At 39.8% G+C, this 144,179-nt stretch overlaps 4 protein-coding genes across 4 annotated transcripts; 2 read left to right on the forward strand and 2 right to left on the reverse strand.

The window, feature by feature from the left end:
* Positions 1–4,781: 4,781 nt before the first annotated feature.
* Positions 4,782–99,079, reverse strand: LOC139710530 (protein MTSS 2-like). Its single transcript, XM_071622464.1, has 6 exons — positions 98,549–99,079; positions 77,970–78,031; positions 76,067–76,140; positions 22,346–22,430; positions 16,631–16,722; positions 4,782–4,921 (listed from the first exon to the last, which is right to left on the reverse strand). The coding sequence occupies exons 1-6, from the start codon at positions 98,615–98,617 to the stop codon at positions 4,803–4,805; spliced, it is 501 nt and encodes a 166-aa protein (XP_071478565.1). The 5' UTR covers positions 98,618–99,079; the 3' UTR covers positions 4,782–4,802.
* A 10,356-nt stretch (positions 99,080–109,435) lies between these two features.
* LOC139710550 (proteasome subunit alpha type-7-like) lies at positions 109,436–118,509 on the forward strand. Its single transcript, XM_071622484.1, has 6 exons — positions 109,436–109,584; positions 112,904–113,030; positions 114,115–114,239; positions 115,983–116,105; positions 117,031–117,213; positions 118,127–118,509. Exons 1-6 carry the CDS (start codon positions 109,483–109,485, stop codon positions 118,232–118,234), a joined length of 768 nt encoding a protein of 255 aa, XP_071478585.1. The 5' UTR covers positions 109,436–109,482; the 3' UTR covers positions 118,235–118,509.
* Positions 118,510–126,483: 7,974 nt separating this feature from the next.
* Positions 126,484–138,327, reverse strand: LOC139710528 (dihydroorotate dehydrogenase (quinone), mitochondrial-like). Its single transcript, XM_071622462.1, has 9 exons — positions 138,170–138,327; positions 136,311–136,520; positions 135,408–135,607; positions 131,904–131,986; positions 130,005–130,195; positions 128,959–129,078; positions 128,177–128,330; positions 127,424–127,583; positions 126,484–126,567 (listed from the first exon to the last, which is right to left on the reverse strand). The coding sequence occupies exons 1-9, from the start codon at positions 138,179–138,181 to the stop codon at positions 126,516–126,518; spliced, it is 1,182 nt and encodes a 393-aa protein (XP_071478563.1). The 5' UTR covers positions 138,182–138,327; the 3' UTR covers positions 126,484–126,515.
* A 447-nt stretch (positions 138,328–138,774) lies between these two features.
* LOC139710525 (tartrate-resistant acid phosphatase type 5-like) lies at positions 138,775–142,649 on the forward strand. The gene has a single exon (XM_071622460.1). The coding sequence runs from the start codon at positions 138,982–138,984 to the stop codon at positions 140,020–140,022; it is 1,041 nt and encodes a 346-aa protein (XP_071478561.1). The 5' UTR covers positions 138,775–138,981; the 3' UTR covers positions 140,023–142,649.
* The last annotated feature ends 1,530 nt before the right edge of the window (positions 142,650–144,179 follow it).

The following is a 144,179-nucleotide window of genomic DNA, read 5'->3' on the forward strand; positions in this document are numbered from 1 at the left end:
ACACTCAAAACTAAGTTGGCAGCTTTATGGTTTTCAGCACAGCATAGGGCTACTGAATAAGAACCACCTAAATATTTACTGCATAAATCACTTCTCATGTTAGGATTTAGGCAATGTCTAATGCCCTTTTCTTTTTTTCTTTTTTTTTTCTCTAAGAATGGGGACCAATGACAGGCATCTTATGCACTGGACCAACAAGCTTTCGCTCAACAACCAGTGCTGATTCTTATCCTTACAGCAGATACTGTGTGTTTACTCAAATTAAAGATTTCTTGCACTGAGTAGTTTTTATTGCAACTGATTGACAAATTACCCTACACTGATGTAATTTGCAAAATATATGGCATATACATTATCCAGCTTCTCTCTATAGCACATAACATTGTAAATTCTACACATCCTTCTGTTTTCGCTTCTCTGTTTGAAACGACTGGTTGAAGCGACTACATGACCATGTGACATTTGGAATTCTCTATCAATTCAACAATGTTTGCAATACTTTCTCCATATAATGGCACTAAAGTAGGTACCCTGGGCTAAAATTGTCCACTGCTCTGCTTCAGCAACCACAAGAGTGCACACCCTTCACATGCAATTCAAGGAAGACCAAGTGACGTCTGAATTGCCTGGACTAGGCGTGATATGCGAGAACCCAGCACACTACTAACATGTCGTATTCCCTTATATTCCTCGCAGACCGAATCATGTCATCACCGGGGGATAGGAGTGAGTTGATATGGCAGACACAAACCCCTGGATCAACTGCAATAAACTGACCGATACCAGAACATGTTCAGTGATCAGCAATACAGATTTACTGCTGTAATAGTTATATCGCAACATTACCATGACTACTGGCCGCCAGGATGTCTGTCAAAATGATCATAGGTGTATTTAAAAAGGTACCTCACAAATGTCAAATGGTCAGTCTGCAATACACGATGTTCATCTTTCCTCTCTCTCTCTTTCTGTTTCAATCTACTCAACATTTTCTATCCAAAATCTCTCTATCAAAAGAACAGCACTTCAAATACAGCCAATTTGTTTTTGACAGCTATTGTAGGAATTGCTAGTTTGAGGTAAATGCACATTAACTACTGAAAGTTTAATAAAAGAAACATGGTGAACACGAAATATATATAGCTGCCAAGTTTCAATACCCACTTACAGGAGAAAAGAATATACCACAGACAATTAGTCCATGAGAACATGCAAAGCTATTTGCAACATACTGTGAAAATTTGCAAAAATTAGATGAGTAATAACTTTGACCTACTTGTTGAAAAGTACTTCATCTCAATTGGTGTCAAATGGGTCATCCAAATTGCCCTTTTTTGGACATATCATTCCAATGTTTTCTTTGAATACTTCTCACTTGCTCACTAAAGTGAAAAAAGGAGGAAAGTGTCAGTGAAAAACAAATGATGTGCTCCTTGATTTTGCACTTCTACTTGAGGTTTACCTCCTTTAGTAGCTTACCTGGGTTTTTCAATAACCTGCAACCTTTGTCGATAAAAGTGTTGAAATAATGAAAACAGAATGTTTTGAGTTTTACAAAATGTGAGAGAAACAAGATAAAGACTCAAATCTAACTTTAAGTGAGTATAATATCAGTTGAATACAACCAACATCTAACACATCGATGTATGTGTATGATGAAAACCAAAAAAAAAAAAACACAAAAACACAAAGACCAAATGAAAAACTTTGGAAAAATCCAGAACAAAATAGTTCAGCTATGCAGAAATAGAGATTCCCTGGAATTTGCTGAGCCTTTTTTGTTTTCATTTTCTGCTTTACATCAACTCATTGGCTATGTTATCATCATTTGTTTAAAAAAAAAAAAACAACTGCAATGCCACTTCAAGGATTCAAAAATTTATATAAGGTTTAAGCACAACATGAGCCATTGATTTCCTGTAATAGGGTTAATTACAGACACAAGTTGTCACCAGTTACTCTGGATATGATATACGAGCCTGACTAATACCTGCATCTACTTTCAATATTTGTTGCTCTTGTGCAATTACATGGCCTTTAAATAGAATCTTCCTACCTGACTGTTTCTGTTTAATTGGAAGTTGAGTTTGGTTGTGCTTTCATCCAGGATATTCCTCTTTCAAGACTTTGCAATCTATTTCTCTTTGTCGGCACAATTTTGACTGTTCCAAAAATCATCTGCTCCCTCCACTTATCTTCAGTTGTCAAAGAGCTACGGCCTCATGCAGGGAATTTTAAACCTTTTTTCCCTATACGCACAAGCTTATATCACTGTCTAATGAATATTCCACGTTGTCACTTTCTCGTGTCGGATATATCTGACTTTCATTAAACATCGAGCCGTGCATCTGCAGCATAACAATCTTCAGCGAGAACATGACCTGACAAGATGTGCATGCCTCCTCAACATGCATCCTGTGTAAAAACAAAAAGAAAAAATGGACCCCCCCAAAAAAAGAAAAAAAAAAGAAAAAAAAGAACGAAACAGAAGAAAGGAACAGCAAAAAAAAAAAAAGAGAGCCCGTGGAGAAATATGTGAAAAGCCAGCTAATGGAACATCCACTTCATCCTGCTCATTGCATCAAGTCACGGATGAGAGGAATACCCCTATGAATCTCCCTGAATCCTATTTTCAGCTTGTGTAACCACACTATTCGTGCAGGTTTGGCATCTCTGCTTTTTGGGCTTCTCCCGTTTCTTCCTCCACTTTCCAATTTTGCATTTCTTTTCTCTGAAAGCTCACATCCTTCTACAGATCCTGCTCGCACACATGCTGGTATACATCAACTTCACATTAGTCTCAAGTCCAGCCACTTGATCTCCGCAATACCTGGATGTGAAAGGTGGAGAGGTCACTGACTGACTGCACATCAATATTCAAATGTGGAGAATCATGTGTCAAACTTGCACTAGTATTTCTTTATAAAGTCTTGCAGAAGGCCAGGGCTACGCCCCCACACACATGATCTCTTGTAAATCACAGATAGATGATATTTGTTGATGTTTTTTTCTGAAAGGTATGCTATCAACTTTCTTTAATCATTCCCTAAATTTCCACTGGGTGTTCCAGCAATGGCATGCAGGATTTAAAGCTATCAATAGAGACTAAAAAATAAAAGAAGGTGGTCTAACATATCAGATGAATGTGAGATCATGACTTTGAGTGTCATATATCTGAATACCGCACGGTATGCTGGGGTTGTTTCTGTCCAAACCCAGCTGTTCTGCGAAGCACTCGCTGGGATTTCAGAGGTTGGGTTACCAAATGCGAATGAATCATCCACAAGACATATCATTCGCGGAACATGGTTGGGAGACTTCAGATCGTAGTATAGCTTTCTTTCTTTAGATTGTAGCTTTCTTTGGATCTCAGTTACTTTAGTTATCCTGGTATATCCACCATTCACTGGTCTACCCGAAGTCTTCTCTGGACATTTCTGATTAGAGTCTTGACTACTTCAAGAAGAGAATGAGCTTTCCACGAAAGTAAGGACATGACCTATTTTAATGTATATGCCATGTATTTCATGGCATACTATTTAGCAAATTGTAATCTGTCATACAATTTCTCAAATGGTTGGATTTGCAAATGAAGAATGATACTGATGAAATGAAAGATAAGTGTTGTCCCGTTTTAGCAGAAAAAGTTAGCCATAGGAGTCTATACACAGTGCATTTGTGTTGATATGAGGGGCAATATTTTCCCCAAAGTTGTTAATGTTGAACATTGACTGACTGAGGGAAGTCATGGAAATATAAACACCTAAAAAAAATAATGTGTATATACAGTTCAATGCTGTCTCTAGTGAAAATTGCAATGATCAGTCAATGATAACTGCATATCATCAGCCCCAGCCATTTACATTCGATAAAAGTATACTGATTTGATGACAGGCTGCAAATACTGCAAGACAATTGATTCAGAGGTAAGGATAAATAAGAGAGAAATAAAAGTCATGCACTGGGAAGGGGGAAAAGGATAAACAGAGCTGAATGGGACAGTATAAAGGATACCAATATTCCTGATAAAAATATGGATGCATCATTGCAAAATCAAAAAGAACCCCCCTCAGGTCACACAGAAGTTTAAAGTGAGGCAGTCCTCACGAATTTCAAAAAAATATGTTGCTGTTGGTACCTCTAATGAACTACTTTCACCAAAAACAAACTTTCAAATCATCAAATAAGCTCGTAAATTTTGATTGAAAAAGTGTGAATCTGCATGGTGAATACGCTAATGGGCAACTCTTGGCAGAAAGTCAGACGTCACCGAGGCAAAACTCTTCCCAGCCGTGTTCTACTCGTCATGCGTACGCTCCCTAGTTATTTATAAATTCATGTTTACTATTTATTTTTATATCAATTATATATATGAATAAGCTTGAAATATTTTGTTTGAAATAATAAAACCATATATTGTCACATTTTATAACAAAATCAGATATGATCATTTTGAACACTTAAATTGGTTTTCTGAGGCACGGCTGTCAACTTAGTGAGTTGGGTATCAATGACGTTGCACCTTTTTGCAGGCTTTTACACGATTGCTTGCAGGAATTATTTTTTTTAAATCACGTACAGAGACAGTGTTTGCTTTCCACGTGTATAAATTGGTGAAAGGGCATATTTTTTACTCTTCTCAATTATCATACGTTGAAAATTCTCAGGACTGCCTCCCTTTAAGAAACAAGAGGGCAAAAAAGGAGGAAAGATGTAAAAAGTTCAGGCTTTCCAGAAGAAGAGTAGCTGGACAGTGCTACAGCCAGGAGTACGATGGCGCGGTACAGGTAGTCTCGCAAAGTTCAGGATCGGGTGTATGTACCTTTCTGACTGTCGAGGAACCCACCTTTTCTGGCTTTCTTCTGGAGTCGGATGGTGTCGGATGACTTCTTCTTAATCTCCTGCCTTGCCTTCTTGTACTCTGCAGAGGGAGATGAGAGAGAACAGAATGGGAGCGTGAGACATTGGATGCAGGCGTGTGACATAAAAGACATCGAGAGTGAAAGGAAGAAACACTCAAGGCCGCAGAAGGCAGACAACCTGGCTGTCCCTAATGCTCCAATTTCTTGATTTCATCCTCATTCTCATGCAAGGAACTTCTCTCGCTCTCCTTTTCTTTTTCTTTTTCTCTCTTTCGCTTCTGAATTATCTCTCCAATTGTTTCTGCCATCGGTATTTGGGTCGAATTCCCCCCACATCTGTGTCGCACTCCTGGATGCTGTCACTGCAGCTTTGGTGAGAATGGTCTGTGATAATGCACAGGCAAAGGCAGATATCCCAATAGATTCAGTTTATAGCACAACTAGTTTATGGACATGAATCTGCTTTCTTTCTGACCTTTTCCCCTTATTTTAATGCTCATACTTCAATGGGAAAAAAAACACACGTATCTTTGAAATCAAAACAAAATCAGCACTTATCTTTTCCAAAATATGAATGTAGTAATATTCATATTTTGCTGATTTTCATATTTAATGCTGATTCTCAAAGAGAGATCAAAACAATAAAATGCAATGATTGAGGGCAGGCAAGTTAATACAGGTCTACATCCTCTTTCCCTTTCTAACTAATAATGTACCTATAATATATCTACTGTATTTTATTATTAATAAATTTATACGTTTAAAGTCCATTTTGATATAAAGCACTGTAAGAATGACACATCTGAAATGGATAGGTCAACATTTGGCATGTTGTAGATATGTCAGAGCTCGACATCAGCGGTGGCCCAGGGCCACTAGAAGTTGATGTCGGGCCATCAAATTTTCAAAATGAATGTTTATATTACCTTTTATTTTAGGCCACTACATTTCTTTTTCAGGCCACTACATTTCTTTTTCAGGCCGCCAAGGAAAAGAAACAAGTGTCGAGCCCTGTATGTTGACTGATATCAGGCCAAGGTTGACTAGAAATCATGAACAACACTTTTCATTACAGTTTCACATCCAAAATACTGACAAAATCATAGGACGTAAACTGTTTGACTGAGACATACTGTAAAAGTGGAAATTTTCGAGGTGTTGAAATTTTCGCGCGTTTCGCACAACGAGAAACTAGCGCGAAAATAAAAGCACGCAAATATTTTTGCTTGCCACGTGTTCCTGTGCGTGATGTCTTGATTCCGCGGAATTAAAAACACGCGAAACTCTTCTCACCCGGCCAAGCGCCAAAAATTAGTCGTGCCAAAATATCCACTTTTACAGTAATCATGATTTGTTCATGAGTGCTCTAATACCTAGAGCTATTGGTATCAAGTTCAAATTTGTGCTGTGTTGATTGGATGCACATCACATTCACGTATGCACCCATCATCATGGGTCTGTGACCCTTCACTTGAACTTTATTCATTCAAGCATTCAGTCTAAACCACGTGACAGCCTATTCCACAGACTTACACGCATGCACACGCCCACACACACACAAACACACATACACACACGCTCACACACAAACGCACATGTGCTCTCAGACCGGCTGGCTGGTCATCCCTGCTAAAACCATTTCATGGTTCAGGGTTCCACATCATCCTTGACATGTGGGCAGGAGGCAGTGAGCGAAAAAAACGAAAACCAAAAGCAAGAAAGAGAAAACTTTCGCCAACTGCCGCTGGACACGTGTGGGGTGACGGGAATAAGGATACCAGCTGGTGAGGCTGCTTTTGGAAAGGAAAATGGGGGGGGGGGGGGGGGGGTGGGGCAAACTGAGCAACCTCCTGAGGACCTTCACAGATGGGTAATCATGTATTCCTTATTCCGGGTCAGCCAGCTGTCCATTCTGAAAACAGTGAAACAAAACCTAGCAGGAGCACCACCGACAAGGGGCTGGGTTCATCTGGGCAAAACGCTAGGCCCATTTCACGCACAAGTATCATTGGTTTTCACATCGCATTGCAAAATTCAATTTGTAAAATCTGTTCATTTCACATGTCTGTGAACGGGCCTCCCATCTTTATCTTCATCTTGACACTTCAACATTGTTGAGATGCAGTGTTGGAAAACATGATAGGTATGTTACACAGAGCGAAAGGCCTACAATTTGCATCATATTCTTATACATGTAGCAGATCTTTTCTCCTGCTGAACATCAGAAAAGTAAGAAACGTACAATGACACACAGCACATGTACACAGATTAGCATACTCCCTACATACAGTATCATTACAAGATGCCTATTTAATGTCTGAAAACTCATTAACCTTCTGAGGATGAAAGATGCCCTATGATGAATTTCATATGACGGAAGAGTTGCAGGAACTTTTTGTGAGTCAGTACGGCAGACAGGACAAATAGTCATCCAATGTTATGTAACATGGGAAATCAAGAGCTCCACGATGCAAAAGAAGGCTTCACCCTCCGAGGAATGTTTTAACATGAAAATCACTTCTGCAGTTATTTCTTACGACCACAAACTTTGAGGAGTTTGAAGGATTTTATAAAGGCAGTATACTCATCCACAGTCTTATTATGATTCAAGGTTTGCATACAAGCAGGAACCCTTCATAGTGCTGCCGCGGGCCCAATCCTCTTTGAGTGATTGAAGAGGCTGATTTCCAGTTGTCATGAAAATGGATGAAATTTTTGAAGGAGAACAAGCTTCAACAAGCTTATTCATCACAATTTATTTTGTCAAAATCATTCCCTCTTGCCATTCATTTCAATGCTCAATCTCAAATGCATTCCAACTGCTTTTTCCTCGCCTAATGATGGACAAGGCATTTTTCACTTCGCACTACTCTGTCCAAATTTAAGGGAAAATGGGTGAATGATCACGACTTAAGTACAGACCTACCATTTGGGTGATGTTCATTCTTCTGAATGTTTATTAATCCTAAAATGAAATGAGGTTCATTATTATGAAGGTTGGTTATTCCAAAATACACACAAATTCCATATAGGCCTACTTAGATGTTCATTAATCTGAAAATAAAATAGGGTACATTGATCGAGACATATGTGGCATTATTCAGAAGGTTTGTTCTTCGAAATGTTTGTTAGTCTGAAAATGAAATGGTTAGTTATTCCACAGGATCATTGATCCGAAAATGAAATAACGTTTATTGCTCCAAAGGTTGGTTAATCCAAAAATGAAATGCAGTTTTCTATTCCAACACTGAAAACAAAGGTGTGTAGTAACGAACCTTCAGAATTACAAACCTCTTTTCATTATTGGATTAACGAACCTAACCAACCATATTTCATGTTCAAATTAATGAACCTTTGAAATGACAAAATTTACCTAAATTTCTTTCTTTTGTAGGATTTTTCCTTCTTTCTTTTTTTGTCTTGATAGTTTGGATGTTTGAGTCCTGTTAAGGAGGGAGTCAGTAAAGGGAATCCATCCCGTATTTCTTTGGTCCATACTGTCAAGAATGGTACTGGTTTTTATTCAAAATGCAGAGCAGATTGGCTTTTCAAGACAATGTCTCCCAAGAATACTCTCGCTGATTTCTTGTGAAACGTTGCTAGGCTGTAAAATCTTCCATGGGTCTTAAAAATGAAAGACTCGATCGTGTGCAAAACTGTCGTAATTGCAAAACAGGTGGGGGACTGTGTCACGTCCTATATAGATCCCATCACATCCAGGGCATTATTAGTGTATGGAGAGTTTCTCACATTAAGCCAGGAATGTAATAAAGTCTGCCTAGAATTGAGAATTCAGTAGTTGTGCCCTTTTCCGCACCCCCCTTCCACGCAGCATACCGTTCTCAAGACCAGGGTAATCAAAGTTGACACGGAAGACTCACGTTTAGGCAGATGTCGTCTAGAGAGCTCTAGATTCGGTTTCGCTCACAGAGGTTGAAAGAGAAACTTTGTACCACTCTGCAGCCTTCATGCTGTTGTCGTTTGGTTTGGTTGTTTTTCAAACACTAATAAGGAACCATGCATTGGGGGTCTGGGCCTATAAACCAAGCCTATACTGTGCTAAAACCCCAAGTATCCATTTATCAGCTACTTCATATCAGCCAATGTTGGTGAGACATAAGGAAACTTACAAATAGATAAAATATGTGGTGAATATAATATGATAAAACACTGAAAAATACCCATCAATTAAATTTGCTACTATTTTTTTTCTTATAACATCTTTGAGGTTGGACCAAAAAGCTAGATAGCAGAGACTGATCTGTGACAGTCGGTAAAATCAATTATGGCATCAAATACTGCTACCTGATTACGTTCGTTTTGCAATGTACCTTCCATCTAAGCTTTCTTGATTGATGATTCTGACAAATGTAGCACTCAATTATTGGTCACCCAAATTTTGCTAAAGATGTGAACACTTGGGTTATTAGATTAAGGGCATTAGGCAAGTACTCACAGATTCCAAGGTCTCATGATAAAGCTTGTAGGTTATATAGGGCCACTAACTGACTCTGGAATCAGATAAAAAAAAGAAGACTACAATTTTCTTGAATTTGATCCAGGAATTAAGACTATTTACACATCTGCCATTATCCAATTAAGTTTCTTCCTCTAACCACCATTCCCCGTGTCCGGCTCTCATCGTTTGCATTGATTGGCCATATTTGTGCCGACATGCATATGTACCAGATACCAAAATCGGAAGGAATAGCTATGAATTTTTATCTTTTTGTAAGTCATTCAAAATAATCTACAAATATTAATTGACTGCCTGCCTCACAACACAATGTCTACAGGTCTATACATCAGGGTAATGGGCACACTTAAAAATGCATAGATGGGACTGCATTATGAATGACCTCCCACAGCAGCTGAACATCAGTTTGTGTACTGCTTTCCCTCACATGTCGAAAAGGTTTTGAAATCATATCTGATAGATATGACCTAGGTCCTACAATTTAATGTCAGAAGACATCATGTGAGCCTCCAGAATAAAGTCTACATTGTACCGATACTTGTATACTGATATATGCCCTAAAGTTCTTTTACTTTCTTAGTGGCAAAGGGGACAACACAAAATTTCATGGGCCTAAATCACTATGTTGTCTGCTTTGGTGAATGAAGCTATGATAGATTTTATCATGACTTTCAAGTTATGATGATATGAATCCTTTCCATTAACACCTATTTGGAAATACACAGTCAATAGCAGATATGATGAGCATAGAAAGAAAAAAAAAAATGGTCTGCCTGGATAACCTCATCCCACTGTACTGTACAATGCATGATTCCACCAATTTCACTTTGCTCCCGGCTTTGTGCTGAATTCTTTCATCTACCATAGTTCGTGGCACTGATTGCTATGACCCCGTCATGTAAGGGCAATATTTCCAATACTTCGCTATCTTCTGCAGATATTGAATCCCCCTGTCTACGAGGAGATTGAACACAAACATACACACACACACATACACACACCAGATAGCGCAGCTACCCCCTGCCTAACTTCCCTCCCATAGCTACTGATGTATGTAGCAGATGCTGTGCGAGTCGTAAAACGAGATGCATCACTGTCGGCGAATTCGTCCCGCGTTAGTCACTCGCGTAAGGAGAGGGAATCTGGGAGCAGAGAGTTTGGGGGGATGAGGTATCGGTTGGAAGATGGAACGCTGACGACGGGCAGGAACTGATTTGTGATTAAAGTATCACATTGCTGGCTGAGAGGGAGACAAACATTAGCTCCATTAGATGCTGTGTAGTTTAAGGCTCTGAGGGTAATCCCTAAGTGAGGATACTCAAGCTCTCATCTCCTGTCTCTGCATCTTCGCAAGAACACACACATCTTTTTGTTATTGTGTAATGGCGACTAATTGCCCGCTTTTTGAGTAATCCAGATTTATTGCAAAGTAAAAACAATATGCATGGATATGGAGTAAAAACATGAGCAAATCATTGAAAAGGTGACAAAAGAATAGAGAGCCTCAATTGGAAACCAAATAATTTGACGATCTGTCCTTTTTGAAATTCATCTCTATAGCAGATCTCAACATGCTCTGAATAATAGTATCAACAGCAAATTTTCCCTTCACTATGGTGAAAATGCTACAACAGAGCTCATTCTTGGCAAATCCCTGAAAGGATCACGAAGAGGCCGAATCAAGCCTTGAAAGTCAGCAGAAGCTTTTGCAAGTCTACCAATTAACACAGTGGAATGACCTGATATATCTTTCTGTAAAGAAATCAGTCTCCCAATACAGTCCCCTGTCAATGAGCATTTAAGGCTGAGACAACAAATCTTTGAAAATTCATAACTTGTCAAATCTTCATCAAACTTCACTGATAGGTTCTTCTACAATTTATACATTCCTTGAATACACACTTATATTTGGGGGTAAATTCCCCTTTAAATGTGCCCAATGTAGCCATGAATTCCTCCCTGTATGACCTCACATGAAAAGCAAGCAAGCAAACAAACAAACTGCAGTCATTCTGCTCACTTCTTCTACCAACCACTGTGGATGAAAATGTTCTGGAACATTCCCAGCAGTGGTAAAGGGAATAACACCACTCCTTCTCACACGTTTCCATGTCTACCCACTACTTTCATTCTGAAAAAAAAAAGCACCAGTCAGAGTTTCTTATCAGAAGGTTGTCTTTCCTTTCACTCTCTTGCCCTCTAACAAGGCCTCACCATGCCTGACAACCCCCCCCCCCCCCCCATTTGCGCCTACTTCCAAAGTCATTAACACTCATCTGCCATGCAATTATCAATCCCCATGTTCCCTTAACTCTCTCCCTCACAGGTGCCACAATTACCCATCTAATCCTATACAACATCCACCACTACCAAGGTTTCACATCTATTTCTCCACCCTCTCACCTATCCTTTTGACACCATCAAAGATGGTCTACAAGAAGCTCCGAGGCAAACCTGCCACTCTCCCATCTTTTCTCTTTCTCTCCATCTACCAAGGATACACCTTGTATTACCATATACCCTTCTCTCTAAATAGCACACTGTGATGAACTTCCTTCATTTAAAAATCCTCCACACCTTCTTTTTGATCACCTCCCACTCAAAAATTAAGAAGGAAATAATCCCTCGCCAAAGTGGGGATCTCACCATGCCCACTGTTGTATCATATGTGCAGAGACACTCTACAAGGTTTACAAGCCACTAAGCAACATAAAGGGTAACATGTGCATGGTTTGTCAGGCAACTTCCTGAACTACCAGATTCCAGATACTGTAAAAGTGGTTTAGCGTACAGAAACTTTTGCGGTTTCCATCAGTGCCGACTTTTTCGCGTGTGTTTAAATTCGCGGTCGGTAATGATACCATTGTAACAAACGACGACTTCAAAACATTTTCGCGTGATGTTGAATTCGCGGTTCAACCTCAAAGCACGAAAAGCGCGAAAATAAATCCATGGCGAAAGAAACCACTTTTACAGTACATAAGTTTATCATAAATACTAACACCCTTTTGCTTCTACTCCATAAAAAGACATTTCAATCTCTCCCGTCTCACTCCTACTATTCTACTAACAACGTCCCTTGAGAACACACACACAAAATACATTATAATATTAGCGCTTGGCATTCATGTCCTACTGCCTATTAAACCGATATCAACTAATCTAAAGGGCCAATATGCAGTACTCAAGCCTTTCTGTTTCTCAAGTGACAACAAAATCTCACATGCACACCTTACTATCAATTCTTTTCAGACCAGAAGCTTCTTTAAATGTTAGATATGATTATTGCTTTCCTTCTTGCAAATAAGTGTTGTTTAACAGCATATTCCTTTTGAAATAAATGACTCTAACACATGAAAATGAGCTATCAAGGCTGCATACTGTAGATGCTTAAGGCATACTGTAAAACGAGGAATTTTCGCGTGCATTTTAATTTCGCGAATTTCGCGAGCGCCAAAATTCGCGAAATTAAAATGCACGCGAAAGCTTTTGTCTACACTACATGCATTGAATGCCAGTAGCAATTCGCGAAAATTTCATGCCACGAAAAAGGCTGTCGGCTCCAATTCGCGAAAATTTCATGCCACGAATATATCATGTTTTACAGTAATTTACCATATTTGCAGATGAAACAAAAACCCAGCTTTATTGCTTCATATTTCTAAAATGTGAGTTAGGGATAGAAACAACCAATGTAGAAATTTGAATAAGTATAATTAATGTTAAGTGTTGTTAGATATATACAAAATGTGATCAACAGTTATAATAAAATGTTTCTAGACTAAACTGTCTACAGTGATGGTTTATTTAGAAAAACAGTGATATCTCCTTGTAATTTAGGCTCTACTCTGAAATTTGTACATGGTAGAATGTTTTGTGATACAACTGACCTACAATATGCATCAAATGTGATATCTCAATTTTTTTTTTAATCTCTGCTCCCAATGGTAAACAGTACCGGCGTCCTTTACATGTTGCCACTATAAACAGGTTGGAGGCCATTTTGACTGTGTTTATATCTGTCATGTCGGTAAGAAAATTACACGCATATTCTCCTCTACACATATCAATGGAGGTCATAACACATTCCCAGGCAATGTATTTCAAAATAGAATGACTACAAACAAGTATTATCTTCTGTTTTTTTCCGCCATTCAGATTAGTTAAGTTTAAACAGATAAATGAATAGATAGATAGATAGACAGACAGATAGACAGATGATATTTATACATGCATAAATGCATGCACAGCTTACAAATACATAAATAAATTCATCCTTAATTGTCCTTACTGTTTAATGATTACATGAAATGGAAATAGATATATGGAAATTCAACTCCATCATCCTTATCTCTCCCTCATTACCCAAAGGGAAGAGTGGCTCCTAACACACCTTCACCCCGATGGCAGACCACCATTTGCACCCTCTCTGCAAATTCCAGTCCAGAGCTACAAGGAGTATATCTATTCTTGAGATCCATATCTTCTAAACACCTGGCAATCCGTTCTCTTTACACCCCCCCCCCCCCACCCCCAGATAACCTTTGTTACATGCTCACCAGGTGAGATGAGAGGATGCTGTATGAAAAGCACACTGCCAGATCTCTCCCCCCAGAATCTGATAAATTTGTTCCCCCATCTTCATGTAACCCCCTTTCGCTGACACGATGCTCCCCTAGGGAAACTACACACTCAATCCCGGAAACAATCCCCCAGTTTTGTGTTTATCCATTGGATGCTAATATGATATAAATTGCCTTCCAGCTTTGCCAGGCTGGTGAAAGCCGAGGGATCACGTTTGAACAACTGTGGGGGAAACGTTTGATGAATGGAACTTCCAACATTTGGTGTGTGTGTGTGTATGTTTGGTTTTTTTTTTCAAGTCATTTGGTAAAGTTGTTAAATGATTAATAAGTTTTGCAAATGCAGTATACCGCAACACACATAAAGTGCCCTTGTCAACACCATCAATTTAACATCCTCCCACGTCCCATCCCCTCCCACACACCATCAACAAGACCATATCATGTAACAACGATCTTTCAGTTGTCCATTACTTTTGCTTCTTTTGTTTAATTTCAGCATATTGTGTCTCCTCGGGATTGCTTTGGGAGTAGACTCTAAGTTCACATTTCCACGCACGGGCACAATTCTCATTTGATGCGCCGATTACACCAAAGTCGGCCGTCGGTCTGACGACACCCACACTGAGTCAGATTTTGATGATGGTTCATGTGACAATAAAGCACGAGTCTGGTCGATGAGAAGACCATGGCATTGCAACAATCAGGAGTGGGACTAATTCATTTCTTTCTTGTTTTTCATTCATGTTGATGGGGGGGGGGGGGGGGGACAGCACATTGGAGCAGATCAGGTCATTCTTTAAAGGAAACCAAAACCCAAAGAGAAATGTGGATTGAGTGAAAGCAGCAACATCAGTAGAACTCATTAGCGAAAGTTTAAGGGTAGTAATTATTCCCCCTACTTTCAGAAAGCGGTTAGTCAAGTGCTCTTCCATTATGCTAGAAAAGTGAAATCATTTAATTTTCTTTATATTTTCTTTGTAATAGTTGTCCACACATGATGTCATAAACTCAAGCAGTCTCCTCATAATTATAATCGCGAATTTATACTGCGCAGTTTCTATGAAGCATATATACTCATCCAGCGGTTAAAAAACCAAAACTTTACCCGTTGAGGAAGGACTGGTTTTGCTACAACACGCATTTCCCATAGACCCCTGCCCGAGTATACTCTGGACTCGTCCTAAACAGGTTAAAAATTCAAAACTTTTCCATCGATTGTCAGATTTTCCTCAAACTTTCACTAATGTGTTCTACTAATGTTGCTGCTTTCACTCAATCCATATTTCTCTTTAGGTTTTGGTTACCTTTAAGATGACAAGATCCCAGTTGCAAATCATGTCTCTCAGGGTCCATTCCCATGGGGGAAGTGGGGGGGGGGGGGAGGGGAAGAGGAGGGATGGAACTGATGCCAGACATCTAAGGTCATGACAATGTAGAGTGATGATAGTCAAGATAATGTGATTCCAAGATGATTGATGAGCTCTACAATGTTACTGCCCACCACTTTAACAGTCATGGATCATACTTGCAAACCCAGTAGCTCAGCAACGCATCTTCTATAAGTGCACTTTGTAAGTTTGCCTGATTCTTCAAATAATCCTACAACATTTGTTCACATCTTGCCATGAGTTGGTGTAATGTATATTCCTAGACAACACAACAAGAATGACTGTTGAAACATTCTGCCATCAGCAAAGAAAAAAAGTTGCACTGAAATGTACTCTTGTCAAAAGGGAGAAAAGGAAACAATCCAGGGATCTATTGAAGGATAAGACACAATATGTAAGCAATGGTACACTGACATCTTCTGTTTTGTCCTTCTCAACATTTGTAAAAAAATAAATAAAAAGAATTAAAAAAGGAAAAAAATAAAATGAACCTAATTCTCCTTATTTCTCAGTTGCTCAAAGATTAACTACAACCTTCCACACAAATGCTGAAGGAAACACTATTGTAAAGGTGTCGATAATCATGTCTACTCAGAAATCTTGCAAACATTTCAGGTTATGAGATGACAACCAAAGCAGCAGCCCCAAAAGGGTGACCCCTACGTCTGACTTGTCAAGGGAACTATGTGAGAAAATAGATCACATTCTGTTGGCTCGAAACCAGAAGGTCACAAGTGTAACAACTCTCAGATCAATACAAAGTGTTTTTGCCTGTTTCTGTTGACATTAAGTGAGAAATGTATGGGCTTGTGTAAGTGTGCATGTGGGTATGTATGAAACATCAAAAAGCACACCGTGTTCTGCTTTTCAGTAGCTTTCTTTAATGCCTGAAAATACAGCATAGAGCATTCAAGATTAGAAATTAGACAGTAAATGATCCTAAGTATGCACAACTTCATACTGCAGTAAGATCATCTTCTATTGGGACAATGGCAATTGTGATGATTATGGTTATTATGATAACAGTAATGATGACTTTATGAAGATGACAGTAATAATGATAATCATAATAATAACAACTTTCATTATCATTGTCATCATCATCAGTAACAACAAGCTCATCATCACTATTAAAATCATAATATTGATAACAATAACAGCAACTATAACAAAACTGCAGCATATGTAATATATACTACACAGCAGAATGTGCTTAACAGGGTTGAGCGCTGTATAAACCCAACTTTGTCTTGAAAACACTGAAATCAACCCCAGTAGCTCCTCCATGGACGTTCTACCAGCCACACCCATACTAACCTTTGGTGTGGTCCTTGTCGAGCTGTGTTGTGTTCTTCTTCCATTCCTCCATCTTCTCCTGAAGGGGAGCTACCAGATATTCCATGATGGAGCTGCATCAAAACATAAGAGAGGGAGAGAACTGAAGCATTCTTGCAAGATCTGAAAGATGTTGTTACACTGCACAATTGAGCAGTGCATTTCATCTCTAGGGCGCAACACCCGAGGCAAACTATTAGGAAAATTTTCAGATTCACAGGGATTGATTTTGGATGACTGGGCCCCACCCTAGAGGCCACCTGAGGCACCGCCACCAAGCTGAAAGAGAGGCACTGCCTCCTCCCATTCATAATTCCTGCCAAGTTTTGCAAGAAGATGATGAAGATGTTAACATTTATGAAAATTAGCTAATTTGGCATATCTGGGCTCTACCCGAGGGACTCCCACAGGGCACCACCACTTTGTACTGTACATACTTGATTCCCTAACTCCATTGATGATGACTCTAATTTCCCTCCACATCAAGTACTTTTAAACTTCTTGTTATCACCCATATTTGCATGGATACCACACAGCACACTAAGATAATAACAGGTCACTGTACGAGACAGCATGTTGGGGTTACATAAGCAGATGCTGCTGTGTGTGTCCATGGGTGTGAGTGGAGATTACCAACATGTACATACGTGTACGGAAAAGTAGAATATCAGTTCCTGGATACCAATGGAGTATTACATAGAGGATACAGAGAAAACAACAACAACACTTTGATACTTGATGTTAACACTGGGTGACAGGAAGCTGTGGATATTTAACTATGTAAGATCATGTGAAAGATTGACATATTGCATAAGCCACCCCAGAGCAGCTTGCACACCTCACATGACAAGAACCCATCCCACACCTTCCACCCAGCCCTGTGTGGACTATATCCCCTTCATCTGAGATGAGTGGCGACCCCATGCGTCTGGAAGACATCTCCTTATTAATTATCCGTTGCCCGGCAACTAATTGACTGAGCTCCGCTTCCGTCATGGGCTGAGATGTATTCCCCTCCCTTGCTTGATCCTCCGCACCGCGGCAGGTAAGATCAGATGGACGTCAGACCACGATGGTGTATGTGAGGGGGGAGTGTTCAATTAGGCTTTCTTCTTGGTTAAGATACATTATGAATGTCATGTTTCCCATCTGCCGACGACTTTCCATGCATCGGCGAACAGAATTTGTTCCATCATAAAGTCAATGTGTTTCAGTCATCCATATCTTCAATCTCCTCCCTCGCTGCCCCCCCCCCCCCCCCAAAAAAAAAAAAAAATCCATATGAAAGCCTTGAATCTAATGGCAGTATTAGAACAATCCTGAACCAAGATAAAAGCTCTGTACCGTAAAGACAGATTTGTGCTCAAAGTCAAAACTCAACTCACCTCGCTATTGTTCATGTGTAGTACACAACTGATAGGCCCTACTATTTCAGTCTGTTCTTTCATAATAGATGCATTTAAAACCTGCAGAAACTTGCTAGCTAGCAAAAACACAGCTTACTTTTTATTTTCATTTGGAAGCCTAAAATGAATAAATAAATTGCTTAAGAATGTTCCCTATGCAAGTGTCCATACTGGGAAAATTCCAAGCAAAACTTTCCAAATTTGAGAGAAAATCACGACTTTTCAACATAGAGGAAGTATGAACCTAAATCACTCAGAATCAACTTGAGCTTTCTTTCAGCAGAGCTTAGTACCCATTTTTGTTTTTGTCTTTGTTTTTGTTTATTGTTTTTTGAGGGGGGCCTCTGGTAGACATTTTGACAGGAGAGTTTTCTCCTGCAAATTTTGGCATGGTTTCAGGAAATTGTTTAGTTTGAATCTAGGCACACCTCCAGAGAGAACATCTTTGGTTGTGATCTCTGGAAAAATGGTCATGGGGCAAATTTTAGCTGCAAACATTGTTATCTCATGGAGGGGGGGGGGGGGGGTGGGGGGGGGGGGGAAGGGAAATACTGAAGCCATTGGCTAGGTTCACACAAACCTTACAGATTGATTCCAAGTTTTAAAATCAGTGATTAGCTTGTAGTTAAGCACCATGTGGATGCACTCAAAGGTTAGCAATCTTTAAAGACTACTTGATGATTAGAACCAAAAGACATTAAGGGTTTACACTCCACCATTTTATTTTATTTCTCTACTCGTAATTTAGCATGGGGGGGGGGGACATGATAATCTGTTAAAAAGTTCGTATATCCTGTGTATGATCCCTAATACCCCTAAACTTCTGGGTCCACCTGCAGCCCATGTTTTACACTACTGTATCATCGAACATTATCAGGTTTATGGCTAGTGCTGCGTGCACATATTCTTCCGGTTCTAGAGTTCATTGAGTGGGACTCTCGAGCCAAAGGTTTAATCTTGAAGACTAGATGTTGTGTGAATGCATGTCCTAGTTTAAAACTACAAGGTAATCATTTGACTTTTGAGTTAAGTTTAAAACTTCAAGCTAATCTTGAAGATTAGATGTGTCATGTGAACCTACTTTATGCCTTCTCAGACAAGTGCATTTGCCAAGGACATAGAGACAGCTGTATTCCACATGTCCTTGTATCTGTAGCTCCCTCTGTGACCAAACTGTTTACCAACAATGCTGTTGTTCGATTCATGAAATTTTTTTCTACCACAAACTTTCTACTGATATGGAAGTCGGTCACACTCACAGGGCTACTTTATTAACAAAACACCTACCATGGAAGCAGTACAATAACCAGGTGAATAGCACATTACAAAAAAAAAAAAAAAAAAAAAAACTGGCTGAACATTTTAGCTTGTGGTCAAGCATACATGTAGTTGAATCCTGTAGGCAAATATAATCATTAGGGGGTGAATATTTGCCCAAAATGATTAGTAGTATGCCTCATGAGAATTTCCATGTGATATTGTTAATCTAAAGGTAATAACCATCAAAAGGGCATCACTGTTGGTCCCCTTCCTTCCATCTGATCATGAAATCTGTATGAATACTTTTGAATTCATTCATTTATGACTGCTTTCTGAATCAGCACTTTTTCAATATGGTTCATTCATTCTTAGGCCAAGTAAAAAAAGAAAGTAGTTTCTCGTCCGGGTTTTTTGAGCAAGGCGATGAGGGAGGTCCTTACTATTTGATATCTTACTATTTTTTCGAGGATTGTCAAAATGAAAGTAATATGTGTTTCTCGTCCAGTAATTCTGAGAAAAGTAACGAGAGAGGGCTTTACTATTTTCCATATCCAATTTATGAAATGAAATATCACTCTATTAAGTGGTAGCTGTGTTATGAGAGACCAGGTCCCAAGTGTATGTCTTGCCTGCACTCTGTGCATTTTCAAACAAATAGATATATGTACCATACTTGAAATGAAACTTCATGCATGCAGAAATACATTTGCTTTTTCTTTCCATTACAGATGTCTGTCAAGGGAAAATGACCATCTTAATACTGGTATTTAGTGTTGTAATGGCATTTCTGATACCAGTGTACTTGCAATTCTGATGTATTATGCTATTAATTGAAACAGGTATAAAACATGTCTTTCAACAAATGTACGACTGAAATAAATTCCATGATATTCAAAACACTGCTTTATTTATCATTGTGTTTGTGACATTTTGTGTCCACACAGCTGGTACAGTGTATGTATATGCATTTCTTCACAGTACAATTGTAGCACATTCAACTGGAAACTGGCTTGTAGAAGTTGTACAATTGCAGATGGATGTCAAAATGATACGATTTATGGCATTATAGCATTAAACAAAGATGTTTCTTCATGTTCTAAAAAGACATTTGATAATCACTCATCATTTGGATGATGATTGTACAAGTGGATACTCGATATAACGAGATGGTCGGGACCGAGTCGTGTTCCTCGTTATAGCCGATATCTCGTTATATCAGTAGGCATAAAAGAAGGCATAACATAAAGACATTAATTTGCACACGTGGGACTACCCATCATCTTTCAATCAATACTGATAACTTGCTAATGTGTGTGAGGTAATTACTCACCTTTATGGGTAAGAAGATGTTTTTTCGCCAATGAAATCCGATATCAAGAATGTTTTTCTTATTAATTGTAGAATAGATGTTTGAATTTGTAAATCTACATAGCTTGCGATTGTGTGAAGATCGTCGGTGGATTGGTATGTGGTTATGGTATGGGTGTTGTGTGTGGAAAGCTTGAATATGGTCTGCACAATGCTGTGTGTGTGTGTGTGACACATTCTGTATGTACATTATGACTGCATGTGTGTGTGTAGATGGGGAATTCCCTACGTAGAAAGCCAATCACAGCATCAGATTGCCTCACACTTGCTAAACGTCATGATGATGTCATGTATACGGCCGTCCCACCACATTTTCTGCATGTATCAGTGCGCGCGCACACACACACACATACACGTACAACATGCGGTGCTAGCTGTAGAGTGAACTGTCATGAAGAAAATGTGTGTGTACAAGACAGTTTTTGGCGCATCGAGCTTTACAATCTCGGACCGTGATAGCACAGGCGAAGTTAAGCTTTACCCGAAGACACTTTGCTTTACCTCGCTATATCAGGTTTGATTGGCTATGTTTTTCTTTGTTTGGAAATCACAAAATTTATCTCGTTATAGCAGTCATTTCGTTATAGCCGATCTCGCTATAAGAGTAGCATTTTACATGGATTTGTGTGGAAGGAAATTTGGGACCCGCACCGGGAAAATTTCCTCGTAATAACCGATATCTCGTTATAGCAGTGTTCGTTTTATATACCGAGCTTCCCCTGCCCTGTATACCACACTACAGATGTTACGATTCACGGCCGTGTCCGTGAATTTACGTCGTAAAGAAAAGTATCCCGCAGAAATACGATACAAACCAGAATCCGTGGAAAAGTCATTTATTTTGTAGATACACCCATTTTATAATTCCACATTTGCTGGAAAAGCGCACTCATTTTCTCTTCAAAATACATCGCCGTCAGATGCAACGTTACAGAGCAGAGTGTACGGGCCTCTACACATTCGAATGTGTTCATGCGTGCGATGGCCTGGGGACCCGATTTGGACAGCTAGCAAGTTACAGACACGGCCGAAAAAATAGTAAATATCAAAAAAGTCGATGCGGCAACTGAAAATCGATGCGGGCGGGGAGCGGGCTGGGACGAGAATTATGAATTTCTTGGTATTTTCAGCGCCATTTTGAAAATAGTAAATAGTAAAAAAATCGATGCGGCGGCCAAAATCGATGCGCGCGAGGACGAGAAACTGGTTTCTTTTTTTACTTGGCCTTATTTCAGGACAAATTTCTGATGAGTCAGGAGCTCAACAATGTTTAATAAAATCAAAAAGATTTAAATTTGAGACAAAAATGGTTGAAATATCAACTTTTAATTTAGAAACAAATTTCAATGTCTATATCATTCACAAGCAATCCGTTCTGATCATGATTTTTCTTTGATCAAAGGTCTAAAAAGTTCTGACACAACATTATGTAACAGGTCATGCATGTATACAATACCTGTTCAATCCCCCCCCCCCAACACACACACACACACACACACACACACACACACACACACACACAAAGACAGCTAGAGAAAATAAATGACAGTGTGGTGACAGGGCAGCAGACAGACATACACAAACAGACAGACAGAGATAATTATACAGACACCAAAAAAAAAAAGCAAAAGCTTGCTCCGCTATGGCCGCTAGTTATACCCACCTTGTGAACGACTTCAGCTTCAGTTCTATGGACTTATGTCTCAGACACAGCCTGGTCAGAGAAGCACCAAGTTCCTTTGAGGCACCTGGGTAAGAGAGCGAGAGAAAGAGAACAAAAACAAAACAGAGAATTACTATTTGTCATGGGGGGGGGGGGAGAAGTTCACTTATTGGTATTCACAGCAGGAGAAGACTCCATCATCCACGCATCCAGAAGGGTGGTCCGCTTCCTAACAGTGTGGTAGTTTTTTTTACATAAGCCAAATGCTTCTAGGGTACTTTTGACAGTGAACAGCAGACGGTTTACAGCAAGTACTCAAAGGCTGGTCACGCATTTCAAATGACTTTACTCCATCTAGACAGTCGCTAACATTTTTCTCCACATTATGCATAAAGGTTGCTCTTCATATTTCAAATCAATATCAATACGGGATGTTATGATCCTAGTTCAAAAAGGAAAACAACAACACAAACATCAATCTTCACACCAGCATCATTCTGGTTAGCAAATGTTTCATTTATAAAGTCTGTCCCTACCATTTGCATTCTGTTTCTGCACCATGTCCATGACATGGTGAGGCAGTGGGCCCCAGCGGGTTAAAGAGCAACAGTAGGTGAATTCACACTCACAAGAGAATACAACGCTACTTTGCACGGTAATTCATAATGTGAATTCAAACACGTTACCAAATTAGATACACCATGAAATACATCGCCAAATATTGTCGTGTTTAACCCTCTAGGGTACATATCCTACAACAAAACTACACTCTCCTAAGATGGTGCACAAGTAGGCTGCTACCTATTGTTCTACAAATGTTTCAAGTTTGATTAACCCCAAACAATAGCAAATGAGCCCATCTTCAGCCTGCACATGGTCAGCAAGATGGTGCACAAGTAGGCTGCTACCTATTGTTCTACAAATGTTTCAAGTTTGATTAACCCCAAACAATCGCAAATGAGCCCATCTTCAGCCTGCACATGGTCAGCCACCTTGGATAGAAATCCTCTGTCAGTTCGGTTGATTACATTCCTGTACTGGTACGACAACAGACACCCCATCTCCAAGCATCAACCAACACTCCTTTACACACACCCTCAATCAAGTTTCCATACTTAAACTTGGTCTGGTATCCAAATTCAGTTGGAAATGAAAAAAAAAAAGAAGTATAGTGCAGTATATCGACTGATAACGAGCGAGACTGAATGACAACTGGATCTATGCAATTTCTAATGTATCTAGATGAATGCCGCAGCCACAACCTCAGAAAAAAAATCGATGTCCAAGCCACTCCCTGGCCTGTGTAACAGTTTAAGATTGTAACGTCCTACAAAACGAAATTTATGGGCAATCTTAAAAGCATGCACCTGCCTGCGCAATCAATTCTACAGTGACACTGGGGCTAAATTGATAAGGTACTGAAACGTGAGAAAGGCTGCCAGTCTAGACAGACACTTTCCCCTGCACTCAGCATACTCTGGAGCAGAAAAGACCATAGCCTCCACAAAATTTCACTTCTTACACAACAGCTAGGTTATACAGGCATATATATGTAGGCCTACATGTACTTTCAGAATGTACAGAAAAAGGGGAAAAAATAGGGGGAAAATTGTCACTAAGGAGAAAAGCATTTGAAGGGTTCTGTTGTGTTTATTTGCTGGGATATCTATGTATATATACATGTATAATATTTCATATTACATACGTATGTATTTGTACGTGCATGCCTGTATGCAAGCATATGCTCTTGATATATTTTATCTATTGATAGGCAGATACAGAATATAGACAAACAGATTATTAATAGATAGATCATAAGAATGGACTCACAATTTTCATTTGGCATATTATTTCCTTGACTGGAATCTCTAATTCTCTCAATATCGGTCAATCTAAAGTGAAAAGCATGGTGTAAAAATGAGGATTGCATGAGATGGTGTAAAAATGATAATTGCATGAGATGGTATAAGGTAGGGACTGCTTGAGAAACAGGCTATTTAAAAACCTGTTGTCGTCTATTGCCGCGTGCAGTAACGTGTGAGTGACCTGTTGAGCAGTTGCACACAAGGCTACTGGTATGAATTACTTATGTTTTATTCATACAAATTCTGATATGGTGATGGTATACCGTTCTTTCTCATTGCCATACACATCACACATCATAAATTTGCCCTTGCAAAGCATATGACTGTTGAGACATGGCAGTGGCAGTTTTGCTGCTTTATAGACTCTAGTTCAGAAATGAGAACAAAAAGACTGAAAACAAGTAAACAAGAAAAATCTACAGTGATTTCCACAAAATTTCATTTTTTTTTTTTTTGGAAAAAAAAAGGACACATTCCCTTGACTTGTTACTGATGTTTGTTAAGGGTATTAATATTATTCCCCCTGCCTTCTGAAAGAGGCAAGGCAATGCTCTTTTATTATGCAAGAAAAGTTAAAATATAGGCCTATGTTGAATTTTCTTCATATTTTCTTTATATCGCTCTACACATGTGACATCACAAGCAGTAGAAGTCTTCTCATCCAGCGATGGCAGCACTGAAACTTCAAAAATTCATATCAAGTTTTGAATGGATTGTCCAATTTTTCTCAAACTTTCACTGATGTGTTATACTAATATTGTTGCATTCTCTCAATCCTTATGTATAGTAAGGCGAGCTCATCTTCAAGTGTCATAGGGCAAATTCTTATTTTCAAGTTGTCATTTTTTTTTATGTCTATAACGAGAAAAAAAAAGGTAATACAATTCACTGAGCCATTTGAGAAACTATGAAAAACTAAGGAAGTTTTTATTTGGTCATTGTATTTGTTTTGTTTTTCTGCAAGTTTTTGTATCTACAGCTTGGGGGTGGGGGTGGGGGAGTATTTCCACATGGCTGAAACATGTGAGAAACTGTTTAGACCCATGATGGAGGAGAAGGAGAAGGAGGAGGTGGGGAGGGGGTAGGGAAGGAAGCAGGGGAACAAAAGGCTCTTTGGTGTACTATTGCCACATTTGGCAACAGTCTTCCCTCCCCAAACAAAATAGCCTGTAGCTGGTAATTGACACCCAAACAGTGGAGGCTACTGTTGACATCCCAGTCTGGCAGCTAAGACAGACTAGTCTTGAAACTCCACACCCCCCACTGACATGTAACACCCCTTCCCCCTTCCCCAACGATATAGACCTACCCCATACCGTTGCAGCTACGTGCAAATTCAAAATCTTTCACACACATGCTCAGAACATGAGTATGACATTCCACTTCAACGAAAGCTGTTGATGGTGTCGATTCAATGTGCTTGAAGCTCTTGCAAATTATCATTATTTTTCTTTTTTTGTAGACAACATACTTTAGGCCTATTTGTCAATATCTACCAAACATATGAGGAATGAAAGGGACAAGTACAAGTTTGCATTGAGGGGTAAGCAGTTTGGCCTAATAAGCAGCCTCCAAGTCCCTCACTCTAAATCATTTTAATACCGAGAAAACACAAAAGAAGCAAGAAATTTGACCTTAAGCTCATTGACAAGTCTTTCGTATGCCTAAATCATACCTATGAATAAATGATGTTAAATAGACTGCCTGCCGTTACAAGCATAGTTTTGAATCTGTCAAACAAAATTTTGGTAAAGTTTGGCACATACACTGCATTATTTCTAGTGCAGTCCACTCACTGTCAAACTTCCCAGTGATATTGACTGACACATGTCAAAAAGAGGTCTGTAGCTGCAGACTAGCCCACAGAGTCTCTGGGGAGCCAGCTGGATTGACCCCTACATGACCTCACCCTGACCTCACTGAGGTCATGGAAAGTAATAGCCTCCTAGAAGGATTACAACATGGTGTCAATTTTTTCAGGCCAGAAAGCTCTGAGAGCGACCAGGGGTTGCTTTGCATCACTCCAGGTGATATAGGAACACCTTTCACAGGCCGTGTTTCAGTATTTACACACTTTCCTTGCCTGCTTAGTCCAATATTTTGACACCTTTCCCCTACAAAAACCACTTGCAGCATTTTACCTTCAACATCAGCTCACAAGTACATAAACAAATACATAAACAAACAGACTCAAGTCCCCCCCCCCCCCCCACTACATCATACTGCAATTTTGGTGGAAAGAAAGAAATATGGTGAACAAATATCTCTGTTCCTTGAATACCGTGTATTTTATGGACTAAAATTCAAATACTCTGTCACTTCCATATGATGGGCAATTGTTTTTGTTTTTGTTTTTTGCTTTTGCTTTTGTCTAGAAAGGCTTGCTTCTGTGTATATCATCAATGCATTTGACAGGTCAAAGATTGAGTTCCAGAGGACTGTATAAAGTCCTTCAATGTAGAATGATGTGGAAACAGACATTCTTGCAAATGCAAGACAAAATTTATTAGAAGTAGGCCTACATGATGATGAAGATTAGATTATGGCAAGCCAAATGTGGACTTATATGTTTTATATCATTTCTGCATTCATTTCTTTTCATTTTCATACAATTACAAAAAGATCATGTTAGCTATGACACATACATCTCTTCCTCAATCAATTTATTCATTTTTCCACAGGAGGAAAGAAAGAGCCAGCTAGTATCCTTGATCAGCCCAAGTCAAGTGAAACCTAGTGGCAATGACAGCGTATCAGGATATCAGTCAGAACCTCTGGCATGAACAGCCAAGCTCGTAATACAATGGGAGGAGTAAATGATCCTTATCAAAGTTCCTTTGGCTTCCACTGCAGTCTCTTCACCTTTTCAATTGCCTTTAGGAGGATTTATAACACTCCTGCGGCAAAGAAAAGAACAACCATCGACGAAACCCAATGCCTGTCGCCATGGCATGCTCATGCCATTCTGTGCAATTTGAAAACATTGTCGCTTCGCAGAAGTTTCCCCACTATGATCAGTTGCAAATGATACACTATTGTAATGCAAATATTGTGCACAAGGACAATGTGCTCCAGATTTTGCTTCTCCTACCCGCATCCTGTCCCCACTGTGATGTCGTAACTATGGTAACACAGGTCTCCTTGAGGAGGACACACACATTGGGGTGAGAGAGTGCAGGGCAGAAGTTTGTTTTAAACCCTAGGTCTGGGATTTAGCAGCTGCTATTGATTTCTTTCAATATCATTCTGTGAATCAAAACACATTTCCAGAAAACTAGGCACACATGCTCACCCTCACAATCGTGTCATTAACTATTGTCACGCTGAGTGCAAAAACACAAAATTCACATTTCGTTTGATACTCGTCAAGCACATGATAGAATTCATTAAAGACTTTCTATTTCTCGCAACAGGTACATACTGCATGAAATTGCTGTATTGCTACCAAGAAGGGGAAAAGAGGGGGGAGAACTGTACAAAAGAGAGAGAAAGTTCCTTTGTTCCTGGGAGGAAAATTACTCTGTGAGAAGTGAAACATGGATCATGTTGCTACTTTGCCATCATGCACTCTGCAGGAGACTGCTCGCACAAAACACATTGCTGCCACACGAACTCCAGTCTTCAAACCTGCATGCTCTACCTGCCCTGGCTTCGTGCTAGCCCCTTTTGTGTTCGCGTCATTGGCAAACGGAGTTTCTCCAACCAGGGGGCACCCCGCTGACTTGCATTAACACTTAATTGCTTCCTCGAAAAAATCTTTTCTCTTGTCTACAGCTTGGGTCCCCCCCCCCCCCCCCCCCCCCTTCAACCTGCCATTACGTTTGAACATATGATGGTCATTGTACTATCTCTCTCTCTTGCTCTTTCTCTAACCTGTGATAAACTTTCGGAAAAATCTCACAAACCTGCTTTCAATTCTAGGCCCCTTTGTGATTCAACACTAAGCTTCCTCTTAATCTGGTACCACCAAATGGGGCTTTTTCTTTTTTCATTCATTATTTTCACACCTTCCTTTGACTATCTGGAGTACTGGTCGAAGCTAGAACCCTTCTATTCACAGATATACATTGTATTTATAGACCTCATTGGTCACAAAACTCAAAACCTGCTGAGTTTTTTTTTTTGTCAGTCACTGACTATGTACAATTCCATCCATAACAGCAAGGACAATAACAACAACAAAATCACAATACTCCATTCCAGGGCCTGTTTTAACATATCCTAAAGGACAGCGCTTGGTAGATGGATGCCAATCTGACTGTTAATGTTAATGCATGGTTAGCAAATAAACTCAGTAATTGCAGCATTTTCTAAAGGAAAATCTTCATTATGATTGAAGCAAATCAAGCACTCTCATACAGTTTGAATGTCAATCAAACCGTAAACCCTCTAAAGAGTTGAGGAAATTGTAAAAGGCAAAACAATAAATAAGATTGGAGCATAGACTATGGACTAATCTAAAGCTTAGACACAATCCCTCTCTCCCTTTAACCACCCACCCCCCCCCCCCACAAGTTTCTGTTTTTTTCACTGGTACTATATAGGCCTACCATTATCTTTCCCATTCCATGAGAACATGCCCATATGTCTATCAATGAAAACAGCTCTTTCCACAACCTGCATCAGTTTCTCCCTCACTCCCTATCTCTCACTCTCTTTGTCTCTCTATCCATTTATCTATCTTACTATCAATCTTTCTTTCCTTCTTTCTTTCTCCACATTTTATTTATTTATTTATTCATTTATTCATTTATTTATTTTGTTTCAGTAGGGTAGCTCTGTCAGTGGCTAAACACTGTTATTCTCAGAGGCCCTACACGTATCTGTCTCTTCCAGAAAATTCTTATTGTTATCTCTGAATGTTAGTTGTATGACCATTGTTTTCCAATAAGTAGGCCTATAGATTTATTTCTTCATCTCTCACATCTCCCTTGTCCACTTACCCCCCCCCCCCCCCCCCCAATCCAGTTTTGTGAGAATTGTCCACCAGCTGTCTTCCCATCAACCAACAGATGCCCTGGGTCCCAAACCAGGATGACTGGTTCTAAATGGGGGCTTCCCAAAAATGTGGTCACAGCTGGCAGAGGGCCCCCGTGTCTCTTTGGTGAGGGGAAGACATTTTTCCAAGTCTATCTTGTTGTCTGAAGACCAATCCAGTATGCATGGATGCCAAGTTCAAAAAAATTTTATGAGTGAGATTTTCATGACTCAGCATCTCGGCGCGCGTGCATGTGCATGAGCGAGGGGAGGGTGTGGGGGGGGGGGTGTCCGCCCTCCCACGGTAGGGAGCTTTTTCAATTTTTAGCTCTTAATGGTGCAAGCTGGTGCATACTTAAGTGACTTTTTTTTTTTACTTATTTTGAAAGACAAAAGGGAAATATGCCTTCAATTGCAGCTCTCACTTTAATCCTTTAAGCTATGCTCCCGATGCGTGAGAAAAATGGGTGTCATGCGTGAGATCGTGAGTCAGACCCTAAATGCTTAAGTCTCACTCACAATGCGTGAGACTTGGTAGCTCTGAGTATGGCAAGCACAAGCAGCTCACTGAGTTTTCACAAATACTGACATTGAATGTGATTCGATGTTCACATCAGGTGCAGACCAGGCACCTATTTTGTCCGCTTCACAGTGTTCAACCAAAATCTTGTATAATCCAAAAAAGGCAAATCTGTGTCTCTTAACCCACTGAGGACGGGATGATTTTGCTACAACAAGCATTTCCCATAGACACCTGCCAGAGTATACTCGTCCTCAACGGGTTAAAGCATAGTGGGTGAGCTTGGTTAAAACTGCCACTGGGTTTGGTGATGAAAATGTTCCGGAATATTCTTGTTCTTTACCATCCATAGGACATAAAACTCATCACCATGGTAACTTGCCCAGTTTTTATTCATCACAAATCAGTAATCAATCCAAACTTGACCTCGTTGTGAAGTTTAGTAACCCCACACTGGTATAGCAAAGTGCATCAGTCAAACAGGAAGGCCAAGGTAACATTATAGGGATTACTTGGATAAGGTATCTCCACGCATTGACAATTAGTTTTAAAAGACAACTGTGCCAATTGGCAACAACAACAAAAAAAAAACACACACAAAAAAAAAAAAACAACAACAACCAGGCGGCGAACAAAGACTTCTGGCAAGTCTTTAACCTATCTCTGTGCTGACAGCAAAGAAGGAAAGAGAATCAAGCACGTTCCCAGCAACACTGAAACAAGTCTCAAATGTCTACTTCTCAATCACATCCGCCAAAACTTGGCTTTAACTCAACCATCTCCCATCCTTCTACATCCTGCTCTCTATAATGTACTGAGGAGTCTCTAAGCACTCACAAAAGTTGAAGTTGTTCAAGAAAGGGGGAAAAAGCTCAAAAAAAGTCAAGTTTCATAAAAATAGGTCTCTCATTCACTTCTTCCACCAAACCCACCAAGGTAGAAATATTACTCCAAATGGTTTGATGAAATTTTGATGAAATTTGCGAGATAGGTCCATTGTGGTAAAAGAAACAGGTGTTTAGTTTGTAGAGGTGATCTGGATGGTAATCCTTCTCACGGATGTTTTTTTAAAGGATGTATGCACAGTTCACAGTTCTAGGGTGTTATTGATCCTGTGGGTTCACATCTTCTAGTACTTCTTTTTTTTTTTGTTGTCTTTTTTTTAGGGGGGGTTTCTTTTTCTTGCTGTTGGGTTCTATATTACAAACTTTTCGAAATCTCTCCATAGTGTGAAATTAGTTTGCTTGACTCTACTCTATTCATTAAAGCAATCTTAGAAATTTGGTGTGTATTTTTTGTTTACTGTAACTATGCCGATAGCCATCAGAAAGTCGTTGCAATGGGCAGTTGATTTTGAATGACATTTTCCATGATTTGCTCAGAAATGAAGAGATGACCTGTAATTCATGCAATTCTTGTTTTGAATTCATGACAAGAACAGACCAATCTGAGTACGATAGAAAATAAAAACCTCTCAGGTGAACTGAAATATTGCTTGAGGTTCAGAGTATTGTATGTGCTATCAGCAAAACTGAAAAGATTAAACCAACATCACATACACTTTCCTCTCTTACAGCAAACAAATTAAAAAGACAGAGTAAATACAAAACCTGTACTAATAAGATTTAAACAACAAAATCACTTGTAGAAGAACACAACTCTGGCAACATTTTCCACAATATACAGAATATGTTTTAGACCTCATGTATCTATTCATGCGTAAAGTAGAACAAGAGACCCGCGGGTCTAGCGCTCACCTGAGTATCGCAAGTTCACCTTTCATGCAGTCACTAATCTTAATTATTTACAGCTCTACCAAAATTTGACCAGGCATTCTCAAGTAGAAGATGAAAATGTACAATAAGGGCCCAATTTTTTTAAGATTCCTTAATTTGGGGGGGATTGGGGCCCCCGGGGCCCTCTGGGTGGGGCATGGTGCCCATTTTGATAAATTGAGATCCTGACCCCCTAGGGATGCTACCTGCCAAGTCTGACAAAAATCCATCATGAGGTTTTCAGGAGGAAGATGAAAATGTACAATTCAGGCCCCCATTTGGACCCTTCCAACCACCCCCCCCCCCCCCCCCTACCCAAGAGGGGCACCCCTGGATCTCCTATGAACAAACTTGAAACTACAGTCATTAATGCACTCACTCATAGTATTATCTCAGCTCTATAACTTCTGATTCTAGAGAAGATTTATAAAGATTCCTTCATTTGGGGGGTTTGGGACCCCTGGGGGCCCCCTGGGGGCCCCCTGGGGGCCCCCTGGGTGGGGCATGGTGCCCATTTTAACAAATTGAGATCCTAACCCCCTAGGGATGCTACCTGCCAAGTTTGGTGAAAATGGGTCATGAGGTTCTCAAGAAGAAGATAAAAATGTACAATTTAGGTCCCATAAGGACCCCTCCTCACCCCGTCCCCTGGGTCCCAAGGGGGGCACCCCTGATTCTGCCATGAACAAACTTGAAACTACAGTCATCAATGTACTAACTCATAGTATCAACTTAGCTCTATCACTTCTGGTTCTAGAGAAGAAGATTTTTGCGGATTCCTTAATTTTGGGGGGGGGGGGGTTTGGGCCCCCTGGGGGCCCCCTGGGTGGGGCATGGTGCCCATTTTAACAAATTGAGTTCCTAACCCCCTAGGGATGCTACCTGCCAAGTTTGGTGAAAATGGGTCATGGGGTTCTCAAGAAGAAGATGAAAATGTACAATTTAGGCCCCATTAGAACCCTTCCCCACCCCCCTCCCCTGGGTCCCAAGGGGGGCACCCCTGATTCTGCCATGAACAAACTTGAAACTATAGTCATCAATGTACTAACTCATAGTATTAACTTAGCTCTATCACTTCTGGTTCTAGAGAAGAAGATTTTTACAGATTCCTTAATTTTGGGGGGGTTGGGCCCCCCTGGGGGTCCCCTGGGTAGGGCATGGTGCCCATTTTAACAAATTGAGTTCCTAACCCCCTAGGGATGCTACCTGCCAAGTTTGATGAAAATCGGTCTTGGGGTTTTCAAGAAGAAGATGAAAATGTAAAAAGTTTACGCACGACGCACGACGGACGACGGACGACGGACGACGCACGACGGACGACGGACGACGGACGCCGGACGAAGGGCGATCGCAATAGCTCACTTGAGCCTTTGGCTCAGGTGAGCTAAAAAATAGACTGTGAACAATCTTGAGTATATTTCATTCACTATCATTTGATTTCTAACTTCTCTCACAATTGCTTTCATTCGTTAAGAATGGACTTGGCTTCACCTGAACTGACTATCAGGGCATTCAGATGCAAAAAATTTATACTAGAATGGTATAGCTATACCAAAACGGTATAGCTATACGATGAATTTATACGTCTGAACGCTGACTAACGAAACGACGTATAACGAAACGACGTATAGCGAAACGACAGTCAGAGCATCGTTTCGAACTAGAACTCAATAACGAATCAGCATTTCGTGTGCGTCTGAACATATGGCGACCATAGAACGGTATAAGTGGGCGGGGCTTAATGGGAGCACGCACGAAAGGTGACCCCACAGCTGTCACTCATGACTATAAGAGCATGCGCAATGGGAAACTGCACATCTATACGACGTTTCCCAGAACGATCGAAATTAGTGTCTGAACGGTCTGTCAGCTATACGATGATTCTTTATAAGTCGTTTCGTTATCAAGTTTTGGTATAAGATGGCATGCGTCTGAATAGGGGGTAAAAACACTATTGGAGGAATGACTGACAGTGTTAAAGATGTCAATAATGGCTTTTCCAATGTATACCTGTGCCTTGCCAAGGCTCTGACAGTGATATCTACGTGCTGTGAGACAACAATGTGTGTTAATATTCTATGAAAGTACAATCAAGCAGTGCAGAGTGAAGACTGAACTTGACGACGTGGCCAGCAGAGCTGAAAAGTGCATAGAACTGGGCCTCAATACAATCAATAGATAAGCATTTGTGAGAACAAAGTAATTGAAAATGTCACTGCCCCCAAGGGAAAAGAATGAAAGTGATTCAGAAGCACTTTTTGAAACAATTCCAAAGTCCCCTTGCTCATGGGTTATTGGCTCTTTCAGCTTTCGTCCATTTGTGCTTGCACTTTAAATTAGTGTTTGTTTAACTTTATAATGCTTGTTGTTGTTTTGTTGTTGCCTATGTGCACTAAATACTTTCAAGCTGGTTGCTTTCATTTGTTGCACAAGGATGCACGATGTATGCAATGTCTGCCTATCTAGCATTAAGTCCTCTTCACTGCTGTATCACTGCAAGAGATGACTGTGAGTGCGCACAATAAATGCTGACAAACTCTCATGATGTCATATCATTGCAATTCAGCCATATAGATTGAGAAAAAAAATGCATCTCAGTAGCAGCTTCACAATGGAAATGAAATATAGGCCTACCACTTTAAAGATGCAAGGACAGCCCCTCTGGCTCACGGAATGATTGAACAGGAGCTCTTTCTTTTTCGCACAGAGGTGAACGTCATTATCGCAGATAACCAAACCGCTAATGATGTCCCCTCCAAGTTTATCAGGGTTTACACAATCTGGGAAGGTCAGGGGAAGGTAGTTTCTTCTACAGCATTTAATTTGTTACGATGGGAAAACAAACTTGGGAGCATGCATACTAAGGCATTGTGGGTCAAGAGGAAATGTAAACTTTGGGTCTCTACAGGTGCTACAAAGAGAAAGGGAAGATTCAGGGCCAATTTAGTGTTGTATGTGCCATATATTTTGTAGTATTCTTATTTCAACAAAGGTACCGGAAAGTCAAAACAGTTCAATCTTTAATCATTCTAATTACCGCACAGCTAAAAAACCTATTCTTCTACCACATGTTCATGTCTATTTCAAAGAGAAAAAAAAGGAGTTAAACATTAGACAACTTGTTAATTGAAAACCCAAATTGCTAATGGGGTTTAACGTGTAATGTTATGTCTAATGCTTGTATGGTTGTATACGTGGGCATCATAAAATCTCTTCTCACGACCTTCGTCGTTGGGGACATCTAAGATAGTTCCGAACCGACAAAAATCGGTGTGCAAAGGTAAAGAATGAAGGCCCACGTGATCATGCGACCTTATTGCAGACATTCACATCCCCTGCGACACCTGGGAAGCGCATCAAAACATGGTTTCCACGAGGGGACCTTAATGACTCATCAGTCATTTACAGATATGTTCGGCAGTTTACACGAGTCAGCAGAACGACGTCCTATCTCAACACCAACACATATCAGGGCACATGGATCGACACATGTGGACTATAGGCCTGAGCAATATCAGATCATCCAGGGCACTCACTGGTTTGATGTAAATTGATGAGAAGGAAAACTAGAAGCGGCAGGTTAATTACTCGGCAGCAAATTACCTATCAGCCCTTTCCAGTTTACATTTCACACTAAACGTGCAATTAATTATGGCTGATTGTACAGTTTGGAGTATTCATATACAAAAGAATTTTAAAAACAAACAAAAAAAAATCTCTACAGTTTATTGTTTCTCCTTCTCCTGCACACAAATGCAAATTACTGAATGTCTACGACAGAAAACTAGAGGATCAACAAGCCTAAAGCAGAAACAATTTGTATCACAGATGGTTATGAGACATTAGAGCCTACATGGCACCAGCAATTAATATAGACAGTCAGTGGTCACAAACTGAGAAATATTTTGTTGTTGTTGTTAGATTCATATTTTCTTTGACATGTGAAGATATTCTTTTTGCCTATAATTCCACAAGATGGTAGACCAGAAACAAAGTGTCACTCACAAAAAATGAGTCAAACTTTACCTTGTTTGATTACAAAATTAGTGCAATGTCATAGCCATGTTCTGAATATCAGTAGTGTTCTCAGGGCCACTGCACTAATGTTTGATCAGAAATGATGCATCATGTCAATGCTGTATTTTGAATTCTATGCTTCATCCACAGAAGGGGCACAGACAATTCACTCTGTCTCACTAATTTGGGGACATAGGGGCAGGAGAGGAAAAGATTGGAAAAAGGGAAAAAGAAAAGGAAAAGAGCAAATTTGCATTCGAAAACGGCATAGGGTCATGAATTATGCTATTTACAGAGCAAACTCCAGGAAACTGAAATCAAATAGGCAAAACTGAATTGGCATGGTGCATAGCTGAAAAGTATGGCAAGCTTCCAGAATGCTGATGAATACTCCCATGCGGTAGACCATAATTACTACATTTGTAATGTATCAGAAACTCAAACATCTTTATTAGTTTAGTGTCATGCTTAATGAATGATCTGAGCCCTTTCAGATTGTGCAGAACGATTGTTTGAAAATGTGCTTAGAAACACATATCATGCTAATCTACTGTAATAATGAAAATATGGAAAATCGCATAGTGCCAATCATGAAATGTTTCTAATCAGTCGATACATTTCAGGCCTGAACGTAAACTTGAATGATACTCTCCCAACCTTTATCTCAAATTATGTTGGCCATGTGTGATCCAGAGGTGTTAACCCCAAACACGTTTTGGCTTGAATTCGAGAGTGCACTTATGGTATGAACCGGTAGTGTAAACTTTAGAGCCCTGCTTCACCTTGGATTCACATCTGCTGCAGTGCTTGCACTGAGGAAAGTAATCTTGAATCTCAGCGCATCAAAAGTTCCATGTTTGATTGACAGACCACAGAGTTTCTGACACAGCTGTTTCACTAAGCGTAGCATGCCATTTTGCGGCCAGCAATGAGAGACTACTGTAAAACATGATATATTCGCGGCATGAAATTTTCGCGAATTGGAGCCGACAGCCTTTTTCGTGGCATGAAATTTTCGCGAATTGCCACTGGCGTTCAATGCATGTAGTGTAGACAAAAACTTTCGCGTGTATTTTAATTTCGCGAATTTTGGCGCTCGCGAAATTCGCGAAAATTCTTCGTTTTACAGTAATTTTCAATGTATGAACACTCTGCGACTCTAGAATGCATTTAGATGCATGTTTCAAAAGCACAGTTACACCATACAAACCAGCTATTTGGTGTCAGCGTGAAACTCCCGCCTTACTAGTTCAAAGACATGCTTAATGAAGACACGACTTCATCCAGCATCATACACGCAAATTTGACTATGCTCTATCAAACACATGTACATACATGCACATACATGTACATTAGGTGCTGCTGTCCTAATTCTACATCACACTCCATTTAATCATCCTCCTGTACCTAAGTATGGCTGTACGTCTCGGGACACTGCCAGCCAAGTGAGCCAAAAGACTGTCTGCCAAGTCTAAAAAGGCAAAGTGCAACCGCGTGTTGAGGAGTCATGGGATTGCAGGGAATTGTATCTTTTAGTGACATGAAACGACTCCTTTCACTTCCCTCAGAGGATATTGCTCACTGCAAATCGTGAGTTCTGATACTTCTCTGAGTTAATGAACAACTTTCACAACTCCCATAGTGGCCTTTAGTGATGCTAGCTTCCTGTAATAACATACACCTGAATCAGGTGGCAACTGGCTGTTCATGCCTTCATGATTATACTGCAAACTGTTTCCACTGGTACTTGGCACATGTGCACCTATGCATAGGTCTATACTCATGAATCAAGAGTGCCATGTTCCTGCAAATTTGCATAATGTGCAATATTTGGATACTATGCGTGGGTGCTAAAGTTTATGTGTATTTGTAAATCGCTGTGTAGGTTTTGACAAAAATCTCATTTACAGTGCAGGTTTCATTGTACACACTATGACGACCATTTACATTGGTAGAAACCTTTATCATTTTTATAACTATTGTTCACATTTTGTATATTCAACAATTTTCAACATTGAATATACTGATTCAAAATTTTACATTGGTTGTTTCTATTCCTAACTCACATTTTAGAACTATTTTGAAGCACTAATGCTGGGTTTTTTGTTTCATCTGCAAATGGTAAATAATGCCTTTAAATGTGCAGAGCTGTGCAAATACCCACAGACAGCAGAATTTTCACTGTTGTGTTGAGTGGAGAGCAAGCCTTTAAATTGGTTAAGGAAAAAGAGGAGGGGGTGGGAGGGGAATGATCTGTGGATTTTGTTCTTTTTTTAATGGAAAGCACTTTTTGTTTTTTAGTTTGCAGTGTGTACAAGTACACCTGTATGTACTCTTTATAACAGCAACAATAAATGGAATTTGAGAAAAACTGGGGTATTTTGCTGCCTATGCAAATACTTGTTATACATACGCCTACATTCTTTATTTCCCCCTCTCTCTCTCTCTCTATCACTTTGACAATTCATGTCCATGAGAAATTTTGACATTGGTGGTAACAGGATAGCCTTCGATCCGAAAATAAGTTTGGAATTTAGATTACCAAAGCATTTTGGCACTATCCTATAGGCCTGTACCACAACTATGTGGATTCGTTCAAGGTCAATGACATGTTCATGTTTCACTTTCTCTGTTTCACCAAGGGCAAAGACCACTGTCATCGTACATCATGCATGGATACTTGGTAGGCCCACATGTAAAGTGACACCTTTCACCTCACGGATAACTTCTTTAAAGAATGCACAGGAAGTGTAAAGGTGCATCATAGAACGAGCAGCTAGCGCCATCACAGATGCATCCATTCATAAATAGACACATGAAAGTAAAACACTCCTTTCATACACACTGATATTCATACAAAGAATAGTCACACCATGGCACTGTTTCATGACAGTTTTGTCAGCTCTTACAAAGTTGTCAGTCTCTGACAATTTCAGTAAAATCTGTGGTTTTGACTTGGCTGAGAAACTCCGGTCACCGACTGTTACTATGGTAACTGTCGGAGAATGACAATGTGTCAGGTCTGACAACTTTCATAAAGCGGCCAGTGCCCAGGGCCCCATTTTATCAAAAGATGAAATTGATTTTAAATCTCTTTGCAACACAGGCTGCCATAGACTTACAGTTGAAATCAACTATATAATCAATTTTAACTCTTCATAAAACAGGGCCCAGGTGTATTATATCATGCGTACTCATGGCAAATTATCAGGGACAACCTTATGGTACCTTGATGTGAACTCAATTCATTGCTGATAGAAAATATGTGGACACTTAGTTCAGATGGTCTGCGCACTTCATCCCTACTTTCTCTTTACTCTTGCCATATTTCAAAAGATATAAGGATGAAAAAAAAAGAGAGACTATTAGCGCATACGAACATGATTCAGTCATGACTGCCAAAGAAATACCGCACTCCCACACATTTTCAAGCCAGAATCCCAATTTCTGCAAACAGGTTTGGCGAGTAAGGCAAGCCAAATTGCAAATATGTGTTAATATGTCACCTCTGTGGCACGAAAGCCGCAACATTCTTGAGTCGGAAGGCGGGGGAAGATCTTCACTCAAAGTCACTTAAAAAGAGAAAACAAAACTTTGCAAATCAGTTTGTCCAAGAATGTGCTTTCTTGAAATCTATACAACCACAATAATATCAACAATACTACAAGGGTAAACATGGATACATGACTATTTGAGGTGGTTCAACTGAGGCTATTCTAGACATGCCTTGCCATACCGGAAGTGGTTAACACTATAATAGTATTTGACTCAAATAAGATACTTTAAAGTTTTATTGACATATTTAATCTATGTGTATCTACATAATCAGAATTGGGTTAGATAGGGTTGATAAGAATTGTTGTAATTGACAGAACATTTTATTAGTATTCTTCGTATATTTTATTGGCAGTAATAATCATATCAGTAATTGTTTGACATTTCTTGGGGAAGCCTCATTCCCGCAAAGGAAATAACATTGAAATCATCCCATTTTAGTATGGCATGTCTGCATAGTGGCATTTTTTTTTTTCTTTACTGAGCTTTTGGGTGCTTAATTGGCTAGCAACTTCTCGCAAAAGTCCAGGATGTGAGGAAAATCTTGTTTTTGCTTTTTTCTCGTTTTTTTGTTGTTGCGTCAATGTGAACACCCGTGGGCACATCGCAACAGGGCCAACTTCGGCCGAACGGGGCACATACGTGAGATTTGCGCACACACACATGGCTGTTGTCAATCTTCACTTTAGGGGGTCCACATTTCATGGGGGGAAGTTTTGATACTGTGGTCTTCCTCTGAACAGTCCTCTTGTTTCTCCCGCAGGCTTCCGAGTTATGAGTTTCACTTCAGATTTCACTCTCTTCTCAAGTCTTCAACACACATATAAATGCAAGCTTTTCTTCCATGCACCCATCTGGTGATTTTATTCCCTTAGTACCTTTCTGTTTCATGTAAAATTGCAAAAGAAAGTGATTACATACAAGTACTTCCATTTAAGGAGTTTCAAAACAGCATTTTTTTTCTTTATGATCATGATGCATTGATGGTACTCCTCAAAATGATTCCTAAATCTTCTTCATATTAAAGGGGAGAGAGAGAAAGAGAGAGAGAAGTCTGCATCATTCTTTGGAGCAGCGACAATTATCAAAGGTCAAAAACTCAAGAATAATACACCGTCAATGCTCAAATCCGAGGATAATGAAACACTAAAAGGAGCTAGCAGATTGTATTCAGCAACATACATGTGCGGATGTCTTTCTCTGTCATATTTCCTCACTAAATACATTAGTGTCCTGATCCAGAATCTTCAAAGGCAGCAAAAATGAACGGAAGTGTCACAATGCAGGATGCTGTTGTTTCACAATCATCATCTTTCACCAACTCTTGGCTGGTAGCCCACTTCCTCAACTTGGCTCCCTGTAACAAATCACTGTAGTCTGTAGATGCACAAGGAGCTACTAGGCGAGCTGGCCTAGTAGCTCGCCTTGTACCTCCTTGGTAGTACAAACAGACTTTGCAAAAAAACAATGGGAAAAACTTGCTATTCTTTTCTAGTCATCAGCATCATATTGATGAAGAAATTATCAACTTCTGTTGTTGCATTTGGGGGGCTTTTACCAGGGAAGTGGCAGGGAGATCTTCCCTTTCCCAAGTGTCTCTGGACGTACATGTATCATCAAGCAACTAGTAATTGTTGGGCTGTTTGCGAACGGAAGAATGCATAATTCTCATTGTGCATTGTTTTGTTCAGTAGGTCCATCATTCCCACATGATTGCTTTGTAATTACCCGACCTCCTGGGTCTACTCATGGAGGAGGTTACGTAATAGCTGCCCACGCTTCCCGTCTTGGCAGTGAAATGGATACTTTGGGTATGTGATCATTGCACATGAAGAAGCCAGGTTCCACTTTGAAGGGGGGGGGTGTTAAACACAGAAGCAACGCACAGATTACAACTCGAAAAGCAATTGGCCTTAGACAGATCCTCTCAGGTTGAAAAATTGTCTTCATTTGCCTGTCACAATGATGTCTTCACAACATAGAATGTATCTAAAATTTTGCAACAGACATAATTAACGGATGTGAAATGTATTTTTGTATCTAGCACACGAGTCCTGGAGTTCCACAGAATGCTTTTGTTTCTATTCAATTTCCACCTAGGAGGCTATGCAGAAAGCACAAACATTCCAATAATGCAGCATATATTTTGCGTATCAACACTGTTCATTTGAATAATACCATAAGTTCTCCCAGTATCAAGGAGGGGTAGATTTTGCTTCACAGGAGGAATTCCCACAATCAACCATGCACATTGTGCTAGTGGCTAACAGAATGGGAATTACAAATTACCTAGGCAGGCTTTTCTTTCAAACCCATTTCATCACCTTTGTGACAAACTTCTGATATAGTTGGGGGGGGGGGGGGAGTGGTCGATAGCAGTCACAGGTAAGAAAGACAGAGAGAGAGAAAGACCTTTCACTCAGGCAGACTTGTAATGAGGCTACAAGCTTCGGTGAACTGTGTGGCAGCTAGCCTTTTGCCAAGGCCCTCTCGCTGTATGGTGGTGAAACGCATGAAGCAAGCTCAGCGAGTTGGACGGTGTGAGGGCCTTTTGAGATCCGACTCGCATCCTTATGTTAGCCCTTTGAACTACCAATTTTTGCTCCCCAAGCAAAAATTGACCAATCTGTGTGTCTATCTGTCCGAGCCCAATTTGCATACAGCCAATGCACGCCACAGACATCCACGGGCGGTCAGTGATGCAGGTAAACAGGCCTGGACAACGCCAAGCCAGAGGACGTGGGGAGTGCGCCATTCCATTGGTCAACCAGAACCCATTAATATAACTATTCAATAGAGTTTATGCGTCATGAATAATAATGTGTGAAGCAGATCTCAAAAGGCCCTCACGCTGTCGCGCTCAGCTGGGCTCACTTCGTTTGCCCATTATAGCCATTATACAGCGAGAGAGTCTTGACGAGAGGCTATTATACGTGGCAGCAGACAGACAGTGTGATGCTGTCTGTCTAGTAGGCCTCGTGATTGTCAGTTGCTGCATCGAGCAATTAGCACCGTAGAGGAGAAGGCAAGTATTAATGGCAAGCAAAGTATGGATTATGTAATAATGGCTGCTACAGTGCAGAGAGTGATACATGTATAACCACCCTACCCCAGAACACATTCACACTTTACTTGACAGAACAATACAAAGTGGAAATCCATACAGATTGGTTATTCTCACTATAGAGGTACAGGTGGGAAGACAAAAGCACCTAGTTAGGATCAAGGTACTGTAAAAGTGGATATTTTCAAGTGAGTAATTTTTTTTGCGCTCAAGTTGGTTAGATGAATTTCGTGTTTTTAATTCTGCAGAATCAGTACATAATTACTGAAACATATAGCATGCCAAAATATTTGGGTGCTTTTATTTCCCTGCAATATGTAGCTTCTGGTTGAGTGAAATGAATGGAAATTTCAACACCATGAAAATGTCTACTTTTACAGTACTCCCCCCATCTACAGTAGAAGGACTGTATACTGTACACTGAATTTCATTTGCTATGACATTTGGCCTCATGCTCATTGTGATAATGTTAATCATGCTTGAATTTACAGTTGCCTCAATAATCAGCGCTTATACACTATATATGTTTCAAGAAGGCATCATTATTGTCATTTATAACACAACTATTGATAACAAAAGAAAACCTCATGAATGTCAGTTCAGCTTTTGTTGAGAATCTCACGCAATTGTCAATGTGAAAGACATTGCACACATCTCACGGCATAGCATCTCTGGAAATATTACAGCTCTACACTAAATCAACTGCAGTATGATGCACAACAAAATGCAAGAGCCTTTACCTACTAGTAGGCAGAAGGAGAAGGCAAGAAGCTTTATGACCACAGATATCAGAAGTAGGAGGGTACTGTGTCGACTAACCAAAAAATATATATCTGCCATTTTCCATTTTCGATCACAGATGTCGGTCTTGTGGCAGAGTGCAGTTAATGAAAGTAATGCTCTGGGACCCGAGTGCGTGCTCCCAATCAAGACGAGGACACCACAGTTCCCCATCCCTGATCATCTCTCATCCCCCATCCTCCATCCTCCCTCTCCTCCCTCTCCTCCCCTCCCCTCCCTTCCCCTCCCCCTCCTCCTTTCTGTAAAAACTCTCCATCCCACCCCTAAACCGTAGATGCATCAGGGGGAGAGCCTGATGACGTAATCCCGGCGGTTAAGAGCCGAGTATTTATTTCCCTTGCTCGGTCAATAACATCGACAGCAATAATGTGCAGTCCATCATTGGGACGCTCTCCCCACGCGCCCCCTTGCATCCGTCATTCCTCTGATTAGAGGCGCTGACTGAGGCTCTACCGCTTCGACATCAATCCAATTTCCTTGTCATTGTTGTTTTCGTTCTCCTCAGCCTCTGCCCATCGTCCATGGCCCCGCACCACGAATGCACGATGTGCATTATACACATACACACACACGCCGGCTGGGGACTCACGGAGCGTGTTTATCGTTCTCCTCCAGTGGCAGAATAATGTCAGACATTTGTTTGTGGCTGCTTATTGGATTATCTCCCCCGTACACTTGTCCGTGAACATCTCTTTATACTTCTACTCACCGCCAAATTTGCAGGGCCATTGAATGCCTACGTGGAATAGCAATGAATTAATCTGGCATTGATCACTCTATACTAGCTGGTCCATGGCATTCATAAATATTCTATATTTGTGATTTAATTTGCAAGTTCAGTCAGCACAATCAATTTTTTTTTTTCATATCTGCAGAGCATCCGTGATTATCATTGAATTGTGCACAAGCGCGAAATTTGTTATTAATTCCTGAAGAACAAAATCAATGAGTGGAAAAACAAAACTAGCACATCCTATGAAATAACAATGGTCACAACATAATTGTTGTAACATTACCTATCCATGCATTTGCATATAAATATATTGTATTAAGCAATTATCTGAAAACACCTGTGTTCTGTTAGTGTTTGGAAAAAAAAAGAATGTCAACTTCACCCCGCTTCTTCTATATTTGTTTAAGACAGGCCCACTAATGAGTGAGTCAAAGATTTCACCACTACAACGTGGAGACTTCCCCAGCCTTTCCAATCAAAGCTAATTACATCTAGCATTAAAACAATGCTATTGACGGGATCCAACTGCTCCCAATCTTCAGTGTTGGGTTCATGCAAGGGGTACTGACCGCGAATAAATCCCTAGCAGTGCCTGGGATCCAAACCAGTCCCTACAGGAAAGCACCTGTCTCTCTGATTGTTGTATGGGCAAACTTGAAGGGGGAGGGGGGGGAGGGGGAGGGGGAGATCATTCACAAAGTTCACAGAGCCCTTCCAAATTGGGGGAAAATTTGTTTGTACACATTTTTTTGTACACAGCTAATCACACATTTATTACTTTTTCTTTCCAGTCAGACTGAAAGCAAAGTTGAATTAATTCCTCTAAAGCATGTCTGTGGTATCATGTCTGGTCAACTGGCATTGAAAACTATCTTCCACTTGAGATTTTGCTCCATTCAGGGGAAATGATCAATTCTATCTGTTGGACACTCGACCACTTCATCCCAGAATGATGCTCAAATGAGAGGTCAGTCCATAAAGCTGAGTGGACAAATCCCTATCCAACCCCTTTCTCAGAATCTATTGCTTTCGATCTGATTAGCATTAGCCAGCTTACATCCAAAGGAAACACACACACACACACACACACACACACACACACACACACACACACACACACACAGACACACAAAAAGGAACATACCATTATCAGAATGACACTAAATCTGTAATGGTTGACATCTACATGTCACAACATGCGTAGTCTAAATTCAAGACACACCACAAAGAGCACAGTAACTAATGACTTCATTGAGCTATTGAACAAATGTATCATATGCATTTATCCAGTGCAAATTGAACACATCACATTCTCAGGGATATCTATAATAATAATAATAATAATAATAATAATGATGATGATGATGATGATGATGATGAAGATGATGATGATGATGATGATGATAATAATAATAATAATAATAATAATAATAATAATAATAATAATAATAATAATAATAATAATAGTGAAAATAATAATAATAATAATAAAAATGATCAAAATAATAACAATAATGATGATGATAATAATAATAATAATAATAATAATGGCTACTGAGCAAAATTTCAGACAGAATTGTGTGTCTTTAAGTCACTTTCATCTTGGATGTACAAAGGCGATTTTGCTAAAGCCAAACACATACAACAACCAGATAAGAAACGCATAAGAAGAAAGCTGTGCATTCTCTTTATTAAAGGAAACCTTGAGATGGTCTGCTTAAAAGGGGGGCAACGACCTCCCCTTCATCAAATCAAAGGCACAATCCACTGAAAGGAGCTCTAACCAACACAGAAGGACTCGAAGGACTCGTGCCTGACCATCACAATAGTCTTCACCACATTCTAACTCATTTATGGGTAATATGTGCTGGTTTCCACTCGTCCTATCAGAAGATGGTCAGTAACGGGTTGATCGTCTCACGGGAAGTTAAGCAAATCTAAAAGGGATCATTAATCAAAAGTCACTTGTTCCCCATTTGCTCGCTGAAAGAACCCATCTGAGGTTGACTCCGTGCCAGAATGAATCTGGACAAGCATTGCCAAATCATTTTTTTTTTCTTTCTTTCTTTCGACATGTCATTTCATCAAAACTGGAACAGAAAAATGGTATCAAAAAAAGACTTCAATCTGGCCGGAGCACCTGACAATGACAAAATGGACAAGTTGAAACCGAGCTCTTCTCCACATAATGAAATTAATTAGATCACAGGCAGCCTCTCCCTTCGCATAATTTTGGTGATTTATTACAATGCCATGTAGTTTGATCTTACCACGCTTGCTCCATAATCTGGCTAAATTGAGGAACAGGGGCATCACTTTGCTGCCAAATTTTTGCACTGCGCCAGACCTGAGACGTGCATTTGCGGCATTTAATGGAGGTGCACTCCGTCAGATAGACCTTCGATATCAGATGGCAATATGATTCGCATCGCTTCCACTATTTTTCACTCGACAATCATTAAACACGGAAACTCCTATGATGTCTTAAGGCCACAGAGAGAGAAAGGGGGCCAGTAAAGCTCCAAAGTGCATTACTCTTCACGCGAGCAGACGTACATTCTGCCAGAGTGCCTCTTGACTGAGTTAAGTGTACTCAATATACAGAAGTGCATACATGTCGCTTTCTTGTATGCCGCATACAATCATATATACACCAAACATGCAAACAGCATATGCACAGAGCATATAATACAGCATATAATATTTGCACCTGCAGTCATGAGGAATGATAGTGGTGCTTGCAGATAATTCCATATTTTCTTTACTCAATATCACATGAATGAATTAGATTCGACCAAAAAATTACAAATCACGTTTCCGTATCCCACAAATCACCAACTTCATTATCACAGTATGTACACACTTTTAATTTTTTTCATGAATATAATAATATTTTTTTAATGATTTTTTTTATTTTTTTTATTTTTTGGTCTCAGTAATGCCAAAACAGTAAAATATACTTGGAGTTTGTTCCTGTAGGACAAAATACTTTGTAATATCAGGTCTTTTGTTTTTAACTCTCTCAACGACAAACTTCAACTTTACATAAATGCATAAGTAAGAGGCAACGTGGCCATTGGCTGTATACATGTCTGTGTACACCAAGGCCAAACATTATTTCTTCACCCTCCACTTGAATTAACCCGTTGAGGACGGGCTGATTTTGCCACAACATGCATTTCCCATAGACACTTGCCCGAGTATACTTGGGACTCGTCCTCAACGGATTAAGAGTATTGAATGAGACATTAAAGCGGGTGTGGGCATTCATTACTCATGCGCAATTGGTTTAATTGCATGGGGTCAAGATGTGAAACAAAAAAGATACAGGTCCATGACAGTTTCAAGAACTGTAGAGTCCACATCGCCACAGCCTTAGAGAAGTGCTGGTATATGAAGTAAGCATATGGACTGTGAGTTGGAATCATTAATCACTTAAAGGCATAATTTACCATTTGCAGATGAAACAAAAACCCAGCATAAGTGCTCCAAAATAATTCTAAAATGTGAGTTAGGGATAGAATCAACCAATGCAAATAATCTGACCCAGTATAATCGATGTTAAGCATTGTTAAATACACAAAATGTGTACAATAGTTATAATAAAAATGTTTCCAGACTAAACCCATGAGAAAAATAGTGATATCTCCTTTATATATTTTAGCCTTTATTGCAAAAATGTTACATGGTAGGATGTTTTGTGATACAACTAACTTACACATACACTGTATGCATCAAAAGTGATATCTTGAACATTTTAAAAATCACTGCTCCTAAAGGTAAACAGGACCTTACCTACCAGCCCAAGCTGGTATATGGCAGTGACATGATGTAACCTTGGTCATGATCTGCATTTTTGTGGCTAGCTTGGTTTTACAGTTAAAGGACAATATCAATTAAATATACATGCAGATCAAAAGAGTGCAGCAACTCAGCAGAACACATTAGTGAAAGTTTGAGGAAAATTGAACAATCCCTTCAAAAGTCACTAATTCTTTAAGTTTCAGTATGATGTCAAATGCATTGAATGACAAAGAATATAGAAAATTCAACATATTTGTACTTTTCGTGCATATGAATTGCCTCTTTCAGAAGGTGGGGGAATGATATTACTCTTAACAACACGTCAAGGGAATGTGTTTTTAATGACATTTTGTGGAATTCTCTCTTTGACAGATCTTCTATGTTTGTACAATCTAGCAAACCATTACTTCAGGCCAATACAGCATGGTTTTTGTGTAGACAGCATTCATTTTTATCAAAGCATGGATGGATCAATATCTAGCCAGCAAGGAAGTGACTGCTGTGAATTACAAAAACACCAATTATGATGCCCCTCCTCCATCCTGATGGACTCCAGTTTGAGATGTCAAAATGCAAAGAGGGTACTTCATCCTCCGGAAAACGGCACTGCGAATCCTGGGGGCCACTAACTGAAGTCTGCAGGTGTAACATATCCCCAAACTTGATCGACTTTTGTTTTTTCCATTCCAAGCACAGATGACTGTCACTTGAGTTTATTGCCCTGAACAGGGAGTAAACATCCATGGCACTGCAGCATGCATACAGCTAATGGCTCTCACTCCAGAGATAGAACATGATTTCTTCCAAACCTGAAAAATATCCCACCCATCTCCCCCCCCCCCCCCCTCCTTTCCCCCTGGAGTCTTAAAGGACAAGTTCACCTTCATATTCATGTGAATTGAGAGAATGCAGCAACATGAATAGAACACATCAGCGAAAGTGTACGGAAAATTGGGCAATCCGTTCAAAAGTTATGAATTTGTAAAGTTTCAGTGCTGTCATCGCTGGATGAGAAGACTGCTACAGTGATGCCACATGTGTAGAACAATAGAAAGAAAATAAAAAATAAAATTCAACATATTTTCACTTTTCTCAAATAACCAAAGAGCATTTGACTTACCTTTTTGAGAATGCAGGGGGAATGATATTACTCTTAACATACATCAGTGACAAGTCAAGGGAATGTGTACTTTTGTCAAAAAATAACATTTTGTGACATTTTTGTGTAAGCTATTGATTAGAAAAGAGGTTAGCAGAGTTGTTTGAAACAAACCTTTATAATTTGGCTTTCATCAGGAAACTTTACTGAACTAATGTCAGTGTGTCACGCAGATGAGATGCCTCCAAACTAATTGCACAATGCAAATCATCTGCACGTGTAAGCATATGAAGGCATTCCTACAACCTTCACTGTACGGCAGAGCCCGAGTCGTCTTCTATTTTGGGAACTTTGCCTCTTTCTATACCCCTGTCTACTCCAAGGCACCCCCTAAAATGACAAGATTTCACAGGCAAATAGCAGGAAAGTGAGCATTCATTGCAGCTTTCAGCTCCCATCATCGCTCTAACAACAGTTACGAACAGAGAGGACAGGATTTCTTGCAAGGTTTCGGCCCCCATGAATAACAATTTATATATATCTGTTTTCTCCTCTGCTTGCTGCAGCCTGCTGCAATGGGCTTTAGCAATGCTCGCCCCTTGATGAAGTGGAATCAGTAGAATTTGTAGCCCCCATTTACTTCTGTCGATGACTGTTAGCTGGCGCGCTGAGGATGGAAGGATGGTTATTTAGTTTCTGTGGCCAGGCCTTCACTCACAGGAGCTTCCCCATCAATAGAGGTTTTCCTCTGAATCCATAAAACGTAAGGCCCCTCTCTATACCTCTAAGAAGTGATTTCAGTCTGAGTATGTATGTATGTGTCTGTGTGTGTGTGTGGGGGGGGGGGGGGGAGGGGGAGGTGGTGGGAAATTACTGCCGGAGCAGTGCTTGACACCTCGTCTTGAAAGTGGCAAATTGCCATGGTGACTGTACTGTGCTGAAGTAAGGTGTTGGGAGATGTAATAGGATGCCAACCTGCTCAACCTCTGCAGTCTGGACAGCAATAAATGGAAAGATTGTCTCTCTTCTTTTCTTTTTTTTTAAATTGTCACTGTTCTCTACAAATTCATTTAAGTTCTGCATGTACACAGTAAAATTCATATTTGAAGAGAACACAAAGGCCAAACAATGGCAACCACATATGGTAGGGAAAAGAAAATCACAAGGCTCCCTCCTTCCATTTAAGTGGCAATTAGGCATGATTGGTTCCTTGAAGATTTCACCAAAGAAAAGATAGAAGGGAAGGGGCCATGAGAGGATGAGGGAGGACATGCTTACAGATGTCGCAGAGTATCAATAATTACAAAATCATCGGATTATGAGAGAATTGGAGATGTGCTGCATTACACAGCACCAGAGAGAGATAGAATGTGGCCATATATAGTCAACAGAGATATTCATGATGATGAAATCATTTTTGTCCTTCATTTTTCTGGAATATGATGATGACAAAGAGTACGAGCCCAAGACCAACACAGCACAGCATGGGTCATGTTGATCGAGCATATGGGCATTTACGGCTTCTGGCACGTGCACATTTGGGTCGTTGAATTGCTATGCACCAAAACATTTTCAGTTCTCGGTTTATTCTTAAGGTTCCACACAGGAAGTCTAGCAGACTCCTGTTCTCTCTACCTGCCAAGAAAAGTTTGGATGCCATTCCTCACTTCTCTCATCACCAGGATCATGTGCCACGGAAACCAAGCACAGATCATTCTCATCTTTTGGTGTGTGTGGGTTGTTTTTTTTTTCCCCACCACATCTCCTTCAGTCTAATTCTAGTGGTATCACACATTATCATCATCTCCACAGCCCATTTCTTTGCCATACAATACAAACGTATGTCTCTTGTACGTTGTTATGCTTTCTTAGTATTGAAGGAAATAGAGATATGGGACAAAGTGAATGCTGTTTAGGCACAGAAAGCAAGGACACAACAAAAAAATCAGAACTGCTAGTTGCAAGCCAATTTATACCAAACTCGATAAAGAAAGGACGTATAGAATCATTGTATAGCTGACAGACCGTTCAGGCGCTAATTTCAACCATTCCGGAAAACGTTGTATAGATGTGCAGTTTCTCACTGAGCATGTTGTTATGGTCACGAGTGACAGGTATAAGGTCACCTTTCATGTGCGCTCCATTAAGCCCTGCCCAGTTATACCGTTCTATGGTCGCCATACGTCAGACGCACAATGGACACCACGGAATGCTGATTCGTTATCGAGTTCTAGTTCGAAACGATGCTCTGACCATCGTTTCGCTATACATTGTTTCGTTAGTCAGCGTTCAGATGTATAAATTCATCATATAGCTATACCGTCCTAGTATAAATTGTTTGCGTCTGAACACCCTGTGTGTTGTTTGTGGTCAATCAATTCTTGCGGCAGATTCTTCTTCGAGCTTCAATTTGGTTACGATTTGTTATTTTTCTTTTCTTTCCTCTTCATTTTGTATGGGGGGTGGGGAGCAAGGGTGAGGCACATGTATACCCGCATGATAGAGATTGTGTCTGGAGGCCACTGAAAACAAAAATCTCTGTAGTGGAGGTCGCATCTTGAGCTGTGGGAATGATATCCACGTAATTCCACCTTGATGGAGGCAATTACATAATCTGACCTGCGTCATCTGAAAGACAACGTGTTTTGCGAGTGAAATGCAGGGTATGTTGTAATGATATGACTGCCTTTGATTCATGTCAGCTTTCTCACCAGTATGTAGGCCTTCTCCTGGAGGTGGGTGGTTATGTAAGTACTGTGACCAGAAGAACACTATTTCAGATGAACTCCTTACTAGACATTTGCTACAGGAATGGACTGAACGTAACTTTGCGGTACAACTGTGTCAGGAAAGGGGAGGGGCTTGACGTAATGCACCCCAAGAAAAGCATAATCTTTGCTCTGTTTTGTTTTCCTATAAATAAGTCACTGTAACAATATACTGATGGGGCTGCATAAAAATAATTCAAGTTGCATGACATTGCACTAAACAGTATTTTCACAGGTTTTTGGTATGGCTTTTTTCAATATTAGCGGCACAGCGGATAGTCGCAGCAAATTTGAGCATCAATGTAACAATTTTTCACAATGAGTATGCCTCAGAAAAGGTTGCGATCACAGCCCTTTCTCTAAGACAGCACAGAAAGCACACTCAGACAGCCGGTAAATACATAACTCATATCAGGTGTTAGTGTTACTCTCCATGGAGTGCCCAGACTTCGAGGCCAGGTTGTATCTTTCCTGAGTAGCAAAAACAATCCCTCCCAGAGGGAATTTGGAAACTGGATTTTGAAGTGTCAAAGGTCATGACCTCCAGGGGTCATGGCTGCCATGTTCAACAGTTCACACCAATGTCACATGTCATAAGCCCTGGTAGAGTGAATGAGTGCAGTAGAGATGAAGAGGGAGATTTACAACATGGTCCACCAATAGCAGGATTTTGAATAAACCAGACACTGTAAACAGGGTTCTTTGAACAGCCCACGGGGTTCACGTCAGGATTAGCCCTGGCTCTGGTGAAAAGAACAGTTTTGTGGGAGTTTTTTTACTATGTATTATGCGCAAGCCTGATTAGGACTCAGAATATACAGAGCAAAACATCAACATGACCGAAAAAAAGAAAGAAAGAAAAGAAATAAAAGAAGAAGCAGCAGGTGGAAGTACACACAATTTCAAAAATCATAAATATAGACCTATATAATAGGCCTAAAATTCAAACACATGTACGCCTAATACAGAAAAACTCATACTGACTGTCGTTGCCTCTCTATCAATGTATCATGAAATGACAACTGTGCCTAGTTAAACAATCCTTCCACTATAGATTTTTTTTTTAAATCTCAAGGGTCTTGCTTGTTTCTTAACATAATACACATGTAAAGGGCCTACCAGTTGATAACAAAACTAGAGTAAGCAATATGACATGATTTCTATCTTTTTGTTTAAAACCCTGTACGCTCAGTTAGCCTACGAAGGTTGCAAAACCGCACGATGAACTGTCAAAGGCCATTGTCAGACAGAATTATGTAGTTGTTGATATTTGGTGATACCTGGTAGGCTCACACCACAGGTATACCACACATGTTGCTCTCTAATGATTGATCACTGATGACAAAAGGATGTATAAAGGAGGGTAGTGTTGATACCACACGTAATACAACAAGGGTGGGGTATAGGGGAAAAGTTCACATAGCGCTACAGCCCATAAGAGAGCTACAGCCCAATGCCACCCCTTCTCCTTGCAACCCCTTCTCCAGCACCTCCTCCTCAGCACCTCTCCCCCCCCCCCCCCCCCAAAAAAAAAGAAAGAAACACAATTGGTTTCACATCAGTGACAGGTGTGTTATGAACTCAAAACAATAGTGTATGTTCACACCAAACTCTTGCTGACTTGACACACCTACATAGGTCAGGGTCTAGCTGGTTAATAGGGGAAAAAAAAAATAAACAGGGAAGTGTTCACACTGCCAGCTGTCTTGCAATACATTCTTTTTCAAACTGTGTCGTGATCTAGATCAACTGGAATCGACAGTGGAATCGCATTATCGCGGCTCATTTCACAAATTAACGGAAATTAGCGTGTAGCGCTGGTTGTCAGCTGCCGTCAACACATCCTGGCACTCTGCTCTCAAATCTTGAGCGGAAATATCTGAAAATCAGCTTGAGAAGAGGGGTACGGAAGAGGGGTAGCCTAAAGTCAAATCACATGTCAATAAGATCATCCCCATTGTGCTATTCGATGTCATGCATCCACGCCTTTTGTTTGTTGCTTGTTTGTTAGTTGGTCTTCAGTGTCACGGCAATCTCACCTTTTTTTGGCTCGAAATTCATATCTGACAGCTACACAATGCACATTCTTCGTGCTGATGGATGATGTGGACTGCCCTATCATGGTCCAGCATGGCTACAATGATCTTGATAAATGGAGCCCTGAAATCCATCCTAATTGGCTATAAAAGTGAGGACAGTGCAAGAACAGCAGACTGAATAAAGCATGCGTCTAGATACCTGCAAATCAATCAGCAACGAAGCCACAGGGGATAATTAGAACATGGTTAATGGTTTGCTTGAGGCATGTGTACTGGGAATGAATAGAAATGATGATGATGTGATATGGAACGCATCTGTCCCACCTCGCAAGATGGCCTACCCCAGTACCAATACCATACGCAAACAGTACGTACAACCATTTAATCTTTAATGTACTGCATGTCATCCTGCACAGCTTCGTACCTTCGGCTAATGGTGCAGCATACACTCTGAAAATTGTATACATCTGTAAATGCAAAGCTTCTGAACATGTTTCATTTTAATGGTAACTCAATGTTTCAGATCAATGATTAATGATCAATAATCAAATGTGTGCTCCAATCAATCTTGAGCTAATAGGGCTCCTAGAACTGCAGAAAAACTGGTCTTGTTGGGGGGGGGGGGGGGGGAGGGGGCAAAAGGAAGAAGATTCATCCGGTCTGAAACCACGTTTTAGAGGTGACATTCTGCCAGGGCTGGCTCAACCATATCAGGGATCTCAATTACTTTCGTCAATTTTTCATATCAACGCTCTGCCGGCCGGGGAATGATAAACTAGTTCACCAGCTGTTTACGCCGGACAATCAAGCGTCCTATAAACAGCCGAAGAAAGAGGCAGGGAGGGGCCTTGACAGTTCAATAAGTCCGCCCATGACAGCTTCAACAACTGCCAGAGAGAAGTGTGACCACTGTTGACACCCAGCAGAGTATGACTACAAGGTAGTTAGTGTTTGGGTGCAATGTTCTTTTTGAGCCATATGAGAGAGTAACTTCAAATATTGTTGAAACTGATTAAAGATTGATCTCTCATGACATTAAAGTGTGGGTCATGCAGGGAAAACATACGTACAATCTACTGGCTAGCAATTTAAAAAGAAAGTTAAAAATCACTATTTTTGTGTAGCAGATGGCTAAAATATTTAGGTCTATAGTCTATCAAAAACATGTGGCCGGAATGATTTCTTTTTTTTCACATGATTAAACATTTGTTTTGAAGGTTTTTTCAAATACTAATATATTATTATCTTTTGAACTTCTCTACACATATGACAATGTTAGATATTCTTTCCTTAAAATGCATTACGTTGTTGTTGTTTTCCATTTCACATATATCTGCATCCGGATTCTCCTGGTAGACATTGGTTCATTTTGAGTGCACAGAATACCCATCAAGTCCTTCAATTTAGAATTGATTTTTATTAAAGTAATAATTTACCATTTGCAGAGGAAACAAAAACCCAGCTTTAATGCTTCAAAATAGTTCTAAAATATGAGAACGGGATAGAAACAACCAATGTCGCAATTTGAATCAGTACATTTAATGTTAAGTATTGTTACATATACAAAATGTGAACAATCGTTATAATAAAAATGGTCCTAGACTAAACCGTCTACAGTTATGGTTATTGAGAAAAACACTGATAAATCCGTATATTTTAGGATTTACTGCAAAATATTTGCATTGTAGGATGTTTTGTGATACAACTGACCCACACATATGCCTCAAATATGATATCTTGAACACTTCTTAAATCACTTCTCCCAATGGTAAACAGTACCTCTAATGTAAAACTTTGAGATAAGATTTTTCAAGCGGATTTTTTATTCTTTTTTAGTGAGAGAGAGTGCATAAAGGGAGTGTACAGTACTGGTTGAGGTGGGGATTCAGGTTTATAACATTCCTATGTGTGATAATGAAAAACCTCTTATGACACATGAAAGAGCATGTAATTTTTTTAGGAAGGATTCAACGTTTATTTGATGAAAATTGGTTTTCAAACGGCTGAGATATCCAAAAAAGTGATAATAATAAAAGGCGACAGGCCACACCTTTTATTAGGATCTCTTTGTTTCACCTTGTTTTTGGATATCTTGGCCATTTCAAAACCGATTTTCATCAAATAAACTTTTGATAGCCCTTAGAATTGCATGCTCTTTGACATCTCTTAAGAGTGGTTTTTTAATATCTCGCAAAACGTTAAAAGCTAAATCCTCATCTCAACCAGAACTGTACACACCCTTTAAGATTTCTGCATATATTTTGCAACTGAAATGCAGTAAAGATGTAAACGATAATGATAGTATCAACATTGATATTAACAATAACAATAATTATATTGATAATAATAATTTGATATGTGTGATGACGACACTAATCATCATCATTATTTTCACTATGAAATAAAAATAGCCAGACATTTCAACAATGTCCACTAGTCAGGGTGTGGTCAAACTGCTTTTCACTTTGGCTCTTGTCTCATAAAACACAAACTTTCCCAACACTGGGCTTGCCATCAGTATTGAATTGACGCAAACACATAGCCACATTAAATTGATTTCAGAAGCAAGTAATGCACAGCGTCGTGTCTGGCAAAGAAAAACACACTCCGTTGCCATCCCATTCATGCATCATTTATTTACACTCTTGTGTTTTATGATTTCACGCCCCAGTTCAGCAGAGCGCTTGATGGTATGAACATATTCTCTGCAGCCGTTGTCACACACGTCTCGGCAGTAAAACCCGTCGCCAGCATTGCCGGGTTCCGTGCTAATTACACGTTAAAAGTGTGAATGATTGATTGAGACTCAGACAATGAATGTATAATATACGCCACTGTCTCCTCCACCACTGAACTACATTTTCAGCCATGCTTTTTTACCCCCAGTCTGCCTCAATGTCGTCCACCTTTCCGAGCAAGGAGCAGGTGTGGAGATTCACAGCGCTGCATGGCAAGAGATAATGGTATGCTCCATGCTTTCAGCCCATACACCACATCATCCCAAACCCAACTCCCTCACCCTACCACCACCACTCCCCCCCACCCCCAATCAACCAATCAATTCTGATATTAAAGTCTGCAACTCAGGATGCGAAAATACTGAAAATGGAAGTGGGGAGGGGAGGTGAGCTCAGGGAATGATGGACTGCACTTGCCAGACATGTACACTGTGAGAGAGGACCAGTAAATGTCACAACAACAAAAAATACTATTAACCACAATCAAAAAAGGAATCCAGACTACTAACAACAACAAAGAAGAATGATGTACATAATGATGTGAGGTCTGACCAGACAGGATAGGAGAGTAAGGCACGGGGAGAAAATAACAGCAGGGAAGAAATTTCAGAGGAGAGGAGTTATGATACATAGAAAGCAGTATTGCAGTCTGTGTTCAGAACAGAATATGCTAGCAATCATGATACGCTTCATGACTGAAAATGCATTTAAAAATTCCATTTGGGAAAGGAGGATATTGTGGATACTTGCTCAGTACCATAAGGTGAAAGAACCAAGAACTTAAAAGCTCAACTTTGGGGTTTGTTTGTTTGTTTGTTTGTTTGTTTGTTTGTTTGTTTGTTTGTTTGTTTGTTTGTTTGTTTGTTTCATTTTATCATTACCAGAAATATCACACAATCTGCAATTACATGGGCCGATTCATCTCTGGTTGAGATTCCTGATTGCCTTATATGAGCTTTACCTGCCAAATTCAGTGCTTAGATGGTGCAATGTGTTTATACCGTGTGTAACATAGAGAACATATGGGGGGGGGGTTGAGCTGTAGCCACTGTTCATGAAATTTACATGTGTGAATGAACCTCTTCTATGGAGTGAGAACAGGCTGAGAACAGTGTGAATATAAACTATGAAACAGAGATATAGATAGCCAAAAGGTGCAGTAGGAACTGGGTGGGAAGGGAGAGAAAGAGAGGAATATAGAAAGAGAGAGAGAGGAATATAGAAAGAGAGAGAGAAAAAAAAGGTGCACCCACTCGGATAGATGAAGGAGGGTGAGAAAGGAAAACATTTCGCATCTTTGCATCATGAATGTGCCGACGCCCCAGCATTGTGGACACACACGGACGAGCAAATAGGGGCACAACCTTCCTTCAAATAAATTCTGGCCGGCTTTCCAATTACTTTCGGACTGCTCAGCTGCCTACTATCAAGACGTGTCTTCACAGCATATAATATGTATCCCATCTTCCATTCAATGCACGACATTTAATGTCATTACCTCTGAGCCTCATGTGGGGTTCAGGGCTAGTGATATATAGTCATTCTCTCAAGGTGGTGAGGAACATTTAAAGAGATGCATAGTTCTGATTGAGTTGGGAATTCAGGTTTTAACTTTTTGTGAAATAATTTGAAAAAAAACTTGTATAAAATATGAAAAAGCATATGATTCTAAGAGGAATTAAAAGTTTACTTGATGAAAATCGGTTTAGAAATGGCCGAGATATCTAAAAACAAAGTGGACCTACTAAAAGGTGGGTCCCACCTTTTATAGGGACCACTTAGTTTTACTTCTTTTTTTTTAATATATCAGTGTGGTACATACAGTTAAGTGATTTGTGCCTCATTTAATCTGACAACTGACAAAGCATGCTCTAATTTTAGTGATTATGGTTTCAAAAATGCAACAAATCAATGGATATGTTTTGACAATTTTTGCTTTTATTTCTTTGGAAGAGCTGGAGACTTGGCGAGCAGTCAAGATACTGCTTCTCATCAGAAATCACCCTCTTCCCGACAATTAATGCCAGCAAATTATTTCATCGCTGTTACAAAAATATACAGCCACAAAATGTATTGCTTTATGTGATCTGACCAATACAGCATCTCCCTCATCTCTGGACAACAACCCAATGCTTCAATGTGAATACATGATATGTTGAGGAGTTGATCAGTAAAAGTTTCTACAATAATATGGAAAGGCAAATCTTCAAGCTAAGACAGCCACCACATACAGTTATTTTCTGCATTCAGTCCAATAAATGCTTCATTGATCCCCTTTAATATGGCCATTATTTATTTTATGAGCACTACTGAAAAGGCTGAAAATGGATGTTGGGAGTAATTTGTAGCCCCCATGCAATTATTGCCTAACATGATACCATTAAAATATTCTCACTTTAACAAGGGTGAATATTTGGAGTCTTGATCACGAACTATCACAAAATATTAATATTGATGCCAACTCTCTTTAACCCTATCACACCCAAAGGCAGCATTTCCTTATGTGTGATAGCAATTGAATTTTGGAACAGCAGCCTGAAGAGGGTGACTAAAATAGACTGCTTAATGCTCTATATTTTTTATTGCAGTTTTGTTTTGTTTTTTGTTTTGTTATTGTATCGTATGCCAAATATCACACTGGGGAAAAAATAGTGTGAATAAAAGAAAAACAATCACAGGAAGAAATTATAATTTTGTGACCTATAGCTCTCTTGTGTTTTTGTTTATTTTTTCTAATTTCTGCTCATCAAGAAAAGATAAAAAAGGATAGATAGAACAGTAATAGTTAAATGACAAACATGGAACAATATAATGAGGAAAATAAAAGACATCATGTGACTAAAAACTACATTTATGTTTCTCATGTCTTAAAATCCTAAAGATTGTCTGTATTCACAATCATGCTGCAAGACTGTGTCTTTAAGGGTGATTTCAACACTGTCAAATATTACATGTCCCATATAAATCAGGGGTACCAACATCAAACAACCTCAATGACACGTCAGACAGGCACACACACACACACACATACACACACACACAAACAATTAGGCTACTGTAATCACCTAACTGTCAAAGAATCCAGCACATTTATGTCATGAAGAATCTTACGGCATTGTTCAATTTTTTCGATTTGTTGTTGTGTGGTACTTGTCACATGATATCATATTGACCCGCACCATCCATATCATATGCCATAGAGGATCTCTGCTGGTGGACACTTAATGTATCTCACTCTTGCTGATGCTGCTAGCAAGGCTGCAATTAAGCTCGTAGCCATTATGCAATGCAAATAATGTTATCTACATTTCATCTAGCAAAGTTGAATTTAATTCAAGCAGAATATTGGTGAACATATTGCATAGCACAGGGGAAAACAACAAAACAGAAATTAGTTGCCCTCGTTTGGATTTTCAGAAATTTAACACAGATCAGGTCGCTGCCTTCCTCAAAATTCAACAGAAATTATAACATGGTCTTCTTTATCCCTACAGCTATAGAGTTTTGATGTTTCCTTTTTGGGAGAGAGCAATGTTATGGTCACGTGACCATGACAAAGATTTATTATCTGCCATAAAGTTCATCTTGGCAAGTCCATAACCTCAATTTCATGAAGCGCATTAAAATGACAGCTACCAAGAACTGCCAGATACTCGAGCAGCATCGAGGCAACAAGCAATCAGCTTTCAGCAGTTGAGTTGTCATCAGCATGGCAGTAATTAGTTGTGACAAAACGTTCACTGCATCTCTTTTAACTGAAGATGCACGGCCTACCAATGACAAGCAGCACTGATGGTGTGAAGCTGTAGCTGAATATACAATAACGTAAATAAATCATGTCATATCACGAATAAATGTCATGAGCAACACATTTCCTCAGTCCATACGATTTGTTCTATTCACTGCAATGCGATTGACATACAAACTACATTGTATGCAATGAAACTAAATATACATGTACATGTAATTTGTCATCTTGTGATTTTTATCTACTTGTGATCGAGAACACCCCATGATTAACAAGTTACAACACTCAAATAGTTGGTAAACCCTTACCAACCATCATTTGTACAACATACATGTGTATCTGATATACCAAAGTCAAGTTGAAGTCCCCTATATCAATTTTGTAACAGTTTTCCTTTCTTCCTACTCCTAGAAGCAGATAGTACTTTGTGCAGGATGCTTATTTGCCCATCCAGAGAATCTGCTTTTGTTGACACTAAATGGCCCATCTTCAACAGTTTACAGTTACGGTGCAGTGAGTAACCTCGTGTAATCTTTTGCGCAAATCCTCTTTTGTGGACTTTGGATCACACCGCCAGCACACTTGGACTTTATTGACCACGCTTCTTCCTTGACCAATGGTGTCCCCCACAGGACACCTCTATCAGGACCATCAATGGTGTCTTCAGCCGGACAGCCTGTCCCAATAATAGACCGGCCAGACAAACAGCACTTAGATGGGGGGAAGCCATATCATCTGATCTCTTTTTACTAGCGTGTCCCATTCAGACCTGGTTTAGAAGCACTTCAGTGAATGCGGCATCCTCCACTCTCCTTTAACTCTTTGAGTCCAACATCACAACATGCCATTGACATCAATGCATTTATATACCATAGACAGCTTGCGAGTGGTTAATATTAGTACACAGTTTTGCAGTAATAATAGATCAACAAAGTTACTTTCTTCACTTTAAAGGGATGGTACGTTTTTGGTTGAGATGGGTCTTCAGGTTTCCAACTTTTTTTGAGAAAATGAGAGACCTCTTATGAAGTATTAAAAAGTATACCATTCCAAGAGAAATTCAAAGTTTGTCTGATGAAAATAGGCTTTGATATGGCTGAAATATCCAAAAACAAAGCAGCTTTATTAGGACCCGATGTTTTTAGAAATCTCAGCCATTTCAAAAGCAATTTTCATCAAATAAAATTTAAATTTCTCTTGGGAATTGCATGCTCCATTTGATATTCCATAAGTGATACCTCACAAAAAGTCAAAATCTTAATCCCCCATCTCAACCAAAACTATGTCATCCCTTTAAACGCAAACAGATCTTAAGTGGACATTGTCATAACCTTACATGCTCCAGCCCTGAATGAGATAAGGGCTGCATTTTGGATTGCAGACCTAATTTGATGAGCAATGTGTATGATCCCAGATAATGACTGCTCATCCTACACTATATCACAGCCAAGGACATGGCCATCTCGTGCAACGGCAATTTGACATTTCAGGTAGTGGCCTAATCAAGGTTTATCAAAATAGAAATACAGTTGAACCTCTATTATCCGGCCTCCCTTTATCCGGATCTCTCTATTATCCGGACGCAATCTCGCCGTGATTTTTTAATCTTTTTTTTTAATAATTACGGGAGGAAAGAGGGATTCCCAACTCCTTGAGAACTCCTACACAAACACACATGAATTACATATACATGATACATTTCTTAATAATTATTTAGGTAAATCATCCCAAGAATTTATAGAAGAAAATGATTTCATTCTTGCAAACACAAACCTCTATTTTGGGGTCTGTTACTGAGTGTAACAATGAAAAGGTTGCAGTATACACATTACTACATGTGGTACTACAATGGGCTACATCAGTACATGTGTATGTATATGTACACGTATAAAGCATTGAGTCTCCCGTATCCGGCCAAATCCCTTATCCGGATGAGCCCCGGTCCCGACTTGTCCGGATACGAGAGGTTCAACTGTAACACGATTATCTACTGATACAATGCTGCCCATGATGTAATGCTTGCAGACATGATGAGATACACAATGCTTGGATTCTACTTCATATCTTTTGAAGCATTTCCAGCAGCTCACCCTTTACAAAAGCAAAATAAAGGAAAAATTATCAAGAAACAGACATAAAGGACAAATAAATAAATATACGAAAAAAGTATGCAAATATGATAAATAAAAGAAGAAGAAATGAAAATGTAAAATATAAATGAAAAAATGAATAAATGAATAAACAAACAGATGACTGAATATGCAATCTATTAAAACATTCAATCTAATCTTGATGTTGTCAGAGACTCCAACCACAAGCACCTTCTGATCTGGAGATTCTCCCGCCTGAAACCCGTGGCAAACGGGAGATCGATCATGATCCAACTTCGGTGTGCGCAAGGCGTACATCACGAGCACAAAGCACGAAGTTTTTTAGCGGCTGGAGTCCCGCTCTAGGGTTTTATGTGCTCTCTCGTGTCATCTCATGCTTATTTTTCAACGTACGATGACACTCAGTAAGAAATAATTTCAAGCGGGAGACACAGAGCCAGGGCGGGAGAAATTAAATCTCAAGCAGGAGAACGGGAGATTTTGCAAAAATAGGCTTTCGGCGGGAGATCTCCTGTCGAAAGCGGGAGAGTTGGAGTGTCTGTGTTGTTCTATTGCATTATCTGGCAGTAAGCTAAGCGCAGTCTGGATTTGAAAGACTATCACCTTGCTTTCAACTGAGCTGACAAACAAACAAGCATCATGCTGTTTGAAGGGAGGAAGAGTTTTGTTTACCAGTGACTGATGCCTCAAAGGTGTACTTGGAAGGGGGTCCTGGAGTTTACATGTGTCTTCGAGTTAATGTTTACCTCAGCCCAGTCACATAAACTTGAAGTACAGAGGCATTTATCAAGCTACACATGCATGATTCATGCCTTCCTAAAACGTTCAGACGTTCTCCTTTTTTTCCTTTTTTTCCCCCACATCCACTCCCAGCAAAGCAGATCTCCTTCCAGACGAGAAAATCGAAACAAACTCAACCGATACGCCCATCAGCCATGGCAAGAATCACATTTGGTCAAACCCCATAAAAACATTATTGAAATGTCTATCATCTATCACATTCCCATACACAAATCCCCCAGTTTCAGAACATCCATGTGAGCACTTCAAAAACGCACACCCCCTCCCCCTCTCCCCTTGCGGATCTGTGCAGCATCCTTCCTCCCCGTAAATCTAGTAGCAGACCGCTTTCAATTCTCAGGATTCATAACTGCGATGATATGAAATGCCAGAGTTGATGCCATTCTCCAGGGAAATTGCGAGGAGGCCGACAAACTTCGGTCCCAAGACCCACAACGTCATCATTAATCACAGTCCCTACGAGCAAGTGCGAATTCTGGTCATGATTCTCGGGCCAAATACCCGTGGACCGGCTACATAGCACCGCCGAGGAGGACGGATACAGTGTCACTTAAAAATTCACTGACCCAAGCATGAGAATTTCCTTTGAATTCAAGAATATCAGAAGGGAAAGAGAAAAGAGAGGAAGGGGGCACTCTTGGAGCCTCCCCCCCCCCCCACCATCCTGTAATTGTTGCTATGCATGGATATCATACTTCTCAAGACAAGATGGCAACGAATCACCAACTGCACGAATGACTGCAAACCCTGCTGAGAAATGCACATAGTCATAAGGATAATCATCATCATCAGGTCAAGGAGGAATGAGATTGGGGGGGGGGGGAAGGGGGAAGGGGATAAAAAATATGGATGACCAGAGCACTGTCATAACATATCAAGCAGGAGATTGATACAGTGGCAGAAAATTAAATTCCTACCACCTTCTGTCCATGAATACATATCTCCAGCAGTGGTAGTTGCTTTGTGAAAGTATCCATGCTCATTCATAACTTTCTAACATAGCGTTTCCTTCTTGGTATTACAGGTCCCCAGTAGAAAAGAGAAATTAATATCTACCACTTCCCGACTGTATACCTTGTGTATGACAGTCCAACACGGCATAATTACAGCTTACGGAAGTGTCGATGCGTACTAACTTTCTGATACCTAATTTCCTTCCTTATTACAATGGTTAAAGAATGAAGAAGGAAGTAATCTACACCACATTATGTGGACTACATAATCACAATGTGATATATAGCTTTATGAAAGTTCTTAATGCTTAGAAGCTGTCCATTCTCTTATAACATTGATGGTGCAGGCCATATAAGGAGAAACAGAAAACCAGACTCTCTCCACATCCACTATGAATATGATCATCCAGTGTAGTGTGATCAGGGAGGTGGGAAGACCTCCCTGGTGTGCTATTGCGTATTGCGGTGTGAGCACTTTTCTGCATCCTCTTAGCTTCATTTCATCTTCTAGTGGCATCAGGTCATGACGGAGATGTGAAAGGAAACAGGGAATGAATAATTAGGAAGGTATTCAAACCTCGTGAGGCACCGATATCATTAGATACTCTCTTTAGTTTCGCTGCATGTGAGTGGCAGCAGAGTCTAAGAAGTGTGCCGTGATACTCGTAGAGTCGTAATAAAAAAAAGGGGTTCAGACTGGGTCCCTCTCTCCTCCTGAAATCTCCATGTGCAACTGGAGGACAATATCACATTTGTGTGTAGCAAAAGGAGAGATTACTGGCTCCAAAACTGGGTCAAAGTCAAGCAAACATTGACGAAAGACATCCACGGTGAAGTCCATGGCAGACAGACGCAGACGCAAAATCCCTGCTTGTGGGTCGGTTGTTCCAGTCACCATCTCTGGTCTCTGGAACTTTTAATGCAAGACACATATGGTTGAAGTTAAGTCTCTGTATTACAAACATCCATCGCTTGGACTCTTTGTAAGTAGTGAAAGAGCAGTTTACCTTACCAATATACATTGTACATTATAATGTATGCCATGAAGAAAATGCACTGACTTGTGTCAGACTGTTTGTGTAAAGTGTTGTGGGGTTTTTTTTTTCAGTCATAATTACTTTCTTTTCCTGCATGAAAATATAACTCTGCGTGAATATGGTGCAGTAATATCACTAAAAGTATGAAACCTGCTCCTCTACAAAACAAGTGAACTGAATGGCACAGCAAGTGCAAAAGAAACAAGCAAACAAATAAACACTTTTTGTGGCTTTCTCCCAAAAAGGTAAATAATATTCTCACCCCTCCCTTCGACCCTCCCTTCGACCCTTCCCTCCCTCCCCTCCCTCCCCCCCCCCCCCCCCCAACTAAATAGCAGATTACGGAAGGACAAGGATGGATTTAATTCCATTGAAGCCAACACTCAACTCAAAGAGAGCGGTTTAACAGTGATGGCGGTTTGCACTTTTTGGACAAGCCCTTGTTCATTGTTGTCAGTGACCTTTCTGTAAAGGGTGAACGGAGGTCAACATGGGATCCCCATTAGGCGGCCGTCACGCTTGGAAGCAAGCTGGGATCCCAGTTTGTTTCTGCTTTTAAACAAATGTAGAACAGGTGAGGAGATGATGATGTAGGTTAGTAGTAGGCATCTTCTCTTAGTCTAAGTTCCATACATAATATTTTCTTTTTTTACCCGCTGGGAGCCAGGTACAAGAAGGAGAGTGTGTATGCCTCAAACTTCACTGACCAAAGTGTTCTTGGTGAAGCACACTTTGACGACATAAACGAGAGAGTAAAGAGTATTAAGAAGCCATGCCGTCCTTTTACCTTTCTTACACCATTTTACACTTTCCAATCTTGCTATACTAAAGGCTACCACAAATTCATTCCTACATGTTCATGGCACAAGAGAGAATATGACAAATTTAGTTTAACACTTAACCATCAAGAAGATGAAACAGATAGACAGAAAATAGTACAGACAAACCTATCAATCCTCTTAGTAACAAAGTATTCCGATACTTTAGAAAAATTAAAAGAATCGTCTTTAGCCACTGACCAACCAGGAAAAGAGTGCTCTTACCTCAGCCACAAGGGAGTAATAGTCATAATAATGATAATCTCGTCTGGCATAATTTTAGGATCACCATTTCCTCTTGGCTTATTTCCCTTCTCACAAAGCCTGTCCTTTTTTATTTGTTTTTCTTTTCTTTTTTTGTCTTCCCACTCCTAATTTTAATCACTAGGCAATCTTGTTAAATGCAGCCCTGCCAGCCACTGGGCATTACCAAAATGAGATTTAGAAGCCTTCAGGGGTGTGAGGGTGGAGTGGGGGAGAGGGGTCTGAATGCCATTGCCACTGGTAGTCAGATAAGGACCTAGCTGGAGTCTGTATGGGAGACTAATGATGGAAAAAGAATAGTATGAGATTCTAGACTACTCTGTAAAAAATGAAGAAAAAAGAACATAATGAAAATTTCTGGAAGACAATTTATTAAAGAGTTTAAGCAATATTTCACAACCAACCATATGACTACTTCCAAACTATGGACTGTTGATGCAAGGACGCATGTTTTCTGAATGGCAAACGATAACCGTGCCTCTGGAAAATTTAAAATATACATCAAAATGCTGGGGGTCTGATATAAAGACTACATGGAGTAGATAAGAAGCCAGAAACTTTTCTAAAGGGCTCCATGGATTGAGGGGGGAAAGAGATTATGCTCAAGTTCAAAGGAAGTCAAAAGGTTTTCACAACTCTCACTCAATGAAAGAGATAATCTCCATCCGGTGGAACTTTTGCCAGTGGCCTTTTTGTTAATCTCTAGGTCTAGGGCTTGTAAGAACAGAGCTACCTGAATTTGGCCAAAATGCATGCAGTCACAACTGCATTAATATCAATGAAAGTTCATAAGGTTGACTGTTTCACCCAGATCTGATTGCTACAATTATATGTCTTTAAAAAAAAAAAAAAAAAAAAAAAAAATTATTACAGCTTCAGTACTGCATAAACATGTATTCATGTGGACAAAACATGTATTCATGTAGACAGAAACAATGGCCTTTAATAGCTTACTTGTACTACTTTGATCTTGTACTTTTCGAACTGTGCCAAAATTCAATGGGGGAGGGGGGTTGGGGATACAACTCAAGTTATGCCCACGCAAACTTGCATGTGGTTCATGAAGTTCGGGGAATCAAAACACAGTCAATCAACAACATGTATGTCACAGTCTTCATCATGAACCCACATGACATGTATGCAAAGAATTTCTAGGCCATATTCCGAGACAAACCCTGACAAGTAAGGATGCATTGATTGATAGAATGACAATATGATGAATATGAATTGGCAAAGCTCCACAAAACCACACTTTTTAATCATCAAACTGCAGGAGATATTCAGCATGAATGTCTCTTTGCACAACAAGAGTCCGCAATCATCACAAATCCTTGCCATCAGCCCTGCACATACACTCATAAAACACCTTCATTTCCTTTTATACCAGCAGAGAAAATAATACAGAGAATAAAGTTGATAGGGCCTATATGATGTATGATTGACTAGCAAATTAGTTACGAATAGAGTGCAGAATACCAGTATATCAGTGGCAATCATATATTAACATATAATGACAGGTCTATTCAAACCAAAGGACAGAAGCACAGGGTGAAATTTGTGTTGCATAGGTTTGTATGTGATATGACTTTAATATTCTCATCTTGCTAATAGTAATACAATATACCTGGTCCTCTACAGATTAAGTATATTGATTTTGACAACAGTCGTCAGAAGTTGGTACATCATCTCCACACAAATCTCAGTGCTGTCTGAAAAGTCTACCTTTACTGGGTCTCTGACAAAAGACACATACTGAGAAGCGTATAGGCCTATATTCTGTCATGTGTATCAAAATCACTTTTCTTGCCACTTTCCAGTGTTCATTCAATCCCTTGCCGCTCCCTATATGCTATGAATAGCATCTGTACAAGGCTATCTGTCCTTCATCAGGAGCCATTTCTAGCCTAATTTCAAGCCTGTCAGTTGATTTGTTAACATCGATGAGCAAACACTGCCACCCACACCTAAAAGCTGGCTATAATTTGGCTGAGCCATAAAAAGAAAAAGAAAAAAAAAAGGTTATCTCTTTTACAGTTCCTCATATGTGGGACAGATTTATTGCAGGAATATATCATATTTCACTGGCACTGGGCAGAGGTTAGGATATAAGAGTTATCTAATGGAATATGATAGTGAAGGAGGGGGAAGGTTGTTCGTTTTACAGATAAATCATACTCAAGAAAGAATGATTCCCTTACCCATACAAAGGCTAGTACCTTATGAACGAGGATCTAAATTTGCACTGGCAAACTTCAAGAAAATTGTTGTTCTTGTATATATTGTTGCTGTTGGTACGTATGCCAAGATAAAAATACCATGGGGAAACAGACAGAGCGGTTCATCGCTTCGAGTGAAGGCAAAAAGAAATGCCTGCAGAGCCTGGAAGTCAGGCTAAGCCTTCAGCTGGCCAAATCCAATCAGGACAGAGCCGTCTATTTAAAGAGGGAAACCAGAGGTCATATGCATGTCCTGACAGAGGAGATCACTTTGACCTCACCGTCAGTCATTACTCTATCCACACTACCTCCGTACCGTCAGAACATCAAACTTAAAGCATATGATGAATAACAATAATAAAGAGATACACAAAAAAAAATACTGTACTGATATGGACAGCATTTAAATTGTATGCATTGGACTGAGTAGGCTACCTATGTCTAGTCTTCAAAACAAGCAATACTATCAGTCCTTTAATGTTTCATCAACATGATTATGGTTCATTTTTTCATCATGTTTAAGTAACAGAACATAAGGACTCGAGTCTTGCCACATTAGACCATACAATCAATGTCACATGCACCTATACACTGCTTCAGTACCTCCGTGCACAAGGAATACCAGCCCTTCGTTTCATACATCTACCCTCAAAATGACTGAGATGTGCACAAGGCTTGTCTGATATTGACTGTAGATGAAATAACACGACAACGTCCAACGACTGAAGAGGAATCATCATCATTCTTTTCCCCAAACAATACAGGCCTACACTGCAGTGTACTCATAGTATGCACCAAGTACAACACACATCCACATGCGACCAGATGCCAACCTTTGAAATGCACAGCTCCTTCTACAGCCATAAGTCCATAAATGTAGTGACATATTGCCGATATTTATAAATCAATTTTTCCGTCCATCTCCATCCCCCGAGTAGAAGGGGAGCTAGTCAGAGGGAGAGTGATGCTAACCCCTCTACTTACCCCCAAATGGAATATTAGCCAAGCACTCGAGCATGCAGCGCAATTAGGGGGAGGGCGGAAACGGGAGTAACATCATGCGGTTTGGTGGGCTAAATGTATCTGAAATTGGCAGGCCCATAAAATTATGCCTGCACACATTTGACACTGGATGGGGGATTGAGGAGGAAGGGGGAAGGAAGGAAGGGAAGGGAGATAGGGGCGCATTGTTGTTGCTGTCATTTTTTTTCTCTCTCTATCTATCTCTTCTCAGGACTGAATCGAGTCTGCAAGGTCCGAGATGGGGACGAGTGTGCATGGTTATCAAATTAATTTGTTTGCAGAGAGAAAGTGAGCCCGTTTTCTTGAACTTGATTAGATCTTCGGCATGAAAGCACACAGCACTGATTTCCACATTTGCTGTAATGTGGGAGGGGGGAGGCTAGCTCCAAGAAACAAGCAACAAAAAGGACTTCTCTGTAAAGAGAAAGATACATAAGACTCCGAATAAGAGGGAGACAAATCTCCATCTATGGCAAGCAAGCATACAGTTCTGCAATTTACTGGAGACTCCTGTGCTCATGGAACCCTTGTGTGTGGACTTTGCCATGCAAGCCATGCCCTGTTTTAGACTTTCTTTGCCATAGCAAATTCAGACACACCAAGTTACCACATATTGATGAAACATATGGCTTTACGAAGTCTTGATATCAGACCATTCAGACACAATTATTTATCAATGTCCCAATTACAGCATCAGACATCCAATACTGCCATGTATCATGAGAAGCTCATTCATGAATACATCAGCAGCACAAAATTTGGCCACTTTGCATTGTTTTATACGATGCTGGATTCATAATTATGGCAGTGCGCATAAACCCTAGCGCGCAACACAAATAAACTTCACCTCCTTGTACGACCAATGAATATGAGAGCATTCAGACGCGAATATACGCCATATGAATAGGCCTACTGTACATGTATATGTTGTAAATCAAAGCGATGCTCCAACTATCATTTCAGTATATGACGTATATTCATACAACAGAGACTCCAACCTCAAGCACCTTCTGATCTGGAGATTCTCCCGCCCGAAACCCCTAGCAAACGGGAGACTCCAAGTTGATGTGCGCGAAGTTCCTAGGGTTCTAGATGTTCTCTGGCGCTATCTAGGGCTTATTTTTTCCATATATGATAGCAATAAGTAAGAAGTCGGCGGGAGATCTCCCGTCGAAAACGGGAGAGTTGGAGTCTCTGATACAACATATACAGGCACTCAAGACACATAAAATCTTTCCCTATCCATACGCCGGATATATTCATAAAAGAACTCTCTGGTCTGATAGGGGTCAGATAGAGCAGCATTGCGGGACAGTTTTTGCTTTTTTTCTGTGCTAGGGATAACACACGAGTCAATGTGACAGCTAAGGCACATTCAATCTACAGCCGCAACCAGCACAAAACACAAAACGTGACACCCAAAGATAACGAGTGCATGGAAGCTGCAAGATTCACAGCCTGCGTGATACAAGGGGCACATGTTGCATCGATGCTCGGACGACTGTCACATTATCAAAGTCTGGCAGCCCTAGATTCTATGTAAGTGTCCAAAGTGACTAGCACCTTGTTCTTACATGCCACCACCCTTTGACGAGCTCCTTGTAGCAAAACAAAAACAACAACAAATTATTTTTGAAATCTGGAATATCGATCAATTCGCCAGGCAAGACAAGACATCTGCCTCACACACAAGTGTGTGGGTGGGTGTATACATGTATGTGCCTGTGTGTGTGTGCATATATATAGGCTATACAATAGATATATATATAAAAAGAGTACACACACACTTTAATATATAGATAGATAGATAGATAGATAGATATTTGATTGTCGGAATGACTGGAATTTTCTAGCCGCCCCTTCGGAGTCCAGGGCCCTCAAAAGCAGTCGGCCAACTTTGTTGGAGAATGGGTGATGAGATATGCAGCTTTGCGACCAAGTCCTCCCATCCACACGAAACTGTGCCTCCCTCTGACCGGTCGGGGAAGAATTCCTACAAGCTCCACTTCCAATCAAAATCTACTCACTTTCCACGATCACCAAACCTTCACCTTCTGATTTGCCCTCATTCACTGTACTTTTTCTCTTTCTTTCAGTTTTCTTGTGCTTTCGTTTAGTTGTTGTTGTTGTTGTTTGTTTGTTTTTTTGGGGGGGTTGGGTTGGTTTTTTTTTTTTTGTTTTTTTTTTTTTTGGGGGGGTGCCTCTGCAGTTTGCAGTGTACTGTCTGCAGCTACTAAACACAAACATCCCTACATTGTAAATATCTTTTTGTGTTTGTATGGCCTTCCTTGCTCAGTTTCATCATAAAGTAGTATGGAGGGGTGACAATCCGATGGGCCTTAAGATTCATTTTGCCCTGCATCACTGCATAAATTATATAACCTTATTCTACAGTGCACAGTAGCACATTGTATCTACACCACAGTATGTTTTTCATTTGACCTCTGTAAAATATTACGGTCGAAAGTAAACTGCGCTTCAAGAGTATGCATGGTTGACAGTTATACAGCATGCATGCGCTAAAGTGCCTGCATTTTTTCCATGTTGCGTGTCCGTGCCACAAAACTGTAACCTTACTCTTTGCTTTGAGAACAACCCTCATATTATATGAGGTCCATGCATTTTTTTTTCTCTTATCCCTACAGATATCAGGGTAATACAGATATCACCAAAGTCCAATTAAAATCATTGCTTGCTTCAATAACTGGATAAGAACTTATCTTCAAAAGACAGACTTACTGATGCACCAGTGACTCGAAACTGAATACCGTGTGTTACAAACTGTACATGTACGCTGGACTCCCGTTATAACAAAGTCCTTGGTACCTGCAGTTTTCTTTCGTCATATCAAAATTTCGTTAAATCCGAACAAATAAATGATACAAAACATAGAGCGGATAATTTCACACCACACCCAAAATTTTCAATAGTAGGACTATGTCACGTTCTAAATCACATTTACAAATTACTCATTTACACACTCATTGATCAACCAAATATCCCAAACCAGATTATACCAAATGCACCCCCCCCCCTCAAAAAAACAACAAACAAACAAACATATATTGAAACAAGGTCGTCAACTTTCAGGTTGCTTGTCAAAAAAAAAAAAAGTGGTTTGAATATGATGAAAACAAGAATGATTTCACTTTGTAGGGCAGAATAATTTTACCTTGTAGGGGAAAAAAGCAAGCTAAATTTGGCAGCTCTACTACAATCAACAAAGCTACATCCACTCATAGCTGCTCGACTTGCGCCCCGAGAGCTGGTGACAACTCCCATTTGTGCTTCCCTTGTTGATCTAACTGTATCACCATTGTCACGTGCTAAGTGGATTACTCAAATGCACTTGCTACCACTGCTTTGGGTTTTTGTTGTTGTTACTTTGTTTGTTTCTGGCTTTTTGGGGGGGGGAGGGAGAGGGGGTTCTGTTGTCTGCACTTGTCAGTGTAGCACACCTCCTATTTCAATGTACATAAGTACATTGTATGTATGTTAAGAGTGCAAGGGCTGAGTATGGAACTTAACACGGTAGGCATTACTGTTGTCATCGCATTGAAATCTACTCATCACCACAAGGACGAGGACAAAGACAAGGGGGGGGGGCAATCTTTTGCCTCTCAGCTACTGCTTATTGAGGAATATGAGAGCCCTTTATTTTTAAAGATTATTAACAGAGTTAGATACTTGGACTTTCAATCATTTCTCACTATTTGTTGTTGACATGTGAAGAAAAAAAAATTGTCTAAATCATAAAGGAGACTGAAATAACCTGACCTCTGATTACAATGGGATGAAGACAAGAGATAAGCTAGTATCTCTCGGATCCCTGGTGTGGACAACTGGAAGTCACAGTGATCCAATTAGGCTAGACTGTGATCTCTGAGAATAATTTTCCCACGGCTGTACAGCGCTCGGTTCAAAGTTCAAGTGATTTCGGGGAGTTTTTGTCATGATACTCTATTTGTTCTAGACTCTGATTTCAGGAAAACGGATAGAAGCCTCCAACGGCACAGACTTGAGTTCAGACTTTAGCTCGCCGAGGGTTACTAACCGTGGGGTGGCTGCATAAAATGAGTGGGTTTGACGGACCACAATATCATCCCGCCATGCAGAATGTAGCGGTCTGGCATAAGATATGAGTCAACTTCACGTATCTGGAGAATTAGTGGTCATAAGTTCTTCATCATTATTAATAGGCTACTTGGGGCTGAGGGCTATGACGAGGCAGGGCTATGACGAAGCAGGGCCACAACTTACAAATCACAACACTCAATTCTGGGAAGCACTGGCACACTAGGTGTAAAAGATACGACACAGGTTTGTGGCACTATCTCAGGAGGCTTTCGAGGAACTCCTAAAGAGAAAGAGAAAATGAAAATCAGGACATCGTCCATTTCTACATTGGTACGTTTGCATATTACATCAGATGTGGGAGTTCAAGCTTGATGCTAAAACTTGACAGCTGCTGCTCTGATACCACACACAATCAGCTCATGAAGTTACACCAAGATATGAAGGGCTTGGACATGACAGGTTATTACACTGTACGGTTATGTCAGACAGCTGATGGCACTCACAGCTGTATCTCACATGAACATTTAATACAAGTGTACCGTCTGAATGGAACAAGATGAACATCAAGTGAGAGACTGGATTTGATTACACTGTGTCTCTGTATATTGGACATGGCTTGCAGCTGTAATATCCACTAGTTTACTTTAAAGGGGATGGCTAGTAACCGATCAGTGGGAATCAGTGGGAATGCTGAGGGATGATTGTTCCAATCCTTGTGGGATTCATTTAAGAGTACATTATATATCTACTGTTGTGTGAAAATTATTTGCTTCAGAACGGTCTCGTATTCAAGTAATGTGCAGATTAATGCCCCGTCACTGACCAGGGACGCTTACCTGGAAACATTAAACTGCACATTACTTGAATATGAGACCATTCTGAAGCAAATAATTTTCACACAACGATAGACATATAATGTACTCTTAAATGAATCCCACAAGGATTGGAACAATCATCTCTCAGTATTCCCCCTGATTCCCACTGATCAGTTACTAGCCATCCCCTTTAAGTTAAATGTACATTTTTAAGCATTTTAGTGTCAGTCCATCATCACATATTGCAAAATAGAACCTTTCCATTGATACCAGTGTGCTTCACTTGTCGTATAACAAGGAATATTCTTGAAGTGATGATTAAAAATATCCCATACTTTCTTTGTTTAAGCAGGTTTAATTGCAAATATCCTAAATTGACAAGAATGGAGTTAATCCCTTTTGTGATCAAACTATTCATTTCCTCTCAGCATTTTCACTTCCACAGTAGCCACCTGACTTTGAAGAGGGTACAGTGCCATTGTTTTTGCTTTGCTTCGTTTTGTTTTGTTTTCTTGCTGATCATTTATGATGAACTGCAGCTATGCAGCATTTTAACCCCCTCTTTGGGAGGCCCTGTGAATTTCAAGAGGGTCAGGGTGCGTATCGATAGGCACAGGAAATTCTGAATTACACCTGAGATAAGTAGGTCGCATCATCTCTTCTTTCGCCTGGAGCCCATAAAGGCCAACTGTTAGGGTATAGTTGCTGTAACTGTGATATCGACGTATCGCCCGCACCCTCAACAAGGTATTTCCTGACTTGTCATTGCTACTTTGTCGGCAAATCCAAGCAGCTATATCCACAGGAGGAGGCAGCCATAGTTAGCTAATTATGGCACAATAACAGGAGCTAAGCCTTGGCTAGGCTCAAGTACACTCTACCTTCTCTGCATATTTCGGTGAACAAGATATTGGCTATTACACATATCTTCCTTTTTTTTTGGGGGGGGGGGAGGGGTTAATGAACTTGCTCATCTATCAACACCAACTTCTTTATTTTTTACGTCTGTTTTTTTAAATGGACAGGCACATTACTGTCAGATCCTTTCTTCAATAACACGTTTGAGCACATAAAAGGGGCAATTTTTTTCTAGCTCTATTGGATGACTTTGTATTCATCTGCTCTGCACAGAGAAAGAAAACTGAGACACATGGGGGGGGGGGGGGGGGGGCAGGCACGGGACAAAGCCTGCACATCTGACACTTGGCTTGCACTGAAGCACCTGATTTATGAGCCATACAGTGCATCATCGATGAATGGAATACGTCAAGCACACTCCAGATTGTGGCCACACTTGAAACATATAGGGCCTAAACAATACATCATAGACATTACACTTCTGGTGTGATATAACTGCCTACAGAGCTGTAGGCCTACTCCATGATGGGCATAAACGTCCAGATGAAGAAACATTTCCCTATAAAAGCATCATGTATACGGTTATTATACGGTTATTACCATGATTTTTACGCCAACACACAATGAGTTACAGCCTGGAAGGTATGTGGAGCTGCATTTAAAAGGAAAAAAAAATCCCTCCATGCTTTTGGTTTTTATCAGTGTGAATCCAACTACAAAGAAACAGTATCCATGGCCTGCATCATAATGATTCTGAGTCCAATAATATTTTGAACCATCTTTACAGTGAAGTCATGACATCATCATCAAGATCATCATCATCATTATCATCATCATCATCATCATTACCATTGTCATTATGTACACATTATTTGTACTGCAGAATTTGAGGACTTGACCAAGGTACCACACCCAAGACTGCACCACAGTCAAGCATAAAATGCTTTACCATCAAGAAACTGATATACAATTCATCAAGAGCAGGTTTTAGTGGGGAGTTATGTCATTGCAGTAGGTTGCCAAGAATGTGCAGCACTAACAATCTTTCTGTGCTTACGCTACAGCAAGTCCCAATTCATCAAGAATAAATCATCCTCACTGAGTCTACAATGACCAGTGCAAAACTCATTAAAAGCAAATCATGGTCCACAGAACGTGGTGCATTAACAACCTTCTGGCACTGAAGTGACAGCACTGAACCCCCAACATCATCCCGATGGAATCTAACAGTCTCATCATTCATACCTCTTGTATTCGTTGCGGCGTCTGCCAGTCTCTGGAAGGCGTCCAGGAAGGCTGACAAGACAGTGATGGTGGCCCTGAATAGACAAACATCGAAAGAGAAATAGACAAATACATTGAGATAGCCCGTGAATGATGAATAGACAATCGCTGACATTTGGGTCATCAGCATTCTGTCAGAGCAGTTATCAGCTTATCTCTCCTTTCTGATATCCCCCCCCCCCATCTTTGAATTTTGGCAGCTGCAAAACATAACTAAATATAAAACTCTTATAAGAGGGTCACAGTCCTAGTATTTAGTCGATAGTTATTTCTGGATCATGGGAAAACAAATCAGTGACTGCAAAACAGGAGGGATATATACTAATATCAATTCCTTGACAAAATCTGCAGAGGAGTTGCTTGCTTCAACAGAACATTGTAATTGTGCAATGGAGGTCTCAAACATAAAGCCAGCAAAATTACTTGGATGGATGGACAATACATTCATTTCAATGTCAACGACCTTTTAAAGGGAAAAATGAAAATGTGTACATCTTGTTTGCCCTTACTGACACATGAAATGACAAACAGGCCATATAAACAAATCAGAGTTTTCTTCCATGTTTTTCCTGACAGAAAAATGCGTGCATTTTATGCCATTTATTACGGGGCAAAGTGGCTGCATTTGAAATGAAAGTGGCCACAGCAAACTACACTAGTAATTTATATTTACATCACAAAATTGGTTCACATGTAATAATTCCCCAAATGTAAGATGTTTGGGAAAAGAAAGGGGAATATTCAGTGCATATTTTAATATCTCTCAATTTTTGTGTTTATTCCAAAAGTGCAGTCTGAAGATCCTACCCCTAATGAGTGACCTGTGACTACAAGGAATGTAAAGAAACCGCTGTCGGAAGGTTGATTACACTACCCGCCAAAGATATCACTAATCAATTTCATTTCATCCATCCCCTTACTGTGCCACGTTCATTTACTCAGGAAGTGGGGATTACATCAAAAGGTCCATATTTCTTCTTTGAGTGAGTGTTTCCCCTTACCAGCATTATGCCCATTTTGGCCGAGTTTTGATTCGCATATCCACCATAATAAATCAATGTGGCTTTTCAGGGATGAGTCATACATCATACGGCGTACCTAGCGGAACGAGGATTGATAGTGACTCCACAATTATGACAAAAAGCAATCATCCAAGCAACCAAGTATCATGGCCACCATGATACAAAGAGTACGAAGGGGGGGGGGGGGGGAAGGAAATTTGTCTATATTAAAAAATTCTTTTTGAGGAATTACACATTGGCGGCAAGTAATCATGTAATTGAAATTGTGCATTCCACACATATCCAAGTATGTAGGCCTATGCATGTAGAGAGAGCATGTATGTTTATGATTTTCTTCATTTCTGCATCTGCGACAGATTTTTGTCTAGTATACTGGTAGGTGACGAGAGAGGCTACGTCCAATGTAATTACTGTGATAAGTCAAAAAATATGAATGTGAATGATTCATCGCTTGTGTGTGAAAATGGCTAGCATATCATATTTTGGCATGAAGTTTTTTGACTTGAGTGGTACATCTAACATGCCTATTGGTACAAATGAACTTTTTCTGCTCATGTGCAAAGTGGAACTACAAAGTGGCCAATTTTCCTGCCCTAGTTCAGCTATCACTCCCACTCAGGTACCCATACATCTGGGTCACTTGGGGGGGGGGGGGGGAACATGGTGGGTGAAATATCTTGTCCAAGGATATGAACACCAGGCAGGGTTTGAACCAATGATCTCTAGTTGAAGATGTCCACAGTCATATCTACCAAACCAGAGTGATCCTCTATTACATGTACATGTATTGAGAATTAACGATCTGGAATATGACTTAAAGAAAGTCAGAGTTGTCGACTTACTTCAGCTGTGTGTGAAGCTTGCCAGCCTTGTTGTTGAAATCATCCCAGAGAGGAGCAGTAGACTGTATGAAGACAAAACAGAGAAGACGAGTTTTAAAAAAGACACAGATTCATCACTGGTTATGGACAGAGACGTGCTTTCAAACACATCTTTTCTGCGGGGCAGAGTGTAAAAAAGCTACACTTGTACAAGGTGTACAGTACTTGCATACTTGTCAAGGGAAACCAAAATTCACATGCGAACAAGCACAGCAAATAATAACATACTTTCTATGCTTAAAAATATCAGGCCCTTGCCTTGCTCCAGTCCTCATATGGGCAAGTAAGAGAAGTTTAATAGTCTCCAGTTTGGGTGGGGGGCATGTTCTTTATCAAGTACAGTCTACACAAACACGTATAGCAGCTGTACTGTATGATCAAACAATGCAAAACTAATATCACACATGCAGATAGTCTTATATATCAGCTTCTTAATGATCACCATAAAGTTGAAGCCTTTTTTCCCTGGACTTTTAAAACCTCACACATGACAATCTCAGTGAACATTGTTTGCAATTTCAGACAATAGTACACATTCATACAGATTTTGATATCGCCTCAAATAGTCGGCTGTCATTATTTTCGTTCCAGTCCAGTAGAGCATACAATTTGAGGAGACTAACACACCAACAAAAATTTCATGTTTACTGTTGCTGCCACTATTTGCCAATCAAGGGAAATGAACTTCCTATAGATATGAGACTAACAATGCCATCTCACATATTTGTTTTCTTCTGATTGCTCATGAAGAATTGAAATTAACTTCAACAAACGACTCAAACAATGCATCAAAAGGCACTGCAAAATGCCCACTGCACAGAGTTCAGAGGAGTGACACCATAGCACACATCACACCAGTGAGATTCACAATAGTCTAACGTGATAAAAATACATGACTGAATTCCCATCAATGACACACAATGTAAAATTCTCTGCAGCTAATGATTTATACCTAGGGGTACGTTTATCAATGCTCAGTTTGGTGTAGAATCAATGTTTCCAAACAACTTTCAAGGAATTTTGGGCAGTTGATGAATGCAAAGCTATTTTGATTATGGGGTTAGAAACCTGTTTCTGAAACACTGAAAAAGTGCAATTGCAAATGCATTTGTGCCAGAAATGCGTTTATAGCTCAGACCTGCCCACACCAACCACAGCCAAATACACATCTCAGCTCCTCAGGTCAAACTGCACAATGAAGCTCTGCAGTGACAAGAGCTCCCAATCAACTCAAGACAGAGTTGATGAATGCAACAACTCAAGAAGCACAATCTGAAAGGCATATATATATATTTGTAAACACATTTTGATAATGGGTATTGAAAACATTTCAAACATGGAAAAGTTGATACACACCGCCTACATGGTGCCTCATGCTATGGAGACATAGATATTTCATAAGGAGACATATTTCGATACCAATCCCAGTAGGGCATCCTGCGTCAATATCTACCCAAGATATCACTCATAAAAACATTAAATCACACGTTAGGCAACTAAATGAAAACTGTGACCTACAGATCCATACAGTTAAGAACATATAACTACTAAATTCAACTCAGGTGGATGTGAATGAATTCAATTCTGGATGAGTTGGTGTCACATGAAATGAGGCAAAAATTGAGACATCCATCAACATTTGGTAATTAATGCTTCTGCTATGGATGGTCAGTTGATCTGGTGTTGTACATCATACCTGATGTTTGGGGCTCAACACTAACTTTTTTTCTGGTAGCCCATTTGGGCCACTAAAATATTAGAATTTGAAATTCTGTTTGCCCAAAATGATAAACAAAATATAATTTTTTTTTTTTTGGAATTTTAGCTGTGTGATCGGGCCACTAGGGGAGAGCTTTTTTAGGATGTGGTCGGACATCAATTTTTAGAGGTCCCGTGGCCACTGGGCCATCAGTAATGTCTAACCCTACCTACTCGTTTCTCCACTTTCAATTAATAGTAATCCCACAAGCCACCCACCACTTGTGTGTGCACGCACTTTATACTCTTACATATTGATGTCAGTGTGATGTTGATTGGTTGGAGCAATATCAAACTCGACTGTCGGGGCGATGTGAACGTGTCATCGATACAAAAACTGCGCTGCACACGCCCACGTCCTGCAACAAGGGGCATCTCCCTGACATCTATTTGACCTTTGGGTAGGCGAGTCATCTGGCCAATCCCCGCAGTACAGTCTTAAATGAGTGTGTACACACAAACACGCACACACAATGCTAGTTCTTCCGACATCTCAGTCAGTGGCGGTGGCAGCGGCTTCAATACATCTGTGTACATTTGACGGCTTTGACGGTAATGATAGCCCCAGGCCAAGCTGATTTCATTGTCGGGCAAATGAGACAGAGATTGAGAGGATAGGAAATGCGCCATGTACACACCTAAATTGTCGAATACTGGTGATTTGCGAGGACTGTCGGTACAACCTAATTTAGATCAACATCATGGAACAATATGAAATTTCCACGTGGCATATTGTTATCATACACAGTAGGCCGTACTTACTTCAATGTTCTAAAAGGCAGGACTTGAAATAAAATTCACTTTATTATAAAGTATCAAGTCATTTCAAGATATGAAATGACAGCAGAAAATCACATAACCAGGAGCTGGTACTAACTTTTTCTCTGCTTGCCATTCTGAAGAATAAAATCAATATTTATTTGTTTTTATTTCACTTTTCCAAAAAAAAACTTGACTTGCCTCCTAAAAGGGCTGCATTTATTAACATATAAGCAGTATCAGTTTTCTTGTTGAAATAAAGAAAAAAAAACCCAAAAATCCATGTCAAAATCAACACTTTACTTGCCAAGTTAAATGTTCTAAGCCCTAATATAACATAACAAATGTGAAATGTTTTTTTTAATGCATCGGCAATCATTGATTTACACCCTAAACATTACCAGGCTATTATGATTTCTCTTTAGTCCATACAACACAGAACTTACTAGTAAACATATTGTGCCAACCCTTATAATTGTAGCATGTTAAATTGTGTCCAACTTTTATGCTGTCAATTCAATGTTGGGATTAAGACTCCAAGAATACTACCCAGCATCACTCCCATGCAGGGAAAAAATCGCATAGTGCATAATTTAGTGAAATTACTGCAACACTCTGGTACAGAATAATGATGTCATCACGTACACATATTTATGAGTGTTCACACATTGTGCATGCATGCCATCATGATAATGTTTCTGGCCACACTGCAAAATTTCCCATTTTCGTAATTAAGGATTTGATTTTTTTCCCCTTGAAATTCAAACACATGCTCACGTAAATGTAAAGACATGGCTACAGGGGAAAATGTTGGCACCTTCTCAAAATATGAGTTGATGGGAAAATGATTAACTCCCCCCCCCCCAAAAAAAAAAAGAAGAAATAAATAAAATGTCTCTGGGAGCTTCATCGTCTGCTGTCCAGTCGAGAGTTTTCAATGGTGGGTCTATATTGGCTGCCAGACCTATACCAGGAGCGCATCATTCCTTTACCGGTCATGTTCCCCATCATGTCACCACAAGATAAGCATCTTGCTCTTCCTCCCCGCATCTGAACTGGCTTTGATGGCCATGACTCATGCTCAATTTCACTTTAATTACAGCTTCTTTCAACAATGGCCTCACATTTTGGTGGTGAGTGGACCCCCCACCCCCAAATCCCTTTCATCCCCTCCACCCCCCCCCCCCCCCCCCCCCCCCCCCCTCCCTCCCCACACACACACACACACCCATTCTCCGGTCACAGTTTTGTGATCACACACTCTCCAAATCGACATGAAACCCTTTTGCGTCACGCCATCGCCTTTATACACAACACCCATCTGGCGGGGGCCGGCTTCAGAGAAAATGTCGGCTGAGAGGCGGTGAGCGGTGAGCGGTGAACAACTCAGAGATAGGGGAGGTCCCATCGCAAAGTTTATGAAACCAGCGCATCTCATATAATAGCAATTAACATTTTATGCATCACACGAGTACTCATGTTTTGTCAGATAGAGAGAGGAAAAAAAGACTTTCAGAGTACACACAGGCTGCCAAAGCTGATGTGCACATACAATAATATCGAACATGCTGTAAGAAGATCTAACTTGAATGGCGTCAGCTGTGCTGTGCAAGTCAGAGTTTGAAAACAAAAATGTGTTCATACGCCATGTACAAAGTGTATACAATATCTCATTGCCCAAAACCACAACAGGGAAAAGCCACCTGGCTATACATGTCTACCAGCCATCTGGGTGCACAAGGCAAAATAATGTGATTGGGGGGGGGGGCTGTTAGATGTTTTCACTTCATCATAGATTCAAAAACATTAATTTTGCTCTTTCTGACTCACTAAATGCATGTATTCACATGGAAGTCATCAACTGTTAAACACACACACATCACCCATGTAAACACCATTAATCAGTACCATCTGCTCTAAAAATACACTGTAGTTCCATTCAGTTTGAGCACTGAAAGAGTTTCTCTCACATACACTGTATGATCAATAATCACATTCAGCAATTCAATGCTCTCACACCTGCTCAGGTTTAGTGCACAGTTTTTCACATAAAATTTTCAGCTTTAGTCATACTCAAGAATACCTCAAGAGTATACAAAGACACGTTATGCACACAATTGTAATCATACTTCTGAAGATTCACACTTAAGATAATCTTGCTCCCGAAACGAACACTTGTACACCAAGCAGCATGAAAGCTTTCTAACACAGCATACGTAGATTATGACAACTGATATCTAATGATTAGAGAATTCAGAGAAGTTTACCCTTTCTAGCATGTCGCTTGGCAGATCAATTCGCTATCTCTGTTCCCCTCTTTTATTCTCATTTTCTCTACATCATTATTATTCTTTTCATTTAATCATTTTGCAATTTGTCTTGTAATTGGCAATCTGAGACTCTCCATCTCCTGTTCATCTCTACCCAGAATTACTTGTCAGTGAAGTTAATCCTGTACCTCCATTTTGGGACCCAATTGATTCAAGTGTAGCTTTTGGGTAAGGTTTTGTATTGTAGTGTAACTTGTGCAGTCAGGGAAGGAGTGCATGAATTGAATTGCTAATCAAGTTTTCTGTTACTCTGTACTGAGTGTTTCACTTCTTTTCATTGAAATCAACTTTTGAACATGGAGCAGAGATTCCCTTTAAATCCCCAAGCAAAAGTTCATTTTCAATGATTGGTGGGACCAGCTGTATAACATCATACATGGTAAAATCTCTTAACAGTGTACGAAAGATGGATGTTGCTCCCATAACAACAGTGACACCTCATTTGCTAAGATGATATTTCTAAACTTTACTGCTGTTTCTATAATAGATTTCTAGTTCTCCAGATAAATCGATGATGCACAAGGCTCTATGCAGCCAAATGTCTTTCACCTTGGGTCTGACAAGGATCTTTCGAGGAAAAGCTCCTCAGAAAGAGCTGGACACAAGACTACACCTGGGTGTGGGTGTGAGATGTGGCACATGAAAGGTCTGTTGCCAGGCAACCAGGAGACTGTGTGAACTTGGGTTTCAGTCAACCTGGCACACATTATACACACACAGAAATCTCTTATTCCACAATGCATGTAGTGAGGGCATGGCAGTGATGCTCAAATGTGCAACATTAATAATGAGACCAAGATTACATAACCGGCACAGTTGCTATCAAGCAGCTATGGCAGTATCATTATTATCGTAGTATTGGTAGCAGCCCTTAATTCCTTAATCATCTTGATAGGCAAAGATCATTAGTGGGCTGAATTTAAGTGGATATTACAACTGTATTAAATCACATCACCACATGACACACACACACATGAACACAAACTAACTGACAAACAGACACACACACACTGCGCACACGATGAATATGGGGTACATTTCGTCAAGGGATGAAACTGAAGTTCAGTGTCCATCTCCGCTGGAAAACAGTCGGATTTGCTGAAAACTCAACAATGCACTGTGTGGCCACCTCTCTCGGCTCTTAGATGCGGTATAAACAGTCCCCCTGGCGAACACGTCTCTAGAGGGCAATTCGAGTCCATTGTCGCTCCATCGTTATCACAAACGAGCGACAATTCCGATTTCTCGCCATCGCGAGGGAGAGGAATCGGAGCCGATGCCTGATGAGGGGCTGCCAGAATGAGATGATTATCTTGTGGGGAGATATTACGCCAGGAGGTGCGCCATCAGCAAAGCCCAGACTGATGACGAAGTTCGAGGAGGAGAAGAAAAGGGATTTTTCTAGAGGGAGTTAGACGGCAGGGAGGGGGAGGAGGAAGAGGAGGAAAGAGCATTGCAGATGGATGCGGCTCCTCAAGTAAAGCAGGATTTGGGCACAGATTGTTATCGCATTATGGCAACTTGGATACAAATCTACAAAGAATCTTTTTAGGACTTCCTTCCGCTTTCTGCTACTGTCTATCCACTCCAAACACACGATGCAGAACATGACATTAATATGAACCGCTGTTTGGCAGTGGCAATACTACATGCTTTATCTATACTGTATGCATGCTACATACAAGAAACTGTGAAGTTTGATTTACACTGTCAGCTGAACATTTTGCATTTGGGGTAATACAGTGTAAAGTTGTGTAATTCAATGTTCAGAAACTCAAATCTAAATTGCCCATGGACAGGAAGTTCCTGCAGTTATTACTACTGTGCAATTTCTTCGGAATGTTTATTTATTTACACTTCATTTCAATGCAGGATTCATTCTAATGTTGAAAGCACACAATCACATTCATCCTACCTGTACACCTTCTCAGTATACATGTAGTTCTGCTACTATCCATAGTTTCAGTTGCCCTCCTTTAATGTATATACTGAAGACATAAAATAAACATGACTATTGATACAGGAAAGTTTTATTTTGGATCTTTATGCAGGTAAATAGACCACTTTGTATTACAAATCAAAAAAGCAAAGATTATCAGATTCTATGCTAGTCTTTATGTGCTCAGGCATTTAACATGCCAAACATTTCTAATACCAGCATTCAGTAATCCAAGCAAACTTGACATGTACAATGTAGTTATCAAGTTTAATAGCGCGCTCAATCAGGTATAGCAAGGTGCTTCAGTCCAACAGGAAGGCCATGTGACACAATAGGGATTAAAGGGATTAGATCATCTCTATTCATGGACATCTGTGCCAGTGGGCAAAGAAAGTGCTCCAGCATGGGTGCCAACTAGCAAACACAGCACAGTAAGGGTTTTAAAAAAAAGGTCCTGTTTACCTTTGGGAGCAGTGATTTAAAAAAATTTTCAAGATATCATATTTGACGCATCTATGTCTAGGTCCATTGTATCACAAAACATCCTTGTTACCATATTAAATTTTTGCAATAAAGCCTAGAATATAAGGAGATATCAGTATTTTTCTCATTAAACCATAACTGCAGGCAGTTTAGGTTGGAAAACATTTTTATTATAACTATTGTTCACATTTTGTGTATTTAAAGGACAAGTTCACCTTCATAGACATGTGGGTTGAGTGAATGCAGCAATGTTAGTAGAACACATCAATGAGAGTTTGAGGAAAATCGGACTATCCATTCAAAAGTTATGAATTTTTGAAGTTTCTGCTCAGTCACAGCTGGATGAGAAGACTACTATAGCTTGTGATGTCACATGAGTACAACTATATAAAGAAAGTATAAAGAAAATTCAAGATATTCTCACTTTTCTTTCATAATAAAAGAACACTCGACTTCTCTCTTTCAGAAGTCAGGGGAAATAACATTACCCCTAACATAAGTCAGTTAAATGTCGAAGAAATGTGCACTTTATTCAAAAAGTCAAGTTTTGTGAAATTCTCTTTTTATTTTCCTTATATTGTTGTACGCATGTGACATCATGCACTGTAGTAGTCTTCTCCTCCAGCAGTGATTGCACAGATACATTAAAAATTCATAGCTTTTGAATGGATTGTCAGATTTTCCCCAAATTTTCACTGATGTGTTCTACTAATATTGTTGCCCTCACTCAATCCACATGTATATGAAGGTGAACTTGTCCTTCAACAATACTTAACTTTGATTATAATACAGATTCAAATTTTTACAGTGGTTGTTTCTATTCCCAACTCACATTTTTAGAACTATTTTAAAGCACTAATGCTGGGTTTTTGTTTCTTCTGCAAATGGTAAATTATGCCTTCAAACTCTCTAGTCTGTGTAAAAATTGTAATCAAGTGCAGTGTAGGTGATGTGCTCTACTAGTTGACCCCATCCCCCCCCCCCCTCCCCCACATATCAATATACAATTTGTAATTGCATACAGAATCAATGTAGAACAAACTACATGATTAATTCAAAAGCGATAAGGGAATGTTACTGCTCCCTTTTAATTATAATGGATATTGCATGCAATATAAACTGAGAATTGCCAGCTACAAGTAGCATATCTATGGGCATGAAGTAACAGTGGCACATTCATTATTGTAAACCGCTGATTGTTGTGCACACCACTGAACTTTTGTTCTAGGAAATAAAAGCTGCAAACATATGGCACAAAAAGTGTCATGGAGATTTTATTATGTGAGCGAATGCAAGTCACAAAAGCAATCTTTCCACTGATTGCACTGCCATGGTAACGGGAGAAAAAAGCACAGAACAAAATCTATTCATCAAGAATTAAAACTACTATATATTCTGCAGACGTTGCATGCCCTCAAAATCCCACACCTCTTTGCAGCAACCTCATTACCAGCAATGCTATTAAAACTGTGGTCAATACAAAGGGAGCACATTGCCGTGACAAGGAAAACATGACCTCATCTGCACACATTCTTTATACTGGCTGTGTGCTTTTTGAAGTATAACATGTATATCCGGATTCAACAGCCCTCTAGGATCTATGATCTGGGCAATCAATACTAGCACATGCATTGTACATATTCAACCACACACACTAAAAAAAAAGAAAAAAAAATGTTCTTTGCGTCAGAGAATAAATGGTCTACTGATCGTCCATCACACAGGGAATGGTGACCTAGCCTTCCTCAAACACAAGCCTTTCCACGCTTTGACAGTTTAGCATTCACAGAAAACTGCACCACCAAACAACCTTGATCATGAACACACCTCCAACTGTGCGGTCTGATGAAAAAAGGGCGAAAAAAAAAGAAGGTTGTATTTATTCAACTCTGTCACAGACGCATACAACGATAAATGCAAATACATATATCATTCAGCTCACCTCACAATTGAGTACCATTGACTACTGGTCTCCTTTATATCATATTTCCCAATCTCTGATTTTCATTGTCCCCTTTCCAATGTCCATACAAATTAATATTTGCACAAGTGGTTTGCACAACTTTACAAAAACTCAGAGCATAGTGTGGAAAAGAAGAAAAGATGGGGGGAAAAAAATTTGTAAAGAAAAATGCACTGAGTCATAACTATTAAACACCAAACATAGAAATCAGGATTCACTGTTCCACTTAAGTATTCAGTAGGCCTACCCTATGCCTGGTCATTACAGTAAAACGTTGTGTGTCTCACTCTTCTCCTGACGTGCTTTTTATCAGCAAAGCAATCATGCCACGATGCCAATCTAATCCTGAGCGTGCTGTAAATTTGCAATCAAGTTGAGAGTTTCCACATTTTCCTTCTCAGCGCATTTGTAAAAAACATCTCACAGTATTGGGAATTTCTCTGTCTCTTCGGGATTACGATCCATAAATACATGCCATGTTATCATTCGCCACACAATTATCATCACCTTGGACACATACAATTGTACAACTTGTACAATGTACCTAGGTAATACAATGGACTTTGTATATCTACCCATGTAATTACCAGCATACAGACTGCATTATATACAATGTATTTCAGCAACACTGACTATGACAACATCAAGTATATATTGTACATGTAGCTTGAAGTATTCAATAAAGGTGGGTTTTGATGTCGTTGTTACTTTACAGTATTTTGTTGGGGAGAAAAAAAAAAAAGAATACTGATGGGTTCACTTTGGGTTATTTGGGGCAAAAAAAATTAAAACATCATTTAGTTATTGTATTGGGATTTCTGTTACAAGCACATTGTCCCAACTCATTCCTCATTAGCATTGAATAGGACTAATTATAATATGAATCATCATTATTTGAGGTCACAAATAATGCTCTGTATATAAGCCATGAAGAGATGATGGTGGTATATCAATGTACTTTGTAACTCCACATCAGACTTATATGTACTGGGCAAGCCAAGAGCATAATTTGCAAAACATCATTTCCAACTCATGTCAAGTGCATGTGTGTAGGGGAGGGGTGGGAGGGGGGGGGGGGGGGGTGACATCTAGAATTCATGGGACTGGTTAAATTCCCCTTCATCACTACTTCTGAATGTAAATGCACACAAGTGGAATAAATCTCCCGCGTGAAAGATGAAAGGGGCAGAAAATCCAGCAAGCTTCATTCAAGCTTCCAATATTATTCAGGAGAGGGGAGATGGGGGATAGGAGAGAGAAAGAGAGTGAGGCGGAGTAGAATGCAAAGCACGGAGGTTGTAATATTTGCTCAGTCGAAACAGAATTGGAGAGAGCCTCACACTCTTCATTCATGAAGAATCCTGACAGAACCTCACGGCATAACGGTTTATACTGGGTGCTGAATGTGTAGGCTTCATTTTTAGCTATAATTGCAGGCACAAAAAATGAATGAATGAATGAATGAATGAATGAATGAATGAATGAATGAATGAATGAATGATGATGGATGATGAATGAATGAATGAATGAATGAATGAATGAATGAATGAATGAATGAATGAATGAATGAATGAATGAATGAATGAATGAATGAATGAATGAATGAATGAATGAATGAATGAATGAATGAATGAATGAATGAATGGATGAATGGATGGGTGAATGGACGGACGGGCGGAATGAATAAAGAAATAAAGAAAGAAAAAAAATTTTGATGAATAAAGTAAAACAAAACAATAAACTTGAGTCACAACCATCTAGAGAAAACATGACCTTGTTTTCAGATCATCATTGTTATCAGTTTTGCGCCAAAACAAATCTTCAAATGCAGCAGACCAATTTAACTGGGGTATCCCATGGGTACTATGTGCAGGAGCTGTTCTTCTCTGAAGATCTGATGATACATTCAGAAGTGTGGTGGACAGGCACTGCATGTACCATTACTCCAGTGTGCACAATTTGCTCTTTTGCATGCACTCTGTTGATGCAGAAGGGCAGATGTCCACACCATTTGAGAGGGATGGTCTTTTATACAATGTAGCAATGATCATCTACAATCAACATGACGATGGCCTGCAAACAACAGCATAAAGGGCACTAGTGCATATTTATGTACAATAAATACACTGCACATACAGCGTATTTCAAGCCTTCTGCCAAATCAAGAAATTCAAGCGTACATCCTCATGTGCCAAGCACTGGAATAAGGCAAAACCTGCTTTTACAAACAAGTGGAATACCGAATCAGCTGGAGTTGGCCATACCTGCATAGTAGCAGGAGGGACATATTTCCCAGGTCATTGACATCCTCATCTCAGTGAACTCGCCAGCTCGGAATTTCCTGTCATGTTACTTTCATCTCAAAGATGTTAAGTGTATGTGTGCAACACTTGGTTTCAATCCAATGCTATTCAAAGTCTGTATCAAGTTGTGTATCACATGCTTTGATGACATGTGTGTTCTTGTTGCATTATGTGTAAACCTGACTAGTTTTTGCATATAAAAATGGTGCGTCTCCTCTTAAAACTTTGAATACAAAGCTACAGAAAGTAATGATTTCATGACAATAAGTTCAAAGGAAAAATATGTCATTACATGAAATTATATGTCATACAATGTAATGTACAATATAAAGAATTAAGACTAAATATGCATCACAAACATAATTCAAAGCAGCTACAATGCATATTATTTATTACCCTTCATATGCTGCATCTGAAGAGAGAGTATTGTGAACATAAGAAACCAAGCCACAAGTCAATGCTATATAATCGGTAGGCAAATGATACGAAAAATGTGTGCGTGCGGCATTTCTATGGACACATCTCCTCAGCTTATAGCAACAGAATTTTTGGACCGTCCACCCCATGCACTGCACCACCAGGGGCATCCCACATCCCACATTGCCTCCCTTTGAAATGAGATCACATGTGTGACTACGCAGGAGATCGAAGTAATGGCGAGAATTTAGGGGGCAAAGCATGCATGCAGATGATCCTCACAATTCATGCTTGAACTTCCGAGAAGCCGGCAACTGCTTCCAGCGTGATCAAACTTGACCAGTGATTAAGACCTTCCCTCTACAACAGCAGATGACAGGATGCTATGGAGTGATGAAAATCAGGGTAAGAGTGGATGGGAGTAGGGAAGAGCAGGATTTCACAAATTGTGAGATTGCATATACATGTACATTGTATATGGGCATTTCCACAGTATAAGGGTACATTGTACATTTCAGGGATGTCACTTTATTTTCTGTTTCCAATGTGCATTACCCCCCCCCCCCCTCCCCCATACAATATGATCTTTTACAACAGTTTCATGAGAGAAAACTTTGCCCCAAAATTGCTTCAAAGACGCAATCTACTAGAATTTTGCCAAAATAAAAAAAATTGGGAGGGTAATTATGTAATGATGGACAGACATCTACGGAATGTATATTAGCATACATATTGTATGATGGTCAAATAATTAATGCTCACTGAAAATTTGTTGTTTTTCAATAGCATGGCCTAAATTGGTAAGAAATGATAGTAACAGCCCTAAAATTCGGAACACTGTGTTTTCTATCATTTCTAGACTTAGTGGTGAATGTACATGTATAACATGGACGGACAAAACTATCACATATTCGTCTGTCCATGTTACGTACGCATGGTACGTGTATGTTACCCTAAAATTTTTCATTTTGGCAAAGTTCTACTAGATTGCTTGTTTAAAGGCAAGCAATTTTGGGGCAAACTTATCTCTAATTAAACTGTTCTGAAAGAATGTATTATTGGGGGGGGGGGGGGGTATGCACTCTGGAAACAGAAAATAAAGCGACATCCCTGAAAAGTACCCTTTTACTCTGGAAATGCCCATGTGCATGTACAAACAATGTCTGCTCATCGAAAAATAAAACAAAGCACACAAAAAATCCACAGCAAAGACAAACATTACCATGTAAGGATTGCAGGGCATGATGTCAGAGACCGTGTGTGTGTGTGTGTGTGTGTGTGTGTGTGTGTGTGTGTGAGTATGACAGAGAAGAATTTTTTTTTCATCAGTGATCCAATTCATCTTCATAACAAACTTAACCTTCATACATTATGTACAACAAACATTGGACCCATGATCAGAGTTTCAATGTAATCTGATGATAGTGTACCTTGTACCTAAAGTGGTTAAGCATCAGTTATTACATCATAGAAATAAGAATCTGAAATGCAAACAGTGCTTCAGAGGTCACAATTAGCAGCTGCTGGAATTGGATTAGCTGGAAATACATATATGCAGTACTAAGACAGTTTTGAATCGAGAAGTATCCAAGATGAATGTTTAGAATGTTCATCTGTCATTATACAATGAACACATATGCGTGGCTGTAGGCCTACACTGTTATTGTTTTCATGGATTTTGGAGTCATGACTGTCTCTCCAAAGTATAAATTCTTCAATGTTTACCATTAAATAATATTATAATCAGGTCTTATTTTTCTCCAAATAAAAAATCATTGCAGAGTCATACAGTTATACATGCAGTGACTAAATCTTACAGTACGTAGAATGTACAATTGTGAATGTGATGTATTATACAGATGATTTTGTATCATACAGTACATAAATGTACATGTACAATGTAGGTGCCCTACACGTGTCGGTATGTGCAATAAATATTGCTCCTGAAATGAATCGTTTGAAGGCATAAATGATTCTCTTCATTTTTTCTTTTCTTTTTTTTTTTTTTTTTTGTTTTGGGGGGGGGGGGGGGGGGGCAGACAGAGCAATGTGCTTCACCACAATTGTACACTGTAATTATATTACTGTAATTTTACAGGCATATTCATTACAATGACAAGCTACAGAAGCTGAGCATACGTGTGTACACACTCATATACTGCATTCACCAGCCTACATGTAATGGAATATGAATAGTGGGAGAAATCAATATTCCCATTCCCGGGGTAAGAGATTTTCACAGTGCTCCTGGCAGGACAATCCCCTTAATACAACGAGACAAATATCCCATCACATTGTAAATGATGCACTAGACACTGTATCTGTGCTGCTTCCATTCAATCCACAAGACATGAAGCCTTGAGAACGCATGAATAGCTTGGAGTGTAACGCCATTCATGCAGGCTATGATAATTTCATAAATGGTTGTTGGTCTGTACAAGGCCTGCTATCATCCGTCTTCCCGCGGCATGCTTGCATTGTAGCAGTACGTCATCACTCCCCTTTTTCAAATTGATTGGCTATTAATAATTAGGGAGGGAGCAAGCATCGCATAAAAAGCTGGCTGTGAAATTATCTTGTCCCGCGCACACTAGAAACAGCCATCCATTGCATCCGTGGACAGTGTGGCATGCATGGTAGGGTGTGGACACTATGAGGTTTCATTCTGCAGCTTGAAATGGCTTCCATAGACCTGTAATTAAAGGTTTTGACTGGAGTTTATGTCCTCTCCATGAACTCAATGCCAGGACAATCTTCTCTTTTCTTTCCACACTGCAAGCAGAAATTAGGCAAAGCACAAAGGTATCTAAAGTAGGTATGTCTTCAACTCCTGATACCATTTACACGCTTTGCTTCATGACTGTAAAAAAGTAACTGATATTGGAATAATAGCAATATTTACTATAAAGTACATAGTTAACAACAAATACATTTATGACTGAATACCTAGAGATATGTCTATGTAACACATGAGATCCACTAATTGTTACAGAATTATGAGCATGAATCTTATCATTCAGGAAATGGAAGTCTTGGAATAGAGACAGCACTATAAGAGTATTAAATGGAAGAAGTGATAAAATGCAAAATGAACACCATATTGCAGACTGAATAAAAACACTACAACATATCATGTGCTTCCTTTTTTCATTGAAATATTTTATAAACTGAGAAGATACAATCACAACTTTATGCAGCTAGATAAAGGTTTAGTTTACAATTTCATTTGCAAGGGTGGCAACAAACTTGTCGTAAGCAGAACTTGACTTTGCTCTCAAAATCATATCATGCATATAACATGTGTACAAGTGCTGTACAACTGAGCTTCTTTCGTAGATTCTATGAAATTACATAATGTACCATGTACCAAAAAATAGTGAACTGAATTTTCACCCTGTTTTCTGCTGAAACTTTAGAGTTTTCTCATTTGAAGGAAAATACAGCTCTCAAAGACAGGGTTTGTCAGAGTGAAATCAATGAGATTTACAATGTAATCCATTTCCTATGGAAACCTGGTGGCCTGTATATTACAAGTCTATGGGGACTTCAGAATTCAGGATGGAATGGGTTAAACACAGCATATGACAAAACTGAGGTGGATTGTGGCCTGAACACTTCTCCCTCAGGAATCTTACACTATGGTTGAACTGCAAGTGGCAAAACATAATGTACTGAAAAATTTTATATGGCAAGTAGGCCTACATTGTATATCTTGGATCACACAAAACTGACAGGGAGCAACATGTGTTGAAATACATGTACATTGTAGGTCAGGTATGTACTGATGTATTGCACAGTCAGAGAGGGACTAAAGGCACTATACATGTAAATTAATAAAATCTGTTATGTCTGAGAAGGTTCTGGATGGACTTCAACATCTGCAGTCTACAATAATGTATACACGTGTAAGTCTAGCATCCATTGACTGGCACAGTGACCCGGCATTCCAAGGAACACGTGTACAGTACACTGTACAACTGTACGTGTCCCTTGTACACCTTTATTCCTGAACAATCAATCATTTGCTATGTTTGTTGTTAGTAGAATATGAACACATTACCGTTCCAACACACCTAGCCTACAAAGGTTATGTACACACAGCATATGACACAGAAGTTATCGCCACACGTTGGATTGCATTGTTGACTTTTGCCCACACGTGGGTGCATTATTCAAACGGAACCAACACACACACGTCAACAGACATCCTTGCTTACAAACACTAAAATGCAGTTAATGTAGTTTCACGGCTATTAACACAGTTATCATTACAATGTACATCTATAAACTTTTCCGAAAAAAGACAAATTGAAGGACTCCTGACATGGATACTTCTTTTTTTCACACAAAGTAGAAGGAGTTAGATGATCCATACAGTTTGGTAGCTCTTAGAAGAATGAAGACATTTACAGACTGTATCTATAACTTGGGAATTCCCTTTTCCAAGAAGAATTAAGATAGTGGAAATTCCACAATGATTACGTTTGACACTACAAACAATAACAGGCATAGAACACTTTTCACCTGAACTCAACAAGTTACAAGAAAAATGCTAAAACTGTATGAAGAATACAATGCAATACATGCTGTAAATTGTCTTTGGCAATCTAACATGAAATTCACTACTGGGAAAGACATTAAAGGGCATTGTATTCCAGTAATTATGCGCTTGAAGAAATTGATATCGGTATTGGTACAATTACACATACAGTACAGCTAATAATTACTGGGGGATAGAAACTGAAGGAAAAGGAACCAGATACAATCAAACCTGTCTATAACAGCTATCCAAGGAAGATGAAAAAGTGGTCATTATAGACAAGTTCTTCAACATTTTTTTTTTTTTTTTTTTTTTTGGGGGGGGGATTTTCATTTAGCAGCCCCATACGGAAGTGGCCGCTAAGACAGGTTTGACAGAACTTTGTCCTGGATACCCAATATCAACTTTGCAATATACTGCATATCATACAGATTTTTTTTTTTCCCATGAGCCCCATTTTGGGGTAGATAAAGTTATCATTCTTGATGAAAAGTCGAAACATTAATTAACTAGTGTTCAGTCACAGGGAGTATAAACATGTACCCCATACTAAAGGCCCACTGGAAAAAAAAATATTGATAAAGCATAATATGTTTTTGTTGTGCCATTACACTGGCTGCAAAACCCACAGCAAAAAAAAAAAAAAAAAAAAAATTATCTACATAGTACATTGTATGTCAGGAATTTTACAGCAATGAGAAAAAAGAGCAAGTATTATTCACACCTTTTTTAACATCGTAAGTGGCAAAATTCACACTTTTTTAAGATCTTGTTTAATTGTTTGTTTCCCCTCCCCCCCCCCCCCCCCAGGATACACACACCAGCATTGTATTTGATGAGAAGCTTCAAATGAGAATTCAAAATGTGAAGAAAGAGTACAGTAGTGTTTTTCACTGTCAATGTTTACAAATGCCCTGTTGAGAGCACTGCCCTATCACTCAATGTCTTGGTCAGACCTTGCAAATGTATACATGTAATACTCTTATTTCTTGGGGGGGGGGGGATAAGAAAGTCTACAGTACCACACAAAATTGAATAGCATCATAGGCAGAATGATGAGTGTTCAGTTCAAACAATTACATCTCTGTTCATTCTGATCACATGATGGCATCAAGCGACAAATGTTTGATCTCCATAAAATCCATAGTACTGTACATTATGCATTTTACACTGAATTCAAACAGACTCTACAGCACATCACACTGACTTCCAAGGTCTGACCACAATGTTTCTTGAAAGCAAACCCCAGACCTCTCCCTGCACAACAATTTGGAGCAATTTTGTCGACTCAAGGTGGGTAATTTGCCCGTTCTACATTTCGGCATATACTTTACACACATTACTTTACTAGGGTTTGCAAATCTACTGAATGACCAACATGCAGATATACAATAGTTTGTAACTTTATTTCTTATGATTTCCACAATATGATCTCCAAAAGGTCTCCAACATTAAGAACGTTACTTTGATGCTGATAGGTCAGTTGAAGAGAGGCAATTTACAGACCCTCTGTATACCCTCATTGCCAATCTTGATATAAATACAGTTGGCCTATATTGAAATACATGCACATCATCCCGAGTGTGATGAAAAACAAGTGTCCACGTTGCAGCTAAACCCAGACAGCATCATAAACACAAACAGAAGCCCACACAAAGGGAAGGATTGGAGGTAACCTTACAAGGACTTGCAAACTCGCTCAGGTAGAAACACAAAAGTACATGTGGAGTGATCGGCTATTGTTGGCCTGCGGACTTTGGATGGTTGGCTGTCTACAAAGGTTGCCGGTTATTCAGAGTGGCCCAGCTGTTGCTCACGTCAGCCACTTAACCTTCAACGGTTCATAGGGCAAAGAAATGTCCATGTACAATATGTAGGTGCTATATTTTGTGCCATGATGTGTATATCAATGCATATAATGATAAAAAGTTGTATGCATGAACAGTGTATAAAGATGATGTATGAGCTCTTGATAGTTGCAGGCCACTCCTGCACCATGGTAAAGTGAGTATAGACACATATAAAGTGTCATACAATGTGTAGTCAATTGGAAGACAAGGACTTGTTTTGCCTTTAGAAGCAGCCGACCAGTAAGCAAATATGTAAATTATTTGAATCAGCAATGTATATAAACACACTACCAGTGGAAGGTTGATTTGCACGATGAAAGGTGTGATCAGAGAGTGATTGTAGAATTAAAGAAAAGAGTCAGAGAGTAAATAATCCAAGGCCCCACCCCCACCACATCCCTGCTGGTCTTTAACCCTTCAAGTACCCATGCACTGAGCCATAATTTATCCCATGACTTTTCCAAGTCATATTATCATCACATTAATTCCCTACACTTGTGAAGTCCATCTTCTGCAGCAGGAGGACAAATCCACTCAGGTGTAACAATGCAGCAGCTTCCAGATGATTGTCCATTCACAACACTGCCATTCAAAAGGATTAATGGGATTACGCAATACTCATTGACTGTGAGTTTTTCAGGACATCTGTGCGGATCAACAAAGGAAGCGTGCCACTGGAGGCTCAGATCAGAAACAAAGCATAGTACAAGAGTCAGTATAAGATCCATTTTACTAATTCAAGCTACGGATCAAAATATAATGCCATGGATGTCTGCTATTCTAGATTTTCTGATTATCTGTTTTACCTTTAGATTGTTGTTGTTGTTGTTGTTGTTTTGTGTTTAGTGGCGTTTTCCATTCTCTTTAGAATATTTACGCCAAACACTTATCTATAAATTTCTTTTCCTTTTATCATTTTTTTTCCAAAAAAGAATATTGTAAGGAGTATCCTTGGTCAGCTGTCGGTACGTCTATTTGCCTGCTTAAAATATTATCGGGCTATAGAAGATGTCAGGCTACCAGACGTAATTCCAGGACTAAATTTGAATAACACAAATCATGCACCATAAAAAAAAAAAAATAAAGTCTACAGTGCAGTGTACAGTGGCTACAACATCATTAATACCACAAATTTCAGCAGATGATCTGCATACGCAGTGTAGACTCTACAGTGTATCACTTGTACAGGCAGCTACCGGCAGGGGGTAGTGAGCCAGTAGCTACCAGTAAATTTTCAATTTCTTAACAATCTATACTCAATAGCATGAAAAACCCGATAATAAACAAGATCAACAGCAAACCAATTATACCACAGAAAACTTTTCTAGGGGATGCACATAGGAAAAAGCATTAGGTGCATTTCACATGTATTGCCAATAAAAGGGTAGGGGTATGATTCATGATGTCGGTTTCAAAATCTGAAATATAAAAGCATTAAAGGCATAACCCAGCGCGTCAAAATAAACAACCCATACGTTCGAAGCAGTTATCTTGGAGCATGTACTGCAAATCGCATTTTCAATGCGCACCTGTGGATCCAGAGTATTTTCTTTACATGTGAGTAAAAATTGGAATTTAAGGCAAATCGTGAGATATTTTATTTCTATTGATAGAAAAACATTAGGGTGTCAATGTGTTGGACATCCAACCATCACATCACAGAGACTCCAACTCTCCCGTTTTCGACGGGAGATCTCCCGCCGAAAGCCCATTTTTGCAAAATCTCCCGTTCTCCCGTTTGAGATTTGATTTCTCCCGCCCTGGCTCTGTGTCTCCTGGTGGAAAGGATTTCTTAATTATTGCTATCGTATGTTGAAAAAATAAGCCTTGGATAGCACCAGAGAACATCTAGAACCATAGAAACTTCGCGCTTCGCACACATCAACTTGGAGTCTCCCGTTTGCTAGGGGTTTCAGGCGGGAGAATCTCCAGATCAGAAGGTGCTTGGGGTTGGAGTCTCTGACATCAGACCATGAGTATGACCATACTTTGTTGAGCTACATTTGTAGTTTGTGCTGTCTGGGTAGACTAAACTTTACACTGAACTCAAATGAACTTTGATACTAACTAACATTAGTATTGTATGGATTTCATAATTTGAAGTGCCATGCAGGATTATAACACTAACAGTAACACTTCAGTTCAATTAGACCTATCATTCTCTAGTTTTGACTTTAGGACTCGGAGGTTATACTAACCTTCATATCATTCACAACTGTTTGGAACAGTCCTCCAAGAACACTGCAGTCTCTTTCACTACCTTCCATGGTGACAATGCTATCCAGTCACAAAACAACAGAAAAATAATAATCCCTTCAGGGTAGTCCACACGGCTGTGTGATCCGACTGACACGCTGCTGGTCTGAGCTGAAACCTATTGTTTGCCCGTCCGTAGCGTTGTTGGAAGTACGAATCGCCGCGGCACGTCGTGAGAAACCTTCCGAGCGGGGATGGATCGGCACGGGCCGAACCAGGACGGCGCCGGATGACGTCCAAAGGGACCTCTCCTCCACGACTTTGAGGGCCGCTGGATATACTCACTACACTGCGGTAATAATTAGATGGGATTTCCAGTCAGTAAGTTACTTTTCAAAATTTATGTTGCCTACACTCCATGGATTTTGCCATCAGCCGAATTCCAGTAATTGCAATATCACTTGCATGGGTTTTGAAACGCACTGGAGTCCCTCACCGGGTTCACTAGCGCTGTATGAAGCATAGACACGTTGGGCTAGGCTAGAAATTGGTATACGAGTACGTGTACTACATTGTTACTGCCTGCATGCATTGCTATGCTGTGTGCGGTGTGTTTGCCCGATGGCCCTGTTAGCCAGGCTACACAACAGCTGTTCGAACCTGCCGCACTGTACTCTGTGTGGTACGTACGGTAACGTGCACGGCGGAGACTGCGCGCGCGATCTCAACCGGTGCATTCGTCATGCGCTTATTACTAGTATGCAAAATGCTCAATAAAGCAGGGAGGTGGGAACATGTCAATATAGTACATGTATTTCGCAACTTTTCATCTGATCCGGATTGTTACTAACCAATTGCCAAGGGTAATCATGATACTATGTATGGGATGACCGTCGTTTATATATGATTTTTTAATTCTTTCGTATGTTCCCTTTTCTTCTGATTACGTTATTGCTGGAATTAAGTGAATGTACAACATTATTTTTAAAGAGAGAGAGAGAGAGAAAAAAAAAGAACACTGAAGATATTTAACAGTAGACCTCTGTCTGATAACTACTCAGTACTGCCCAACATCCATTTGAGAGGAATATTCATAGAATGATCTTACTTTTTGGACATGGCAATGGGGAGAATAGAAACACAAAGCAGACAAAACTACGTTACCAACGTGGTAACAAACCAACCATCAGAAACGCAAAATCAAAGCGTGTCGCTATGATAATAATAATAATAATTATGGACTAAAAATTGCTACTCACACTCCCCCCCCCCCCCAAAAAAAGCGTTCGAAGTGACCTGTTTTTAGACACACGGTATCGTCAACGTTATGTTTTTGTTTTGTTTTTCTGTCCTCACGAAATAGATTTTTGACATTTAGGGAGGTAAAATCTTAAAGAATGATATGAAGATCACTTCTACATGTAAACTGTGTGTTGAAGATTAAATGCAATTAGTTGTAAATCTGACATCTGTTAAACTGAATTCTGTATTTCAGGAAAGTGCCATTTTATTGTTATTTTCCAACTTGTGTGAGAAGCACTTATTCAAAATGTCATTTGGTACCATAGCAAAATACGCCATTTAGGATAGGATCTATTATGTTTCAGAGACGGTGACATTCAATCTGTTGGTGGAAACTTGACGTGCATGTTATGGTCTATTTTCGAGGTGTCGATCACTGGAACATGGGTTCTTTCCAGCGCCTTGTCTGAGAGTGATCCCCTTACGCAGTCAGACTGGAGGAAAGGGGGGGGGAGGAGGGGTCTAGTGTGTAGGGTTGTCATTTCCGGTCAGGTCCATGGTCTCCTGCATGCAAGACCATGACAGTGACGTGAAATAGTAATTTCGTTGTCATGGCATGGGATCCAGTGAAAGGTTTGAAGGTTTACAAACTTCACTCTGTAACATCTGGCCAGGAAGAGACGGATGTAGGTATGGGACTGCTTCACGTTAAAGGAGTTTTCGACACTTCACAGATTGTGTATTCCGAATTCAGAGGCAAAATGTATCTGTTAATGTGCGTTATGGTTAGGCACATTACACAGCTGAAATACATAGTACATGCTCCTCATGTTGTGCAGTCCTTGGTAATCAAAGTGATGTATCACATAATTATTATTCTACCTTGATTTACCTTGATGTTGGGCATAAAATAGTCCGAACTTGTTTGTCCCTTTGTATCCTCCTGTGATAACCATCGTCAGCATTATCTATTATAGGACTATAAATAACAATATTTTTTGGAATGAATGATTATTGTAATTAAAAAAAAAGAAATATCCCCTCCATAGTCATGATTAATGGCTCATCGTCTTTAGTTCTGTCACACGCTATCTGGAGCAAATTGCCTCGTATCCAACATGCCAGCAGGCCCTTTTAGTTCTTTGACCCTGATTGACTCTGTGTCTGGAAATGACAATCAGATAATGTTGTTAGTAAGACCACAGTCTTAGCTGTTGGCAACCAACATAGAATTATTTTCTTTTGCTGTGGTGGGGTCAGAATAGTGAATAAAACTATAAATGCCCGGTATGAAATATGATTAATCTAATGCCGATGTAGCACTTAGTGGACGAAACTGCGGACGATTTGTCAGCAAACTCTCGAACACTTGAGGGCAGCATTCAGAAAAGGTCCATGCGCTTTTTTCGAAAGCGTCGATAAAGAACAGAGCGATACAGTGAGCATCGAAGAAAGGGGGGGGGGGGACAGAGTACAACGCAACAAACACTTGCAAAACTAATGGTCTCAATGTCAATTCTGCTGAAACACCTGAAGTCTTGAGTCTTACTTTATCAGCGAAACTTGATTGACTGATTAATATAATTTTATAGACAAGGACTTGATAATCTTCTAGAAACAACAGCGGGGTGTTGAAAGAGCAGAATCTGCAAAAACATTCTTCTCCTTACATCGTATTTATTATTTAATTTGTATTCCCCGACAGAAATACAAGTTCTGTTGAGGGGAAATATAATTCCCAAATGCCTGCAGAACTGTCATTTTTGCTGTAAAAAATATACCCATAAGAAATATGTGAAATAACGCTACACTACACAATTTTAGTCGGGTAACGACGAAAATGCGAAATATAAACAAAAAAGGTTAGCCGGAAGTACAGCCTTACAGCATACCGAATTGTGGTTGCTATAATATACGTACTTTTTTTCCCCCGCCAATCTATTAGCGATAATCGGCAGAGGATCAGGCCATGATAATAGCAGTATCATCTACCGATCCACCGATCCACCGATCGCTATCGAGTGAAACGCATGCAGCTTCGGAAAATACGATCGCTAACATCAGGTAACGTTTTACCTATGTAACCACTACTGACAAAAACAACAACAACAACAACAAACAAACTCCTGAAACCGAAGAAGTCATATGCTTACGATCGGAATTATTTTACACTTTTGATCTCACAGCAGTAGGCCCTACTCTAAAACAACTCATTATCCTGGCTAATCTGTCAGCCAGACAAGGTTTTTGGTAAAGCCTTTCGAAATATTTATTGTTATTATTATTATTATTACTACTAGTATTATTTACGGTGCGCTTTTCCCACAAGGCCCAAACAAATTCCAAATGTGGTGGAAGATGAATTATTTTGAGCCCATCTGAGAACTATGTCTTGGCTTTATTATTGTCCTCGAATTCTAATGTGAGAAAGAGGAAAGTTTTCACAGACGAATGCACCTGACAGTACTGATACTTAGTAGTCACACGCGCTATCACAATCAAAACATCTCTTGAAGCCAACGCGCATCATTCTGTAATGATCATACGTCATAACACATTCATGCGCGTATTTTTTGTTGACCTGGATACAACTCGTCAGTATTGTAGCGATGATGATTTTGAGGATTATTCTCTCAGTGTCAGAGGTTATATAGTTTATGATCTCTTATAGACTCTGAATTGATCATCTTCTTGGATATCGATTATGTCGAACTTATCACCACGAGGTGCTGAAAACAATCATCCTGGTCATTCTGATCACCGTCGGTGAGTGGGTGCAGAAAATGCATAGCTCAAAAACCATAAAATGATTTTCAAGGATTTTCAAGACTCGGTTTCGCAAAGATCTGAGAAGTGTAGGGCCTATAAGTAGGCCTACATGACGCAATGTATTCGCAAGGATAACCCATTACAGCTCTTGAACGTTAAATTTATTACATTTCATATTCATTTGAAGTGTCTTGTATGAACGATAGGTCCATTGATTGGTATTAATGTTCCTTTCTATAATATTGTGTTTCCTTATTGTTCCCTCACCTGACAGCCATTTCTCAACTTTGGGATGTATAGGTGCCTATGTGTTTCTCGGTACTCAAACGTTATTTCTGTGTGTTATTAATTGATTGTTAAAACGTTTATACACACAGGCATGGTATGACGGAAGGACTTTAAAGGGATCATATAGCTTTGGTTGACACCTAATTTCAGGTTTCTAACATTTATTGGTGAGATATCATTATGAGAAACCTCTTTTGAAATATGAAAGAGTATGTAATTCTACGAGGAATTCAATGTTTATTTGATGAAAATTGGTTTTGAAATGGCTGAGATATCAAAAAAAGAGCGATTCCAATTAAGTGTGGGACCCACACTTTCTTACGATCACTTTGTTTTACTTTGTTTTTTGATGTTTCAGTCATTCCAAACCCGATTTTCAACAAATAAACTTTGAATTCCTCTTAAAATGGTATGCTCTGTGTTTTCTTGGTATCTCGCAAAAAGTTAAAAGCCCAATTCTCAGCTCCACCCATACTGTACCATCCCTTTAATAAGGAAGAAGGTAATTCAGATTTTTTTCCCCCTCTGTTTCCTCAATATTGTGTAAAAAGTTTAGAGACCAACGCTGACAATAAAGGTCTCCTTGAGTCTTTTATTCTTACCGAAGTGGAATAGAGGCCTTTGCTAATCACCATCTTGTAGCTCATTGTTTTGTTAATGTTGAAAAAGAAAACTGGTGTCATTAATCTTTTGTTGCTGTGGTTATATCAGCCTGTCGCTTTGCTAAATCCCCGACTGTTTTCTATAGTTCACTGGCGGATCCAGCGGGGGCGCACCGAGCGCGTGCTCCCCTTTCATTTTTTTAATCAAAATAAAAGAAATGAACAGAAAAATGAAGGGCGGCGCGTGCGCCCCAACCCCCCATTCATTTTTTTTAATTATTATTATTGTAGTGGTACCATAAAATTGCGTTGAAGCTTCCCCCTTTTTTTACTTGTCAGCCGATGAAACCCGGAAGGAAGTGGCACCACAAGTAATTTTCGCCCCCCCCCCCCCCTTTACGGAATTCCTGGATCCGCCCCTGTGTAGTTCGTCTTTCCTATCGGTTTGAAGGCCTATACACTAAACCAGACAAAAAAGTTGTATAAAAAGATCTATAGACGTAATCTTCCAAGTATCTTCGTTTGTAAAAGCCATTTCTAAAATTTCAACAAAAAGTTGATGAAAAATTACACATTCCATCAACTTGATACTGGCATATATACCAAGAGTAGCAATTATTCCCTTGCTCTTTGGAAGCAGTTAGTCAAGTGCTCTTTCATTACGCTAGAAAAAGTGAATTTTTGTAGAATTCCCTTTATATTTTCTTGTGGTCCCCACATGACGTCATAACCTCCAGTAGTCTCCTCATCCAGCGGTTCCATCACAAAAATTCATAACTTTTGCATCGATTATCCAATTTTCCTCAAACTTTCAAACTGTTGTTGTTGTTGTTGTTGTTGTTTTGTTTTGTTTTGTTTTGTTTTTGTTTTTGTTTTTTGCTTGTTGGCTGACTAAACCCGGGAGTAGTCAACTTTTTCTAATTCTGAACCCCCCCCCCCCCCCCATAAAAATCCTAGTTATACGGGCCTCTTCAACGGCCGAGTATAATGAATGGCCTTGTATAGGCTATAAATATGCAGAGCGCTGTAAGCACTATTTGGAAAAAAGTGAATGATGTTTCGAATTTCAAAACGCTTTTAGTTTTAGTTTTCTAATTTTTAGTTTTTAAGTTGCCTTTCACTAAAATTTCCAGACTCCCTTGTGTGCATCCCAGTTAATGGTCAGTATCAGCCAATAAGAAAGGGATATTTATATCGATATGATAAGTCATTTTATATTACTTTAAATACCCACCCGACCTACTCGTAACATTCTGACATCTTTTTATCTTTTCCTCAATCTTTTATCCTGTTTTCCTCTTTTATTACTAAATCCTTTTTTTTTTTTCATATCTTGTGCGCAATGGTGATGCAACCGAATTAGGTTGGTTTTATCTTCTCAATCAAGTAATCATTTCTTTGAACATTAACTATCATGTACAATCATTTTTTATTAGAGAAAAATACTAGTAGTCTTTCAAACATAAGTCCTCCTCAGATACGTTTCTGTTATTTTACCGTATATACCATTGCGTTTATTCTCTCCTTCTTTTATACCCGCTCTTTTGCATTAATTACCGATATGATTATGTAAACGGTTTATTCTTTGCACTATGATACTATTCAATCCAGGTTGAATCATATCATAACTCGTATGGCATCATAGAATCTAGTTTGCTTGTGTCCACGATGGCACGTGCTGTATATAGTTTCATTTTTTTTCTTTTTTTTTCTTTCTTGTCCTTCCTAATCTGATTTTGTGTCAGTTGACATTGGTTCGTTTGATTTTTGTTGTATTATATCCTTATACACTGTGAAAACATCGGTGTTAGATTTAACACCATGGGTGTTAAATCTAACACCGATCAAACATCAATAGAGGACCACACCCACATGTGTAGAAAATGTATTGTGACGGTGTTAAAAAGTGTTCGCCTGACACTTCGTGGTGTTAATTTGACACTGTGGCTGGTGATATTTTTGACACTGCGCGAGATTTAATTCAATAATGACAGCGCATGGTGTTGATTTGATATTGGTGGTGTTAATTTCAATGGTATAACACCCGTCCAGCTTCAATAGGGGACCACACCAACTGGTGTTACTGTGGTGTAAATGTATTTACAGATTTTTTTTTTCAAAAATCAGGTAATTTATCGGAAAATTCTTTATCGTCTTGTTGAAGTTCAAAATTAACAAAAAGTGCAGTAACTAAGAAACTATTCAAAAAACAATTTTGAATTTTGAATGACACCCGGAGGTGTTAATGTAACACCATGAATGAGCACCGGAAATTGAACACCAGCTCGGTGTTTCATATTTAACACCGGACTTTTTGCAGTGTAGTTTCTTTAATTCATTATTCACAACCTATCTGAGGATTCCATAGTGTACAAGCTTTGCTTTTTATAGTGGGACCCTCCATTTCCATTCCCATCCTAATTCTATTGTGCTATGCATAATATGTATCTCAAAAACATACCCCCCAAAAAATGTTTTATTTAGTTTATTCGTTTACACTTGTATTTTGATAATTTGTTTTTGAAATTATTACAAATAATTATGTTGAACTTTGAAACGGCCCCGTGTTAGAAATTCAATGTTGGTTTAACACCGAGAAAATTGAATTGAAGTATCGCCGCGTTCAATTTGATTTAGGCCTACGTACGTAAACGAAGAGAGACTCCCTTTTAAACTTTTAAGTCTTTTTCATTTTTACTGTGTTGATTATAGATCCTAAAATTAGGCCACTTGCACGAATAAGAGGAAACAAACTGATGGAATTCTTAATTGTTAAAAAAAACCGCTTATATTCACAAGCGGAAGCCACTCGAATGCTTGAAGTGTTCCTTGAAATGAATGCACTGAAAAAAACAAACCAACTTTTTACAAAAATAGCTATATCAATCCCTATTTTTTGTTTAAATGTTATCAATTTCATCATCATCATTGACGTCGATCATAATCACTCATATTTTTATAACACATGTACACACATACATGTACATGTGAAGGATACAACGATGATACATGTACATGTAAGCAATGCACACAAAGTTGGATTACCTGTCTATAGCGGCCACCTGTCTATAACGGCCACTTTTTCCGTCTCCCTTGGGTGGCCGCTATAGACAGGTTTGACTGTAATGTGATATTCAAAATTTTTACCATGCCACTATCCTGTTTGGGTAATAACGCAGTTAATTATCGTCATCAGACATGAAGATTAATCCTCTCAAGTCACAGAAAAATAATACATGAACCCTGGCTGACTTCTTCCTCTCAGCGTTTTTTCCACTAAAATCTATAATTTGCTGATTTCATTTTCATGCTTTGTTTTAGAAACCACCCTGCGGTGTCGGACGGGAGATCGACGCATGATGACCAGACTGAAGTGAGGCAAGAGCGGCGCCTCTTTCCGACAGGGAAACGGATCGCCTGTGCCACTCTTCCCTATACGAACGACAGCAGCGATGATGCGGATGACGATGACGACGCCAACGATGTCGACGTCACATTCTTCGCCAATGCGCGATGCCGCCTGATGCGCGTCGCCGGGAAGCTTGGCCAGATCCTCCGTGGCCTCACATTTGCTTACCGCGCCAAGTACGGCACGATCCGTGCAGTGGGTAATGGTTGCATCTTCGACCAACTCCTTGACGAAAAATTAGCGGAAGTCTCCTGCGATGACTGTCAGTGGGAGGAGATGCGACTCCTCAACACTCTGGACATCCTCGACGCCAAGACTGACGCTCTTTCCAAAGCTGCGACTTGCTACAAAAAGGCAGCATACGCCTCGGATTCAGATTCGGAGGGCGATGTGGCTGATGAAGTAGCGAGGAAGGGCGCTTCCCTTTCGAAAATCACTTTCTTTGGCAACGGTGAGGATGTGCCAGACCAGTCACAACACAAGCAGTCCGCCTTAAATGCTATAACAGTGTCTGGTGTCAGACATGGCTTCGTGTGTGCCTTTGTACTGGTATGTGCAATGCTCATCAGATTTGTCCTTAAGCCAATCTGCAAACACACCATGATAAATCACGAGATTGGAAAGATCATGGACAGCGCTTTCGTCGAAAGAGACAGGACACTTCAGGAAAGACTGAAAGGTGACAACTGGTTGATGGTAAAAGATCGTTTTCATATACCTGGTATAATACAGCGCTGCTTGAATTTCAGTACGTCCGATTCCGCCGAACTAAGCACCAAGTCACAAAGACGGCCTCTTAACGTGGTGGATTTCTTTCGGTACAGGAACATAGCTGACTCACTTGGAAGAGACACTATCGGCATTTGTTCTCATTTCATCAAGCGACTAGTGATGCTCGAGAAAGAGATAAGTCACTTCCAGAAAAACCTCAGTAGTGTCAACGACCGTCCACCTAAGAGGTGTAAACCGTACAGTGACAGGGACGAACTACTTCGACGCGTGACAATCAAGGGACAAGCGACGCAGGAGTTTGGTGAGATTTCGTGCACCAGCACCAGCAGGTACGACTGTCTCGCCAGGCAGACGTTGGTAAAATGCATCCTACGACTGGAGAGGAAAACTGAAGGACTGCAGCAGTTCTATTGCGCCTGGAGGAGATCCCGAGGTGTACCACCGATTGGGATGGCGTCCCAACCGGGATGCGGCCGATTGGCAAGGAAGCTCCGGGCGACCCATTTACGCTTCCAACGGCTTTCGGGAGGACTGGTTATCAGAAGATTCTATGATACTGCAGAAAGGACACTTGTTGAAAGAGCGTTCGGTGGTAACGCAGCGAACGTGATGAGTGGATTAAACGCCATTTCTCTTCTTTCCTAAATTTTTTATTCCTCTATTTTTTTCGCAGATAAAACTGCAAGAAATAATAAAGATGACGTTATATCCGTTTACGACTTTATTCTTGTGCTATCACTCGAATCTAACAAAATATGCTCTGTGCTCAATTCGTAACCTGGGATTCGTAACCTGTAACTGAAATAGAATCAGACCACTCATTGCCTTGACATTCTTCATAACACACCCTGACAAACACACGCTTATGCACACAAACACAATATAATACACAGTTAAAACAAAATACATCAATAAAACACACGGTTCTGGGCTTGACGTTGCATGAGGAAATTGGTCCAAAGAATTAATCGCGCATGTTGATTCCATGTCATTTTAAGATGTTACAAAACGATGTATGCGTGTACACAATGCAATGCGATATATAAGGCGAATTATTCTCTCATGTCTTGTCATTGTTTGGTCTAGTAATAGGGTCAATGGTGTCCCTATCCATCACCTCGCCTGCTTCGACTCGAAGAATCTCTGGGAAAAGTCGTGGATTTTGTCGTCGTCGTTGTTGTCTTTCTTGTGTTTGTTCTTGTTGTGTCCCTTCCCCCAGTTTTCCGTTTTATGAGAGCAAAGAGTGTGTGTGTGTGGGGGGGGGGGGGAGGGGAGGTGCCCGCCGGAAGGGGCTCGGCCCTATCCCCCCCCCCCCCCCCCCCACCCCCCTTTCGGCGGGTCCCTGCACAACACTTATTTGAACTGTTTCCTTCCCTGATTTCTGTTCAGACTGCTGTTTCTTGTTGATCCATTGTGTTATTAAGTATTTTTGCAATATCCATGTAGAAAATTAATTTTATCTGGCAACCTCCTCAGTTTTAGTGTTTTTTGTTTGTTTGTTTGCTTTTTTAATTGAAAGACTTGGCAAATTAATGTACTCACAAATGGTTAAAATTTCTGCAGCGCTTCACTTTTCTGTCTGATGTTGATTTTCACATCACTTTAGGTACTTCTGTCTGACAACACTGATTACTGTTGTACTAATACATTAATTGGTGTTACACATCCAGACACGCATGGCATACTCGTAATGGAAATTAGATCTAGCTAATTAATAATCATCGATCAGTGAACAATAAATTGATCTCTTCCCTTTCATCAGTGATTTTTATGGTCCTTAGAGACAGAACGCATCGAGAGAGGGCGCCTTTGATAGAAATTGCAAGTCAGCGTGTGTAGTGTGCCAATGAATAAAATCTGAAGACTGTCTGAAGGCTACATTTTACTCCCAAAAATGAGTTCCAGGTACGACAGAGCCATCACTGTTTTCTCTCCAGATGGGCATTTATTCCAAGTTGAATATGCACAAGAAGCAGTTAAAAAAGGCTCAACTGCGGTGAGTAACGCGTGTTCAAGTCCACTGAAACCTTTCCATGTTCGCAAGCCGTGGTGAAGATAACGTAGTCCCATGCGAGTAAAGTCTTGTAGGGTTTATGAGTTTGCAATTTACAACTCAACAACTGTCTAACTTTTTAGTTTTACTCTGTGAATCAGTCTGAAGTCTCTCTGAGGCTCTGAATTTGATGATATGTAAATAAAATAGTCTTAAATACCTTAATGATATTGGTATCTGAGCAAATAGCGGAAGGGAGGCCAACTGTGATACATTCTTCTTCTTCTTCTTCTTGTCAGTAGTCTGCTTCCTTCAACCTTGAAGATTCTTGCAGAACTTGGTGATAGTGTGTGTCATAGGGGTAAGGTGCATGTGCCAATAATTTACAGGGCGCAAGTAAAAACTGCCTCGATTCTAGCTGTTGGCAGTGTTGCTGCCTTCCGTCAGCAGGAGACGAAAGGCGTTAACTGAAGAGGCCGTCACAACATCGTCAGGGAGGGCATTCCAGGATCTAACAGTTCTATGAAAGAACAAGTTTTGGTGCTGTTGTGTCCGGGATTGAGGGATGTGGTCCTGGTAGCCTTGGGTGTTCACACCTCTGGATGGTTTGGTGGATTTGGTGATGAAAGCCTCACAGTTGAATGGTACAAGCTGGGTGTGGATCTTGTAGAACATCACAAGACGCAGATGTTCACGTCTCTGTTGTAGTGATGTCCATCCCAGCTCCTGCAGCATTGATGATACACTTGATGTATTCCGATATCGGTTTAGAGTGTATCTGGCTGCCCTCTGCTGGATCATCTCAATCTTGCTGATATTCCTTGCAGTTGATGGATCCCACACGGAGGAGGCATATTCATGCACATTTCATGCACTTCTCGCGCTTCAGCCAATTCCGCGAGGACACTGCCTGTACTGTACTGTATAGAGTAACTGAGCTGCGGCAATAAGCGGCCGTGCAGCCGTTCGCAGCAGGTATAACATACACGGTAATATGCCGCTAAACACAGCATTGCACTGTTACATGCACACTACATATATACTAACACACTAGCAATCAACAAAAACCAACCGATAAAATGGGCATGATCTCTGACGAAAGTGAAATTTTCTCACCTAAATGACAACATATCGCTTCCAAAATAAAATTTTTGGTACTTCTTAACATAACAATTAAGAAATAATGGTCCAAGAAACTTGATTTTTTACTGTATTTTGTCGTTTTCCTAATGCTCATGGATTTTGAAAACATATCCTCACATAAAATAGAACTTTTGCGAGCCAATGTGGGCCGCCATTTTTGTTCGGAAAGTGGATGTTACCATCGAACAAATTGGGAAAAACACGAGAAAGACATCAACAACACCACCAGAATTGCGATCTTGTTTGCAGCCAATGCATGTGCGCCCGCTATTTTCACGTGTTTTCGCAATGGGAATTGGCGCTTACGCAATGTTCGCGAGACATGTGAAGGCGTTCAGCTAAAGATCGCGGAGCACGCGCGTATTGCATAGGGATTGTACATCGTGCCGCAAGCAGAAATACTACGTCGCATACCGCCCTTATCGGCGAAAATTGTGCCGGGTTTTGCCCTGGTAAATCATGAAAACTGCATTGGTCAATGGTAAATTTCTTTTTTGAAAACAATTGCGTTAATGAATAATCTTGTCTATGATATATGAAATGGTTGAAAATAATTTGCCTGATTTGTTTACAAGTTGGAAAAACCCTTAACAATGCTTAAACTGCCGCAAACGGGATATTTTACTCTAACTATTAGAGTGTAATTAACAAAAATCTTTTTATTTTGACTTTACATACAATTGAAAAGCAGAACGTTTCCCCAAAGCATGACTATGCTGTTGAATGTTGTCTCAGAGTAATGTGGCACATGGGGTTTACACTATGAGAAAAGTAGTCAACACCACGAGAAAAATGAAGTTTGACGAACAAATTAATACCTGCCCACCCACAAATCCATTGCCAGCTATGGTAAGTTTTGCCTTTTGGCACATAGGTTAAGAGCACCAGTATTCGGTCAGCTACCGGTTTTCGGTCACTTATCACTAGTTACCAGCCAGTAAGTTCAACTGTCACAACACACGCAAATCACATCAATTCACATACTTACACACTCATTCACAACAGGAAACACCCTTAGCATTAGCCCCCTCCAAAAATCCATCCAAAGTCCCAAATTTTACCGTCAAAAGTGCAGAATCGGCGCTACTTTCTTAAAGCGTGCGTGGATGAGGCCCAGTTTTAAGAGTATGGGTCACCGAAAAAGTGCTAAAAATCGAGAAATAGGCCGTTCTCTCACGGGATTTTTTGCTTATCGCAAGCTTGGAGTGTGATGGTATCCTCAAAAACGCAAAAGAAAAACAAAATTTCAGTACGTGCCGATACAGTGTCTCAATGTACAAGGGTTGAATGCAAGTGTCGAGTCCCCAGTATTCGGTCACCAACGGGCACCGCAACGTCCCCGATGCAATTTTGCGCCAACAAGGTAGCGCGCGCGCATTTTTCAGCTGCCTTGAACACGCATTGACTTTGAACACGCATATCGCGTGACTGAATACTGGTTGCAGTTACCGTATACTGGGGAATTTTCAAGGTGATATATTTTGCGATTTTGTGAAATTCTGTGCGATATTTCACAAAATGAAAATTGAGATTAAAGAAATTTGATATATTTCACTTACATTGCTGTAGATATGATGTATTGTATGTATTATTTTAGTTTGAAAAATATTACAAAAAAGCTTAAGTGACCGAATACTGGGGATGTTACCCTATAGATCCTACACCAGCTCTATTACCAGTACAGAAAAACCAATGCTGGAGTGATGCGACTGGATTTCATTATGACAAAAAGGATGTCAATCCACCTTGTTATAGCTATATAGCTCACTGTGCAACGCTTGAGCAGAATTTCTGGCAAGTCATATGTGGGCAAAGTAATGGACATGCGCGCGAGTGCCAAATATCACCATACCAGTGGTGTTGATTAGACTAGTATCATGACCTGGAAATAATTTCAAAATGGGATGGCTTGGGTCTGTAGAGCTATAAATCTTGCAGTATCACATATCAATGAAAATATTACTTGAAATCATACAGCTTAGCCAATAAAGCCTACATCTCCATGAACATTTACTCAAGGTGCACAAATATTAACGGTTTCTTATTTTGTGGGTTAAATGTGGCCAGAGAAATGCACTGTATGTGAGACACTAAGCTTATGAGTCATTCCCATCATCTCCTCCCCCTTCTCCCTTCCTTGCGTTATTCACTCTGAACATTTTTCTTCTGATGATTTCAGGTTGGTGTGCGAGGAAATGACCTGGTTGTCCTCGGCGTGGAGAAGAAGTCTGTAGCCAAGCTTCAAGAGGAGAGGACGGTTAGGAAGATCTGTGTCCTTGATGACCATGTCTGTATGGCCTTTGCAGGTAAATTATGTGTACCTTTGCAGGAGTATACAAAATGTAATTGCATGGAAATGAGTTGCAGCAAAAGTTACAAGTTCACATTATTCAAGTTTTGTTGTATTTTCCAATGATGTACAGAATTAGGATGCGTTCAAGCGCTCTAAAGCGAACCAAAGGGAACTGAACCAAAGCTTACCGTACCGAACTGTGCCAGTTTTGGAGGGTTCAAGTGCTCTGTCGAGAAAGCATACCTCACGAGTTGTTTTTATAAAAGGTCAGGCATTTTTGTAGCAAGAATGTCATCCACCTAGCGCTTGAACAACTTACAGCTGTCCCGAACAAAGAAAATGATGTCTTTCCATTGTGACGTATGCGCATGATACGCGCATGCTTTACAACGAACTTTTGGTACGCTTTGGTACGCTTTTGGAGCACATCGGGAAGTGGTCCACTTTTGGCTCGGTACAGTATTGTACGGTACACTTTAGGAGCGTTCGGGCACTCCTCTGGCGCGGGTACGGTACGGTACAGTTCGCTTTAGGAGAGCGCTCGAACGCACCCTTAGATGCTTGATCTACTAATTCAAAGAGTGCTGAAAATTATGCAGTGAGACATGAACCCATCACCAACTGCTTGCAGGAGGGCAGGGGCACAACCAAAAGACTAAATTGCATGTTGGAAATGCAAGGAGAAAATGATATTTTAAGAAGAATGCATTTGCCCTTGACTGTTTTCAGAAGATAACATCAAAGAATGTTAGAGGTAATAGCCTTCATGTTGAAGCCTTTCAGTGCCACATAATAGAATATGGAACGTTATGTAATACACACTGTTGTTGAGGTACAATTTCAGTTGACTACATGTATCTTTGATGAAATGCCTCTCTTTTTCTTTTCTTTTTCTTTTTTTTTTTTGCCATTGCACAAATTGAATGAGTGATTGATTGATAGATTTATCTTTATTTTAGTCATTAATTCTTCTAACAGCTATAAAGCGTTGTGGGACTCATGTAAATGTGTAAAGAACCATGGTAGTAAAGGCAAACGTATCCCACTTTCATTGATCACACCATGTTCTGACTGAATTCTGATTCTTTACCCTGTAGGTTTAACAGCCGATGCTCGAATCCTGATCAACAGGGCTCGCATCGAATGTCAGAGTCATAAACTAACCGTGGAGGACCCTGTCACAGTAGAGTACATCACAAGATTTATGGCCCAACTTAAACAGGTAAGACACGCACACAATATGTGTTTCACATACCAAGTAGTCATAAAGAGCTCTCATTGTCCCCGCCGAACGAGTTCGAGCAGGGGACTATGAAACGGGCTCCGTACGTGTGTGTGTCCGTGTGTCCGTCCGTCTGTCCGTCCGTCCGTCCGTGTGTCCGTGTGTCCGTGTGTGCGTCCGTGTGTGATCAAAATCTTCAATTTGCTACTTCTCTGTCATTTATGAGCCAATTTTGATTCTGTTTGCTTTATATGATGGCACTACATTGGAGCTTTGAAACTTCCACACAGAATTTCAGTCGTGACCTTTGACCTTGACCTTTGACCTATATTGTACATTTTGCTACAAAATGCTACTCCTTCGCCATTTCTAACCCGATTTCGATTCCGTTTGCTTTATATGATGGCACTAGGTGAGGGCTTCAAAACTTCTACACAGAATTTTGACCTTTGACTTCTTTGACCTTTGACCTTGATTTTTGACCTATATTGTACATTTTGCTACAAAATGCTACTCCTTCGCCATTTCTAACCCGATTTCGATTCCGTTTGCTTTATGTGATGGCACTAGGTGAGGGCTTCAAAACTTCTACACAAAATTTTGACCTTTGCCTTCTTTGACCTTTGACCTTGATTTTTGACCTATATTGTACATTTTGCTACAAAATGCTACTCCTTCGCCATTTCTAACCCGATTTCGATTCCGTTTGCTTTATGTGATGGTACTAGGTGAGGGCTTCAAAACTTCTACACAAAATTTTGACCTTTGCCTTCTTTGACCTTTGACCTTGATTTTTGACCTATATTGTACATTTTGCTACAAAATGCTACTCCTTCGCCATTTCTAACCCGATTTCGATTCCGTTTGCTTTATGTGATGGCACTAGGTGAGGGCTTCAAAACTTCTACACAGAATTTTGACCTTTGTCTTCTTTGACCTTTGACCTTGATTTTTGACCTGTATTGTACATTGGCTACAAAATGCTACTCCTTCGCCATTTCTAACCCGATTTCGATTCCGTTTGCTTTATGTGATGGCACTAGGTGAGGGCTTCAAAACTTTACACAGAATTTTGACCTTTGACCTTGATTTTTCACCTGTATTGTACATTGGCTATAAAATGCTACTCCTTCGCCATTTCTAACCTGATTTCGATTCCGTTTCCTTTATGTGATGGCACTAGGTGAGGGCTTCAAAACTTTTACACAGAATTTTGACCTTTGACCTTGATTTTTTACCTATATTGCACATTTTGCTACAAAATGCTACTTCCGGCGGGGACATATATTACGCACCGCGTAATTTCTACTTTTCCTTGTTTTTATTGTTCTGCCTAGTCTATGGTCCAGTGAAACCTCTTTCATTGATATGATCTAGAATAATGAGCAATTTGTTTGCATTTCTTTTAGATGTATTCTTACTGCATGTGTATCTCAAAACAGAATTTAAGACATACACTTGTACAAAGTGTATTCATTATACTGTATAGTTGATTAAACTGTACACATTTAGAGTATTATACCTGTATGAACTTGCTACATTGATACACATGTTTATGTGCTTTGTTATTGTTTTTTAATGTTTTTGACAGTTATGTTAAAATGTATTTGTCTCAGTTTGTGAGCTCCGTGGCGGGCCAGTCACGGCATCTGTTAGTGATTTTATATTGTACCTGTAAAGGGATTGAACTCCTGGTAGAATTGCACAACTGGACAATTTTTCTTTTCCTCTCCCTCATTTCAGCGTTACACACAGAGCAACGGTCGTCGGCCATTTGGTCTCTCCACCTTGATTGTGGGGTTTGACTATGATGGCTCACCGAGGCTGTACCAGACAGATCCTGCTGGCACCTACCATTCGTGGAAGGTAATGGGTTGACCCATTTGCCCCTTAACCTGGTTTATGTCATTCCTGTATCATGCAACCATGTATTTCAGCTTCCATGATTATGCAATCAGTTTCTCTAAATTTATTTAAAACTGTAAGATTTATAGCTGCATTCAGTGAAAGAGGCTAACACAGGCTGGGCTAACGTTACACAAAACCTTGTGATGCTAAAAGTGTTGATCAAATACCTGAATGATGTTGAAGGAGCTGATCGGACTTACAGACCTCATGATATTGAGGGCTACATTGTTTTCATGCTATTCATGGTTTTAAGTATCAATCACAATCTTGTAAGTGAAATTCAGTGCCAGTCACATGTACACAGGGATGTGTCTCCACAAATGCATGTTTTACACTTGCAATTGTGTTGATGAATTAATAAAAGATGCATTCAGAGAAATGAAAAAACAACAACAACTGTTGACCTATCCCATTGTAATGTACCAAAAATCATGTCTGTTTTTCTTTCTGAAGTGTATACTTAATGTTTTTATACTGCACAGGGATTTTACCATTACATGTCCTCAATCATAAATCCCCCTCATTGCCTTATCAGGGGTCGCACTTAACTTTTTTTTAAACTAGCCAGGCGGACTACTTAGAATCAATTTTGACACTGAAGCAATATTTTGGCTAGCCAGACGGACTAGTTACTTCAGAATTTTATGATTTTTAGCTAGTCCGACATGATTTTGGGTGGCCAATGGCCAGCGGACCATCGCCAATTTCGAACCCTGCTTATGATAGAGGTGTGCAACAAAGGTGTATCATAAGTTATATTTTTACTAGGAGTCTGCGATGTCAGTTCCAGTCTACACCTCAAAATTCACAGGAGGTAAAGTTGTTGGTTTGTAGCTGCCATGACACGTCCAAAAAGTATTCGTTATGTTCTTTTTGTTGTCAGGCCAATGCCATCGGACGCAGTGCTAAAACAGTTCGGGAGTTCCTTGAGAAGCATTACTCGGATGAGATTGTCCAATCTGAGAGAGAGACAGTCAAGCTGGCGGTTCGAGCCCTGCTGGAGGTGGTCCAGTCTGGAGCAAAGAACATCGAGCTGGCCGTCATGAGGAGAGGCGAGCCTCTCAAGGTCAGTTATCAGGGTTGTATGATGAAAAGGGTAGTCACAAAATAAAAAAGCATTAGTACAGTAAAACTTGTCCATAGGAGCCACTCAAGGGGGATGAAAAAAGTGGGTGTGGTAGACAGGTGGCCGCTATAGACAGGGTCGTTAACATGGCTTTTCTCTTGGGGGAAATTGTGTTGAGTGGTCGCATTGTATGGCAGGTGGCCACTATAGACGGTGGTCGCTATAGACGGGTTTGACTGTACTGTGTCATAAATCATTCATGAGGTCATGTCATCAGAAACAGTATTAACAAATGTGCATGAGATAAAATAACTTGGTCCTTGCTTTAGTTTGAAGGTGTTATGATGGACATGTGGTTGGATGGTGGTTGTAATTATACATCTAACATCTTGTCCATGGCAAATCATATGAGTCATAATACACAGAGTTGAGTAGTGATAGAATGGCAGTGCAAAGGATGAAGTAGAAGGTGGTTGTTTGAATCGTCGTGAAGCAAGACGACTGCGCTGCAATTATTGCCTCATACACAGATGTAACTGTGAAGTAATTCAAGTATCATGGCATAACATCTTGCTACAGACGCTGTAGTTACAGTACCTCCTAATGATTGGTGTGGTGTATTATGCATTAAATCCCAACAACAACAACAACAACAACAACAACAAAAAGTAGCCAGCTATAAAGTACTGAAGTGATGATGTCACAGTCTTTTGTTCCAAACATGGTTAGCAACCGTTGTATTCACAGATGTATGGGTTACGTGAAGTTGTGTAGAATTGGATTCCATGGCAATGGATGGCTATGACATCACGCTTCAGTATTCTATGATGTAGGCCTATTTGTAATCATCCATAGATGGTATACTTCAAGCAATTACCTTTCATACTCTGTCTACCGTAATTTTCTTCCCCAGATGTACGAAGTCTCAGAAGTTGAGAAGTACGTAGCGGAGATCGAGAAGGAGAAAGAGGAAGAGGCAGAAAAGAAGAAGCAGAAGAAAGGCAGCGGTTCATCCTCATAGGACCAGCTAGGCCAGTGTTGTATCATTTCTCCTGTCACTTCATTGTATGCATGTAGCTTGTACATTGGTTAGGAATTGTAATTATTTACAGAAGATCCCTCACCTTTTTTAAGCAGATGGGTATCTCACATGAAATTCACTCGTAGAGAGCTTCTTATACATGTTTCCATTCCTGCCTGCTGATGTTGATGTCATGTCAGTCATTTGACATTCTTACCGTACAAAGAGAGTGAAGAAAAGGATGAACATCCATCTAGTTTTGTTGATTGATGAATGTACAGTATAGGCATTGATTATTAAAGATCCACATGATTTGTGTATAGACACAAATGTCACAGTAGAAGTTGTGATGTTGCATCTCACAAACTTTATACTGTATGGTTTTGAATTGTGTTTTGTCCACCTTGCTGGCATCTCATTTGTTTGTTTGTTTGTTTTTTCTCTCTCTTTGCTGTATTACCTACCAGAGGCCTACAGTAAACTCCAAGGAAGTCGAGACCTAAAATGTAGAATAATCGCAAAGTTGACGAAAATAAAAAGTCCCAACTTACGTGCAAAGGCTTTTGTGTGTTATTTCTCTCTACACGCAGAAGTCGAATATTGCTTAATTAAGTGGACACATTTTCTTCAGTACCCTCAAGATCAACTGATGCAGAGTTGACTGTATGTCATAATTTGTATATGAAATCCATAGAATGCCCTAAAATGTAAAACAAGACTAATTTCAACTTATCAACTTGTCTGTGGCATATGTGCTAGAATGGCATTTTGCATTTTTCAGGTTATGATATTTGAATTGACGAAAGGTCATCCAAACTTACACACACAGGCAGCCAAGCTGGTGATGGTCAGCAGTCAAGATTACCTTTATAGCCCTCGTCCAGTGTGAGATCACTATTCATTATTTGGCTGTACTACTATCTGAACCCACTGCTAGTAGGTGTGCTGGGCCGCTGGGCCCCTGTCAGCCCAAGCGGTATAGCTCTTCTCATTCCTCGTGATTCGCAGGTTGTCAAATACTAGTGCGTCAGGTGGTCAAATGATAGCTCTTGTAGATGTGCGCATGGCTGCCTGATACTGGTCATTAAGAAGGTTTTGGCAGCTTGTATGTGTTATGTTGTAAGATTGCCTGCACGTGGAGTGCTTACTGTCTCATTCGACCATTGCTTCAGTGTCATCCCCTCCCTACCTCTTTCTTACATTGTCCTCTAGTAGAACCATTGTAGAGAGAAATGTTTGCTGAATAAGGCACAGTGCACTCACATGATATTCCCCCATCATGAAGACAAAGAATGCAGGTTTCTGTAGATGCATTTGAAGAGATGATACATTGTTCATTTTCTCTGCAGTCTAGTGAGATCATGTGATCATGTGTTCTATTCTATTTGGTCGATTGAGGTGATCCCAGTACAATAGGCAAGATGAAGGAGAAAAACTAGTAACATAAGTTGTCTACTATGTACCATTTTGTCCTCCACGACTTTGCTTCTAATTGGCCCAGAAATAAGATAATGGGTATGGATATGACACATATTCTTGATTGTTCTATTACTTTCTATACTTCTACACGTATTACAGCAAAGGGATAATGTATCATATCTTATGTGCGGTATAAAAATTGTCATTACATCATTACTATGAGCATTTATCTTTTTTTTCAACAAGTGCAGTTACATCTTTCTTACATCGACTTGTGTACATGACTCCAAGCACATACATAGCAGCTCCTATGTACTCTCCTGGCAGGCAGATGTTTATGTTGGACCTTTGCTGCTAAGTTCTGAATTAACGTCTCATTTCCAACATTTTTCATGAGAATAGGCTTCTGTGAGATATCAAAATATTCACGCAACGGAGATCCTACCTCGATATTGAGTTTGCTTGCAGGCAGTACAGTACAAGTGTAATCACAATTTCGAATTCTAAGATACGATTCACTTTTAGTTTAATAATAAGAACATATTTAAAAAAATATGAAAACTTACTTGTCCCCGTTTTGAACACGGCAGTGGCACTGTTAGTGGAAAATCGTAACTCATCTCCGAGAATCTGGGTGCCGAGGTTTTCTTGCTGTTTGGGGGCGAGCTGGTTGAGCTCCACTATTTTGTGACAGGTCTGATGGTGGTGTGAGGTTGGTGTGACTGTGCAAGATGGGCCGTGTTTGTGTGCATCTCCATACAATTGTACATATACAATCCTACAGGGGTACAGCTTTCCCTTTCCTGCAGATGGGATACTGTATACGCTATAATTTTCGCGTACATAAATTTTCGCGAATTGCCGCTGTCACACATTCTCGCGAGTGGTTAAATTCACGATTGGGGAACCAGAGAAAATATGAAGTGGCAAAGAAAGTGTGAATTTTCAACTTACTAGCAAATAAGAATGATACTAGTCTAGTTGTACACTGCATGAAAAATACTTTACCAAACTCTGCAAACTAGTAAGTTAGAATTCAACATTTTTGAAGTGGTTAAGTCCATCGCGCTAGATTTCTGACGAGTGGTCCCCTTGCGATAATGGATTGGCTCTCTACAGTATTCGTAAGTAGACGTGGACGTGCTATATGTACGTAAACAAGCTTAGCCAGCATGGTCTGTTCGGTAAGTCATGACATGGTATACTAGTACTGAAATGTTCGTATCATCAAGGCAAGGGATTCATTTTAGAAGGTAATATTTTCATGTGTTGTTAATTTCGCGAATAGCTCCAGACTCGCGAAATTCGCGAAAATAAAACCCCTGCGAAATATATAGCGTATACAGTATACATTGTATTTACCAAGCCATGTTTTCACCTTGTACAATTGCCACATACAGTGGACTCCCGCTTTAACGAAGTGCTCGGGTTTGGTAGTTTTCTTTCGTTACATCAAAATTTCGTTATAACCGAACAAACAAACAATAAAGAACATAGAGCTCATAATGTTGGAGCCTAAATTTTGACTTCGTTGTAACCGGAATTTTGTTATAGCCGTGTTCGTTATAATGGAGTCCACTGTATCTTCCCTTTTCTGCCAGGTCTCCACGACAAAGAGGAAATGGAACTGCACATGGGCATGTGTGATGTTTGGAAGCGTGCCTCATCCCATGTGCCAGTGTATATTAATCACATTTACTGTGTCCAGAAATTTGTGCATGACTTGCTTGTAACAATGAGAACTCAATGGAACTTTCAATCTCAGCCAAGAGGTTTCTCTGCCGTGGACATGATCACTTCAATATGTCTGCGATAATTTCTATAATATAATTTTGTAATTAATTAATAATACTTATAATTATTGTTTTGTCTGCGATTTCGTGTAAACTTTAAAAAAAAAAAAAGAAGAAGAGAGAGTTAAATTCAATGTTGCAGTAATGGGTGCTGCATTCAAACTGTACTTGTGTCTCTTAATCAACAAATTTTCTGTGACATTCTGTGGCAAGGCCAATAAAAAAGTGATTCATTTCTTTCCAAGACCAGTAATTGATACTCCTGAAAATTTGTATCACTGTGTCATGATGAGTACATTCTACAGTGTATTGGAACAAGGAAGTTATGTACAGTTGTATTATACCATGCAAGCTGTACCAGCTCAAAATTCTGGGAATGAGTGATGGAAATTCGGCCTGGTATGTTCTGGCCATATTTTTACACTTTTTTTTTTTTCTCATAATAAGGCTATGTATGTTTTGCAGTGGCCTACATGTATGCTTCACAATCAGGAACACACACACACACACACACACGAACAACACTACACATAAATACGCTACACATGGTAATACATGTACATGTATATACAATACCTGCCATTTATTGTGTACACTGTACAATTTATGTCATGATTTCACTCTTCTAAAAAATGCTGGGCACATATGAATGTAAAATATTCCAGCCTTCACAAGTACCATAGCTGAATCATGTTTGTAATAGGACCCTTGCAGTAACTGTCCCTCTGACATATTAGAACATTCATGTTACTTGTATAGCCAGTATCCCTCTACTAAATCTTGGATCTTTCATAAAGAGCTACAATGTATTTCCTTCTGGATCAGAAGTACCGGTAGTTGGTGAAAAGGTAGCTCCGTCATATCACACTGATCAAATACAGCACTATTAACTTTAATAGTGTACCAGGAATTAAAAAAAAAAAAAAATGTAATGCAAACTGTGAGTTCCTTCCTGCTTCAAAGGTGCCCTGAGGACCTGTGCCAATGCACTTATGTTTCTTTCATGGTGTCTATTGCAGGACGGAAAGCATTCAAACACTGAAATGAGGTCAATTCCAAGAAGCAGTCAGGGAGATGCTCATGTATGGTATTACATGCATCTCATTAGGTGCAAATACATGTAGCACCCAAATCAAGGTGGTTTACAAATTCTCTTGTCAATGGAGAAGTAGTTCATCTTTAACCCTTCAGAGACTAGGTCCTGAGTATACTCCAGCAGATGTCTATGGGAAATGTATGTTACATGAGAATCGGCTCACCCTCAATGGGTTAAGGGAGTGCCCAAGTAACAGAAACTTGGCAGGTCAAGCTGATTGGGACCATGGAATTTTCTCATTTTATTCAGGGATAATAACAGAAGCATGTAAAAGGAATGGGACCTGCAAAATTACCATGTTATAACAGGAATCTCACCTAGATATACCGGTACGGTACAATGTATTGAAGTCTCACTGTATTTCAAAGCATTTTCTTGCACACTGGTGTTCAAATCATACCATACTGACAGAATCAAAGAGATTATCCTGTTCTTCCATAAACATGATTACCTTCTACAAGCATTTCAAATATTAACCATTTATTAACTAGAGGTTTCTTGCACTCTCAACCTCTTTTCATAGAAAGAAACAGTTAATTTTGCACTATTACTGGAAATTAAAATGGAAAATATGGTGAGACAGGGATGATATCAACTACATGGACAAGCACATTTCCACACACCCCCATCCCATGCATGCACAAGCATACACATAAATATACAACAGTGGCAACAGTGGTTTACAGACCCTAGAGTGGGTACAGTCATGAGCAATGCAAGTGCTAAAGGCTCAATACATGGTTCTACACACATATTCTGGCACAAAGGCACTCTTCCTCACAATGAGATTTGGCCAGTCTACACATAATGCCATTCCATAACATTCTAATAGACTGGTTTGCTAAAACATGCAAATGGTATGTACGCCATCAGAACTAAGGTTGGTCCTTACAACCTGAAACCTTGCACAAGGCTTGTTCTAAAAAACGAAAAGAACAAATATTTGCATTACAGGCTGTGATTACTTCCTCAATCCTATTGGATGGAGTTGTTACATTGGCATAATTGACCTTAACTGACCCACAGCACATCAGTCAATCGCATAAAAGAATTGACAAAGTTTCCTTTTGCGGTTACATCTGAATATTTCTTTGTTACCCCTTGGACTGTATTGCAATAAGATGATTTCCAACTGGCTGATGGAATCACAAGAGAATATAATCTATAGACCACCACACATGAATCTTAGATGTTAATCGGATTAACATTAGATTGGACCTTCCAAAGCTTGCACAAGAAATTTCTAATTCTGTGTCCCCTTCTATTCACCTTGCTGCTTTGTCTCGCTCATTTCACCCTAGGCTTCAAAATAGATAATACTGGTGTGGCGGCAGTGTTTCAACATGGATCCCTGCTAGACTAAGTACCTCTATTCAAACCACTGACATTTCATTTTTAGCACAAACAAGCAAAGTCTGTGCAGACTTGTTCCACATAGCCATGTTAAATGAAACCAATGTAGTACAAATTCTACACTGTTTAATTCCAGTACTTGTAGTTCCCACACCATACTGGAGATTCGCATTGACCGAGTCATATTCCTTACCAGCACATTTACAACATTACTGGGACACACAGTGTAACTGCTAAAGGTATTTGAAATGTGCCTTGTCTTTCATAATTCTTCAGTCTTTTCTGCGTAACTTTTCCTCAAAAATATTTTGAACCTGTAAAGTCAAGGAATACTTTGTGTCAAACAAGTCATGCATTCAGATCTCAAAGATCTTTCAGCTCTTATCAAAATAATCTACATAAGATTACATGTGACTTTACTCTGCATAACTGTAATAGGTAGTATGAACACATCAACTCTTTTAAGGAAATATTTTTGCTGAGAGAGAGAGAGAGTACAATTACAGATATTCCTGCTGTAGCTCTCTGTACACAAGATTGCATTGAACGATATGTATCAATTCTGTATTGGGGTATTTGTTCCAAGTTCACAATACCACTGCCATAAACTGGCTGCAGCTAAGCTGGTAGCTTCACTGCCTGGTAAGCTGAAGGTGTAGTAGGGTTCAAATCACAGGCTGATTCCTTTTTGTCACATGGTCCATCGCTTCATCTATCATGATACTGATTATTAATGCAGTCTCTTTTCTGCAGAGCTAATGGCAAAAACACATCTTCTCACAATTCCAGATCATGCGTTTTGCTGATGGAGAAATGTTATGAATTAATTGCCATAAACTGCAACACTGTCCCCTAAATCTTTGAGGGTTATAGTGCCAATCACACCGATGTGAATTAATTGATCCGAATCTTGAAATTTCATCGTAATCTGTATCTCAGGAATTTTTGCCAGCGTTTTTTCCAGTACAAATCTCACTAAATAACGTAATCAGTCTCACTCTCCAAATCACAAGAAATTTTGTGATTATTGAGGAATTATCACAATTTTTTGAGAAATAGCACAACAGTTTGCACTGGGGTGAGTGTCTGAATTCAAACCACGCACACAAATACAAGGGCAAGGGTCCTCATTTGGGTAGATTTCAGGCATGCCTGGTTTGGTTGACAAAATATCGCAATCAACAATAAGCAACATATTTCTCTCCATCTGAATGGGCGCAAAAGAAAATCATGGTATTTGGATCACACTCAAATTCCTATTACTTTGTCTGTTTACACCCATCTATAATGTATAGCTAGTATCTCACCAACGGAGACGTCTCCGCGACATCTCCAACTTATCAGTCACAGCAGTCGCGGAGACGTCTCCAACATAATAATGTCTTGCGGTCTCACCAAGGAGACGTCTCTGAGACGAGTTATGGCAGGTGCCAAAAAATGTCAAATATGAGGGAGTCATTGCAGGATCACCTGACTTGATCTAGGCAGGATGTCAGCACGCAGATAGGTCACATGGTTTTTAAGTAGGTCAAACAGCGTCAAATAGAGTCTCCACGACGTCTCCGCGACGTCTCCGCGACCTCTCACCAGTTTTTCTGGTCTCCAGCAGGTCTCGGCTACGTCTCTGAGACGTCTCTGAGACATCGCGGAGACGTCTCAGCAGTCGCGGATATGATTAGTCTCCGCGACGTCTCCGCGACTGATGGAGACATCTCGGAGACGTCGCGGAGACTTCGCGAAAAATCGAACATGTTCAAATTTTTTGCGACTAACAGGCGACTAATCGGAGACTCTGTAATTTTCAGAAGACGTCTCGGAGACGTCGCGGAGACGTCTCTGCAACTAGCAAAATCTAGAGTTGCGAACTAGTCTCAAGCCCGGTGTGATACCCCCTTGAGGGCTTGCAGAATTTCATTCATCCTTTGATGCAACACAACAGGGAGAATATGCTTAAGCTGAAAAAAGAAAAGCTTATCAAAGGAAATACCTGATCCCATTTAATACTGAATACAGATTTCCCTCACACCAGGAACCTTTTTGCGCATTCAAAAACATTCAAGTTTTGTGACTACAACCACACTCCCCAACATTCTCCTGTTAATTTTGCTGTGTACATTTATTTGTAGGAGCAAACAATGAATAAGCCAGAAACTGCACACTTGAATATATAAACTCAAACAGCATTTCTTCCACTTCAACTTCTCAAAAACTTTATAGCACTCTGCTGATGTGACACTGGGTTTCACATAGTACCTGTTAATCCCATAAAACTGTTATTCAGTACTCGTTAGTTTTATTTGCTTTGCGTGCCTGTTGCTTGGTTTGTTTTAAATCATCACAGATGTTGACCTGGTAATGGATGCAGGAGTATAAAAGACTACAAAAAACCTAATGATGTCATTGTTAATGATGGCAAACCCTGAATACCGACATTTGATTCCGAAGCACTGGAGACGAAATAGGCAAACACTTAAAGTAGGCACATCCTGAAGCACAAACACACCACCAACTACTGGTACATCACACGCCTGGTGCGTAGTAACCGTGGTTCGTGACGTACTGGTATCATCGGACACTCTGGAGACTGGTCTCTCTCTCTCTCTCTCCCGCCGACTGTCTGCTACCTGTGGTCTGCCCCCACTGCCTCGGCCACCGAATTGAAGCCGTCCCTCCTGCAAGATCATTAAGGAAGTAATTCAATGTACAGTACATTAGGGGATGTGAAACAACACAATCACCCCTTGCAATTCAAGTCATCTGCTAGCATGCACATCACATCTATCAGGGCTCCACACTGACATTTCTCTCTGGTGGCCATTTCAGGCCACTAAAACCTTTGAATTTCACATTTTGGGGGCCAGAAAAAAAATATAGTGGCCTGAAATAAAAGGAAATATAAAATGTCATTTTCAATTTTAGCTGCCTGATTGGGCCACCAAAAGATAACCTTTTCAGAAATTTGGCAGCAAAACATCAATTTTTGGTGGCCCCAGGCCATTGGACCATGGCTTATGTCAAGCCCTGCATATTATGTACCTCACTTGGCAGTCATAGACTTGGCATTCTATTAGTCAGTAAGTAAGTAAGCAAGACCTTGTCTGCATGGCAAGGTTATGATTAAAAAGGCTACATCCACGTTTTGGCAAAATTTTGGAAGCTAATGTGTTGATTCATACATGGAAGAATGATACTAATTACATATCTCAACAAAAGGAAGCATCATAAGATCATGAAATGCAGTATTTCTTTTGTGTACTTTCATAAATACACCATAGTACTGTGTCCATAAAACATTGCCAATGATTATAAGCCACAATTAATGCAGCTTCTATAGCAACAACTCAAGCGTTAATGCCTGTAGGGCTGTTGCTTTGCTCTGACCAGCAAAACTGCAACTATTGGAGGTTGCAACTGGCAACAGCTGTAAGAACCAGACTCTGATACCAATATGAAACGGGACCTCCAAAAAGAGAAAAATAGCAACAACAACAACAACAACAAATCATACAAGAAATGGTCATCACTTACTTCAGTAATTCTTCTAGTTCTCTTTTGATTTTGCCAGGAAGAGGAGGACCCTCATATGCAAATGCAGTGTACAGCTGAACTAGAGAGGCACCTGCTCTGATCTTCTCATAGGCATGTTGCCCATTGCTTATTCCACCCACTCCGATAATCGGCAATTGACCTTCAATGATGTAAATGAGAGTGTAAACCACATTGGTGGAGAGAAATTGAAAGCAATGTCATAAAACACAAAACAGTCTATATACATTTTATCTGGTGTCCTTGTCTATCAGATTTGTTTTAATCAGTTGACTATAGATGCAACTAGTTAAAAGAAAAGAAAGAAAACACAACAATGACAGCTCTAAGTAAGGCTGTACTACCTCTACCATCAACTAACTGATTCAAAAATACTCTCGAAATGTAAAAAGCAGAAGGCTCATCAAATACTTTGTCAAGGCACAATGCTGCATGTCCTCAACACCAATACGGGCAACTAGAAATAAATATATATATTTTTGAAAGTTTTCATTTTCATGTGATTGCCCTGTTTAGTGAAATTCAAATATAACTGATTATCAGTGATAGTGTATGTGTGTGAGCAGACACACACATCAGTCATGATAGTACAATAAAATACAAAAGGCATATTTTGGACTGATCTCATCTGATGGATATTGCAAATCACTGCATCTAAGCTATAATGTTAACGAAGATATTTGTGTGTCTTCAAAACTTTAACACTGTGCTATTGTCCTGAACAGGCTGCCTCACCTTTTGTCAGTTTGTACATGTCTCCGACTGTTGCCGTGGATAGCTCCCTAAGAGGGGCGCCACTCAGCCCCCCTGTCTCACCCTTGTGCACTCCTTGGAGTGTGTCGGGTCTGCTGATGGTAGTGTTTGTCACTATGATGCCTCCAACTCCATTCTAGAAAAGTAAAATTAGAAATTATAATAATATCAATAACAACATCAAAAACAACAATACATACATACGTACGTACATACATACATACATACATACATACATACATACATACATACATACAATTTCTATAGAGTCATTTCCATTTGCTTAAATTCATAAAAAAATTTTAGTGAGTTAAGGCAAAATGAGCTTAATAAATGATCCAGTACTAAATAAAAGATGGTGGAAGACTGACATGGAAAGAAAAAAAAAAGAGATATGATATTTAAAGGGAGAGATATGACCACATGTACACTGTTATATAAATGTAGAAATATATAAACTACAATATCTGAATTGCTTTGAATTGTCAAACAAAATATATATGTAGACAAACCTAAAACATTCACCAAGTTTGAAGAGCTGCAAAAGACCTGTTCAAAATACACAGCATTTGACACTGCGCTCACCAAGATGGCTAATTGTCTCAGAGATGCAGTTGAAGAAAGGACAACTGATAACCAGCTCTCCTCAATAGATGCAGTTCTTGTTGAATGATATCAAGTCACTCATTACTCAAAATCATCCGTCACACCCTCAAATGGTATGGCAATCTCCCCTCCATCCCAATCCCCTTCACCCCCATCACCTTCTTGTCCATGACAACGGCTGCAATGTCCTCCTTATCCTTCTCTGAGAGGTCGGGAGAGATCTTCACCACGACAGGTGGCTTGGGTGAGCAGGGGAGAATGTCTCTGGCAGCCACCACCTGTACAGAACCAATAAGACATTGACACACGATGCTGCTCATCAATTTATGATGGAGAACTGAAATCAATCAATCATCTACACTTAACACGCCAGTCACACTGTGAGATTACACTGCCCAATACCTTCAGTACAAAGCATCAGACACTGTGTAATGCACTCCAGCTGCTCACTCTGTTTGTGTAACCTTAGCCTTCTGGGAACAACAATAGTGTTGCTATTAGAGACATGCAGATTTCTCCTGGAGCATAGGTACAAACAGATTCTGAGAACCATCAAAGTTTTCTCTGATTCTTTTACTGTACGGTAGGCTACATCATTATTATACATAATAGATACACAAGCATGATCAAGTTATTACTAGATAACAATTTGGAAAGTAGACAAAGATCTTGGGCTCTGAAGCTGAAAAAAAATCAAAACAAACAGACTTAGCTGAGATTAATGAGATTTCAACCCCATCATATGGTTTTAACTTTATGATACCAACTGTTCATGTTTTTGACAAACGTCTTAAAAAAAATTGGAATGTAAACTTAAAGTTTTGTTGTGGACCAATCACAATTTCTATAAAGAAAAATGGCAAAGCATTTAAGTGGATATTTGATTAATCTCACCTCATCAAAAATGATGCATCCTTGTCAACAAGATGCTCCTGGATCTTGCGGATTGACAAGGTGTATTTTTTTCAAAACTTATGTCAGCTACCACGCAACATAAAGTTCTGAGACTGGTCCAAAACTAGGTAAAAATTCCAACAGTACTAAGAGGAATGACTATCTCAGTAGCGGATCCAGGCAGGGGTGCATTGGGTCCCCGACCGACCTCTTTATTTTTTTAAAACAAAAGAAATAAAAAGGAAAAAAATGGAGGTGCCCTCTCCCTTTACAGAATTCCTGGATACGCCCCTGTATCTGTCATCCGTACCTGCTTTACGAGTTGCTCTAGCTGCTGTCTTCCCTGCATGGACCTCAGGCCAGGGGTGTTGGGACTGGACACGTTGATGACCAGGAAGTCTCCAAAGCAACCCAGTTTCCTGACCCCTTTCACGTAGTCCTCGACCGCATCCAGCGAGGTCTTGTTCTTCCCGAGATTAACTCCCACGATGCCCTTTTCAGCTGGATACATTTGGATTTAAGATGCATGAAGAAAGATTAACCCATTGAGGATGAGTCCCGAGTATACTCGGGCAAGCGTCTATGTGAAATGCGTGTTGTAGCAAAATCAAATCGTCCTCAACGGGTTAACATGAACATTATGGTTAACTCTAAGGACTCCCTTTTCCCCAGGATAGAGATTTATGTTAACCCATTGAGGACAGGCTGATTTTGCTACAATACGCATTTCCCATAGACACTTGACATATAAACATACTGTATACGCTATAATTTTCGCGTACATAAATTTTCGCGAATTGCCGCTGTCACACATTTTTGCGAGTGGTTAAATTCGCCATTGGGGGACCAGAGAAAATATGAAGTGGCAAAGAAAGTGTGAAGTTTCAACTTACTAGCAAATAAGAATGATACTAGTTATACACTGCATGAAAAAAACTGACCAAACTCTGCGAACTAGTAAGTTAGAATTCAACATTTTTGAAGTGGTTAAGTCCATCACGCTAAATTTCTGATGAGTGGTCCCCTTGCGATAATGGATTGGCTCTCTACAGTATTCGTAAGTAGACGTGGACGTGCGTGACGGAAAACAAGGTTAGCCAGTATGGTCTGTTCGGTAAGCCGTGACATGGCATAGGCCTACTAGCACTGAAATATTCGTGTCATCAAGGCAAGGGATTCATTTTGGAAGGTAATATTTTCGCGTGTTGTTAATAGCTCCCGACTCGCGAAATTCGCGAAAATGAAACCCCCGCGAAATATATAGCGTATACAGTAGATATAGGTGAACTCCAACAATGCCCTCTCCCTCTGGATTGTTATATAAAATATGCATAACAAAAGATTAATGCACATGGATTTCTGAAGTACTGCTGTAATGCAAAATGGACACACTATCGATTTGAATCATCCACATGAAAATTGTCCTCAGTCATATTCTTCATGCCTATCTGATTTCTTTGTTTTGTTTTGTTTTGTTTTTTTTAAACAGTCACATATGTAAATGACACACCTTTCATAGTAAAGGGTTTCCCACTTACAGTTTTGAAGCTCCTTCAATTTACCACACTGACTGTACTTTTGTCTACCTAACCATCTACATCAGAAATCAATCAGTGTACTCTTACTTGAACTGGTACAAACATTTACAACAAAAGTACTGACATAGAGATACATAGATCAGCTGTGTGAGAGAAGGAGAGAGAAAAAGAGGGAAAGAAAGTGAAAGAAGAAAGGAAAGTTCAACATGATTACAACATTACTGAGCGCTACAGAAATTCCCCGAAGGTTAGCAATCCTTAACCACAGGGCCAATTATACTTGAGCACATGACTTTACCCTGGGACATATTAAAACTAATGCAAGGATACGAGTGACATAACAATGCCCTGTTACAGGAAATTGTTATCAATCTCTCTGGCTTCACACTATCAACAAACTCTAACAATGGAACTTGCAAAGGTCACGAGGAACTATCTCCATAATTCCACCTTGCAGCTGAACAAAGTCCACAATGAATTTTACTGATGGTAAGTGTCTGCACAGAAACTTGCCATCTCACACTGAATGACTAACTCTACCTGGTATGTTTCTATCTATACACACAAAAATGACACACAAAAACAAAAACAAAATTAAGATTTAAAAGCATTAGTGCTGCATAATGATAGACTGAAATCTATTTATATTTTGCTAATAATCAGGAAATTACCTTGGGTTTTATCAGAGACTTGTTTTAGTCTTCTCAAGAGCCTTTCATGCACCACATCGTGTCCAACACTATTAAAACCATACCTGTAATTAAAGAAACACACATTCTCAAAGTTAAAGGTAAAACACCAATAATAAGACAAGTGATCGCAACAAATAATACACGTCTCATGCAAATACAAATCACTGCCAATATTTCCTCTCACTATTTGTAGATGGGCATCTGTGAATTTCCCCTACTGAGGTACTGAGGTAGCATTTAAATGTTTTGTTATGATGCAATATTTAGAATTAACTAGAAATGTCGCTACAGCGACTGGTTATACCCCCGTCAAACAACATTTCATAAGCTTTGGTCAAAACAACATTTGATAAGCTTTGGTCAAAAAACTGAGGAAGTAGTTAAATCCGCAAGATCTTTCCTTGATCTTCTGCCATTAATATGCCGTTACCATGGCAACGTACTTTCGGGTACTGTCGAAAAATGCGTCTTGCACATCTACAACCAAAGGCACACGTCTGTACCAAGTTTCATGGAAATTGGGCAAAAACTGAGGAAGTAGTTTGCAACACAAAATTTTCCATCATTTTGGCTCATAATATGTGAGCTGTTACCATGGCAACATACTTTTTGTCACTGTCAAGAAATGTGTCATGCTGACCTATATCCTAAGACAAACATTCAATATGAATTCCATGAGAATTGGAAGAACACTGATGAAGCAGTTTTGCCATGAAGCATTTTGCCCTATATTTTACCAATAACATGCCGTTACCATGGCAACGCACTTTTTGCCACTGCGGAAATATGTGTCTTGCACATTAACATATTCAGATGAACATCTGTACCTAATTTCATAAAAATTGATCAAAAACTGTGGGAGGAGTTCGCGACGCAAGATTTGTACCCATTTTTGCCCATAATATGCCGTTACCATGGCAACGTACTTTTGGGTACTGTCAAAAAATACGTCTTGCACATCTACAACCCAAGGCACACATCTGTGCCAAGTTTTATGGGAATCGGTCGAAAACTGAGGAAGTAGTTCGCGACGCAAGATTTGTACCCATTTTTGCCCATAATATGCCGTTACCATGGCAACGTACTTTTGGGTACTGTCAAAAAATACGTCTTGCACATCAATAACCTGTTCATCCCGCAATTCTCCGAGAACCTCCAATGCCCCCCAAAAAGATTTTTTTTTTTTGCAGGTTGACATGGAACACACAGCTTGGTAATCCACCTGTGCGAAAGCAGTCAAGCGGTCCATGTATCCTGTTTTCCATAGTCAACTACGTGTGCCATCAAACAATGCAAAATATCTATCGGGCGCGAGGTATCGGGCACTGATGGGCTCACACACTCCTTTGTTCTACACGAAAGAGGCACCTGAATGGGGTCAGAGAAAGCGAAAATCTACTGAGCTCAGCCTTGATTGCTATGTACATCTTCAAACAAGTGTCATACCAAAATAGGCGCACACTTCATTGGAAAAAAAAGGCAAATAATACTACGATACATGCGGTTTTCATACAGAAAGAAACTGATAATGATAAAAGAATCTCTAATATATCTAAGCTATCTTTATGGGCAGTATAACACAAATAAACACGAATTTAGGCCACAAAGGCAGGGACTCTTGTCTACATTTTGGAACCTGGTATAATAGGTTCAGCTATATCAGTTGACACCACGGGAACCTGTTTTATAAAGAGTTAAAGGGGAAGGCTAGTAACTGATCAGTGGGAATCAGTGGAAATGCTGGGAGATGATTGTTCTAATCCTTATGGGATTCATTCAAGAGTTCATTGTATATCTATTGTTGTGTGAAAATGATTTGCTTCAGAACGGTCTCATATTCAAGTAATGTGCAGATTAATGCTCCGTCACTGACCAGGGACGCTAACCTGGAAGCATTAAACTGCACATTACTTGAATATGAGACCATTCTGAAGCAAATCATTTTCACACAACAACAGATATACAATGAACTCTTGAATTAATCCCATAAGGATTGGAACAATCATCTCCCAGCATTTCCACTGATTCCCACTAATCAGTTACTAGCCTTCCCCTTTAAAATTGATTATATAGTTGATTTCAACTGTAAGTCTATGGCAGCCTGTGTCGTAAGGAAATTTAAAATCGATTTTATCTTTTGATAAAACAGGGCCCAGGTTGCCATAAGGAACAAGTAAAAAGGAATATATCGCAAGTGAAAGCAAAAGTGTCAAGTTTTGGGGAATTACTGCAATAACATCTCTAATGTTTTTAATGTGTGTGTGACAAGAACTACACTCACATAAAATTCACTCGCAGCATCGCTGACAATACCAAACAACAACAAAAAAAAAAAACAAACACCGAAAAACAAACAAGGAAGCTCATGCTGCTCATGCTTCCTTTATGGCAAAATACTTCCCCTATGATGAAATACTTGTAGCTTCACTTTCATGCCGTAAGCCCAATTGCTTTCTTTTTCCATCTTCATAAAATCTGTGTACTCAGACAGATTCTAGGCCTACAGTTGTTTGACAATGCAAAGAAGAGCTCAAATGACATTTTCGCTCAAATAACATTTTCACCCAAAGCATGAACTTAACTATATAACATTAACCCTTTCAGGACGGGCTGATTTTGCTGCAACACGCATTTCCCATAGGCACTTGCTTGAGTATACTCGCGACTCGTCCTCAACGGGTAAAGGACAATTCACATAGAAGAAATTATTGTTTTTCTTAAAAAGCAAATCTGAAACCACACCTCCAACAAAATATGTAAACTTCCTAAAAACTCCAGAGAACCCCCCTAACACCAACAAATAAGGCAAAAAAATGGGTCCTACTGAACTCAGCAAAAATAAAGCTGATCAAGGTAAAAACAGCCATCAGATGCACAAGTGAGCAATGTCCAGTTCCTCTTTATAAGGTTGCATCGCATATGTAGCTGGGCTGGCCACGAAATCTGACACATACCACTGAGAACTAGATGGAGTACTTGTAGGTTTAGAGCAAATGAAAGGGGAAATATGCAAACAATAAAACAAGATAAGCAGCAGATAGAAGGCAAAGGCAAACTAGCTGCAATGAAAATTACTGTAACTGTCAATGATCACATACAAAAAGATGTTGATGATTACTAAATTAAATTGAATTGAATCGGATTGTGTTTTCGTTTTACTTAGCCCTAAACGGAGCAATGAATGCTTTAATGCAAACGACAGGAGGACTAGCAGCTTCCCGTCCTTTCTGAAGTACAATGTGTACCAGTACTATGTCTAAGCAACGAGGATTAAGCCCAGGGGCACAAAATGCTGCAGCCAAGTCAATTGAATGAGGCGCCTCATAATTGATGGTCTGTGTTTCTATCCACACAGCCACAACAGCTCCTCTACATGAATCACCACTAATGATTCTTGCTTGTATATTTTTTCCTACTTAAAAAGCAAACAGACAAACAAACTCAAACAGCAACAACAACAATACCACTTCAGCTTAGGGGCACCTGTTTATAACTGCCTTGTCCTCTGGAAGCCTAAAGACCCTCGGTTTGGGGTTTCCTGGCTGGGGTTCAGGGGTGACACTGCCCACCTCAACAAAGCCAAATCCCATTTTCAGCAGGCCATCCATGGCTTCCGCATGCTTGTCGAACCCTCCAGCCATGCCGACTGGGTTTGAGAATGGCAGACCCATCACCTCACTTGCCTGGGTATCAACCAAGGAACAAACAAACCACAACATGTCTGTATGGGACTGCAGTGCATCATTTATGTAATCACCACTGTATAAGACCATAAAATAAGTTTTAAATTCAGATCATTACCAGGTGTTGTGGTCAAGATAGTTGGGAGAACTTTAAACTTAGACTTTTCTGACCAAACTATTTGGCATTTCAGCAATTCCTGTGATATGGAAACCTATACTTTTCTTTCCAACTGCCCCATGTCCATGAAAACTGTTACTGGAGCAAAACTTTACATCAAAATCAATGTCTTGAGGTTACCACACTGCAAAACACAGAACTTTTATTCATCTTTGTTTTTAGGTGTTGCCTGGAACTCAAAATTACCCCATGCAGCTTAAAAATGTTTATCCTTGCATCCTACAGTCATATGTAAGAACCATCCCAGATATTTCAAACAATCTGTTGCAGACATTATAGCACCATATATTGGGGGAGTGGGGAATTCACAAACATGATGGGGCCTACATAAAGCCACTATGCTACTCTCATTAACACTGCTTGTGCTGTCATAGGCGAGTGTGAATTTCTCCAGTAAATTTCACTGAAATTAGCAAGGAGGAAATAATTTCATTAATTGTACCGTACAAAAAAAAAATTCTTCTTAAATTCTATGGTATATTGATATTGTATATCCTGTCTGTGTATATCCTGTCTGTGACCTACCAGTCGAGGGGGGTCTTTGTATTTGCTCCGTGGCACCAACCCCCAGGCTGCTGTCTTTACTGCCAAGATGTGAGATGTCTCGCCGTCTATCAGTCTGAAGGAAGGCATCACAAAATCACGATAGAATTTCTCATTGCCGTTGGCAACGGCGATGCCCACAAAGAGCACGGACCCTCCTCCCAGGACGGTAGCTGCTGTCTGAAGTTTCTTCTGTGATCACCAAACATTGTAAGATTTGTAAGATTTTATTAAACTCTGCTGACCCCTGATCGGAAGTATGAGAGTTTTTACAAGAATATGTTTTAATGAATACAATTGTTTGCATTGTGAATTGATTAATTAAAAAAAATACAAACACTAAAACTAAACATATATGTTGTTTTCAGCACAATCACATTGTAAAATGCACTGGTTGTTAGGTAAATAAATACCATGGTATAGTCAAACCCATCTATTTTATAGTGACCACCTGCAGTATTCTCTTTAATGTGGACCACTCAACGCAATTCCCCACACAAGAAAAGCCATGGTAATGACCTCGTCTATACATAGTGGCCACCTGTCTACATCAGCCACTTGTTTGGCTCCCTTATGAGGTGGCCACTGTATGTGGACAGGTGCAAGTTTGACTGTACATTAATTGCTCCTATCAAATTGCCAATTTTCTTTTCCATTCATCAAACACAGGGCTGCCAACATCCACACTCCAAAATCAGGAAGATCCCAAGACTGCTAGAGGCTTTCATGCAGATATTTACACAAAAGGCATTGTAACAGGCATTAGTATCAATTCTGGATTGGAGTCAGCATTTCAATTAGACAGAAAGATCCGTCTGTCCGGGGGAGTCTTTTATTTTTTTGACGTTATCGCTCTCCTCCGCATGAAGCCAGACACAGTCTCCGTGGAACATTTCCCCGACGACCAGATACAGACCGATCTTTCAGTCAACATTTCAATAAGATTCTTCTTTTACCTGAAAGGTAGTAGTTATGAAGAAATGGTTATCCTTTTTTTTTATATGAAGAATATCCTCTATTAAGGATCAGGGAGATCCGAAGACTTGCTCATAAAAATAACCGTGGTAATCTATGGTAATTAGATATTGTCAGATCCAGGCTAGTAGTAGAATAGACCTAGACTAGATGTCTAGTGAAAGCTCTGTATTTAAAAGACTGTAACGTAATCAAGGAAAAATCCTCCTTGTTGGAGTCACACTGACATTGTTAAGCTATATTCTGACACTGTCTATCTATAACAAATTAAGTTACTCTTGTCTGACTTGTCGTGGTGTAGAAATCATGGTGCCTCATAACTGCGACCAGCCCCAACACGCAGTGTTGGGGCTGGTCGCACAGTGTGTAACTGTGTATACGGAGCGTCCCGGGGTTACCACAGTGTGTAACTGTGTATACGGAGCGTCCCGGGGTTAGGTGCCTCAATAAAAACATGGTGCCTTAATAAAAACAAAGCCACCTTTTACAGATAAAGAGTTGTTTCTACTTCTTCTACTTCTACTTCTATGGTGCTTCTCATCAAAGCCTGTTCAGCAACTGGATGAGGGTTTGTGGTGTGGTGCTTCAGACAGTGGATGCCATTTCTGCTTTGTGCTATTGTGCTCACTGTGCAAGTAAAAATAAATCTCTGCTATACTTAGTTATGAACAACAAACACACACACACCCACATTAAACTAAAGTCATTTAGCTCTAACATTGTCATTAGGCCTCTACTAATGTTAGATGACTTTTCCTTTCTTTGAATTGGAATAGAGGTCTAGTCATATCCACAGACCGCACATATTACATAAACTTAATTTAATTTACGCATTCGATGCGTGTCACACGTCAGATTCTACTCACTTTCAGTGACATTGTTGTTCTACAGCTGAGCCCCACATCAACTTGCTTGTTAAGATCTAGAACTGGTACTGGTGTATATATAGGAGCCTTCTTATTACATGTTATTGGTCGAAAACAGGTTAATGTGGATACAAATCATACAAAAACGCCTCCGTTCCGTAGCGTATGGGATCTTCGTGATAACAGCACGCAGACCTGCCGCACAAGGTAGTGGGTCAGGCGTAAGCTGTGGTAGGATCTAGGAGGAAACACGCGCGCCGATGATAGACTCTGTCTTAGTTGTTCTCTACAATGTTTCATTTTCGTGAATGTTGTTCCTTAATAAATTCTAAGTGTCTCTTTGGGTCAATGGTATCATCGAGTCAGTCTAGATACGAATAACTATTTTTAAAGATAAGAATTATTAGCAAGATAATCGAAAAGGAATAAGAGTGTACCCTATTAAACAGCTGTCACATTTTGTTTAAAAAAAAGCTTCTACGTCTGAATTAAGCCTAATTTAATTTGGTCACCTGATGATATATAATACGTCACATGACAATATTATTCAATTCTAGAACAGTTGTATCATTCTCATAACCAAAGAGCGCACGCAATGTGAATCATGTTGCTAGCGGCTGAGCTACAAAAGCCAGTGTTGCTGAGGAAAGGCTAGAGACAGTACCTCCCGCTTGATTTCTCCGTGCAGCGGCCCATCGAGTCAGCAAGGTTATCATTCTATCCAAACGTCTGCTTAGGTTTTTGCGGGTTTCCCCTGCCATCGACCATTCGTGTAGCCAAAGATAAATCTTGTGAATATTCTAGTTCTCAAAATGGGAATCGAGAGGGCCATTCGGGTGTCTCTGCTGTCGGTCGTAGCTTTGAGTGCTTGTTTTGCCCTTGCCCACGCGCTGCCAGCAGCGAGTAAGAACGCCGTATACTACGGCAAGGAAAATGCTCTCAACTACCTAGTGCTGGCCGACTGGGGCGGCCAGCCCGGCGCTCCGTACTACACCGAGTGTGAATACAATGTTGCAAAGCAGATGGGTGTGATTGCGACGAATTACGACTCTAAGTTTGTCTTGGCACTGGGAGACAACTTTTACTACGACGGCGTAAAGAGTGTAGACGATCCCCGCTTCAACGAGACTTTCGAGAACGTGTTCACCGCCGATTCCCTACAGGTGCCCTGGTACGTTGTTGCTGGGAACCACGATTACCACGGCAGTGTTCAGGCACAGATCGAGTACTCCAATGTCTCAGAGAGGTGGCAGTTTCCCGACTTCTATTTCGCTGAGCGCTTCCAGATACCCAACACAACTGACACGGTGGCCTTTATTTTGATTGACACTATCATGCTGTGTGGAGGAATGGATCTCGATGATGCGGACATCCACAAGCAACCATCGCAAGCCAGTGAAAAGAAGTTGATGGAGGCCCAGTTGCTGTGGATTGAGGATCAACTGAAGAGCACCAGAAACGACACGTATGTGATCGTCGGGGGACACTATCCCGTGTGGTCGATCGCCGAGCACGGCCCGACCAAGTGCCTGGTAGACCTGCTTCGTCCCTTGCTCATTAAGTACGACGTCAATGCCTACTTTTGCGGTCACGATCATAATCTCCAGCACATCCGAGAAGATAATTCCAGCGTTGAATACTTCGTCATCGGCGCAGCGCACATCGTTGACCCCTCCGTCGCCCACCAGGCGGACGTACCGGCCAGCTGGTTGAAGTTCCATTACGCCGACCTAACGAGCCTTGGGGGCTTCGCGTACGTGGAGGCCACATCGTCTGGCATGGATTTGACATTTGCCGACGGCGTGGCGGGAAAGAGTCTCTACCATGCCACTATCATGCCAAGAAAAAAGTGATATGATTTGTTTCTAGCGTGCACTTGTTCCCCTAGCAGCCGTATTATCTTCGCCTCAAAGCTAAACTGAAATGATTGTTGCTTTTTGCGTGTTGTCGTTTGTCGTTTCGTCTTTCTTTTTGTCTATCAATCTTCATGAATATGACACGAACCTCTGTGAATCAAAGAACAGATGTTAAATGCAAAATGAATGCATGCAGAAATTGAACAATTATAGAATATGTGCAATTGGCCCACCATGGACCTATTCTCTCAACTGAGACAGAAATTGGTTACTCCCAAAACGGATATACGTTTGTTTGTTTGTTTGCTTTTTCTGTTGAGATGATGGGTTGTGATGAAACGGGAGTAAATATTGATTGTACATGACAACATTCCTGATGTGTGATAGACAACCCGATGATATATCGTCCTTCATTCAAATTTATGAGTAAAATTACTCAGGGGAGGAAAGATTTGACTTTCTTGTAAATGATGATATATACGCTGAACTTCTTGCGACTGTATTGTCGCATGCAGCTGCACTGTAATGATGTTCATTGTCCATGTTGTTTTGTTTGATATTGGACACCTTTCATTTTGTTTTTATTTGTGCACGTTACAAAATGAGTAACTTTTTGTTTATGTGTTGCATTGATCTGCTGTGCAGGTCAGATATACTGGTTGGTAATAAGATATTTACCTCTCTCCTATCAATACATGTATAATGTTTAATATGTTCTCCCCGTACATAGGCCACGTTTGATGCACTCAACACTAGCAAATTTGAAATTATTTTTGCATTCATTATGCATCAGTCGAATTTGTAAGGTTCAAGATAGTTCTCACACTCACTGATGCATTATTTTACAAAAATTAACCTTTGATCATGCAAAATACAACTTATGTTATACTATGATGATCTATTCACTGTTGAGACCATGCTTACATGGTACATAGGATTGATGCTCTATTGGAAATCCATAGGTTCATCAAATTTCGCCCACAGCGTGAACATCCATTGACAAGATTGCCTATACCCAGTGCACCATGTCCCCTTGATCCGGGTGTCAAATTTTCAGGGACTTATACATGGAGGAGCATTGCTTACTTATCAAGTACTACGAGTACAACCTTAGATCAGTTATATCATGAACATATGCACAGAGCCTATACTATTATGATTAAGATTCTATCCAAAGAGTCATAGTGATGCTAATGATGAAGACGATAAGGCCATACAAATGTAAGTAGGCCTACTATATAAATGTACAAATACCACATGCTTATAGTTACCGTAGATTTTTTTTAATGATTATGTTAATTGTTATTGTTGCCCTAGAGATTGACAAATGTTGTAGTGTCTTACTATTTGTTCCTCATCAGCCCTCTTGGACGTTAGGAAAAATAAGTCAGTTGGCAGTTGCTCTCAATGCCCTTTTTCAGTGCCTGATTCAGTGACGGAATATTCCAGAAGACAAACAAGTGTTCAGTTCAGTACTTTTAATATGTTCATTGTACTGTTGCAATCAAAGCCATATTTATGTGATACTTGTATTTATTCTTTATAAAAACCAGGCAAATCAAACTGACGTACGTCAAGACAAATTTGAAAAATGAAAAGTTAGCTTACGACAATGTTGTTTACGGGCGTAGGACCTAATATGTTGTATAATTCAATATAAGAGGAGGTGATGTTCAGATGAATGATTGGACAAAACCATTGATACTGTTAGCCTTTTTTATTTGAATATGTTGGACAGGGATGAAAATGACTTTTTAAGGATCAAACATAAAGAGACAATGATAGCCAAGGCTCGACAATAGCAGTAACAAGATGGCCCGGGGCCACCAAAGATAGATGTCGGGTCTCCACTTTTTAAGAAAAGTTATAATGTTTGGTTGCCCGTTCGGGCCACCAAAAAAAAAAAAAAAAAAAAAAAAAAAAGTTACTGTCGAGCCTTGCATTTATCTTCATTAGGGAAAAAAAAGTAACAAATGAATGAATGGAAGATGTCAACGTTAGTTCATTAAGGAATTAATCACTTGAATAATGACTTAGTCGAAAGTTAAATGTCTTCCATATTCAAAACAATGCATAGTTTATCCGATTAGTCAGATAACCACCAACAGCCCATGAACGTTTCACGAGACGAGTAGAAATATGTATTTGTACAGCAACAATGGTATTGAGTAAGCATGCAGAGTAAGCATGTGACCATAAAAACGTGCCTTATCGCGTAAGCTTGTAGAACAGAAGGAGATATGAGATCGAAAGCCAAATGTCGTGTGCGAGATGAGCTTTTGTTTACTAACTCGCTGTATAGGAGTTTACCGGTAGTTTTGATGAATTCAAGGGGAAGTGCACATTAATATTTACACGCAATGGCAGAAAGCAAAATACAATCGACCGGCGTAATTTCTGTCGGGATAGCGATTTATAAAAACGACATTTTTAATAGTTTGTAACGACTCAGCTATTGATCTATGTCCAACGATTTGGATAAGAGAACAAAAACTATGCCAAGCAGCTCAGGTCATAATGTGTCAATACAACTGTTAGCACTTCGGCGTCTAAGGCTTTCATCGTGGAAGTAGAAGAAAATACAACACTGAGACAATAAAGCTCTCACGTAATAAAAAAAATGACAAAAATAAAATGATAAAAGAGGGCAATCATCAATATCGTCATGTGAGTGTCATGATATATTTTGATGTGTCATAAAGAGTTTCGTGTTAGACAGGTGTTCTGAGATTGCTGCTTTGTACATGTTACTGCAATGACATTACATTGTATTCCGGAACAGACTGTAATCAATAAAAATATCAACACGTTTTACGAAGCAGTGTTCGTTGCGTATCTACTTCCTGTTTCCAACACACGATCCATTTGTACGCCTTTATTGTAGTAGGCAGCTGCAGTTCATTTTCTATTTCTATTCCAAAGAGATGAAATAAAAATCACATGCGTGAACAAACGGAAAAAAAAAATTCCAACAAACTCGAGTTAAAGATGAGTTTTTAGATGACTACACCCGTTTGAACGAAGTGCATCGTGCATTTGCATGTTGTCTGTGTGGCTGCGATCAGTGCTGCATTAATGTGAAATATATAATTATGGAAAGTATTGATCGTAAATTGGTGTAGTTTCCGCAGTGCTTTGAAATTGGTTGCAATGGCAATATTGATTGTGTCGCATGTATATCTAATCATCAGTGTATAATCATACAGTGATGGTGATACACCCCTCCCAGATATGTGTATATACAGTGTATCATGGTCAGTGATATTTGATAAGTAAAATGTTAATCTATGTGTTCATGGCGATAAAAAGGAGATAACTCAATATAGCAGAAAATAGGCCTAGCACCTTTCCCTTCGGTCCCTATATAGTTGCAATTTTGATCGTGCAAGAACATTGTGTCAAGAAGTTTATCAAAGTTTAGATTAGTGAATCATTGTCTTTGGCTTTATATCTTAAAGGCTCTAAATGGAAATGGCGGCGATATATTGATTGACGCATTAAGAAATGTAACTATGATGATGATAATAATGATAACAAAAAAAGAATGATAGTGATGATAATAGCAATAATTTGATAGTTACTATTCTCATTATCGATAACCATAGTGATGATAATGAGAATGATAATAAATAGCTATGTGAAAATGTAATCTATTGTGATAGATAAACATTTCAATTAGTGCTTGTATAAGGGAATATAAAGTAATGATTGAAATGTTTGTCTACACACCAGCATGGCCACAGGTAAGATCATCTTCACGCAACATACTTGTGTATGTAGCGAATAACTAATTGGTTTTGCTTGGTTCAGTTCAGTTCAGAGCAACCACTTTCTTGTATTCAAAAATATTTTCGGTAATTCTTATTTTATCCTATAAAAACATCCCAGCGAATGTTATAAAGGGACTGTACAGTACTGCTTGAGGTGAGGATTCAGCTTGTAACGTTTTGCGAGATATTTAGAAACCACTCTATGAAATGTTAAAGAGCATACACTTCGAAGGGGAATCAAACGTTTATTTGATGAAAATCGGTTTTGAAATGACTGAGATATCTACAAACAAGGAAAAACAAAGAGATCTTAATAATAGTCGTGGCCTGTCAATTTTATTAGGATCGCTGCTTTTTTTTTTTTTTTTGGATATCTCAGCCATT

The sequence above is a fragment of the Diadema antillarum genome, unplaced genomic scaffold, assembly GCF_040938485.1.
Source record: "Diadema antillarum isolate AM-2024a unplaced genomic scaffold, OU_Dant_1.0 seq00001539_RagTag, whole genome shotgun sequence".
Taxonomy (NCBI): Eukaryota; Metazoa; Echinodermata; class Echinoidea; order Diadematoida; family Diadematidae; genus Diadema; species Diadema antillarum.

Bases quoted from the DNA above. Each gene is read 5' to 3' on its own strand.
- LOC139710530 (XM_071622464.1), bottom strand. From the start codon at position 98,617: ATGGAAGGTAGTGAAAGAGACTGCAGTGTTCTTGGAGGACTGTTCCAA. The intron at 78,032-98,548 runs GTTAGTATAACC...GTCTTCATACAG, and splicing joins CAGTTGTGAATGATATGAAG to TCTACTGCTCCTCTCTGGGA. The intron at 22,431-76,066 runs GTATGAATGATG...TCTCTTACCCAG, and splicing joins CGCCGCAACGAATACAAGAG to GTGCCTCAAAGGAACTTGGT.
- LOC139710550 (XM_071622484.1), top strand. From the start codon at position 109,483: ATGAGTTCCAGGTACGACAGAGCCATCACTGTTTTCTCTCCAGATGGG. The intron at 113,031-114,114 runs GTAAATTATGTG...TTTACCCTGTAG, and splicing joins TGTCTGTATGGCCTTTGCAG to GTTTAACAGCCGATGCTCGA. The intron at 114,240-115,982 runs GTAAGACACGCA...CCCTCATTTCAG, and splicing joins TTATGGCCCAACTTAAACAG to CGTTACACACAGAGCAACGG.
- LOC139710528 (XM_071622462.1), bottom strand. The intron at 128,331-128,958 runs GTGATGGGGGTG...TTACTTTTCTAG, and splicing joins CCGTTGTCATGGACAAGAAG to AATGGAGTTGGAGGCATCAT. The intron at 126,568-127,423 runs GTAAGTGATGAC...ATGATCTTGCAG, and splicing joins GAACTAGAAGAATTACTGAA to GAGGGACGGCTTCAATTCGG.
- LOC139710525 (XM_071622460.1), top strand. From the start codon at position 138,982: ATGGGAATCGAGAGGGCCATTCGGGTGTCTCTGCTGTCGGTCGTAGCT.